Source organism: Bos taurus, chromosome 12 (assembly GCF_002263795.3).
Source record: "Bos taurus isolate L1 Dominette 01449 registration number 42190680 breed Hereford chromosome 12, ARS-UCD2.0, whole genome shotgun sequence".
In the NCBI taxonomy this organism is placed as follows: Eukaryota; Metazoa; Chordata; class Mammalia; order Artiodactyla; family Bovidae; genus Bos; species Bos taurus.
Window position 1 is genome coordinate 55404645 of NC_037339.1, and position 144179 is coordinate 55548823.

Here is a 144179-nt window from a genome sequence, read left to right on the forward strand (position 1 = left end):
AGTATTGGAGTTTCAGCTTCAAAATCAGTCCTTCCAATGAACAACCAGGACTGATCTCCTTTAGGATGGACTGGTTGGACCTTCTTGCAGTCCAAGGGACTCTCAAGAGTCTTCTCCAACACCACAGTTCAAAAGCATCAATTATTTGGTGCTCAGCTTTCTTCACAGTCCAACTCTCACATCCATACATGACCACAGGAAAAACCATAGCCTTGACTAGACAGACCTTTGTTAGCAAAGTAATGTCTCTGCTTTTGAATATGCTATCTAGGTTGGTCATAACTTTCCTTCCAAGGAGTAAGTGTCTTTTAATTTCATGGCTGCAATCACCATCTGCTGTGAGTTTTGGAGCCCCCCAAAATAAAGTTGGACACAGTTTCCACTGTTTCCCCATCTATTTCCCATGAAGTGATGGGACCAGATGCCATGATCTTAGTTTTCTGAATGTTAAGCTTTAAGTCAACTTTTTCACTCTCCTCTTTCACTTTCATCAAGAGGCTTTTTAATTCCTCTTCATTTATTAGATAGCCATAAAATGTCACTTCGGGACCAATCTTGATAAATTTTTAAAATGTGATGATTACCAAATAAAGAAACACATTTTCCATGTTTCATCAATTCTAAGAAACTGTTTTTTAACATTTCTTAAATGAATTGTTTGGGCTTCTCATCGTGATAGCTTCTTTTGTTACAGAACAAGGCAACTGGGCTCAGAAGTGGTGGCACATGGGCTTAGTTGATTTGAGGCATGTGGGATCTTTCTGGATCAGGGATGGAACCCTTGTCCCCTGCCTTGGCAGGCAGATTTTCAACCACTGGATGACCAGGGAAGTCTTTTACTATTTTTTTACATTTTAGTATCTTTGAAGTTTGGATTCTTCTAATTATGGAAGACACCTTAACAAATGGATACAGTCATGAAACAGTTGTAATTACCTGCATGTAACTGGTCTGAACCCCTTCCTTGGAACCTTAATGTTTAAGATCCAGAGAATCCGCATGAAAATCTACAGTATGGGGGGCCGTATCATGGAAGAAAAGTCTTGAGACACTGATAGAGTGCTTTTTTAAAGAATGTGCATGATAGTCTTGATATCAAGGAATCGTGTGTGAAAGTCACAGGTGCCAATGAGCCTGAATCAAAATGTGATTGAGAAGAGCAGCCTCTGAATGCAAAGCTTGGAAATACCTTTCTAAAATGTATTTTGCTAATACCTAGTTTTTCACATATGCACAAGAGTAATATACAGTAAATTCTGTATCTAAATAAGTCTAAAAGAGTTCTTTCAGTAAGTATAAAGCACTCTAAGGGATAAAAAAGAATTGTGTCATAGTTTAATTGGAACAATTTTTTTCCTTAGTGGCATATAACATAATAATATACAATGATTTATTGTGTTAGATGCAATGATATAGTTTTATATATATATATGTATATATATATGTATATGTATGTATGTATGTATGTATACAGGGCTTCCCTGGTAGCTAAGTCAGTAAAGAATCTGCTTGCAATGCAGGAGACCTGGGTTTGGTCCCTGGGTCAGGAAGATCCTCTGGAGAAGGAAATGGCAACCCACTTTAGTATTCTTGCCTGAAGAATCCCATGAACAGTGGAGCCTGGCAGGCTACAGTCCATGGGGTTGCCAGAGTTGGACATGACTTAGCGTCTAAACCACCACCAAGGCCTGTTCTATTTAATATGGACAAATCTAATCTCTGATATGCATAATTTGGATTGGATATGTGTATACATATTTATGTTTAAATTAGAAAATGACAACTCTTTTTTTCCTCACCTTATATTGAGGTGATAAAAGACTTTACTATTCTTATTAAAGAAAACCTGACTTGTTAACTGAAAAGGCATGGTAACTTCAGCATCAGCTTACTCATTGAACTCTTAAGTCCTCTAAAATACAACCTGAAAAGATCTAGCATGAGGGCTTAATTTCAGCACCTTGCATACAAGACCAAAGACACATTTTACAAAGATCAGATAGAATTTGATTATCATCATCCCTGTCAGCCTCAGTGTCACATCCATATTTTCTTTTTAAACATTTTGATGATTTGTTAGAAATATCTTATGATGATTCTGTTTCAGTGGTAATAAGGATAGTTTTGGACCCAATGAATGATCAATTAATCAGAACATGTCGAATGGCAAGTGGGACGACACTGAGGATTTTGTAGTTATAAGCTACTATTTTAATTGTACTCAGAAGGATGGTCAACAGACTTTAATGTTGCATCCATTTATACGAGGTGAAGTAGAGAATTAAATGTAATATACGTGGCTTGTGTGGATGTTCCTCTGGAAAGACTCTGTCACTGGGGCCCCTCCACCATGTTGTATCCTTGGCCCTGTTTCTGCTCTTCCTTAGCCCAAGTCCCCCTTGGGTCACCAAGTCCATTGCAAAGTGTACAGTGCTGATGTGATATTGTATAAACCTGTGTCTCCTTGGGCTAAATTTATGATGTTTTTTCTCATTGGCCCTGATCAAAGTTATTTTTTAAATATGCTTACACTTTTCAACTCCATTCCTTCCTTCCCTTTGAGAAGGGTTGCTAACAAGATCTATTACCAAATAGCACTTGAGGTGATATGAACCTAACCTGGGTTGAAGCAATGTCTGCAAGTGGATTGCTTCATGCTTTCTCTTCTCCTCCTGCCCCTCTCCTCACCCCTGTCATTTTGGAAATCAACATGCCCTGAAACAGAAGGAAGCTGGTTGCTAGGTACAAGTGCATCTAGCCCAGCACTAGGTATAGATCTCATTGGAAGCCTCCTCCTTGGGTCTGTGGGAGATTCTATACTGTCTCTTGTAACAAATCCCTTCCATTTAGAAAAATAAGCAGTTCCATGCCAGGAATCTTGCATTCTTCTCTAAACTGTGAAGAAAGTTCCCTCAGATCCAACCTCAAAATTGAGCCTGTGTTTGCCTCCAGCACTAAATAGTTAGTCTTTGCCAAGAACCAGGTTTTATTTATTTTTTTTCTTCAAGTATTTCTCCACATAATTAAAATGTTAGCACAGAAGACAGTCACTAGGAAAAGTTTGACCACTCATATGATACAGGGAGAGGGAGGGCAGAGCTGCTAAAACTGGGCTACGCAGTTACAGCTTTCCTAGAGACGTGGCTGTAGAGAGCCAGTTACTTCAGGGCCTCACACCTTTTAAAAAAGTTTATCTAATTTTCAGGACTTTCCTGGTAGTTCAGTGGCTGACTCTATGCTCCCAATGCAGAGGGCCTAGGTTCAATTCTTGGTCAGGGAACTAGATTCTGCATCCTGCAACTAAGACTCCGTGCAGCTAAATAAATATAAAAATTTTATTTACTTTTCAAAAATTACCTGAAATTATCTTCTGGTTATGAAAGTTCTATATGCACATTGAAGAAAATTGGGAAGAAAGTAAACTAATGAAAGCAAAGCATTCATAATCTTACCACTTGCTATTTTACATGTTAATACATTTAGTTCAATGATTGTCTTTAGCCTTTTTATTTTTTAAAGATATTTAAAATGAGACTTCTTTTGGCCATGCCACGTGTCACGTGGGATCTTAGTTCCTCTATCAGGGACCAAGCCTGCGAGCCCTGCAGTTTGAATCACTGGCTGCTGTTGTTTAGTTGTTAAGTAGTGTCTGAGTCTTTTGTGACCCCATGGAATGTAGCCTGCCAGACTCCCGTGTCCATGGGATTTCCCAGGCAAGAATACTGGAGTCAGTTGCCATTTCCTTCTCCAGGCACCTTCTCAACCCAGGCATGGAACCTGCGTCGTCTGCATTGGCGGGTGGATGGATTCTTTACCACTGAACCATCAGGGAAGCCCTTGAGCCACTGGACCACCAGGAAAATCCCCAAATGAAAGAACTTTATAATATATGCAACTTCATTCAGCTAACATTCTATCATGAGGTTTTCCAATGTCTTTAGGAAATATTCATACACACGTTTGTATGAATATCACTATCATGGCTCATCATCCTGAAAAAATATGAATTCTTCCTTAATACACTGTTAATTTCAGTTGAAGAGTTTGTTGTGGCCAAGTTTGTAATGACAAAGTCCTAATGAGGGCTCATGAGACTCCAGGTGATGTGGTGTCCAGGGACCTCTCTGAGTTCATCCCCTAGAATGTGGTCTCTCCAGATTCTAGCCTTTCTGATCTCTTCTCTGGTTGTTGAACCTGGCAGTCTCACTGTACCTTCCCAGCTCACCTTCTGCCAGGAGTGCTTTTACTTGAACTCTACTTTCTCATGCTTTTTCTCTGTCAACACTAACACATCAACCCACTCACAGAAGCTCTCCAGTTGTATTTATTGATGTAATTTTTCTCTTCTCCGTAATATCTGTCACCATCTAACATATTATATGTACTTATGTTTGTATGCATGTATTTATGTCTATTGCGCCTACTCCCAACTAGCAAGAATTCCACAAGGACAAACTTTTGGGTTTTATTTACCTCTGTATTCCTGATGCATAGACCAGCAGTGCCAGATTTTTAGTCTGCAATTTAATGTGTTTAATAAATGAAAAAAAAAGAAACCACTGCCGTAAATGTATCTGCAAATGGAATTGCCAGCATTATAGGATATTTCCTTAAGACACACCTCTAGGAGTAGAAGTTTTAGATTGATGAATATTATTTATAATCAGTAATAAATTATTAAGAACACTGTTTAAAACTACTTAAAGTTGAGATATTCCCATGCAGTGCTTTTACTTTTCAACTGAATTAAGGAAAATAATTGTCTTTTTTTTTTTTTTTTGCTTTTGAAAGACCTAGATCATTTCCGTAATAACCCAAATTAGCCTTTTCCTTTACCTGATAGAGTAGGTTCAACAAAACCAGTTAATTCCTTCCATGGCTATTTTTTCCCCTCAAATTCTGCTTTGAGTGATGAATATCCAAAGAGTTCATGTGAAATTACATTGTTCCTATGTTCTGACCCACCATTATATGCATGTCTTTATTAAAAAGAGTTTTAGTATTATGGAAGTACCCATTTTCAAGATCATGTCTAGAGCTTTTGAAATATTGGAATCTAAGAAAAATTGGAACAGTTACTCCTATAAAAATATATTGTTTAGAGTGGTAGGAATATTACTGGTGTTCTTTCAAAAGCAGAAATTAACATCAGAAATTTTGCATTAAATTTTTTTGTGTATGATGAAGACTTTTTTTTTTGGCTGCATCACGGGGCCTGTGAGTCCTTAGTTCTACAACCAGGCGTAGAACCCTTACCACTTGAAGTGAACAGTCTTAACCACTGTAACACAATTTATCTCTACTTTGGTTAATTTTGTTTTGGCACCTAGATTAAATCTGTGAAACAGGGACAACTTTCAAACTTCATGGTAGTAAATTATTAAAATACTTATTAATATATGTCTGACTATCCATGTCCATCAGTCTTTTGCTGCACTTACCTGAAATTTTCTGGAAAAAAATGATTAGAACCTGTGCTTTTTAAAAAAACAAAACTTAATGAAGTTACTTAACCAACAAATGTATGACCAAGTTTGCTGTAGTTTGGAGTTAATGTGATTATTTATGTAAAACCATAATCCCTTAATTCTTTTGTGTTCTCCAGATTAGCTTGTATGGAATACAGCCCAGTTCCATGCTCTTATTTCCTAATACTTGGGAGTATTTGAAATGCAATTCCAGCTTGTCTTGTTGCTGAGTAAAGTGCAAGGGTTTTTTACCTCCATGGGATGACTTTCCACCCTTCTTCCTTCTGTACACACACACACAAACACACACACACACAATGCACACATACATATATTTTAATTACTGGGGAGATATACCATATCAACATTGGGAACTTATCAAGTCACTTCAGCAGGAATACCTTTCACCTCATTTGATATCACTGTATGTTAAAATAATTGTTCCTGAGTAGACATGGGAATCCCTGAGATGAATGTGCCTTTCAGATGAGCATCTGACCACTTCACTGTGCAAATCTTTCCTTGGCTGTAAGAGTAGTGAGGGATTCTTACTCATTTCTACTCCACTTGTGCAAATAGATTAACTCTGTCAACACCCATTCTGAACTCCTTCTCCCTTGACTTTTCCTATAAAATCGAGAGAAAAAAGAACACTCAAGATCCCATCTCCTAGCACTTCCCTGGTGGTCCAGTGGCTAAAACTCCATGCTACCAATGCAGGGGACCCAGGTTTGATCCCCAGTCAGGGAATTAGATCCCACATGCTGCCACTAAAGATCCTAAGTGCTGCAACTAAGACCTGGTGCAGCCAAATAAATAAATTAATTAATTAAAAAAGATCCCATCTCCTATAAGCCAGAGTACTGATATAATGTAGTTCTAGGCAAGTAGGTGGGGAAGGAAGTTATGAGGGAGACCTTCCCTCCTCTTCTTGCCAAATTAAAAGGCAAACCTAGAAGAAAGGTATTTTTATCCTTCCTTCTGCACCCTTCTTTTTTCTTGTCTGCAATGCCAAAGGTTTAGCAGTGGTTTTAGGACCACGAGGGTGAGAGTGATAGGCTAAAGAATGGCAGAATAGAAAGTAAAAGCATCTGGATTCCTAGGGCAGTGAGATTCTTGTTATCTGAGAGACGTTCACCCTTCCTTTGGTCATTGTTTGGTTCTTTGTTATTTGCAACCAAGTCTGACTCTTAACTCATCCACATGACTTACCGTCAGCACCCCCTGCCCTAAACTTGCTTTCTTCTGAAGTAGTGTTGGGTTGTCATATCTTCACACCTTATACTCTGAGGGATGTCACCCAGAGTGAGTGAGGCTTTTCTATTCTTACTTTTCGCTTGAGGCACAGAGTATCCAAAAACAAAACAAAACTGTGGAGTGGCAGGGCTCACGATGAAGACAAATTTTAACTTATTGTACTGCTACCTGATGTGTTTTGAGTGCTTATTTTTAACTCTCTTGTGCACAGAGTAACTTCTGCTGTCCTCTGCCCTGCTCTCAGTCACCAAATGCCTCTCTATGGTCATATGACATGCATTTTTCACGTTTCACCTAGAAGTCTACTGAAGCAACTCTTTCTTTTCACGTTTCACCTAGAAGTCTACCGAAGCAACTCAAAGTACAAGTCTACAATGAAAATATCTCATAGTGTAATAACAGAGGGGAAGATTTGCTATTGAGAACCATAGTCACATTCCAGAGGAGCAGATACAAAATTTGATACGTTTGGATTATGCAAAGGTAGGTCTACCACTAAATTTGGACAAGAGGCTGAAGAGAGTGAGGAATATCAAAGGTTACACAGAAAGAATGGCTAAAGGGGAGAAAGGACCACATGAGGAAGGAAAGCCCAGAGAGCTGGTTCAGGTTGAAGTCCTAAATTGGATAAAATGGTCTTGAAGAAAACAAAAAATTACAGCCATTACAGTAGCCAGAGGACTTCTGAGTAACGTGCATGCAGCATTTAGTTTGAATGGATGCCCTGCTTGAATGTAAAACCTCTTATATATCTTCCCCCATCTTCAGTTAAGTCTGCTACATTCCTAAATGCTTTGGGGAGGGGAACTACTGTTGCTCTTGGTTCAATACAGTGACAGACAGATGTTGGGAAAGTAATTCAACTGAAACAGCTGCTTAGGGCCAACATTGTAAAGCTTCCTGAAAACCACTGAAACCATGTGGAGTCAGGCTGGAGGCAATGCCTGCCTTAAAGAGCCACACAAACCCAGGTGGTATGTGAATATTCCTAAGAATAACTAAATGATATTAACAGTTAGAAGGGTCTGTCCTAATAAGATGTAGAGTTTTGCTCAAATATTCTTTCAGATTTGAAAAAGTTTGGGGAAAAAATTTTGGTTTCTCCCTAAAACTTTCTGCCCTACCCCTTTGCATTTATGTAAGCTTAAGAGTCAGAGAAGGTGATGGCACCCCACTCCAGTACTCTTGCCTGGAAAATCCCATGGACGGAGGAGCCTGGTAGGCTGCAGTCCATGGGGTCGCTCAGAGTTGGACAGGACTGAACTACTTCACTTTCACTTTTCACCTTCATGCATTGGAGTAGGAAATGGCAACCCACTCCAGTATTCTTGCCTGGAGAATCCCAGGGACAGGGAAGCCTGGTGGGCTGCCGTCTATGGGGTTGCACAGAGTTGGACATGACTGAAGCGACTTAGCAGTAGCAGCAAGCTGAAGAATGGAGGAATGTGTCTGTTTTGCTCCCCAGTAGACCCCAGGATCCAGGAGGCTGCCAAACATATAATAATTTCAATAAACACTTTGGATAAGTAAAGTTAATCTAGAAATACATTTTAAAGATATGAAATTGGGAGAATGTAGAATCAATATGGGGACTTCCCTGATGGTCCAGTGATAAGAATCCACCTTGCAATGCTGGGATGCAGGCTTGATTTCTGTTTGAGGAACTAACATCCCACATGCTGTGGAGCAACTAAGCCTGACACAATTAGAGAGCCTGCATGCTGTGATTATTGAGTTCAAAAGCCACAACTGGACTTTCCTGGTGAAGAATCCACCTGCAGTGCAGGAGACGCTGGTTTGATTCCTGGGTTGGGAAGATCCCGTGGAGAAGTGATAGGCTACCCACTTCAGAATTCTTGGGCTTCCCTGGTGGCTCAGATGGTAAAGTATCCACCTGCAATACGGGAGACTTGGGTTCAGTCCCTGGATTGGGAAGATCCCTGGGAGGAGGGTGTGGCAACTCACTCCAGTATTCTTGTCTGGAGAATCCCTATAGATCGAGGAGCCTGGTGGGCTACAGCCCATGGGGTCGCAAAAAGTGGGACACGACTGAGCGACTAAGCACAGTACACAGCACATTAGAGCCACAACTAAGAGTCCATGAACCACAACAAAAAGGCCTGTGTGATACAACCAAGATTCCTCATGCCACAACAAAGACCTGCTGTAGCCAAATAAATAAAAATAAATAAATATTTAAAATTCTCTTGGAGGCTCAAAATGTTCATATCTATAGATGCATTCAGATTCTTTGATAAGGCAGCACAAAGCTTTCTACAGTATCCTACATTGGATGAAAAATTCACTTGTCAGTTCTCACAGCTTTTTTAAGGTTGTTTTGCCAAACCTCATTCATGTTAGAGTTTTTATTTCTCACTCTTTACATTTATTTTGGCACTAAAATACAGTGCTATTTTAAATTAATTTGACTACATGTTTGAAGAACTTTTAATCAAGGCAAAGTAAGTAACTATAAATCATGGAAACTTAGAAATAATCCATTTTAATCACCTTGATTTAAGAGCAACCCACTCTGAAATGCTGTCACAATTCTTTTATCACCTGTTCTCAGGGTTGTTCCTAGAAAAGCACAACAGATATACAAACTTCAAATAAAAGAGCACTTAGGCTTCCCTGATGGCTTAGCGGGTTAAGAATCCACCAGCAATACAGGAGACACAGGAGACATGGATTTGATTCCTCCGTTGAGAAGATCCCCTGGAGGAGGGCATGGCAACCCTCTCCACTATTCTTGCCTGGAGAATCCCCATGGACAGAGAAGCCTGGTGGGCTACAGTCCATAGGGTCACAAAGAGTCAGATACAAGTGAGCGACTAAGTACACAGGCAAGCAGTGTTTGAATGTGGACTAGTACGTCTGCAAGTATTTTCTTGAAAAATTCAGATAACTCTGTATGTTTTATTGCAAACTTCTTTCTTCACAATTTTCCCCACATACTTCATTATCTGATGATAGCCATTTTTCTCAAAAGCAAGTAGAGGCCATCAGGCAAACACTTCCTTAATTGAACTTTATGTTTTTCCTTCTAAATTATGAATCAATTTGATTGTCTTCAGTTGATTTCAAAATCCAAGAGAGGTGGTGGATTGTATCAGTGTAAATATCTTGCTACTATATTCCACTATAATTTTTAAAAAGTCACTGTTGGAGAAACTGGTTAAGCTGTACACTTCACCTGTTTTATGTTTTTTATTTTTTATAACTGCATGTGAGTCTACAATTATGTCAATAAAAGTTTCAATTGAAACAGAATTCAAAAACAGTCTGTTTCCAGGCAAGACAGGAAATGCAGACAGTGGTGATGATTAATGTAAAGTACAATTTGGAGTATTAATTAATTAATATGTTACCATATGCAATGTCTTTCTTCTATCTGAAGATAATACTTTTCATTTTGGTTTAATCTTTTGTTTCAATGAGAGGATCTTTCTCCTTTGAATAATTCCTGCTTTACAAAGTCTTCCATTTCTCCTTTTTGAATACTATAGTGGCATTATTTAATTGTCCCCCAAATTTATAGTTTTATTGCAACTTCCAAAGCTGCTGGTTTCTGATTTTGCAAATCTGTGTGGCTCTTGAATAGATAATTCAGTTCTGAAAAATGTTGCTGAGATTTCATCGTTTCCCACCTGAACCTAGAGATTAATTCAGTAGTAAATATGTGAAAAGACACAGTATTCTGGAAATCAAGATCTCTGTGATGCAGAGGTGAAGGCTGAATATCTTTTCTTGCCATTAGGGGTATCGGCCCTGGAGATGAAGTTCCTGCCTAGAGATGAGCAGACATAAGAGAGAGCCAGAGAAATGAAGCCCAGATCACAAATTAACTGAGGGCTGTTCTTCTGTCTCTGAACTTTTTCAAATACATGAGATAAGCAAACTGAAACCAAAATCAGAACCCAAGAAAGCATGCCCACCTTTATTGTTGCAACATAATGAGTCTTACTGAATTAGGCTGCTGTTGAATTCGGCAGTAGAAAATAGGATGTTGTGAGTAAAAATGTGGAACTGGGTGAAACAAGGAAGGAAGAGGTGGTGAATTGCTCTGTTCTCTGCCTTGTGCTGGACAGTTGGCTTTTCTTATTTGTAGTTATATAGGAGTTTTTTTATAATTATAAAGGAGTTTTTAAAACTATGCCCTGTTGAACTTTGTAATAAGGATCATGTAAGAAAGGTCAGAATGCTAAAGTGTGTTGAAGTCTTCTTTTAATGTTCTGTACTGTCTGTGATAATAATGAGATAGACTTCTTTTGAAATTAGGCCTCATAGAAGGTGAGAGGAGAAAGGATATTTTGTTAAGGATTGTCTTCTGCCTGCAGAGTGTTATCAAGCATAACTTGAAATCTGGTTATCTGGCTTATCCTAGGGTTGGAAATACCAAATTCCAGGCCCCAAGCTGAGGTTAGTATAAGCAGAAGCAGGGAGAGAGGGGACTTGGTGAGAGATAGATTTAGGGTACAGGAAGCATCTGATTTACCAGCCTTTCTCCAGGTCCTCTGTTGAGCCTTCTTGGTCTTGCCCCATCCAGGAAGCAAGGGGCCCATTAGATTTGCTTCTCAGTCTTATAATTTTGGGTGAAAACTATTACATCAAGAGTTAGGAGTATGGGAGAAACCAAAGCTGGGCTACTTGGAAACAGAAGCGTCTAGGCTCAGGTCTGGGTTTAACAACTCTAATCAGATAACATCTATGGCTTTAACTACTAGCCCTGTTACAGAGTGGAAATAAATCGGTAAGAATCTTTCTCAATTTCTTTAGAGAGCAGTATTACCAGTAAAACCCAAACAAGCCTGGTTAAAAATAACTTTTATCTGCTCAACCCCATCTATTCTTAGACCCCCAAGTTCACACTTTAAGAATGTTTTTTTTTTTCCAACAGGAAAATTAAAATTTTAATAAAATTAAATTGTAATCCAACTTTTAAAAAATTGTTGACTGCTAGAGGAGCCAGCTGTCAGACAAAGCCACCATTCCACCGTCCGCCTCTGGTGTTGCCGGGGAGAGAAATGAACAGTGAAACAGCTGTCCTAGGAACTGTTCTATTTAAGAATGAGTAGAGAGAGGGGCTTCCTTGGTGGCTTAGTAAGGAGTCCACCTGCCAATGCAGGAGATGCGGGTTCGATCCCAGATCTGGGAAGATCCCATATGCCACGGAGCAGCTAAGCCCATGTGCCACAACTCTTAAACCTGTGCTCAAGAGCCTGGGAGCCGCAACTACTGAAGCCCACGGGCCTTAGGGCCCATGCTCCACAACAAGATAAGTCACTGCAATGGGAAGCCCGAGCACCACAGCTAGAGAGTAGCCTCCGCTTGCTGCAACTGGAGAAAAGCCTGCACAGCAATAAAGACCCAGCACAGCCAGAAATAAATAGTTATATAAAAAAAAAAAAGAATGAGTAGAGAGCCATGTTGACTTCCATTCTTGTTTCTCTCCAAGTGGGAGGGTTTTATATATATATATATATATATATATATATATATATTGGGAGGTTTTATTTCAATGATATTGTTCTCCCTCTGCTAATAGATGCTGAATGTTATGTGGTAGGCAGCTGCTTAGTTAGCTGTAGACCCTTGAATCCTTCCTTTTGGAAAAGATTGCCCCTGCCACAGAGACCCTGAGCTTGTCCTAGAGGCAGTAACTCAAAAGGTGTTTGAGTTCACTTCATTTGGGGAAGGAGGAAATGTTTCCCTGATATTTTTGAAAGTGTGCATTTCAGATGAAAGGTGTATTTGTGTGTGTGTGTGATATCTGTTATCTTTAGTTATCTTTACTTTGTCTTCTTCTTCTTTTTTAAAAATATTAATTTGACTGCACCAGGTCTGAGTTGTGGCACCTGGAATCTTCCATCCTCCTTGTGGGATGCGGGATATTTAGTTGCAACATGTGAATACAATTGCGGCATGTGGGATCTAGTTCTCTGACTAGGAAACACTGAGAGCACAGAGTCTTGGCCACTGGCCCATCAGGGAAGTCCCAGAAAGGTGGAAAGGTGTATTTGGACGTCAGCTGTTGTAACCAAAGGTGTGGAGTGAAACGGAATCACCTTTTGGATTTCTCCGGCATCTAAGACTTCCTTTTCCCTCTTCTCATCAACAGTCTCTCACTGGGATAATAATGAGTTCCAAGGAAATTGATCCCACTGCTGACTCTAGTGATTCATTTTTACTAGAGAAACAGAAACTTATCAAACCAGTCTTAAAGCGGACTGTACTTCTAGGTCATTTTACTTTAAAGACTCAATAAATAACTTTAGTGGTTTAAGCAATTTAAGTTGAATTTCCTATTTGTCACATCATAGAAAAACATATTCAGTGCTCACATCTCTTTCTGAAAAGAAAATGATGAAACCTTAGTTTCTGTCTCCTTCTAGCTATCATTTTATTATTTTTCTATTTACAACTGCAGTTGCTGAAAATGTGATGTTTGCTTGATCTCTGCAATTTTTCTTTTGTCTACTTGACAACCCACCAATTTCTGCTTTCCATCCTTGTCACTATACAGACACAGCTATTGACAAGGACATAAATGGCTTACAAATAGTCAAATCAGTGGATCTAGTTCAATTATTAGTTACTAATATTAGTATTTTTATTAATTGATGTTATTTTAGATAATTAATATTAATATTATTCTGTCTCTTCATTGGTGTCCATTGATATAAACATACTTTCTTTTCTTCCTTGAGCTTCATAAAACACTTCTCCTGTTACTTTGTTTTTTTTGTTTTTTGGCCACATTACACAACTTCTGAGATGTTAGTTCCCTGACCAGGGACTGAACCCAGGCCTTTGGCAATGAGAATGCAGAGCCCTAACCACTGGACCCCCAAGGAGTTCCTCCCATTACTTTTTAAAATACAACTTTCAAACAGTTTCTGCTCAGTCTTTCTACTTTCTTCTCTTCTTTTTATGTCGTCCAGAGTTTCACTGATACTGTTTCCCATCCCAATGACTTTTAAGCTAGTCAAACCTTACCTTACATCTTTCTATAAATTGTAAACATTTTTCTGATTCTTGTCAATCCCCAGACTACTCCTTCTCCCAATATTAACCTAAACTCTTACCTTTGTGACTTGAACTTTTGTTTATTTATTTTACTTTATTTTTTAATTTTACAATATTGTATTAGTTTTGCCATATATCAAAATGAATCCGCCACAGGTATACATGTGTTCCCCATCCTGAACCCTCCTCCCTCCTCCCTCCCCATACCATCCCTCTGGGTCGTCCCAGTGCACCAGCCCCAAGCATCCAGTATCGTGCATCGAACTGGGACTGGTGACTCGTTTCATATATGATATTATACATGTTTCAATGCCATTCTCCCAAATCATTATTTTATTTTTGAACCTTTATTTTAACCTAATACCCTGAACTTGATATTCTTACACCCTGAACTTGATATACTTACATGCATTTATAGTCCACGAATCATGGTCCTATGTATTGACTCTTAGCTTATTGTTTTCTTTCTCATTTTTTCCTGCTGCATTGGATAGTAACAGAGAATTACAGTAACAGAGAGTCCTATCTTGGTCCTTGTATTAGGGCTTTCCAGAGAAACTGACGGAGAAGGCAATGGCACCCCACTCCAGTACTCTTGCCTGAAGAATCCCATGGATGGAGAAGCCTGGTGGGCTGCAGTCCATGGGGTCGCTAGAGTCGGACACAACTGAGCGACTTCACTTTCACTTTTCACTTTCCTGCATTGGAGAAGGAAATGGCAACCCACTCCAGTGTTCTTGCCTGGAGAATCCCAGGGATGGGGAAGCCTGGTGGGCTGCTGTCTGTGGGGTTGCACAGAGTTGGACACGACTGAAGCGACTTAGCAGCAGCAGCAGCAGCAGCAGCAGCAGCAGCAGCAGAGAAACAGAAGCAGTAGTATATACACAGATATACAGAAACAGATTTATTGTGAGAGATTGTCTCATATGAGTGAATGAGCTCACTATTAAGAAATCCCAGGGTCTGCCATCTTCAGGCTTGAGGTGTAGGAGAGCAAGCGGTACAGTTCTAGTCCAGACCCGAGAATCAGGAGTCCCACAGCAGGAGATGGGTGTCCCAGACCAAGCAGGAAGCAAGTTTGCCCTTCCTTTGCTCTTTTGTTCTATTCAGGCTCTTAACAGATTGGCTGATGCCCATCTGCATTGGTGAGAGAGATCTTCCCAGGTGGCACTAGTGGTTAAGGATCTGCCTGCCAATACAGGAGATGCTAGAGACACAGGTTCGATCCCTGGGTTGGGAAGATCTCCTGTGTCAGGGGACATTCAGCTTTAAGGAATCTAATATGTTGCACTCTTCTTCCTCTGTGTGCCATTTCTCAAGGATTCTCTGTTCCTTATCAGTTCCTATTCTGGGAATGAGTAGAGCTGCACGCAGTTCTCAGGACTGAGATCATGGGAAAGGGTACCTGCTTATTTTCCTTTCAGTAATTCCCTTCAATGACTCTTTTCAGTGTCAGTGACTTTATATGTATTAGACTATCCATTTTGTTGCAGTTGATGGGATTTCATCCTTTGTAATGGCCAAGTAATCATTTTACTAAAGATATATAAGCCTGCATTTCTGCTAATAAAATATCCTCGTTCCACTAGAGACTTGGGTCCCTGTGTCGTTCTTTCTTTCTCTTTCTCTCTCTCCCTCTGACTAATTCTCTGGAGCATAGAAACCTACCGAGCTCACTTTCCTGCCCGGGCTTTCAAGACCTCTTTGAGAGGACACCCTGTGCCTCCATGAGCGGTACAAGACCTGTCCTAGGGCTTTATTGGTTCTCTGTGTAACCCAGGGAATACTAGCCTCTTTCTCTCTTTTTCTCTCTTTCTTTTCGTCGACTCTGGTCCACCAGGTATGGTCTGTACTAAAGACCAACACTCCTGGAGTAGGAAGTGGCAACCTATTCCAGTATTCCATGGACAGAGGAGCCTGGAGGGCTACAGTCCATGGGGCTGCAGAGACTCAGATATGACTGAGCACACTGAGAGGCAATGAATTATCTGGGTATTTCTTAGTCCAATAAGTTTGACACATAAAATTAACCCTCATAACTCTATAGAATACCATCTTTTCTCCATCTTCCTCAACCTCAAGGCAAGGAAAAGATGGAAGAATTGAACGTAGATTCATTTTCCTTTTTATCACCTCTGGTACACCAATTAAAGCTGGCTGCATTGCAGCAGTAATTAAATCCAAGGAGGCCAGTGGAAACTAAGAGAAAGGTGGAGAGGTGGTTTTATAATTGTTAACAGCTTTGTATGTCAACACAATTGCATCTTTAACCAGTGGTATTGGTTTGATTCGAGAAAAACAAAAAACAAAAATAGGGTTAAAAAACCAAGGAAGGAGCTGGGAGAGTCCCTTGTTGATCAAATAGATCCTAACTGAGTGACTGGAATAGGGCTCTGTTTCCTTTAGAATCCATATACTTAAGGTGGTCTTAGGGAAAAATGGAGAAAGCCTGCATAAAGAATAGATGTATATGGGAATGTTAGTGACAGATCGCTAGTGCCTTCTGTGTGCTGCTTGTAGAGATCGCCCTCTGAAAAAATTGTCTACAATGTTGAGGGGATGTGTTATTTTTCAAACCTTGTAGGTAGAGGTTGCCAACAAAGGATGTAGGGCCTGAATCTTGGGTTAGAAACTTCAGGCAGGTGATAATTATTTGATATCATTACTCATCGAGAAGGAGCTGCCAAAGACAAGAAAATGATTTTCAAGGGGCTCTATGTGCCCAGGGAAACTAGAAAGAGTAATTGAAGTCATATTGTCTCATCAAGAAAGGAACCATGGTCCAACATGATGTGATTTATTTTCTAGGCTTTTCTTCCTAAGCTCATCTCTTAAATTATGGTATTCTCCAGATGTCCATCCTCGACCCACTGTTCTCATGCTGTGAACTCTCCCAGAGTGATCTCATTTCCTCTCATGATTTCAGTTCCTGATGACTTCAATTCTCTATCTTTATCCTTGACATTTTCTCACAGATTCATACTTCTATCCATCTGTTTGCTCTATGTCTCCCATAACATCATCTTAAAGTCTCAAGCTCAGCTTTTATAGAATGGTAACTATTCCCATCACCCCAACCCCAAATATACTCCCTTCCTTGTCTGCACAGCTCCTTTATTATTATCATTTCTCTCTTTTCCATTGTATTTGGAAACTGGAAAAACCTCATTTATCCAGGCTAAAACCCATCCTTTTTGACTCTTTATTCTCTTTATCCCACTCTGAATTTATGTTATGAATTTTAACTTCTATGCTCTCTTCTCCTTTCCATCATGACAGCCTTGCTCAAATTCAGGTACTATCCCCTTTGATCCTAAATTATCACAACAATTAAACTATTATTAACTGGTTTTCATCAGTCAGAATTTTCGTTGTAAGCAATAGAAAATGACAGTGTGGCTAACTCAAGCAGAAGAGAATCTTTCATACAGGTTTTGGAATACTTAGAGAATCAACAGGCCCATTGGAGGACATGATTCAGAAAATGCAGGCAAGCCAAAGGAGCCTAGTCAGCTGGGACCTCAGTCAAGTCATGTATCAGAATAGCATGTCTAGGATGTCACCAAGAGTGCAGGCACTACTGAAAACAAGTACCCTGAGTGTGCGTGTCAAATTAGTGTACCCTAAATTGTGTGCCCATCCCTTAGGCACTGGAAAGTGGGGAGAACAAAAATCTGTCCCACTTCAATTGCTGTGGGGCATTTCTCTCAAACTGGAAATATTGAAAAATTGGGTAGCAAGAATAATAACAAAAATAAAAGTCTAGTATGTGGACTCTCATTCTAGTCATTTCTCCATCTAATCCATCTTCTTTGCAGAAACCATGGGGAAGAAAGCAGACAGGAGTACTCATGAGGACATTGATGCAGAAACCCAGGTAAGAAATTCTGCTCTCAAAAAAAAAAAAAAAAAAAAAAAAAAGAAATTCTGCACTCCTAAAGTAAAGCTGTGACAGAAGAGTGTGGAGAAGTGTGATAGATGAGAGCTATATGGGGGCTTCACTCACCAGTGTATGAGTAGATGTGTGGGGTGAGAGAGAGAAACTGAGATCGGTGTTGAGATTTCTTTCTCAAGCAATAGGAAGGAATGAGAGATTTCTTTACTGTTTTTGTTGTTCAGTCACTCAATCCTGTCCAACTCTTTGCAGGTCCATAGACTGCAGCACACCAAGCTTCCCTGTCCTTTGCTATCTCCTGGAGTTTGCTCAAACTTGTGTCCACTGATGCTATCCAACCATCTTGTCCTTTATCGCCACCTTCTCCTCCTTCCCTCAATCTTTCCCAGCATCAGGGATTTTCCCAGGGAGTCAGCTGTTCACATCAGGTGGCCAAAGTATTGGAGCTTCAGCTTCAGCATCAGTCCTTCCAATGAACATTCAGGGTTGATTTCCTTTAGGATCGACTGGTTTGATTTCCTTGCTGTCCAAGGGACTTCTCCAGCACCACAGTTCAAAAGCATCAATTCTTCAATGCTCAGCCTTCCTTATAGTCCAACTCTCACATCCATACATGACTACTGGGAAAACCATAGCTTTGACTGTGTGGACCTACATTGGCAATGTGGTATCTCTTCTTTTTAAGATGTTGTATAGGTTTGCCATAGCTTTTCTTCCAAGGAGCAAGCATCTTTTAATTTCATGGCTGTAGTCACTGTCCCAAGGAAATAAAGTCTGTCACTGTTTCCATTTTTTCCTCTGTCTCTCTCTCTGCTAAGTCACTTCAGTTGTGTCCAACTCTGTGCGATCCCATAGACGGCAGCCCACCAGGCTCTGCCATCCCTGGGATTCTCCAGGCAAGAACACTGGAGTGGGTTGCTACTGGAGCCAGCCAGCAAAGTCGATCAGGTCCCGAGAACGTGCACAACGCGGCTGAGAAAGAATACTACAGCAAAAGAATACTACAGCAAAGATGGGGTCGAGAGGATCAGACACGTCTCCACAAAGGGAAGAGGTCTGACCACGACTTTTTTCAGCATCTTATATTTATACAGGAGAGCAAGAGAAAAATAAGACAGTTAACATTTTTATTGGTTGACCTATACGTCTTACAAAAAGTCACAAGAAATCTTGAGAGCATGGGAATGGCACCCTGTTATTATTTCTTACACCAGATAACATTTCCCTGTGCGTGAGAAGTTTGTCCAGAACTCCAGGTGTCTGCAGTAAATAATCACCTAATCTCTGGGGTGGCGGGACAGAGAGCTATGTTTGCAAGCAAACCCTCAAGGACTGAGGCAGCTCCCAGAGCTGTGTCCTTTAAATAAAGGACCCCGTTCTCACGGGCAGCTCCCCGCAGGTTGCCATTTCCTTCTCCAATGCATGAAAGTGAAAAGTGAAAGTGAAAGTGAAGTCGTGTCTGACTCTTCGCGACCCCATGGACTGCAGCCTACCAGGCTCCTCCATCCATGGGATTTTCCAGGCAAGAGTACTGGAGTGGGGTGCCATTGCTTTCTGCATTTCCCCTGTCTAATTGTCATGAAGTGATGGGACCAGATACCATGATTTTAGTTTTTTGATTGTTGAATTTTAAACCAGCTTTTTCACTGTCCTCTTTCACCATCATCAAGAGGCTCTTTAGTTCCTCTTTGCTTTCTACCATGAAGGTGGTGTTATCTGCATGTCTGAGGTTATTGATATTTCTTCACTTTTGGATGTATTTGATGTTGGGGTTAATGGGAGATTCACTGAAGATGTTGTTTCAGTAGACAGCTATGTGAGTCTGAGGTTCAGAGGACAGAGCAACACTGGAAATATATTCTTATAAGACATTAACATAAAATTGACAGTTGAAGTGGTAGGAGCTGTTACAATCACCAAGAAAGGAGGTCCAACTCCACTGAAGCCTGACAAATAGGTGCATCTCTGTGGCAGCCATCCAGAGGCACTTAGACCACATCACCTCAGTTCTTCAGCAGATTTAGCAGTTGGCTCACTGCTTCCCTTGTGTTGACAGTAATGTTCTGATTTCAGTACACCTCTACTGCGTGTATTTCCGTCATCCTGGTCTCAAATCTTTGATCTACTCATTTCCAAAGATTTTGTCTTTAACCCCACATCAGCTACTCACTTTCTGTTGTCAGACCCTGTACTGGTGTTTTGCAACCAGGACCTTTTAGCGGATCATAAAATCAGTGAAGTTGTCTCAAATGGAATTTCTTTTGAATGAAACATGATTGAAAATATCAGCATGCTCTGTATATGCTTAGTCTATAAACTGGGTTATACATCAGCCCTGTCTGATTGTGTACAGGACTGTTCACATGTTGCAAAAGGAGAAAAGGCAGATTAGAAGCAGCGTGACAAGCTTGGGTGCGGTTATTTTGAGTTTTTAATGAATAACAAAAGCCTGGTCTTTGAGCAAGGACAAGTACAGGAATAACATCTTTGACTAGTCAAGAGGAAATGAAATCCAATACTCAAAGTATTATTTCTGCCATTCTCTTTTTACTACAGGACTGTTTTTTTTTTTTTTTTTCCTTTCTGTCCACAAGACTATTCTCACCTGTATAGAAAGACAGAGTAAACTTTTCTGTCTGAAAAAAAAAAAAAAAAAAAGTACCTTAAGATAACCATACATTCTACTCATTATTCACTTTCCTTCTTTCTTGCAGCTCATTGGGCCACTGCAGTTAAACTATCATTTTGGCCATTCTTATTCAAGTTACAGAGATCTTTGCTTTGCTTTACAAACCTAAGACCATCTGATCTTGCTTAATTCATAATCAATGTTGGACATTGCTGATCACCATTTCTTGTTTGAAACCCTCTTCTTTCTTGACTCTGATTCTTTGCCACTCTCCCCATTCACCTCACACTTCACTGGCCACTCCTCTGGAACATTTTCTTGTGCTAACCACTTCCTCCTGCTCAAAATAGTTGCTTCCTGTGGCTTGAGTGTCACCAGCCTGTCTGGTTTGGTTGCCTCCTCTTTGGAGACTACTCAGGTTTTCTTTATGAGCTCTCTTATTACTATTTCTTAAATCCTCAAATGTTGTGGTTTCTTCAGAGATCTCTTTTTATTCAGACTTTGATTTATTTGTTACAAAGTAAGAGTTTGCTATGGATGGGTGATTCATATCATCAGTGTGGGGACGTGGCAGTGAATCAAATAAACCAGGGTTTGTTTACATTAAGTATGATCTGGTGGGAAACAAGAGAAACTAGACACAAAGCCAAAACTATGGAGGCAGGAGGGACAATAAAGCATAATGAGAGAGCACAGGATTACTCTTTGAGGAGGCCATTTTATGTGGGGGCCAGGGAAAGTCCCAAAAGAAGTAAGGGAAATTACAGGTTATGATTTGTAGATGGGCATTTCAGAAAGATGTAACAACAATATACACAGAACCTCAATTTAGGAGAGTACCTGGTATGTATAAGAAAAAGCAAAAAGGCCAGTGTATCTGGAGTGGAAAGAGAGAGAGAAATAGACAGGGGGTAGATGAGAAAGTAGAGGACCATATCAACGGGAGTCTGTGAATCATAAAAGCTTTAGATTTTATTCTGAGATGTTAAACCGCAGGAGAGCTTTGACCAGCAAGGACCCATGTCTTAACTTGACTTTAGTAAGTGAAAGTGAATGGCCTTAATGAAGGTTGAGTGGGGGAGGAAAAATTTGAATGAGTAACCAATTAAGAGGTCACTGAAATTGTTCCTATGAAAAGAGATGGCAGTTTGGATGAGGTAGGTGGTAAGAGAAATGAAAGTGTTAGTCGCTCACTTTGTGTCTGATTCTTTGTGACCCCATGGACTGTAGCCTACTAGGCTCCTCTGTCCATGAAATTCTCCAGGCAAGAATACTGGAGTGGGTGGCCACTTCCTCCTCCAGGGGATCTTCCCAACCCAGGAATCAAACCTGGGTCTCCCACATTGTAGGCAGATTCTTTACCACTGAGCCAACAGAGAAGTCAAACACAGGTCAAATTCAGGAAATATTTCAGCGATAGAGTTGGCAAGATTTCTTCATGATTTGGGTGTAAAGTTTGAAGTTTTGACTGAGCAACTGGTAGAATGGAGCTGCCATTAACTGTGATAAAAATGACTAGAGGATAAGCAGCTTAGGGGAGGGTGTTGAGGTAGAAAGAATTTGTTTTTGCTCATTTTACATTTGTCCTACTTGTAAGACATCCACGTGTATATGTACAGTAAGCAGTGGGTGTAAGTAAGGGTGTATGATTCTGGAGTTAAGGGAGAAATTCATGCTGAAAATATACATTTGGCTATTTGTAGATGATAGTTGAAGTCATGAAACTTGAGGAGGATCAGGAATCACCTAGGAAGGGAGTGTTAGATAGAAAATGTGAAAGTCAGAGCCCACATCTCTGCCCGTGTTTCTTCCAGCAGGAGTGGCCCTACTGAGTCCGCAGTCTTTGTTCTCATTCTATTCCTATTGCTTCCTGAGCCCCAGCATTGTCAATGCCACTAACTGGGGTGTTGGTGTGGAGCTCCCAAATGCCTCTGACACTGGGTAGGCATCAGAGCTAAAACTAATGGAATGTCAGGAGGTTTCTACTTCAGGAAAAAAATAGAATAGATTTGACTTTAAGAATGAAAGACTGCATTTAACCTATGAAAAGATGCTCAACATTGCTAATTATTAGAGAAATGCAAACCAAAACCACAGTGAGGTATCACCTCACACCGGTCAGAACGGCCATCATTAGAATGAATAATGAATGCTGAACATTTAATATATGAATCAAAAATGCTGAACAGGGTGTAGAGAAAAGGAAACCCTCCGACCCTGTTCGTGGGAATGTAAATTCATGCAGACACCAGGGAAAACAGTATCAAGATTACTTAAAACACTAAAAATAGAGCTATCATAGGATCCAGTAATCCCAATCCTGGGCATATATTTGGAAAAGATGAAAATTCTACTTTAAAAAGATACATACATACACTCCAGTGTTCATTGCGCCACTATTTACAATAGCCAAGACATGGGAGCAACCCAAGTGTTCATCAACAGATGAATGAATAAAGAAGATGTGGTATACATACATGATAGACTCTTAGCCACAAAAAGAATGAAATATTGCCATTGGCGGCAACATGGACAGACCTAGAGAATATCATACTAAGTCAGACAAACACAAATATTATATGATATCACTTATATGTGAAATCTAAAAAGTAATAAAAATGATTCTATGAACAAAACAGAAACAGACTCACGGACAAAGAAAACAAACTTATGGTGATCAAAGGGGAGAGGGAGGGAGGAGGGATAAATTAGGAGTATGGGATCAACAGATATTAACTATATGTAAAATAGATAAGCAACAAGGATTTACTGTATAGTACAGAGAGCTGTATTCAGTATCTTGTAATAACCTATAATGGAAAATAATCTGGAAAAATGTATTCCTTTACTGTGGCTCTGAAACTGACACAGTATTGTAAATCAACCTTATTTCCGTTTAAAAAAAGACCGCCTTTAAAATATGGGGCCGGAACTTTGTCGATGGAGTTCTGCCAAATCCTTTCAAAGGCTGCTCTGCTAAGAAAGGGGTGAGAGGATGAGAACTATTAACAGTGCCGGGTCATGCCAGAGCCTCCCTGGGACGTCGGCACCTTTGTGAAAATGCTCGCAGGATTATCAGGCTGGGTTAGACTCCTGGTAGAGGAGCGTATCCAGCTCCCTGGTGGACCTTTTTAAAAAATTATATCCAAAGAGAACCATTTGAGGAATGTGTGGGAATTGGAGCCTGGAATTACATACTTTCGGTCTCCTCCATTTTGGCTTGTGGTAACATTAAATCTTCCCCTTCGTTGCTGCTTCTGTGTTGCCTTTGGCTAAGCATCCCTCCTTGAGGTCACGGGCCTTCTGGGTTCTGGCAGGAGGTGCGAGGGGTTAGTCTCTACGTCAGCAGTGTCAGAGGGAGCCTGCCTGGTGGCATGGACATCGAGAAGATGCCAGCACAGAGAGTCCTACTTATTGCTTTGGAGTTTGAAATCTCATCTCTGCTCATCATCTTCTCAAAGGCCCGTACTTGTGTATTGAGGGAAAAGGGTGTGTTTTTATGACGTTAAGGAAGTAATAATATACAACAAATAATAGAAACTGAGATTTCTGAATGAAGATTCCAGTCATCTGAACCATTTTCGCAAGTGTTAGTTGCTCAGTCATGTCTGACTCTTTGCAACCCCATGGAATATAGTCCACCAGGCCTCTCTGTCCATGGAATTCTCTGAATTCATCTGAGCTATACTGATATAATAACAGATTGTTAAATTAATTATCTACATTTGGAGAATGGTTCATTGTTAAACTGTCCAATGAGTGGGAGGTGTAATATTATTGCATTTCTAAAGGGTTTTAGTTTACAGGCCAGATATAAATGGAGGAAGAAAATTAATTGAAAGGATATTGAGAATCTCACAGAATCACTGTGAAAGCAGAACAGAGAGTCTAAGATTTGATGTAGCAGGAACCATGATTTAGAGACCTCTCTGGTGGCTCAGTGGTTAAGAATCTGCCTGCCAATGTAGAGGATATGGGTTTGATACCTGGTCTGGGAGAATCCCATATTATTGTGCCGTGGAGCAAATAAGCCCCTGTGCCACAACTACTGAGCCTGTGCCCTAGAGCCCGGGAGCCACAACTCCTGGGCCCACGTGCCACAACTACTGAAGCCTGTGCCCCACAACAAGAGAAGCCACTGCAGTGAATGAGAAGCCCGCGCACTGCAAAGAAGAGCAGCCCGCATCGCCGTAACTAGAGAAAACCCGTGTAAAGTGACAAAGACCCAGTGCAGCCAAAAGTGAGTAAATAAATAACTTAAAAGAGCCAGAAACTAAAGCACATCATATAGGTGGTCTGGAGAAAATATGATGACTATTTCTGAGATCTGTACCTTGACGTGTGTCCCACCTACCCTCGACCCTCTAGTCCTGCCATCTCTGAGAAGCAGAGAGCAATGTTGTCACCACCATGTGCATCAAAGCACATTTTCAGCTGTCCCTTCTTTTCCTAATTTCTGATTTATAATACAGGGGAGGTATATCTGATTAGCTCTGCCTAGGTATGGTGCCTGCACCCCAGCTGTAAGGAAATCTGGCCTGGTGAGAATCTGGCATCTTTTGTGTCTATGGTAGGACATGCCTCCCATCAAGATTTGTAAGATGTGAAATTTCCTAAATGTACAAAAGAAGGTGAAATGCTGGGCAGCCAAAAAAGTGACGAATGTCTGTAAGTGTGTACACTTTGGCTGTTGAAAATAAACACATACTTCCTTCCACACATGACTTTTCTACAAGAGGAAATTGCTTCCATGTAACATGATAAAATTATTCCCTACAAAACGGAGGAAGCACCCACTGTCTTCTGAGTCCTAGCAGTTATTATATACAGCTCGGGCCACACTCCCTGGGCCCCTTTGTTCTGCCAGGACCCTGAGCAGAGATTCTTTCAACTACCGGTTGCATTATGACATGAATCACTCTACATAAAACAGTGGAGGAAAAGGTACAAAAAGAGTAAGAAAGATGAAGTGTCTCAGTTATAAGAATATATATGACAGAGAGAAGAAGTCTTTTTTATAATTTACAGAGGAGGACTCACAGACACCATCCTCCACTCCACTCTTTTTTCTTTCCCATCCAGCTCTGTCCTCCATGGGCGTGAAAACAATCACTGTCATCTTAACAAGACTTTCTCAATTCATCACAACCTTTTGTCTGTTTCCTTTCTCCATGGCCATCATCTTGGATCAAGATGTTGGAGTACTTCAATAGCTCCTGAACATTTTTCATTTTCTCTCCCTTTTCCCCCACTAAATTCTTTCCATAAAAGATGGTTATCTTTAAAAATGCATGTCTTATGTTACTCCCTGCTTCCAGTGACTTGCAATTATTCTTTGGAGAAAGTCCACAGTTCTCAGCATGGTTTAGAAGGTTTTATCTTTGTGACCTCTGGCCTTTCCAGTCTCATCTCTGTGCTCCAAAGACACTCTTCTCTGTTTCTCAAAAATCTCACTGTCCTTCCAGCCTCATGGCCTTGCAGTGATATTCCCTTTGCTTGTTCTTGCCTTCTTATCTTTCACCTCCTTGGGTGTCAGCAAAGTTTCAAATCTTCACATCTGCATCACACATTTGCTCCCAAACCCAGACAAGCAAGGCCCTTACCTCAACTACTCTTCATACTAGTGATGGTCACAAATATTATTTCTACTATTTGCTAAATACCTGTCTTGACCCATAAAAACCAAGGCCTATGAGGAAACGTGCTGTATCCTCAGTGCATTGGATACTTACAAGCTGGCATGTGACAGGTGCTCAACAGGTAACCTCTGAATAGATGGATACATGAAAACGGCCCTGTTGGCCATTCTTAGGCTGATTTCAGCTTTGTATTTTCTCCTGATAAAACTCCTCCATCATTTAACCCTCTGATTTCTCTGGTAATTTGTTTTGGCTGGGAAGGTGTTAATAGAAGAATTCAGTTTGTATAAGATATGAAGCTCATATTTGCCACAAGAGCGGGGATGGCTTTGCAACTGTCCGAATCTCATTTGTTTCCCAGCACTAAACTTTGGCAAGAAGAGTTCTCTGCTAATTCAAGTGACCAAGAATTTATGCAATTTCCTCTGAAGAAAATTATCCTTTTGAGAGCATGAAGGAATATTTCATTCTCTCCACCTAAATCTAATCATTTTACCAGGCTCCATTTCTTCCTGCACCTGATTTTTTTTTTTTTCCCTCTCTCTTTCTCTTTTTTTTTTTTATCATAGACCCAATTCTATCTGCTTTGTATAAACCTCTCTGGTTTAAAAATTTGCCTTTCAAATGCACGACGTCCTAGGATGTGTGTATTGAACGACCAGAAATAACTCAGTGACATATTCTTCTTGCTTATTTCATACATATTTCCAACTTATGACTCATTGGTTTAAAGAGGACAAATGTGAACTAAGAGCAAAACAGAGGACTTGATGTACTTGGGCCTGAGAGGAAGATGAATCACTGTGCTGCTGGCAACGTGTCCCACTCAGGGCCGCCTGTCTCATGGGTTTGAATGACCCCCACTGTTCCCCGGCCGGGCCCCACTCACAGGCTCACATGCAACCTCACACAACCACACATCCAGACACCGCTCGCTTCTTACTTTAGCAGCCCCGTGGAACTATTTTAGGTTGGAAGGCATGCTCATAATAAAGAGACTGACTGTCTTGGAGGCTATAACGTGATATTGGAACACGTCAGAGGGACCCAAAATGGTAGCAATGGCATTTTCGTGCTCAGTTTTCAAAGCATTTTATTTTCCTCTCTCCTTCCACCATCTGTTTTTCTGACTATAGCAAATGTCACTCCCTATGGAGTTTAATAGGATATGAAATAGGATTGTTTTACAGTGAATTTTGATGTAGTTTCATGATTTTCCTAAGAGTAGTTTTCCTTCCTCTATCCCTTTCTCCTTCCTTCCTATCTTCCTTTCCTCCTTTCCTTCTTCTTTCTTGTTTGTCTCCTCCTGTTTTAAATGCCCCCTCCCTCCCTTTTCTTTCCTTCTTTCCATGTTAATCAGAAAAATTGAGCTAACTTTGATAAGACATTAATCATACGAACTGAAAAGAAAATCACTCCTACAGACTTGCTTCTAGATCCTGGACTGAAATCTGTGAAAAGACAAAGTTCTTAAATGTGTGAACTTTATTCTTATAAAAAACAAATTTTCAACATGGCATTAGACCATTAAGCAGTAAATTATAGACCACTGAAGTGACAAGCCATGGATCTTAATTTCCGTTGGTGTAAGTTTGAACGTAAAAGGAGCCAATGTTCAATGCCAAGCAAGGGGGAAGTGTGGGAGGTGATAACGAGGATACACTTATATGTCCTTCTGACATGACAGCAATCTTGAAACGCTACGTGTATGAGTTTATCTAAATGTGACCATTATTACATGCTGGAGTTATCACTGCTTTCTCCATTTTACAAATGAGAAAACTGAGGCATAAAAGGGTTAAGACCACACAGCTGCTAAGTGGCAGAGGTAAAGGGTCCATACAGAAAAGGGTCAAGTTGGTTTTGTTATATTGTTTTCTACATTGGACTCTGATGTATAAATCTGTAGCATGATGGACAGTGTTTAGGGAGACATTAGAACAGTCTTCTACTGTCTTCATTTGAGCAGAAGAAATCCAAGAGTCTGTAGGAAGTTCCTCTCACCATAGTAAAGGGAGGAGAATTCCAGAAGGCAGGAGTGTGGTCTTCATGAGAAAGTGACCGAGTAACACAATGAAGACCCGTGTAAAGAAGCAGGGAGAAAGCCCGGCATGTTTAGAGAATGAGGCTGTATTGATGGTGAGCTCTGCTGTTGACTAGAGACATCACGATGTTTGTCCCAGAAAAATCTCACTGCCTCAACTTTCCCTTTCTGCTCTATGACTGACTCAGTGAATTTACTCTGTCTTTGGGGGATTAAGGAAGGACAGGACTCCACCTGTTGAGAATGGCTCAACTGTGTGAAGTGTTTGGGAAATGAGGTTTTTGGGAAAATGATATTTTAAATGTAGCAACCTGCGTTTCTCAGGGAAGGACGCAATAGGAAGATTCATATTTTGGATATATATTTTAGGGTCAACTCATGCTTTTCTTTTTTGAAACTTCTCTTTCACCAGTGTTTTATAGTTTTCTATATATAGGTCTTTAGTTTCTTTAGGTAGATATATAAAACTATATAACTATAGAACTATAAAACACTGGTGAAAGAAATCAAAGAGGACACTAATAGATGGAGAAATATACCATGTTCATGGATTGGAAGAATCAATATAGTGAAAATGAGTATACTACCCAAAGCAATTTATAGATTCAATGCAATCCCTATCAAGCTACCAACAGTATTCTTCACAGAGCTAGAACAAATAATTTCACAATTTGTATGGAAATACAAAAAACCTTGAATAGCCAAAGCGATCTTGAGAAAGAAAAATGGAACTGGAGGAATCAACCTACCTGACTTCAGGCTCTACTACAAAGCCACTGTTATCAAGACAGTATGGTACTGAAACTTCTCTTGTTACAGTAGAGGTTCTCCGACAAGACTTCAGTACTTATATATAGTTAAATGATGGAGGCAATTTCTTGAGTGTAGGATCCTGCTCCTTCCTACTGCTTCTCTCCTATTTATTCAGGGAATCTGATATTGCTCCCAGAGTCTATATGAAATCACCTTCTTCAAAAAAGGAAGTAGTCTTAAATTTTGCAGACACTCCAGGAGTAGCAATTTGGGGAATCCTCATTTACTGTGACTTTACGACTTTCAGCAGGAAGAAACAGAGACATTGACAAGCATTTTTCTAAGTCTGTCTTCAGGATAAATTTGGTGGGATCTATATATCTTTGGGTAGGACTTTACCCTTGTGTGGTTTTTTGGTGCATATGTGTATTGACTGTTGTGGGGCCTATCCAGGCAAAATCTTCTTGGCACTTGGAGTATCTGGGAGAGGAAAAGGAAGCTATCTTTTCTTCTCTTGGCTTTAGGATCAAATATAAAAGAAAGAATCAGAAAATAATATGATTTCTTTATTACATGCTTTGAAGATATTTTAGTTATATTTTGCTCAACTGGAAAATAATGTCCCCATCAAACTGGATACTTGTTATCTAATGGGACAAGATTGAGAGAAGGGCTATAGAAACATACATGTTGCATTCCTAGACAGAATGGAGCAGGTGAGAAAACAGTAATTCAATAAACAAGCAAATGAAGAACTAAAAAAAAAAAAACCCAGTGGATCTAACATATCCTATATGGATGTGGGGTATTAATATTTCTTTGATTCAAACTAGATTAACAAAAATAAGGGCATTCATTGTCTTTCAAGTTGGAATAGTGTACTGGAGGTAGTTCACATGATCGAAAGAAAAGTTTCAGAGATTAGGTCTTACTGGTTAGGACACAAGCTCAGTACTGGCAAATGTCTCTTCTCTCAACTTTCCTCCCCACCAACTCTATTCTTCTCCTTCCCCTATCTTTCCCCCTTCCCTTCTTCATACACATGCACACACACATTTGTGAGTTCATATGATCTTCCCAAGTGGCAGGAACCATTGGGTTACTATAAAGCCAAGACTCATATTCTCCCAGATTTGCAAACTGGTAGAAAGAGAACTTCTCTTCTCATTTGTACATCAATCACAGGTAAGGTCTTTGATTAGCTCAAGTGAGTAACACGTCCACTTCTGGACCAAGCAATAATACACATGGAAAACTTAAGTACTCTTTATTTGAAAACACTTCTTTTACCAAATTTAACAAAATTTATATAATTTTCCATTTTATCAAAACTGAACTGTATTTGATGAAGGCCTAGAGAAAGGCTGGGTCTTCCCAGGTGGCTCAGTGGTAACAAATCTGCCTGCCAAAGCAGAAGACACTGGTTCAGTCCCTGGGTCAGGAAGACCCCCTGGAGAAGGAAATGGCAATCTGCTCCAGTATTCTTGCCTGGGAAATCCCATGGACAGAGAAGTCTGGCAGGCTACAGTCCATGGGGTTGCAAAGAGTTGGATACAATTTAGGGACTAACCAATGGCAGCAACAGAAAAGCTGACTCCATTTCCCCCAAAGATAAATACTTTTTTTGGTCTCCCAGAGTTCAGAGGATTCAAGCTTTCATCATGATTATGAACTCAATAAAAAGAGCAAAGCTACATATTTAATAATTCTATGTTTGAAACAATGTGAAAATGTGACCGGTTTTATTTTCCATCTCTTTTCTAGCCAGTGTAATTAAGAGTAGTTAGTTACTGTGCCTACTCTGAAGATTGTTCTCTTGGATTAGGGATCTCTGTCAATACCTAACACATGGAACAAGTAGAAATCATGGCCTTCTTTTAAAAAAAAAAAAAAAAAGCACTTTAAATGAAAGTACATACACTTTATAATACCCATCCACTGGGATTTTTTGAAGTACGTTACTTTAGCTCTTCCAGTGGTGTAGAGATTAAAGACAGGCAAGAAGTACCTTGGCTACAGGGCGCTGGACTCCAGGTAGTGGAACCGATGAGAAAGTCCAGCTCATGGATCACTGCAGGCAGGAGGGCAGTGACTGAGCAAAAGCAAATAAATGCGTGATGCACAAGCCTGGAGGACAGAAGTGCAGTGTTCAGACCAAGTTCTGTCATGTTATTTGTGCTAGTATTTGAGTGTTATATAAACATTTTGGACAATTGTTTCTGAAGTTTCCATTGTTATTTTTGGGTTTATTCATTTACAAAGGCTATAGACAAATCTCTGGCATATGTGTACATAGTTATCAATCAACTGTGCAGTAGCATGCAACTTAAAAAAGTTATTTATCTATCTATTTATTGTTGGCTGCCCTGGGTCTTCATTGCTACATGCCAGCTTTCTCTAGTTGTGGCAAGCAGGGGCTACCCTTCATTGTGGTGCATGGGCTTTGCAGTGCAGTGACTTCTCTGTTGTGAAGCATGGGCTCTAGGGACACTGGGCTCAGTCACTGTGGCACATGGGTCTAGCTGCCCCACAGCCTATGGAATCTTCCTGGGCCAGGGGTTGAACCCATGTTTCCTGAATTGGCAAGTGGATTCTTAGCCACTAGACCGCCAGGGAAGTCCCCCTTATTACTTTTGTAAAGAATTCGCTTCTATTTGACCCAATCAGATGGAATATATTTTATTACATATAGTTCTCTTCTCTGGCCCTTGCCAGAGATCAGGGTTTCTCTCACAAAAGGGAACAGTTGTCTATGCCTTGTTTTTCACAGTGCAGTCCATACCACAAGCAATGACATCACCAGTCTATACCACAAGCAATGACACCACAGCAGAATATCAGGCTCCACTTTAGACCTACTGAATTGGAATTGACATTTTAACAAGATTCCCCAGGTCCAAAGTGTCCATAGGCTTTGGAGAAGCAAACAATGATGGTGAAAGACATTCTGGAAGGAAGGATCAGAAGCAGCAAGGCTTGTAGTAATTATAGGCCCTTGGTCATTGATCTGGATATGATATGGGTGAGATTTTTATTTTCATGTTTTAAAATTTTTTAAAGTATTTACTTATTTATTTGGCTGCACTGGGTCTTAGTTGCAGCATGCGGTATCTTTAGTATGTGAACTCTTGTTGTGGCATGTCAGATTTAGTTCCCTGACCAGGGATCAAACCTAGGCCCCCCGTCCATTGGGAGTGCAGAGTCTCAGCCACTGGACCACTAGGGAAGTCCCTGGGTGCGGGACTTTAAACTGGAGAAGAAGGTGATTAAGTGATGTTCAGGGAAGAGCAATGGGACTGCACTCTGCAGATGGCACACAGAGGAGGGTGGAAGCGCTGAAGACAGTTCAGAAAATGTCACCGAACCCTGAAGCAAAGGGACTGGGTCTGATATGAGCTTTTGGCAATGAGCATGGCAAGCATGGGGCTCTGTGATTCATTCTTCTTTTTAGTTTATTTATTTATTTCTTTTTGGCTGTGCAGGGTGTTCGTTGCTGTGTGCGTTTTTCTCTAGTTCCGGTGAGTAGGGGTTTCTCTCTAGCTGCAGGGCTGGGACTTCTTGTTGCTGTGGCTTCTCTTGTTGCAGAGCATGGTCTCTAGGGTGCATGCACTTAAGTAGCTCCCGGGCTCTAGAGCGTTGGCTTAATTGTTGTGTCTCACGGGTTTAGTTGTTCTGGAGCCTGTGGAGTCTTCCCGGATTAGGGATGGAACCTCTCTGGGTCTCCTGCTTTGGCAGGTGGACTTTTCACTACTGAGCCACCAAGGAAGCCCTGTGATTCATTCTAAATTAGGTTATTTAAGTGACTGGTTGGGATGAGTTCATTACCCTGAGGTGGTTTAGTCGCTAAGTCATGTCTGAGTCTTGTGACCCCATGGACTGTAGCCCACCAGGCTCTTCCGTCCATGGGATTCTCCAGGCAAGAATATTGGAGTGGTATGCCATTTTCTTCTCCAGAGGATCTTCCTGACCCAGGGGATCCAACCCAGTCTCCTGCATTGCAGGCTGATTCTTTACAGTCTGAGCTACCAGGGAAGCCCTTGAAGGATGAAGTAAGTAGATCTTCTTTGAGTTAGGAGGTAGACAGGTAGAATGCTGAGCACACAAGTGCGGCGGTGGACTACGAAGAAAGGATGTGTCAGCCAAGTCTAGTTGTTTGAAAGATTTGCACCTCAGTCGATTAAACACATGATATCCCTTGCCACCTGGCACTGCCATGGTAGCTAAAAACATATTTAGAAAAATGAAGGTGGGGAGGGAATCTAAAAAATTGACTTTGCCCCTATATGATTATCTGGACTAAAATAGGTTTTGACTTTCCCTCTTTGTTACAAAGGACAGCTTAAATATCTACTTTCTGAAAATGTCAGAAGCGTTTAATGAGCACCAACCATATTACAGTGCAGCTTTTCCATATTTAAAAAAATATTACCCTGAAATAATTCAGGGGCATTGTCTTTAAATAGAAAAATAATCTTGAGAAAACTCATGTTTGACAAGTACTATTTTCTTCATGTTTTTCCTCCGTGAAAGTCATCAAAAATATACTTCAAATTCATTTATGATTACAGTGAATCCAAGAGATTAAGTACATTGGATAGTGAGAACACATCCATTGTTTACATTTCCTTAATATAAAAAAAATTAAAGTACTTACTACTCTTACACCATTTAGCTCGCTCAAGGAATTAAAAGGGTAAACCATTGACACTAGGCTGTCCCTAACAGAGGATTATGAGTCATAGACTAATGGTGTTTTACTTAGAATGATGTTTTTGACATTCATTATTAAATTGTGTTTTTGCCATGAACATGGCAAACACTAATTACAAGAGTAAAACCAAATCAACCCCTTTTCACAGCATATCCCATCTTATTGTTTCTTCCCAGATTGTTCCCATTCACTCAAAAAAAAAAAAAAAGCTTGAGTTCCTGCCTTGCAGGGATAAATGCAAACTGCAGTCAGATGTAGGAGCTGCCTCACCAGGTCTGGGAACCAGGCCTTCATTAGAATGCTTGGAAAAGAAGAGCAAATGAAAATTATTAAGCTTCAATCTTGATTCCTGTTTCTAATTTTAAAGAGGAAATCATGCATTAATCAAGCCCTGTGTTCAAGCTCAGAGGCACGTTTTTGAAATATCCTGAAATAACAAGGGGAAAATTTTTGTTCTGTTTTGATAAAACCACTGTTGACTCTTTGCTGTGTATAATGCAATATATTTCAACATGCAGTGTGCTAGGTTACAATATACTAAGTTTTTTTCTGGACCCAAGGTATAGCACTGTAAATAAGGTTTGCCATGTATTCTTTGAAGATATAACACAAATGTGAAGCACCCATTTTTACAGGTGAATACAAGGTGAATTTGGAGAAGGCAATGGCAGCCCACTTCAGTACTCTTGCCTGGAAAATCCCATGGACGGAGGAGCCTGGTGGGCTGCAGTCCATGGGGTCGCTAAGAGTCGGACACGACTGAGCGACTTCACTTTCACTTTTCACTTTCATGCATTGGAGAAGGAAATGGCAACCCACTCCACTGTTCTTGCCTGGAGGATCCCAGGGACGGGGGAGCCTGGTGGGTGGCTGTCTGTGGGGTCGCACAGAGTCGGACATGACTAAAGTGACTTAGCAGCAAGGTGAATTAAATGACTTAAGAGAAGAACATGACTATACAAAGAGCTACATGGCAAATAATTTCTGATGAGCAGAAAAACTGCTTTTATAGCAGCATTCTTTTTTGGTATACAGATTCTGAATCAATGATGAAACTCTAATTAGTGATGATTAAACTCGTACTTAAGGGATAGTGATGTTTTTATGTGAGAGTGGAAAATTGTTCCTGTTTTCTACAAAACAATGAAATATGGATACTGTAGTCTTAAAAAAATGCTTGGCAATTAACTCTCCTATGTCTTTTCTTAAGCCACATTATGAAAATAAACATACATGGGTATACTCCTTATAAATGTATTTCTTTATGACTCTAAAGTAGTAATTTAACTTTTCACCCTTACTGGCTCCACTGATGTTAGGAACTTTCCTTTCAAAGGAGATTCAAAGGTAGAGAGAATGATGAATCCTGGAAGCTCCTTTGTGAAACAGTGTCTTGTCACCACACAGGAACTGCCTTTCTGCATCTCTGTTATTCTTTCAGTATCCAGAGACCATAATTTAGAGACTTGCTTAGCCTGTGTTGTCTACTTGAAACTTCATTCTAAATGTTTCATGATGAAAATGGTCTAATCTTTAAACACATTAAAGAAAAATCAGGCCTTCTGGAGCCTTAAAACTATGTGAAGACAGAGAATGAACCCATTGTATGAATCCATTGTATGTGTTGGTGTGTGTGTATGCACCTGTCTGTGTGTGTTTCTTTAATCGCTACAGTTTTAAACACAGTTGGCATACAGAAAATATTTGTCAAATGACTGAAGTCACATTAGGATTAGGGGAACATGTCTAGAGATTCAGAGAGATGATTTGTTAAGAAGATGATAACATCTAAAATATTATAAATGTTTAACTCTTCAGGCTTCCGTGGCGGCTCAGATGGTAAAGAATCTGCCAGCAATGTGGGAGACCCAGATTCGATCATGGGTTGGGAAGATGCCCAGAAGAGGGGAATGGCAACCCACTCCAGTATTCCTGCTTGGAGAATTCCATGGACAGAGGAGCCTAGCAGGCTACAGTCCACGGATTCTCAAAGAGTCAAACACAACTGAGAGACTAACACACACACACACACATACACACCTCTTTCAGAAATTTTAATAGGTGGAATTTTAAACAATTTCATCAATTGGACAAACTCATTTTCTCTCCTTAATTTTAAAAGGAAATAAGAGTTTTCTTTCATCTTTTCTTAAGACCAGATCACTCTGCAAACAGGTTTGCTTGTTGATTTGTTTTCCTAGCATTTCATTCCAGGCACTTTCTCTTTTCTGACATTTTCTAAGTTTCTAGTACTGTGGGGTAAAAGATACCAGGATTTTCCACCAACCAATTCTGTTTTTTTTTTAAGCCTTCTTCTGAACCACCATCATCATTAAAACACATACACACGCACAACACAACACAACACAACACAACACAACACAAATCTTCCCTCGATAGCCCTTTCGGAACCAATGATCAAAGTCTTGTTCTAGCAAAGACCATTTTCCAGAAGCTTCACTAGGCTTTGACACCTATACTGTCACAATCTGCATTTTACTTTATTTTGTTTTTTTGAGTGCTTTTGTTCCTGAGCTTCCTTACAATGTCTGATAAAGCACGGAACAAGCAGCTACAGGATTTAGGATGCCGACTCACAGCAAAGATAGCCAGCTTTTAGCCTCCTGGTAAAGAGTTAGCTGTTTAATGAATAAAAAATTATAAACAGACCCTGCGGTTAAAGGATAACAGGTACCGTTTTGGCCTCCACCTTATTAAGCAGACCAGCTTCCTAAACATTGGACCAATTTACGTCAGTGGAACCCACTGGGGCTTAATTCACGTGTTCCTGTAGTGTTTTTATCCTGTTGACCTACCAGGATTGCACAGATAAACAGAGCCAACTCTCACCTTGATGTGTTTCTATTTTGTTATTGTTTAAAAAGTGAGAAACCTGCATTTGGCAAATTCAGTGTATTTTTGTCACAGTGCGTTAAGTGTTCAGAGTGTGTGGTTATCAGGTTTAGTGTGCGAAGGCTGAGGAAGAACAGCATGGTCAGACAGAAGAGAGGTGTGAAAAGCTGTTAAAAATAAGGCTGTAAAAACACATGTTTTTCTTACCAGCAAAATGCTGTTTACATTTCTTAAAAGGAACGGAAAGGTCCTGATAAGTGGTGATGAGGTTTGCATCGTCATTGATCCAACTGATCTTTTCAGAGAAATAGGCCCAACTCTTAGGTGTTAGAAAAGTATTTTTGGCTTGTGTGGCTTGTGGGTTATTTCCATTCAAGAAAGCACTTATTATGTTCCCATCATGTACCCGTAGTTTAGAGGGTTACGAATCTGCCTGCAATGTTAGGAGACCTGAGTTCAATCCCAGGGTTGGGAAGATCCCCTGGAGAAGGGAATGGCAACCCGCTCCAGTATTCTTTCCTGGAGAATTCCACGGACAGAGAAGCCTGGCAGGCTACAGTCCATAAGGTCACATAGAATTGGACAGTGACTAACATGCTATCATGTACCAGGCATTTTGCATAAATCCCAGAATATGAAAATGAATAAAGCATTTTTTTGTTTGTTTTTTTTGTCCTTGGGGTAATGCAGAGACTGGGAATAATAATGGAGTTATAAGAAAATACTGTGGAACATTCTGGATGTTGGAGTTTTGATGAAAGGAATTATGAATGGTATCTAATGGACATAGACAAAGAATATCAATAGTGCCAGGGCTTCTCGGGGATTGGGAATGAAATTGAATGATTAGCGGAGGAGAGATTTTGAATGACTTGAAGCAGGAAGTTGCTGGGTATTCAGATATGATTCATAGTTATCACTCCAGGGAACAGGAAGTAATTTGACGCATTTATAGGAATGAGTCTCAAAGCCTGTCCCCAGACCAGCACCTTCGGCATCCCTCGGAACTTGTTAGAAATGCAAACTATGCCCCACCCCACAGCTGCAGGATCAGGATCTCTGGAGGCGGGTCTGACTGTAATGTATGCTGTGGTTGGAGAGTCACTAGCTTCAGAGGATAGGGTTTCAAATTTGACTTCATATCAGAATCATTGGGGAGATTAAAAATATGATGCCTGGGCTCCATCCCAGAGAGTATGATTTATTTGGTCTTAGGAAATTGAAACTTAGAAGGACTGAATAATTGCCTTTAAGGTCACATGCTGCTGCTGCTGCTAAGTCGCTTCAGTTGTGTCCGACTCTATGAGACCCCATAGACAGCAGCCCACCAGGCTCCCCCGTCCCTGGGATTCTCCAGGCAAGAACACTGGAGTGGGTTGCCATTTCCTTCTCCAATGCATGAAAGTGAAAAGTGAAAGTGAAGTCGCTCAGTTGTGTCTGACTCTTAGCGACCCCATGGACTGCAGTTTACCAGGATCCTCCGTCCGTGGGATTTTCCAGGCAAAAGTACTGGAGTGGGGTGCCATTGCCTTCTCCATAGGCAGGAATTAATGCCTAGGTCAATCTTATATACCAAGGCCCATGTTTATCCGTCTTGTTGCATAGGCCTGTCAAACTGTGTTAGAGCAGAGGCTGACCAGCCTTTATCATGCGCACATGGGCTCACTGTGAAAGGCTTCTTATTGTTTATTTCTGCCCCCTCAAAGGAAAGTTGTTGTTTAGTCAGTAAGTCATGACCAATTCCCTCTGGCTCTCTGTCCATGGGATTTTCCTGGCAAGAATACTGTAGTGGTAGACGTTCCCTTCTCCAGGAGATCTTCCCCACCCAGGGATCAAACCTGCATCTCCTACATTGGCAGCGGGATTCTTTACCACTCAGCCACCAGGGAAGCCCCGAAGGGAAGCACCCTTAAACAATAATGGGACATCTTTGCTGGTCCAGTGGTAAAGAATCTGCCTGCCAGCACACGGGACATGGGTTTGATCCCTGGTCCTGGAAGATTCCACATACTGCCAGGCAACTAAGCCCATGAGCTGCGACTACTTAGCCTGTGTGTCCCAGAAGTCTTCAACAAGAGAAGCTAGAACAATGAGAAGGCAGAGCACCACAACTAGAGAAAGAAACTAGAGAGTAGCCCCCACTCGGTGACACTAGAGAAAGCCTATGTGCATCAATGAAAACCTAGCGCAGGAAAAAAAAAAAATAATGATACTTGTGGTTGTGTCTTTATACCTCAAGAATAAGATGAATATATCTTAGCAATGTTTATTTTACTTTAAAAAACACATGTGTTTATAAACCCAAGAACTTGTTTACTACAAGATACCCCTATTTTCAGCAAATCTGATATGCAGAAATTTCATACAGAACTGAAAAATAGAATTACCCTCCAATAGGTCAATACTTTCAATTTAGTAAATAATTCAAACACAGCTTTCAAGGTTCTCAAGTATAGTGCTTGCCCAGATGCTAGTTGTGGCTTTGGGATTTTTAGAGATATGCAAATGAATATTTGCATGCGCAATAGTTTTGCATGGATAAATGGCTTTTTAAAAATTGATTATACCATCAGATCTCCCTACTAGGTGCTTTACATGGATTAATCTGCATCTTATTTAATCTGTACAACCTGTTATGGGATATTTGCTTTACCGGTAAGGAAACTGAGGCTTTAGAGGGTCAAACTAAGCTCCACTAGCTGTGTGGGCTTGGATGTAAAAATTCAGGATTTAATTGAAACAGTGTAAACAGAGAGACTTTAAGTTGTTTTGAAATCCATGTCCCTGAGTATCTGAGCATTCGTAGCCCTCTTTTCAGAAAACAGCTACAAGATTACATCTTTGCTTTTAAAAATCATTTTATTTATTTATGTTTGGCTGTGCTGGGTCTTTGTTGCTGCATGGGCTTTTGTCTGGTTGTGGCAAGTGGGGCTACTCTTTGCAGCGTGTGGGCTTCTCATTGCGGAGCGTGGGCACTAGGGCACATGAGCTTCAGTCCTTGCAGCACTCAGGCTTCAGGCTCTAGAGCACAGGCTCAGTAGTTGTGGTGCAAAGGTTTAGTTGCTCCCTGCCAGGTGGGATCATCCTGGACCAGGGATTGAACCCACGTCTCCTGTGCTGGCAGGCAGATTCTTTACCACTGAGCCACTAGGGAAGCCCCAACCATTTTTTTCTTATTGATTGCCCCTGGCAGCTAGATATAGGTTGGCCCCTGGGAAACTCAGTGAAACTTGGGTCAAGGACTCTGTCTTCACTGATGTCTGCCTAACTGACCAAGTGGGATACTTTCTTTCAAAGAACTTTGAAATATTTTAATCAGACAGCAGGTTGCTTAGAAACACAAAGAGACCCAGAGAGGCAGAGATCTACTGACTGCAGCAGAGATGGTTTTCTTTGTTTACTTACCTCTGGGTATTTTCTTACAAAAACTCCCCTCCCGTCACTCAGGGCAAATCTGCCATATCTCCATTCATTGTCATTTCAAAGAGCCCGACTAACATAGTCTCAGGAGAATCCAGAGAGAGTTGTGTATGTAAGGGTGTGGAAAATTGAAAATTTAGCCCTGAACCTCTGTATGAGTCAGAGACGATTTTATCTGTCTGGAGATGTGAACACAAGACTCCACCCGCAGTCTTATTTGTATTGGTACCTGAAATAACCAAAAGGAAGGGTGTGAGTCCTTGACCCAGTTTTACTGTTGTTGTTCAGTCGGTAAGTTATAACTCTTGGTGACCCCATGGACTGCAGCACACCAGGCTTCTTTGTCCTCCACTGTCTCCTGGAGTTTGCTCAAGTTCATGTCCATTGAGTCAGTGATGCTATCTAACCATCTCATCCTCTGCCACCCTTTTCTCCTTTTGCATTTACTCTTTCACAGCATCAGGGTCTTTTCCAGTGAGTCAGCTCATCACATCAGGTGGTCAAAGTATTGGAGCTTCAGCATCACTCCTTCCAATGAATATTTAGGATTGATTTCCTTTAGAACTGACTGGTTTGATCTCCTTGCAGTTCAAGGGACTCTCAAGAGTCTTCTCCAGCACCACTATTTGAAAACATCAATTCTTTGGTTCTCAGCCTTCTTTATGGTCCAGTTCTTACATCCATACATGATTACTGGAGAAACCATAGCTTTGACTATACGGATGTTTGTCAGCAAAATGATGTCTTTGCTTTTTAATATGCTGTCTAGATATGTCATAGATCTCTTAGCACATTTATTTTCCACTTGTGTTGAAGCTTTGAGTGGCCCTAGCATTCAGGATCTATTTCTCTACAGCACATTTGAAAAATTGTGAAATCAACAGGATTGCAGTAGAGCAGAGATTCATACCTAAGAAGCCTTTACTAGAAAAAGATAATTTTCAAATATGCTTCTGTCATGTTAGGTTTTTTAGGCTAAACTATGATACTTAATAAAGACAGAATTGTGATTCTTTAAAGCTAGCATATATTTTATTTTCTAGTTGAGACTTCCATTTCAAACCTAGGTAACAGCTCACCTATTGTGCCTGGTGTGTAAATAGCTGAATCTCTCCAGTGCTCAAATACCTGGAATCATAATTGCCTTCTTTATAACTTGGCCATAGGCAAAAAACTTTGAATAATACATTCTAATTTAGCATGCCAAGTCAGGATCTGAGAATACAAGACAGAGTCTTTGTTTGAGTATCACAGCATTGCACAAAAGTGTAATATAACTTCAAACTAACTCCTTTTAAAGGTCAGATGTTTTATTCTTGTGTGTTATTAACGTAACTATCCAAGTCATTAGATTTTTATTGTAATAGTGCTTAGAATAATTGGCAGGACATCTGCAGCTCTTTCCCATGCCTATAATATCCTTTGACATTGCTGTGTTAACTGCTGAATACTTCATATGATAATTATATGAACAAATGTAAGTACTGTTTTCATAATGTATCTCCATAGAGAATATTATCCAAAACAATATAGTCTGAGCCCACAATTATATAACATTTCTTTGTGAAGATGATGTCACAGAGCCCCAAGAAGGTCAGAGACTTGAGAAATAGCCTTTTAGAAAAAAAAAAAAAAAAACAACTTTGTATTTTGTACTGGGGTGTAGCCAACTCAGAGAAGGCAATGGCAACCCACTCCAGTACACTTGCCTGGAAAATCCCATGGATGGAGGAGCCTGGTAGTCTGCAGTCCATGGGGTCGCAAAGAGTCAGATACGACTGAGCGACTTCACTTTCACTTTTCACTTTCATGCACTGGAGAAGGAAATGGCAACCCACTCCAGTGTTCTTGCCTGGAGAATCCCAGGGATCAGAGAGTCTGGTGGGCTGCCATCTATGGGGTCGCACAGAGTCGGACACAAATGAAGCAACTTAGCAGCAGCAGCATAGTCAACTAACAATGTGATAGTTTCAAGTGAACAGAGAAGGAACCAGCCATACATATACATGTATCCATTCTTTCCCAAACTCCCTCCCATCCAGGCTGCCATATAGCATTGAGCAGAGTTCCATAGCCTTTTAAAGAGTTCTTAGATTGTAAGTGTTTATTGGAAATAACTCAAGTAGTTCTATTATTCCATAAATCTCAAGATAAACTCAGCAAGGATGTTTTGATCAAAATTCAATCAATTGCTTTTCTGAACAATTTGAGGTTACTGTTAGATTAGAACATCCATAGGAGAAGATAGCAGTGTTTCTTTATTTTTATTTGTGCTCTTTAAAAATTATTTACTTCTTTTTGGCTGTGCTGGGTCTTTATTGCTGTGTACAGGCTTTCTCTAGTTGCAGTTTGAGGGCTTCTCATTGTGGTGGCTTCTCTTTTTGCAGAGCACGGGCTCTAGGCACGTGGGCTTCAGCAGTTTCAGCTCTTGGGCTCTAGGGCACAGGCTCAGTAGTTGTGGTGTGTGGGCTTAGTTGCCCTGCAGCATATGGGATCTTCTGGGGCCAGGGATCGAATCTGTGTGCCCTGCATTGGCAGCAGATTCTTAACCACGGGACCACCAGGGAAGTCCTGTGGTTTTTATTTTAAAGATAAATCTACTGTATGGAAATGGGCTTGTTTTAGCACAAGAGGCCTCTGTCCACACCTGTACCCTAAGTTAAGCAGACAGTCTTCCTGCTATGCAAGCAGAGATCGCTGCTCCTGTTTTAATCATTTGCTTTAGCAAGAGGTCTTATTCCATATTTACTTTTCTTCTTCTTGTGAGTCTCTTAAACATCTGTTCTTATGAAACAGGAGTTTTCCAGATGGTTATGTCTTTGTCACAACCAGAAGAGTCTAATTTTATAAATAAAGGAAGTAGCATAATGACAGAACTGGTTTTTATTCTTTTCTACACCCTGATATTTATTAGAAAATTCCTCTGCAATGAATGTCATCTCTGTATTAAAGCTAACCAACATCAGTCCTCCCTTTTCTATAACTGACTTTATTACAGCCAGGCCAATTATTCTTCACCTTTCTCAGCACACATTCCACTGTTATTCCAGTTGGGGATATACTTCTTTACCTTGTATACATGTAAAGTCCATTCAAGTCTGCTTTAGTCATCCCATAAAGATATTTTACTGAGGACAGTGCATTCATAATAGATAAAACAAAGACCTTGGTGCCAGATGGTCTCGTGGTTCATTCCTGGATTCACTAATGACTAAATGAGAACTATTGGGTGAGCTACTTACTCTTTCTGGATTCCAGTTTTCTCATCTGTAACAAAAGTGATGTTTTAGAGTTTTCTAAACATCATATGAAATGAAATTTGCTTGACATTCAATACATTTTTGATATCTCTGTTATACATCTATGTGATTATTTTTCCCTTAAGCAAAAGGGGATATATTTGTATCAAGTTTGTTCATGTCCATGATTGAAATATATGAATTATTATATGAGGTCTGTTTGTGGCATACTCCAGTCTGCTATCACTCTTGCCTATTCTCCTACTGCAGGCAATCACTTCCAACTCTTCTTTATTTCCTGATCTCTTATAATTACCATTTTGTAACTTATTAACCTTGTAGTTTCAGGTATGATGAAAATGAAAGAGAGTGAAAAAGTTGGCTTAAAGATCAACATTCAGAAAACTAAGATCATGGCATCTGGTCCCATCACTTCATGGCAAATAGATGGGGAAACAGTAGAAACAGTGGCTGACTATTTTTGGGGTGCTCCAAAATCACTGCAGATGGTGACTGCAGCCATGAAATGAAAAGGCGCTTACTCCTTGGAAGAAAAGTTATGACCAACCTAGACAGCATATTAAAAAGCAGAGACATTATTTTGTCAACAAATGTCTGTCTAGTCAAGGCTATGGTTTTTCCAATAATCATGTATGGATGTGAGAGTTGGACTATAAAGAAAGCTGAGCACTGAAGAATTGATGCTTTTGAACTGTGGTGTTGGAGAAGACTCTTGAGAATCACTTGGACGGCAAGGAGATCCAACGAGTCCATCCTAAAGGAAATCAGTCCTGAATATTCATTGGAAGGACTGATGCTGAAGCTGAAACTCTCAATAATTTGGCTACCTGATGCAAAGAACTGACTCATTTGAAAAGACCCTGATGCTGGGAAAGATTGAGGGTGAGAGGAAAAGGGGACAACAGAGAATGAGATGGTTGGATGGCATCACTGACTTGATGGACATGAGTTTGAGTAAACTCCAGGAGTTGGTGATAGACAGGGAGGCCTGGTGTGCTGCAGTCCACGGGATTGCAAAAAGTTGGAGATGACTGAGCGACTGAACTGAACTGAACTGGACTGATTTTCTGGTATTAACTATTGGTATGGAAGGTGAGAATGAAGCTTGCCTTCACTGTGCCTCATATCCTCAATACTCTCTCCTATAATGCCTTTCTGTTGTCATAATTTTTGTTAGATTGGTTTTGAGGATTTACATTATTACAACTATGTAAACACTAATGACAGGTGATGAAACTTAAGATTTCCTGTGATTGTTTTTCCTTTCAAGAAAGAATTGATGAGTATCTTAACATTTTGAATTTATCTTCACATGTACTTATTACAATTCAAGCCTAATATCCATAAAATGTCTGAGTGATATGTTCATATTTTTATATTTAAAATTTTTGTTAAAAAAAATTTTTTTTAATTGGAATATAATTGCTTTACAATGTTATGTTAGTTACTGCTGTACAACAGCATGAATCAGCTATATGTATATATATATCACCCCCTTCTTGAGCTTCCCTCTCACCTCACCATCCTAATCCTCTAGGTCGTCACAGAGCACTGAGCTGAGCTTCTGTGCTATACAGCAGCTTCCAATATCTATCTTACACATGGTGTGTGTATGTGTCAGCGCTACTCTCTCAATTGATATGCTTATGTTTTTAAAAATACCGCTTTCTTGGAGCTTTCTGACATGCTTAAATCTGCGCATTGCCCTCTGAACCTGGTTCACAACCATGCATTTTCCTCTGATCACCACTTCCACCATCGTCCTAAATACTTCCTCTCCTGCTTTCCTGTGTTGATCTTCTGTTTTCTGTATCATGTCTTGTTAATTTATTTTAGTGGAGCATGCTTTCCAATAATTTTCTAAGCATGGGTTCATGAAGGTAATGGTCAATACTTAAGTATCATATATATTTGATATTCCACCCTCACTCACACTAGTTGATAATTTCACAGGTGCAGGATTTTCCTTTGGAAAATTTTTCTTTTTAGGAAGTGGACTTAGTGCTGGTACCTGCTAAATAAAGTTGAGATGACAGAAATGATTTTGCCTTAATGTTGGAGGAGGAATCCAAACTCCTAGAGACATGAATGTTGGAGTAGTTTATGTTCACTGGTCCCAAGAAGGCCAGAGGCATTACCTTCATTCAGCTATTAGATGTAAATTAGTGAGATGAGTGCAGGACTCTCTGAAATCACCATAGACTGTATTCTCTGGGGATGTGCGTGTCTGACATTGTCATTGGAATGGGCTCCCCGATTTTAGTGCAGATGCTGAGATTCCATGGGAGTAGGGGCAAACAGCATTAATTATATGCCAGAGGCAAGGTGAATGTGCTCTTGTAGCTGGTCAGGCCTACAGTCATCTTTGATGTTGGCTAAGTGATCCTAGAGCCCTGAAATCAAAATAGATGGTTAGGGCACCGAAATCCCACTTAATCTTTAGTAAAACAATGTAAGCGCTAGGTTTGCTGAGTAGAAACATAACTTTCAGCCTTGAGTCATGTCACAGAGCCAGAGCTTCCTGAATAAAGTACACGAGCTTCCTTGAAAAAATATCCTGTGTCAACATCATGCACATGTATTTTAATCTTCCTTCCAACTGTCCACAGAAAGATTTGTGACTATTGTGCACCCAGGAAAGTAAAATACCCATGTCTTTGGAGGGTTACTGGCAGAATGTCACTATTATCATAGGTTAGGTGGATGTTGGAGGATGAGTGGAAATTTACTCAAAGACCATTTCATGTTGGGGCCATTGAGTACTGATTATTTCCTTAGTTTCTATGTGGATAATTTGATGTGGTGTATTCAGAAACTAGCAGATCCCCCAATCTTTCCCTGACACAGTCTGTTAAGACTACCGTGGTGCACTTCCCTGGTGGTTTGATTGGTTAAGGATCTGCCTGCCAATGCAGAAGGACATGGGTTCGATCCCTGGTCTGGGAAGATTCCACATACTGTGGAGCAACTAAGCCTGTGCACCACAGTTACTGACCCTACACTCTAGAGAAGTCACCGCAATGAGAAGACCGAATGCTGCAACTAGAGAGCCCCTGCTTGCCACACTAGAGAAAGCCCACGTGCAGCCAAGAAATAAATAAATAATTAATATTTAAAAAAAAGACTACTATAGTTAAGATAGCAAGCAGAAAGCCTCTGGAATATGCCTCTAACAGAATGGGAAGTCAAAAGTCAGGCCATATCATTGAGAGACTTTTAGAAATGAGAGTCACCATCAAGAACTTAACAGCTGGGACTCTCCAGGTAGTTCAGTGGTTAAAAAATAAATCCACCCTGCAATACTCAGGTTTGATTCGTGGTGGGGGAACTATGATCCCACTTGCTGAGAGGCGACTAATCCTACAACTCCTGAGCTTGCAAGCCACAACTAGAGGGTCCATGCCCACAGTGGAAGATCCCTTGTGCTGCAACTAAAACCTGATGCAGCCAAATAAATATATATTTTTTAAATATAGTGATTATTTCTAGGCTATCCCCATTAAACTTACCTATTCTGTTTATGCAAAAGATGGATGGGTAGATTTTAGGGGATGATGATGAATTGTAATATTTCTAAGAATCTCATGGACTTCCCTATAGCTCAGATGGTAAAGAATCTTCTGGCAATGCAGGGGACCCAGGTTTGATCCCTGGGTCAGGAAGATCCCCTGGAGAAGGAAATGGCCACCCACTCCAGTATTCTTGCCTGGAGAATCCCATGGACAGAGGAGCCTGGTGGGCTACAGTCCATGGGGTCACAAAGAGTCAGACACGACTAAGTGACTAACACACATACACAGACCATTAGCTGCTATTTTCAATGGTTCTTAGTGGAGCAAACTAACACATGCTTGGAAGTTGGTTTGCTTTGTAGCTATGGATCTCACCAGAAGAAATTTGCTTCTACTTGGTAAATGTAAACCTTCACCTTTATCTTTGTCAATCCTTTAACTCTAGAACATAATGTAATCCTCAGGGGTTTTTTTTTTTTTATCATCTCATCATCCTTTAGGATATTTTTTTTGGTGGTCTGTTTTTTATCATCTCGTCATTTTTTGGTATATAATGCTTATGTATTCATCAATCATGCTTCTAGGGCCATGTAATATTGTGTGTGTGTGTGTGTGTGTGTGTTAGTCACTCAATTGTGTTCAATTCTTTGTGACCCCATGGACTGTAGCTTGCTAGGCTCCGCTGTCCATGGAATTCTCCAGGCAAGAATACTGGAGTGGGTTGCCATTTCCTTCCGACACAGAGATCGACCACTGGTCTCTGGCATTGCAGGCAGATTCTTTACCATCTGAGCCACCAGGGAAGCCCATGTAAATAGTATAATAGCAACATAAATGTTTTGGTAATATCTATCTTTGAAAGAGGATGGAGGATATATCACATAAAATTTGAGGATTTGCTACTTTAAATTTGGGGTGTTCAGTGATCTGAAGCTTGTTTATGTATCTCCTTCAAAGTGAGAGTCTACGAGGAGTCTTTTGCATCTTATACTAATAAGAAAAAGATGTAATAGTTTGTGGACTTATTTGGATTTTGGATTAATATGTAACACATGTGGATATGTGGCTCTGACATGTTTATCAAGCGATTGCTCACAAAACTGTTTACAAATAATGGGGCCAGAGCAAGAGAAGGCATTCCAGCGGACCTAGGCTGTAGTACAAGCTGTTCTCCCTGTTGGCTCTCATGAAGCAATTGATTTAGTGGGGCTTGCGATATCTTTGGCAGAGTGATAATGCTGTATAAAGCAAGAACAAGTCCAAATGAGAGAACTATGATAGAGGTCACTAAGGTTCTATTGCAAAGCCTATCTTCTTCAGTTAAATGTTCTTAAGTTGGTCTACGGCAGAGACTGCAAGCAGGTGACTGTAACCTGAACTCCTAAAATGAACTGTTTCTATCTTGTTCTACAGGTGTAAAGTCAAATATGCTGAATGGCTCTCCATCAACAAATTAAAGAGGCAAATATAAAATCCAGATTTTTCAGATTCTGAAAGCACAAGAAAGTTACCTGGGTAAGTGACTCACACTCAATGCACTTATGCTATGGCTCTGTTCTCATCCTCCAGAATGGCCTTGAGGGGGAGTTCCTGTGAATAGTTGACTTAAGAGGAAGGGAAAGTTGGGTCTGCTTTAAAGATGATTGATTGCTGGCACCAGATGACACAGGACTAGTTTACCATACAAAATGCATCTAAAAAAGTCTCTTGATGAGTATGTGTGTGCTCATGTCTGACTCTTTGTGACCCCCATGGACCATAGCCTGCCAGGCTCCTCTGTCCATGGAATTTTCCAGGCAAGAATACTGGAGTGGGTTGCCATTTTCTATTCTAGGGGATCTTCCTGACCCAGGAATCAAAACTGCATCTCCAGCATTAGCAGGTGGATTCTTTACCCCTGAGCCACCTAGGAAGCCCCTCTTGGTGAGAAGAACCACCAGTTTATACCAGTTCATGCATTGTGGCTGATGACCAGATTGACCAGTCCAGGAGTTAGCAAGAATAAGATTGGAGGACTAGTGACAGACTGGCTTGGGGAAAAGAAATGTGAATGAGTCTCTTGGAATGGGTCCAAATTAGAAGAACCTTTATACTATGAATGAATGCTCCCCAGAAGGACCCTTCTGTGGAGGAGTCTTTCAATAATTAGATAAGATTACCCTGTGGATTGAATCATATCTTTCCTCACCCAATGCAGTGCTTGTTTAATGGGCTCATGAACGAAGTGGCCATAATAACAGATACTGAAGTCCTTTGTGGATTTGCCACAGATTCATAGAACTCCTCTAACTGCAGCTGATCTGACTACTATAGCAACTGGGAGCCCAGGCTGTCAAAACAACAAAACCTGAGTCCCTGCGAAGTTATCATATCCTGGAGGGACTAACCTGTCTTTAACAAGTTGATGAACTATTCTGAAGAGTGTTCTAAAATATACCTAGAAAAAAAATTGGGGAAAATATCAAGCTAAGTCAGATTTCAAAGCTTAGTTTTGATTTAATAAAGATTCTATAATTACATTAATTTCTTCCTACCAGGCACAGTTTTCTCTAAGTGATTAAAAAAAAAAATCAAGGTGTGGAAAATACTGTTCATAGTGTTATGAGACAAATTACAGGAAAAAATAATCTAAATTTAGTGATAATACATTATAAATTGTGTTACACAGGGGGGAAATCTTGTTTGTTTTATTACACTCACATTGTATTTAATTTCAATTTGATGTTATCAATGAACTCAAATTCCATTTATTAATGCTATTCTTTTTCTTTAACCTTCTCAGTCAATAATTTGATTTTTAAAAAGTGATTCATAGCTTCAAAGTGAATGTCTCTTATTACTGATGATAAGATGTGGGCTTCCTTGCAAAACAATGTTTCTCCCATTTAAAATTGGAGGAAAACTGCTTGCTTCTCAATTGTTGGGAACATATGATGAATAATTTTTCTGTAGCTGCATTTTCAATGAATAAACAATAAGAGCTTATAGAAATTAAATTTCAGAAATAATTATTCATAGTGTAGGAATTACTTGCTATTAATAGTTGTTAAAAATGTTGAAATAAATTTATTTAAATGTATTAAAATCATTTAATGAGAAAGACATACAAAATAAATTCAGGAAAAATCTTAATTTTAATATGGATTGATGATTTATAATTCTCATATACCTGAACAGTCTTCCTATTGTCCATTTTTTTGCCCTTATTTCATAGATGAAAAAGGAAAAGTTACCTGTCTTCTTAATGATATAATATGTAAGCACTACTCTGGTGACATACAGAAAAAGTTCCTAGGCATCCTTTAAAAAATAGTGAAGCCAGTTGATACTGACAATTTGTCTACTAGGTGAATGTCTCCATATGGGCTAACATTAAAATAATCATAGTTTATTCTGTGAAAAAATTCTTGAGCTCATTGAGTAAATGAGATTTAAATACATGTAGCTAGGTAACATTTGAATAGTTGTTTAAAGAGTGTAGAGAAGATATTAAAGGCAGTCTATGTATATTAATCAGTTTTTAAAAAAACCAAATAATTGCAGTAGGAATTCAGAGAAGGGACAGATTATTTCAGACAGCCTTGGTCTGGAGCATTGTCACTTTTCAATGAGAAATTTGTCTGGTTCTGAATGTGGTTTTCTGGGCCAGGATGGATAAACAAGGAGATAATTATGGACTAAGCTTTAATACGTCTTGACTGAAAATATGCATAGCTTGGCAACTTCATTGTTTAAATATCAGTGTTAACTAGAAATGTAAATCAGGCAGTCAGATATGAAGAGTACTAGGACTTCACGCGTGTATGCTAAGTTGCTTCAGTCGTGTCCAACTCTGGGACCCTATGGACTGTACCCCGTCAGTCTCCTCTGTCCATGGGATTCTCCAGGCAACAATACTGGAGTGGATTGCTGTTTCCTCCTCCAGGGGATTTTCCCAACCCAAGGATGGAACCTGAGTCTCTTACGTCTCCTGCATTGGCAAGTGAGTTCTTTACCATAGCACCACCACTTGCTGTTAATTCACAGAAGGAAGTGAGATCTGAGCTGTTTAAAATATGAGGAAAGACTTGAATCTGTAGAGAGGAAGATCACTATAGAGCATTTGGGGCATATGAAACAAAAAAGACCTGGGGATGCTTATGGTGCAGGGAATAAACATGTTGGTTGAGCGGAGGCAGCATAAAGGAAATAGTTGACAATAATGCCAGGACCTTGGGATGTCTGTTGATGCCAAATATGAAAGACTTTGAATACTGAAGTTAACTTAAGTTCTGGGAGTGATGGCTTGGGGATTAGATTTGGAAGAAGTTGATGACATAGAAGAAAAACAAAAGGACAAAATAATAAAGAATGTCGTTTTCCGGAAAGATGTATGCCACACTTCATGACACATCACTCTGGAACTTCCATCCCAAATAAACTTACATGGCCTGTCACACAATGTAACCATCCACACCCAGTTCCTTGTAGAGATAAACATAAACTATGAATTGGTAAATTGATATGTATTTTTTATACTATAATGATTCTGAAATTTCAACGTGAGAGTTTGCTTGCATTTAAAAAAAGTGAGCTTTCAGAAAGAGTAATCAGTTCAGACATAGACATACCTCTCTCTTATACCTTACTGTTCATACTGTTCTGTTCATACTGTTCATGGGGTTCTCAAGGCAAGAATACTGAAGTGGTTTGCCATTCCCTTCTTCAGTGGACCACATTCTGTCAGACCTCTCCACCATGACCCATCCATCTTGGGTGGCCCCACATGGCATGGCTTAGTTTCATTGAGTTAGACAAGGCTGTGGTCCATGCAATCAGACTGGCTAGTTTTCTGTGATTATGGTTTCAGTGTGCCTGCCCTCTGATGCCCTCTGGCAACACCTATCATCTTACGTGGGTTTCTCTTACCTTGGACATGGGGTATCTCTTGACGGCTGCTCCAGCAAAGTGCAGCCTCTGCTCCTTACCTTGGATGAGGGATATCTCCTCACAGCCACCCCTCCTGACCTTGAACGTGGAGTAACAGGCAAATTTGGCCTTGGAGTATGGAATGAAGCAGGGCAAAGGCTAATAGAGTTTTGCCAAGAGACCGCACTGGTCCTAGCAAACACCCTCTTCCAACAACACAAGAGAAGACTCTACATATGAACATCACCAGATGGTCAATACCAAAATCAGATTGATTATATTCTTTGCAGCCAAACATGGAGAAGCACTATACAGTCAGCAAAAACAAGACCGAGACCTGACTGTGGCTCAGATCATGAATGCCTTATTGCCAAATTCAGACTTAAATTGAAGAAAGTGGGGAAAACCACTAGACCATTCAGGTATGACCTAAATTAAATCCCTTATGATTATACAGTGGAAGTGAGAAATAGATTTAAGGGACTAGATCAGATAGACAGAATGCCTGATGAACTATGGACGGAGGTTCATGACATTGCACAGGAGACAGGGATCAAGACCATCCCCATGGAAAAGAAATGCAAAAAAGCAAAATGGCTGTCTGAGGAGGCCTTACAAATAGCTGTGAAAAGAAGAAAAGTGAAAAGCAAAGGAGCAAAGGAAAGATATAAGCATCTGAATGCAGAGTTCCAAAGAATAGCAAGAAGAGATAAGAAAGTCTTCCTCAGCGATCAATGCAAAGAAATAGAGGAAAACAACAGAATGGGAAAGACTAGAGATCTCTTCAAGAAAATTAGAGATACCAAGGGAACATTTCATGAAAAGATGGGCTTGATAAAGGACAGAAACGATATGGATCTAACAGAAGCAGAAGATATTAAGAAGAGGTGGGAAGAATACACTGAAGAACTGTACAAAAAAGAGCTTCATGACCAAGGTAATCACGATGGTGTGATCACTCACCTAGAGCCAGACATCCTGGAATGTGAAGTCAAGTGGGTCTTCGGAAGCATCACTACGAACAAAGCTAGTGGAGGTGATGGTATTCCAGTTGAGCTATTTCAAATCCTGAAAGATGATACTGTGAAAGTGCTGCACTCAATATGCCAGCAAATTTGGAAAACTCAGCAGTGGCCACAGGACACAGGACTGGAAAAGGTTAGTTTTCATTCCAATCCCAAAGAAAGGCAATGCCAAAGAATGCTCAAACTACCGCACAATTGCACTCATCTCACATGCTAGTAAAGTAATGCTCAAAATTCTCCAAGCCAGGCTTCAGCAATATATGAACCATGAACTTCCAGATGTTCAAGCTGGTTTTAGAAAAGACAGAGGAACCAGAGATCAAATTGCCAACGTCTGCTGGATCATTGAAAAAGCAAGAGAGTTCCAGAAAAACATCTATTTCTGCTTTTTGACTATGACAAAGCCTTTGACTGTGCGGATCACAATAAACTGTGGAAAATTCTGAAAGAGATGGGAATACCAGACCACCTGACCTGCCTCTTGAGAAACCTAGATGCAGGTCAGGAAGCAACAATTAGAACTGGACATGGAACAACAGACTGGTTCCAAATAGGAAAAGGAGTACGTCAAGGCTGTATATTGTCACCCTGCTTATTTAACTTCTATGCAGAGTACATCATGAGAAATGCTGGGCTTGAAGAAGCACAGGCTGGAATCAAGATTGCCAGGAGAAATATCAATAACCTCAGATATGCAGATGACACCACCCTTATGGCAGAAAGCAAAGGGGAACTAAAAAGTCTCTTGATGAAAGTGAAAGGGTAGAGTGAAAAAGTTGGCTTAAAGCTCAACATTCAGAAAACAAAGATCATGGCCTCTGGTCCCATCACTTCATGGGAAATAGATGGGGAAACAGTGGAAACTGTGTCAGACTTTATTTTTCTGGGCTCCAAAATCACTGCAGATGGTGATTGCAGCCATGAAATTAAAAAACACTTACTCCTTGGAAGGAAAATTATGACCAACCTAGATAGCATATTGAAAAGCATAGATATTGCTTTGCCAACAAAGATCTGTCTAGTCAAGGCTATGGTTTTTCCAGTGGTATTGTATGGATGTGAGAGTTGGACTGTGAAGAAAGCTGAGTACCAAAGAATTGATTCTTTTGAGCTGTGGTGTTGGAGAAGACTCTTGAGAGTCCCTTGGACTGAAAGGAGATCCAACCAGTCCATCCTAAAGGAGATCAGTCCTGGGTGTTCATTGGAAGGACTGATGCTGAAGGTGAAACTCCAATACTTTGGCCAACTCATGAGAAGAGTTGTCTCATTGGAAAAGACCCTGATTCTGGGAGGGATTGGGGGCAGGAGGAGAAGGGGACAGCAGAGGATGAGATGGCTGGGTGGCATCATCGACTTGATGGACATGAGTCCATCACCGGGAGTTGGTGATGGACAGGGAGGCCTGGTGTTCTGAGATTCATGGGATTGCAAAGAGTTAGACACGACTGAGTGACTGAACTGAACTGAACTGAACTGATACCTTACTGTGAATGCTTCCTCTACGAACTTTTCCCAAAGAGTAAGATCAGATGATATGGTTAAGAAGGTAATGAATCAAAGAGAGGTAGATATAGCACATTCATGTCAGTTTAACTTTCTACTAATTCTGTGTGGGTAAAGACATGAGACGGGAGCCCTGGTGTGCTGTGATTCATGAGGTCGCAAAGAGTTGGACACGACTGAGCGACTGAACTGAACTGGGCTGAAAGACATGAGAAGAGATGCTACTGTGGAGAAATAAAATATTAAAGTCTGTTCCTCTGATCCCAACAATTCTACCTCAGGTTTGTCCAGGACAAGCAATTACTTTTCTGCTTTCCCCAAATTGACTTGTTGGACAGCTATTCTTTTTTTTTTTTAATGTGGACCTTTTTAAAAAAAAAACTATTGAATTTGTTACAATTGCTTCTGTTTTGTGTTTTGATGTTTTGGCTTTGAGGCATGTGGGATGTTAGCTCCCTGACCAGGGATTAAACCTGTACCCACTGCACTGGACGGTGGAGTCTTAACCACTGCACCAATAGGAAAGTCCCTGGACAGGTGTTCTTATTTTTGCAAATGTATAATGGAATGATTTGTTGAGTGAGTTCAGCATTAAACCTATCAGATAGAGATATTCTCCCAGAATGGAGGTCTTGGAGAATTCCCAGAAAGATGAAGAAAAGTTTTTATTACTGTATTTTCTCTTTAATTTTGACATCTTTACATAGGAGGGTCACCAGTATTCTCTTTCCAATTCCCTGGTCTAAAAGTCACTTTCAGAGTGTCGTCTCTTACTGTACCTTCTGAATATCCTCTTGAATTCTATTTAAAGACTGATCTTGCTTTTCATTAAGAAAGTGAGACATCTTATTTCAAATATGCTTTCCTTGGATAGAATAGATAGCAGGCAGAAATTTATGTGTGAGTTCTGAAAGCTTTTTACCAAAGATATTTGGAACATTCATTTTTTTGATATCTCATTGTTATCTGCAAACATAAAATGGCCACCAAGATGTTGAAGTACAAGGATTTTGGTTATTATCAATTTAAAATTGAAGTTCTTTGTTAAAGAATTTATGGAACTATAATGGAATTTATGGAACGTTAATTTATGGAACTATTTAAGAAAAAAATTGCACATGGTCTTATTGTGTTAGTTCCTGGTTGTTATGAATCTGATTTTGCCCATGTTTGGGCAAGTTGATAAGTTTCTAAGAATTCTTTGACATTCCAGGCGTAATGTTTGTTAGGGGCCTGCCAAATCACAAAGCACATAAGGCAGCTCATGGCAAACTGTTTGCCTCAATATTTAGCATCATATTCTCAAATGGACCAGAAGGGCCTGCTGGAGAACACAAGATATTTGGCAGATATTTCAACCAGCACTGTTAGCTCTATGTGAAAAACAAGGATAAAAGCTCCACCAGGTATAGGATGATCAGCAATAACGTCGTTACGTTGATACAGGCACGATTTAAGTAGGGCCTGAATTAAATGCTTTATCAGATTCCACAGCCCCAGTAATGCAGCCTTAAATAATAAGTATTTATTTAGCTTACAAGCCTACAGGTCAATGATTTAGTCTTGGCTCTGCTGGGCAGTTCCTCTTTTGACTGGGCTCCTTCACATGTCTGGCTATCACTTGGAGTGATGGAGCCACTGGACTGTACCACCTGTCTGTTTTACTACAACAGGCTAGCCCAAGCAGGTTCCCATGGCAAAGACAGAGGAGTGAGAGGAGAACAAGGACATGCACATGGCGCCTTGAGGTCCAGGCTCGGAACTGACACGCTATTCAGTTCTATCATATCCTATTAGCCGTAATAGGTCATGGAGCTAGCCCAGATTCAAGGAATACGGATATTGACTTCTCTTAATAGAAGGAGTTGTGAAGTGGTGAGGAATTGGACCATCAGTGCAATAAATCTGCTACAAAATGCAGAACTCCAAGGACTGCATACTTCATCCCTAAGCTACCATGTAGCTACATGTCAGTCTAGGTGCTTCTGAGCTAGGACATCCAGGCCTAAGGAAATGAGATTCAATTGTACATTATTCTCAGTACAGAGTAGATAAACAGGTACCTCTTTTAGATTTACAGTATTACAATAACCAGAGATTATGCTGTAATGAGTATGAGAATGCTGTGGACTGAATGCTTGTGCCTCCCTCGCCACTGCCCCCCACATGCTAAGAACTGGTATAGAGAAAGTGCAGTGAGTGTTGTTATAACAAACACCTAAAAATGTAGAAGCAATTTTGAAATTAAGAACAGGCATTTCTTGCTTTATTGTACTTGGCTTTATTTTGCTTCACAGATATTGTGTTTTTTACAAATTGAAGATTCGTGGGAACCCTGCATTGTCACATGATGGTTAGCTTTTTTTTTTTAAGCAATGAAGTATTTGTTAATTAAGTTATGCATGCATGCTGATTTGCTTCAGTCATGTCTGATTCTTTGCGACCCTATTGACTGTAGCCCACCAGGCCCCTCTGTCCACGGGATTCTCCAGGCACGAATACTCGAGTAAGTTGACATGCCCTCCTCCAGGGGATCTTCCCAACCCTGGAACTGAATCTGTCTTTTATGTCTCCTGCACTGGCAGGCAGGTTATTTACCACTTGTGTCACCTGGGAAACCCTAGCTATGTTACATACATTGCTAAGAAGACATAATGTTGCTGCACACTTAATATACTATAGTATCTCATGGGTAGAAGCTAGAAGAGTTTTGAGCTGTATACTGGAAAAAGCCCCAATTGCCTTGAACAGACTGTTAGGAGCACTTTTCAGGGGAGTTCAGAGAAAAAGCCCCAGGCTTCCCTGGTGGCCCAGCTGGTAAAGAATCCTCCTGCAGTGTGGAAGACGTGGATTTGATCCCTGGGTTGGGAAGATCCCCTGGAGAAGGGAATGGCTATCCACTCCAGTATTCTTGCCTGGAGAATTCCATGGAGAGAGGAACCTGGCAGGCTATGTATATGGGATCGCAAAGAGTTGGACACAACTGAGTGACTCTCACTTTCAGGGAAAAAAAGAGGAGAGCTGTAGAAAAAGCCTCAATCTTCTTAGAGAACACCTAAGTCATCCCAGACAAAATGCTGATGGAATAAGGATGGTAAAAGCCATTCTGACAAGGTTTCAGATAGAAATGAGAAATGTGTGATTTAAAACTAAAAGAAAGGCCATTCTTGCTATACAGTGGCAAAGAAGTTGGCTGAATTGTGCTCACATTCTAAAGATTTATAGAAGGTAGAACTTGTGAGAGATGAATTTGGATATTTAACCAAAGCTGTTTTTAGGCAAAGGGTTGGCTCAACGGTTTAGAGCCTATTGACTGCCTAATAGTAAGATTCAAGAAAGAGAAAGGTTTAAAGATGGAATCATTGAGAATTCCCTAGCAGTCTAGTGGTTAGGACTCCTCACCACTGAGGGCACTGTTTTGATCCCTGGTTGGGGCAAGCCAGGCAGTTCGGCCAAAATATCTATGAAATTGTTTATCAAAAGGGAGGCAGAATTTAATGGTTGGGAAAATCCTCAGCTTATCCATATTGTAAAGAAAGAGAAACCTGTCATATTTAAGGGTGTGGCTGTACAACTGTAATGAGGAGATTAGTCAGCCATCTCCATAGAAACCAAGAGCTCTTGTTCAAGATAATGAAAGAATGCAAATCATGGGTGGGGGTTCCCATGGGACCTCAGTGTGTGTTGCTCACCTCCCATCGCTGGCTCCACTCTTGTGTTTTGGGGCCACATGCCCGACTGCCTGGGGTATGGCTCTGGTTGACTAGGTAGCATCTCTGGAGCATGCAGATGACAGCCACTGGCCATGTCTGTACTGTTGTCTGGGTAGGGTCACAGAGTGCCCAGCTGTGGGGTAATAACTGCTTCCACCAGAATTTCAAAAAACACATGTCAGATCTACTGGGCACTGGATTTCACCCCCAAACAGTGGGCAAAGATCTTAGTTTGCGGGGAGAGACCAAGCAGAGAGTCAAGATGGGGCTTTCCAGCTAAGCTGTGGGGACAGGTCTATGAAGAGTGTTGGGGACCAGTATGGTGAAACTGCAGGGGAAGGAGGGATACCTGGCCTGGTGGGCCTGAAGAGCAGAGCATTGGGCCAAAGAGGATTATTCTTGAGCCTTATGGTCTAACAGAACCCGCTGCACTGGATTTTGGACTTGCTTGGTATGGTCACTTCTTTCTTATTTCCTAATTCTCCCTTTTGGAAGGAAATGTCTGTCCTATCCCTGTCATACCATTGTGTTTTGGAACCACGTAACCTGTTTGATTTCCCAGGCTTACTGTGAGGGCAGTTTGTCTTGAGATGAATCATATCTTGAGTCTTGCCCATCTGATTTAGATGATGTTTAGATAGGACTTTGGATTTACATTTTAAAGGTAATGCTGGAATGATTTAGGACTTTTGGGGCTATTAAGATGGAATGAATGCATTGTGCATGCAATAAGGACGAGAATTTGGTGGGGCACGGCTGGGGTGGAGGGGCAGGGGGAGGGGGTGGGAGGAACAGTGGCAGAATGCTATGAACTGAATATTTGCATCCTCCCCAAATCTATGTGTTGAAACCTAACTCTCAAAGTGACATGTTTAGAGGTGGGATCTCTGGGGGGTGATTGGGTCATGAAGGTGGGGCCCTCATGAATGAGATTAGTGGCCTTATGAAACAGACTCCAGAGAGCTTCCTTGTCCCTTTCACCACATATTCAGTTCAGTTCAATCACTCAGTCGTGTCCCACTCTTTGCGACCCTATGGCCTGCAGCATGCCAGGCCTCCCTGTCCATCACCAAATCCTAAAGCCTACTCAAACTCATGTCCATTCCATTGGTGATGCCATCCAACCATTTCATCCTCTGTTGTCCCCTTCTCCTCCCACCTTCAATCTTTCCCAGCATCAGAGTCTTTTCCAATAAGTCAGTTCTTCACATCAGGTGGCCAAAGTATTGGAGTTTCAGCCTCAGCATCAGTCCTTCCAATGAACACTCAGGACTGATTTCCTTTAGGACTCACTGGTTGGATCTCCTTGCAGTCCAAGGACTCTCAAGAGTCTTCTCCAACACCACAGTTCAAAAGCATCAATTCTTCGACACCCAGCTTTCTTTGTAGTCCAACTCTTACATCCAAACATGACTACTGGAAAAACCACAGCTTTGACTAAAGATGGAACCAACTTCTATGAACCAAGAAATTGGCTTTCACAAGACACTGAATCTTCTGGTGCTTTGATTTTTGACTTCCCAGCCCCCAGAAACATGAAAAAGAAATATTTGTCAAATTGTGATGCTGGAGAAGACTCTTGAGAGTCCCTTGGACTGCAAGGAGGTCAAAGCAGTCAATCCTAAAGGAAATCAATCCTGAATATTCGTTGGAAGGACTGATGCTGAAGTTGAAGCTCCAATACTTTGGCCACCTGATGCAAAGAGTTGGTTCATTGGAAAAGTCCCTGATTCTGGGAAAGATTGAGGTCGAAATGAGAAGAGGGTGGCAGAGGATGAGATGGTAAGATAGCATCACTGACTCAATGGACATGAACTTGAGCTAACTCTGGGAGATAGTGAAGGACAGAGAAGCCTGGAGGGCTACAGTCTATGGAATTGTAAAGAGTCAGGCATGCCTTAGTGACTGAACAACAACAAGCCATCTAGTCTAGGGTATTTTATTATGGCAGCTTGATCTAAGAAATAGTAATAGATATTTATTAAAAATATTTAGAATTGAGCATCATGAGCATATATTGATCTTTTCAAATAGTTTTGTTAAAAAGGGAAAAAATTGAAAATTGGACTTTCAGGGAACAGAATTTTCTGGAATATATAATTATATTTATTTCTAGTAGTGCTTTCTAATAACCACCCTGGTCAAAAATGCCTTATGTCCTCCACTGTATTGGTAACAATGACCAGTAACAATCATTTTCAAAAGGTTTTTTATTGGGATTGTAATGCCAATCTTTGGATAGACTAATTTTTGAAAGTATTTATTGGATATCTTTAATACACTAAGAAGTACTAGGCATTGAGTCTTTTTCACCACTTTTTTATTATATAAATATCATATAAAATACATTATATATGGCATGCAGGAATTTAACATTAGAAAATCTATCATATAATTTATCACATTCACATATTATAATTGATAATTCTGGAAATTCTATAGTGGTTCATAATTTTTTCCCAAATCTTAATATTCATTTATTACTGTAAAATGAAAGGAAGAATGAAAGTGAAAATTAAAGTCGTTCAGTCATGTCCAACTCTTTGCAACCCCACGGACTATACAGTCCATGGAATTCTCCAGGCCAGAATACTGGAGTGGGTAACCATTCCCTTCTCCAGGGACCTTCCGAACCCAGGGATCGAACCCAGGTCTCCCACATTGCAGGCAGATCCTTTACCAGCTGAGTCACCAGGGAAGCCCCCAAAAGAAAAATGTTGCCTCCTAATAGGATAATATTTAACAGAATGAATGATGATGATAAGAAAAAGAATAAGAAAGAGCAGGAAAAAAGAGGACAAAAAGAAAAAAACGTGAATAAAAATCTAGCTAACATATATGATGTCCTAATTTGTATTAGGCTTTGCTCTGAATATATTACTTGTATTAGCTCATTGACTCTTACAATAGCCCAAATGAAGTGTCTGCTACTTTTATCTTTAATTTATAGATGATAACATTGACACAGATATTAAGTAGTCTTCTGAAAGTCAGATGCAGAGTCAATATCCACTTTAGTTGATGGAAAGAAAGAATGAAAGAGCCATGAAGATAAATAATTATATTGCATTGTGATAGAGGTAACATTTAATCTTTAAAACATTGCTGTAAACTAGATATTATTATTGCTATCTTCATTACATATATGTGGAGTTTGAGTCTTAAGAGAGTTTAGTGGGTCTGCCTAGGCCATCACTCGGCTAGAAAGTGGTAGAACTGGGAATATACTCAAGTTGACTTTAAATTTGCTGTTGTTTAGTCACTCAGTTGGGTCTGACTCTTTGAGACCCCATGAGCTGCAGGGCTCCAGGCTTCCCTGTCCTTCAAACTCAATGTCCATTGAGTTGGTGATGCCATCCAACCATATCATCCTCTGTTGCTCCCTTCTCCTCTTGCCCTCAATCTTTCCCAACATCACGAAGAGCCAATGAGTTGGCTTTTCGAATCAGGTGGCCAAAGTATTGGAACTTCAGCTTCAGCATCAGTAAAGTACCTCAAAATATTTTTGTAAGGTAAGATCCTAAGTAGGAGGTCGCCTTTAAATCAGACTTTAAAATATTTTAGCACTTTATCCATTTTTGCATCTTTCTTCCTACAGTTTTCCTATAACAATTTCTTTGAGTTTTGTGTTATTAACATAGATTACATCCTTTGCAGATTGTTTCTTTTTGTAAGGTCTTCATCACGATTAGAGCATTCAAACACAGTAATAAATAGTCATTTTTATTTTAAAGTGAATCTCATACACATTTCCATAAAAATCTTTTGAAATTTGTCGTTGTTGGTTACCTTTACCAAAACAATGAGAACATAAGGCATTTGACCAGTGTGGTGATTAGAAAATGCTACTTGAAACAAATATACATTCCAGAAGGTACTCTTCCCCAAAAGTCCATGTGCATCTTTCAGTTTAAAGTAATTAAATCTATGTAGCAAAGAAAGCAGCCTAGAAATGAAGCCACTCACCAGCTATTTATTCATCTAATTTGCTAGCTGCTACATCTTTCATTGAGTCATCTATTTTCCTACTATATTTATGTGGATAAATGGTCAAGAATATATCTATGTGGATGTCTTATCTTAGCCATCTATTTTTCAATTATTCCTTGGGTTAGTGTGAAAGTTGCTCAGTTGTGTCTGACTCTTTGCGATCCATGGGATCCATTCTCCAGGCAAGAGCACTGGAGTGAGTTGCCATGCCATTCTCCAGGGGATCTTCCCAACCCAGGGATTGAACCCAGGTCTCCTGCGTTGCGGGTGGATTCTTTACCAGCTAAGCCAGCAGGGAAGCCCATTCCTTAGCTTAGGTACTGTTTTATGCTAACTTCATATCACTTCACTGAGTTCTTTGGTGAATTCTAACACTGCAGCACTCTGACTGCAAAAGGCGGTTTTCTTCAGCCAATATTTCCTTTCTAATACAATATGTAAACAATTTTAGTTTTTGGCTTTTTGGACAGTGCTGTTACAAATTGCAGCTTGTATTTCTGATTCTTTTCCTCAAATAAATCTTTGAAAATAAATCAGTGTGCTATTTCCCAAACTTACATCATACAACCCTGACATTTGAATCGTTTCAACAATGTGTCTTGGAAATATTTCCAGTATCTTTTTAGTCAAAGTTTCATAACTTAATCCTGACATGGGCAATTGCTGACTTATTTGCATCTTTTCCTGATTATAACTCTACAAAAAAAATTTTAAGGGTCTCTGGCCTGATTTTTTATATGAAATGAGAGAAAGAAGCAACATACTCTCACAAGTAAAAATGTAAGTGTGGTATAGAATACTTTGATCGTTGTCTGCCTAAGGATCTTTCTTCTCCTTTTCAGGGTCTTCTGGGAAGTTGCTGGATATCATTAGCAGATACAGCTTCTTCTTCCTCTTTTCATTACTGAATTTTCTTTTTTTCCTTATGAAGCATTAAATCCTCTAGTCTCAAGAATTTCTAAATCTCCCTCATTACACGTCTATAATTAGTATAATTTGGGAACACTGGTTTTTGCTCTCTTTTGACTCCATTCCATGTTTTGGTTCTCTTGTTGTGGTGGCCAAAGTATTGTAGCTTCAGCTTCAGCATCTGTCCTTCCAATGAATATTCAGGGTTGATTTCCTTTAGGATCGACTGCTTTGATCTCTTTGTTGTCCAAGGGGCTCTTGAGAGTCTTTCTTCTGTTACCCATTTTTTTTTTTTTGACTGTGTGCCGCATCATGTGGCATCTTAGTTCCTCAACAGGGATCAAACCCGCTCCCCCTGCAGTGGGAATGCAGAGTCTTAACCACTAGACCATTTGGGAATTCCCTCCTTTTACCCTTCCTCATCCAGATCTTTAGTGCCAACATTTTTTTTCCTGATTTGCCTACTCACATCCAGCCTGCTGTCGTGACTGTAGGAGTTTCCTCATTCGTTTTGTTCCCTGGTAATTCTCTATAGAATCATCATAGTATACATTAGAAGTACAACATGATGACTCTCATATTAGGCATTCTTGGTAAAGAAACTGAAGGACAATGACCTGAATATGTCACTGAAAATGAGGACAGACTAAGGTTCAGAAGTCAAAGTTCAGACTCAACTTAGTCCAGTGCTGTCCAGCTCTACTGCTATTTCCCATTTTAGGAAGTATGAACTTGACCATTTTTGCCCCAATTTTAATTTATTTTACCTTTATATAAATTCATAACAGTAACCTCAAACCTCATATTTACTAAGATGTTACATTTTTTTTTCAGGGCTTCCCATTTTAAGTAGCATTTCTTACATGATAGTTACTGAAGAAAGCAAAAAAAAAAAAAAGAAAAAGTGAAATGTGCATTGGATCAGACCTGCTTGACTTCAGCAAATTTCTGCAAAACAGAAAGATGATATTCATAACCTCAAAGTATCTTTTTAAAGAAGTAACACAGCACAACTTATTGTTAGTGCTCAGACGTACAATCACTCTCGGCATCAATTGCTCCCAGTTTGATGAATTTTGTTCTTTCACTGATCAGACTGTTCTTTCTTCTTTTCTGGAAAAAAAATTCTGGAAAGATATCTTCCAATGCTGAAGAAGTCTTTAAGGCTTATCATTGGACCTTGATGGAATTAGAAGACTACTGATTTGTTCAGAAAACCTCAGACAAGTTTAAAAATAGTATGTACTTAGTAAAACTGTACTGAGAAAAGAGCATATGGTTATATTACTTAGTGGTTTCTATGAATAGCCTTCATGTGCAACTGTTTCATTTATCAGGGAGTTTTCATTTCTACACCTGCAGATACATCCCAAACCAGGCTTATTTTGAGCTTATGTTTCCCCTTTTGTAGAAGATAGTATCACGTGAAACCGTGGGGTGGGGGGAGGGACAGAATTGATTTATAATTTCAATCAACTAGTTCTTTAACATTTTCCTGGCATTTGACTTCCATTAAGTTGTTAAGTTGTTTGGACAGAATCCCATTGTTGATTACTTATATTTTGGGGATTGACTTTCTTATTTTAACCAAAAAAAAAAAAGTGATTCTCACTTTTCTCTTGAGCCATTGCAAGAAAGACAGCATTGCAAGTGTAAGGGAGGATGTTTTTCAAATTAAATTTTTACTCTTTATTTGAATATAATTAAACTGTCAAGTGGTTTATTTGAGGCTGTGAAATTTGTGGACACTGGCAAAAACTTTCCTGCATTACTGAAAGAAATCCAGGTGACTAGCTTCTCCCTGTCTCACAGACCTATCACAACTTTCTTCTTTCTCCTTTTCCAATTCTGATTTTCTGTCTCCCAGTCTCCAGCTGCTTTTGACCCTGTCACTCAGGATTGAGGCATCTGGCTTTACCTCTGTGTGACACATATTCCTTAGGTCTGGACAGGAAAAGCAGATGTCATGAGACTGTGGGCCTTACAGGTTTGAAGTCAGGGTCTATTAGTGTGATTGGAAAAGATAGGCTGGGCTGGGGATTTGGGGTCACATGAATCAGGTCAAATACTCAATGTAGTATTTACTCTAGAAATTCTTCTGAGATGTGTTCTTTTTCTCCCTGATTTTTCCTTTTTCTCATTTCCTGACCATTACTCCCATACTCCTCCAGATACACACACACCATTTTCCATTCTGCTGCTTTTTTCTGACTTGCCTGGTTATGTGTGTATGTGCATCAATATTGCCCTTATGAGAAGTGTTTGGACAAGTACCTTTCTGCTTTCATTTCTTTGATTCTAAAGTGGTGCTAGTAATACCTAGCCCTGGAATTATGAGGAAAATTAAATAACACAGGGTTTACAAAATGTCTTGTATCCTGCCTAGTACACAGTAAATATACCCTAAATGATAATTATTGCTATTATATGACTCAGTTAGAATAGGTTATGAGTTCCAGGGACTTCTCTGGTGGTTCAGTGGTTAAGATTCTATGCTTCCAATGCAGGGGCCCTGGGTCAGAGAACTACTGGAGCGGGTTGCCATGCCCTCCTCCAGGGATCTTCCGGGTTCTTCCCAACCCAGGGATCAAAACCAGGTCTTTCTCATTGCAGGTGGATTCTTTACTGTCAGAGCCACCAGGAAAGCCCAAGACACTGAACTGGGTAGCCTGTCCCTTCTCCAGGGGATCACCCCAACGTAAGGATTGAACCAGGGTCTCCTGCATTGCAGGTGAATTCTTTACCAGTTGAGCCACCAGGGAAGCCCATGTATATTCATACATATTATTAAAATATTAGTAAAAACTATATTATTATATATATTATAGTATATATAAGTTATATAAATATATTTAAAAGTATATACATTACTTATATATATACTACTAATATATATATATATATATACACTGCTGCTGCTGCTGCTGCGTCGCTTTAGTTGTGTCTGACTCTGTGCGACCCCATAGATGGCAGCCCACCAGGCTCCTCCGTCCCTGGGATTCTCCAGGCAAGAACACTGGAGTGGCTTGCCATTTCCTTCTCCAATGCATGAAAGTGAAAAGTGAAAGTGAAGTCGCTCAGTCGTGTCCGAATCTAGCAACCCCATGGACTGCAGCCTACCAGGCTCCTCTGTCCATGGGATTTTCTAGGCAAAAGTACTGGAGTGGGATGCCATTGCCTTCTCCATATATATACACACACACTATATATTCACTCTACTTTAAGTATATTATGTATTCTTAAAGACCAAACCCAAGATCAAAGATTAAACTGTGGGTCCAAACAGAGGCAGTAGGCAAGAAGTACTGGAGATGGTTTGTAGGGATCAGATTGTCTAGCAGGAAGCAGAGAGAATCCTAGTCCAGGAATGATGGTAGTATATGACATGGGAAAAGTCCTGAAAGATGAAGGTTAGCAAATTAGCTAAAAGACTAGATTTTTCCTAAGCCAGAAAAAAGAATGAAGTTTGGTTATTTTTAGAGATGTGGATGGACCTAGAGTCTGTCATATGGAGTGAAGTAAGTCAGATAGAGAAAAATAAATATCATATGTTAATGCATATATGTGGAATCTATAAAAATGGCACAGGTGAACCAATTTGCAGGGCAGAAACAGAGATGCAGATGTAGAGAATGGATGAGTGGACATGGCGGAGAGGATGAACTGAAAGAGTGGAGTTGACATGCACACTACCAGGTGTTAAATAGCCGGTGGGAACCTGCACAGGGAGCTCAGCTCAGTGCTCTGTGGTGACCTAGACGGGAGGGACGGGGAGGGAGGGCGGTTTAAGAGGGAGGAAATAGATGTATACATATAGCTGATTTACTTTGTTATACAGCAGAAAGTGACATAGCATTGTAAAGCAACTATGCATGCATTCATGCTCAGTTACTTCAGTCATGTCCGACTGTTTGCAACCCTATGGACTGTAACCCACCAGGCTCCTCTGTCCATGGGATTCTCCTGGCAAGAATACTGGTGTGGGTTGCCATACCCTCCTCCAGGGAATCTTCTGGACCCAAGGATCGAAGTCACATCTGCCTGTGTCCCCTGCATTGCAGGTGGATTCTTTAACCACTGAGCCACCTGGGAAACCCAAAGCAACTATACCCCAATTTAAAAAAAGGACTGGATTTTAAATGTTCTCACCACACACAAAAATTTTTATGTGACATGAGAAAGGTGTTGGCTCATGCCATGGTGGCAATCATATGGCAAAATATAAATGCATCAATGCATTGTGCATCTTAATCATACCAATGCTATATGTCAATTATATCTCAGTTGAAAGAATTGTCATAGCCACAGCGTGACGGGCCATGGGTGCTCAGGCATCAGCTGCTTGTCCTCTTCCTTAGTGGCAGCACTCACTTAATGAGGATGAATGTGGGGTGACCACTATGTGTGGAGACCAACCAGGTTTTTCTGGCTCACACAGCTCATCAGAGATTTAGAATTGGATCCCAGCACTTTCAAACACCAGCTGCTCTGCAGGGCGAGGTTTTCGCCACATCCCACATTTCTCTAACACATTTTCTGAGAAATCTTCAGGAAAGAGCAGATACTTGAGCTAACTTTTGAAAGGCACTCTGGGCCAAGGGCCCTGAAAGGGAGAGCACAACCAGTTAAGAAAAGCCAGAGTAGCAGGCATTTGAATGTAGGCACAGAGCGTACATGATCATGGAGCAGGAGCTTTGCTGCTTAGTCGCTAAGTTGTGTCCGACTCTCTGACCCCATAGAGTGCAACACATGAAGCTTCCCTGTCCTCTACTATCTCCCTGAATTTGTTCAAACTCATGTTCATTGAGTCAGTGATGCCACTCAATCATCTCATCCTCGGTCGGCCCCTTCTCCTCCTGCCTTCAATCTTCCCCAACATCAGGGTCTTTTCCAGTGAGTCGGCCCTTTACATCAGATGGCCAGAGTATTGGACCTTCAGCTTTAGCATCAGTCCTGCCAATGAATACTCAGGGATGATTTCCTTTAGGATTAACTGGCTTGATCTACTTGCTCTCCAAGGGACTCTCAAGAGCCTTCTCCAGCACCACAATTCAAAAGCATCAATTCTTTGGTGCTCAGCCTTCTTTAGGGTCCAACTCTTACATCTGTACATGACTACAGGAAAAACCACAGCTTGGATTACATAGAAGGATGTCTCTGCTATTTAAAAGGCAGTATAGGTTTGTCATAGCTTTTATTCCAAGGAGTAAGCCTCTTTTAATTTCGTGGCTGCCCCCACTGTCCACAGTGATTCTGGAGCCCAGGAAAATAAAATCTGTCACTGTTTCCACTCTTCCCTCATCTATTTGCAATGAAATGATAGGACTGGATGCCATTATCTTAGTTATTTGAATGTTGAGTTTTAAGCCAGCTTTTTCACTCTCCTCTTTCACCTCCATCAAGAGGCTCTTTAGTTCTTCTTTGCTTTCTGCCATTAGAGTGGTATCAACTGCATATCTGAGGCTGTTGATATTTCTCCTGGCAATCTTGATTGCAGCTTGAAATAAGTGCAATTTGAGATCCCTGAGCTAATAAGTGAAAATGTTACCCTGAGTCCTGGAGTTATTAAGGACATCATTAGAATATGTGAAGCAGGTATGTGTGATTTGTGTTTAGAACTTGTAGTGAATGAATTGGAAAAGAATGCAGCTGGAAACTAATGTATCAATTAAAATATTTTTAATAAATGATAAGAGATGTCAAGACGTCCAATGTAGGAAATGTTTGTGACATTGGAGAGCAGGGGATAACTTTGACAGATAGTAAGCACGTTCAGTGTAGACAAGAGAGAAAGCGGGGAGGAGCTGTTAAAGGAGATACTTAATACAGGAAGAGGAGTTGCTAATGAGATTCTCCAGTTGGCTTGAGATTCCACTTCATCTGGAGAGTTTTGACAGGACTTAGCCTACTGCAGAGATTTCTAGGAGAAATCCATTCATGGCATCCCTACTTTGTGAAGAACAGGGATCTAATCAGATCTTATTTAATGTGAGTTGTAAGGGTGGATTTACCTTTGACTTGCACCTTCTCTGAATTGCTATTAGACATAAACTGTTGTTGAATTCTAAAGCATATTTGATGCAAATTCATAATTATACAACATGATTTTTTTCTTCTGATACTGAAGATGAGGACTTTAAAATTATGTGAATCAAATAAACATACCATTTCTATTCCATGCCACCATACTGTGGCATGTCTATAAGTACCTGTTCAGTTTATATATTCTGTGCATACTCTAAAAAAATAGCACCATCTGCCATGATACACCCAGGAAAACTAATTGTTTTTGTAGGTGTTGAAATGGACATATATTTATCTTTGTCTTTGTATATGTTTATGATTAAATGTTATTGAGTGTTAAGAAATAAAATCCTTTATGACTTTTCTTCTAAAATCTAATACAGCATGATATAGAAGTTAATACCCTAATTGCAAACTAACAAGAGATGCTTTACAATTACTTCAGTGTTTGCATGGTTATGACTCATGAACAAGTTACTTTCATGGTTGGGTTGCGTTTATACAAGACAGGGTGTGAATTTTAAAAATGGATCAACAAGATGGGACAGATTTAGGTGTGGATGTTTTTACGTAACATGTTTAAATATGGGCATCGAGAAGCAGAAAAACAAATACCTCTTTTGGCATGCTCAATAGGTCAAGAAGACTTTGTGCACTATTGTATTAATAAACATTTATGGAGATTGAATGAAAATTGGCATCAGGTAGGGTTCTGGCAAAAAGCCCTTTAGTAGAGTCAGTTGAAAGCTAGTGACACCTTAAATCCTTAAGAAAACATGGAATGATGCCACTTGCAAATCCTTCACTTACAACAGATGGAATGCAAGCTTGTTCCAAATGGCAGACTACTCAACAGTGGCAAATGGAATTAAACTAATCATGATAGTGTGAATCTGTGAAAAAAAAGGAAGTAGACGTATAACCCAAGAAATTCAAATGGAATATTTTTACTGTGTTTCACACCTAGGAATACACAGGTAATTTTCTAACTCACATGGGTGATTTCCAGTCATATTGTTTGTCCTGGTCTATGTCCATTGGCCCTTTTGCAAATAGAAGCCAGTTATTGTTATGCCTTTAACACAAATCTGAGTCCTGTATCCCCGATTTTAAGAACAGACACCACTATGCCCAGCACAGCCCTTACATACAGTAGTCTCTTTGAAAAGCTGGCAAGTCTGAAATCACTCTTCCCAGAACGAGGGTAAAAAGCCTGAATCTCCTCTATGGTTCTGAAACGATTCCACATTTCTCTTCACCAACTCTGCCCACGGGTAATGCCAGCCTGCTTATAGGCAATCTCTGAGCAAGTTCAGAATTGTGCAGTAAATAGTACACTCTACGTTACCATTTGTATTACAGCTAAATTGGTCTTATTAAGAGATTAACTATAGGACAAAAGATACCTCCTAGAGGCTTAAGAATTCTCTTTAAAAATGTATCCTCAAGAAGGAGCCTAAGAAAAAGAATTATCATCCAACTAACAAGATATTAGGAGGGGGTGTGGAAGTAGAGATTATATAACAAGGAGGCTCAGACATACTACACAGGCATGCATCCTAGTAAGTGTTCTATATATATATATATAATTATTTCCATGAGCTAAGTCAAATAGATACCTGCATCATATTCCATGTTTACTTTCTTCCTTGAGATTTTCTGCTACGAATAATTAGGAGACTACATCACACTGTTTGTCACAATCTTAAATCTTGATTCAGAGGCTTCCTTGGTGCCTAGTGGCTAGGAATCCCCCTGCCAATGCAAGGGACATGGGTTTTATCCCTGGTCCGGAAAGATCCTACACGCCGAAAAGCAACTAAGCCAGTGCACCACAACTACTGAGCCCACACTTTAGAGTCCTGGAGTCACAACTACCGAAGCCCATGCCCCTAGAGCCTGAGCTCCACAACAAGAAAAGGGACCGCAATAAGACTGCACACCACGACTAAGAGCAGCCCCTGCTCACCACAGCTAGAGAAAGCCTGCATGCAGCAAGAAAGACCCAGTGCAGCCATAAATAAAATGAAACTTAAAAAAAAATCTTGGTTCAGGATTTCTGGGATTCCAACTCTAGGTAGACAATTGGCAGCAACTTTGGGGAACTTTTATAGAGAACAGCTTCTTCTTCTCCAGAAACACTTAGCAAAGAATTGTGATGTATTACTCCTGCCATGAGCTTAGTGGCGTTCTCAGATCTCTCGGAGACAATGATGCTTCCCTGCTTCCTTGGGTTACCTTCTCTCTGTTGTCACCTTCTCTCTGTTGTTACCTTCTTTCTTTTGTCATATTGAAAGTTGTCATTCTGTTGTCATTACTTTCTCTCTGTTGCTTAGTCGCTCAGTCGTGTCCAACTCTTTGCAATCCCACAGACTGTAGCCCACCAGGCTCCTCCCTCCATGGAATTCTTAAGGCAAGAATACTGGAATGAGTTGCCATTTCCTTCTCCAGGGGATTTTCCCTACCCAGGGATCCTATCGTGTCTTCTGCATCTTCTGCATTGACAGGCAGGTTCTTTATGACTGAGCCACAGGTAGCTAATACCCATGCTCTCAGGAACAGAATCACAAACTTCTTTTAAGGACTAATTTACTGCAGTAGTTTCTCAGAATCCTTAGATATTGTCTAGAGGGTATTTATTTTCCTGATGTCTGAAGAATATTATCCAAATGGTCCCTTAAAATATCTTCACAGGTACTGCACTGCAAAGCTATGAAGACTGGAAGTGTCCAAACTCTGGTACCCGGTCATAGTAAGAATCCTAATTGATTTTTCATATGTCCCTGCCATAAATCCATGAAATATTATGGACTTTGTCTTTTTTCTCTCTTATAGTCACATATCCTGTCCTGTTCATTCCATCTATTTAACAGTCTCTTGAAACCAAGCACCTTTACCATAGCTGAACCACCAACTATAAAAATATCTTTTATATCTCCACATGTTCCACTAATCCCTTCCAATCATTCTTCAAACAATAGCCAAGGTAACTTTATAATAGTACAGATCTTATTATATTCTCTTCCTAGTTTAAACCACATCAGTGACTCCTGATTATTCTTCAGATAAGGCCAGAATCCATAATGTGGTCTCTAAGGCCCTATTTGGTCTGAGACCTGCCTTGAGCTGCAATCCCTGGCCTTCTCCTGAGATTTTCCTCCTGTCTGCCTCAGGACCTTTGCACAGGCTCTTCCCTCTTTAGGGAATACTTTTCTGCACCCTCCATCCACTTCTTTATTCAGCCAACTCCTACTCATTCTTCACTTTAAAAAATATTTAGTTAGTTATTTTCTTAGGCTGCATTAGGTCTTCGTTGCTGCTCGGGTTTTTTCTACTTGCAGCAAGCAGGGGCTACTCTCTAGTTGCTGTGTACAGGCTTCTCATTGCTGTGGCTTCTTGTTGCAGAGCATGGGCTCTAGGCACACAGGCTCAGTAGTTGTGGTACAAGGGCTTAGTTGCCCTACAACATGTGGGATCTTCCCAGAGCAGAGATTGAACCTGTGTCTCCTGCATTACAAGGTGGACTCTCAACCACCAGACCATCAGGGAAGCCCAATTCTTCACTTTTAACTTAAATATCCTTTCTTCAGTGAACCCTTCACTTGACCTCAGTTCATACCTGCTGAATAGGCAAGATCACTAATTGTATACTCTCAGCACAATTCACTTAATCAATTGTCTTTGACATTAATTGTTTTATGCTTAACTTTTCTTGTAGACTTTAAGCTCCAAGTGTATCCAAGATTGTATCTTGTTTACAATGTTTACACCAGTTTTCTCTAGCTTGGAGCATTGCAGTCAGTCAGGACTCAATATATATTTATCTGTCATCTGCTAGGTGTCTCTTGAAGTGCATGCATCACATTTGGTTCAATAAGGTAAACTTGAACGATAACTTTAAAAGTTTCTGATTTATACCATTAAAGCTTTGCAGCATATAAAAATTCTGATTTTTCTCTTATTTTTTTAGTGTAAACAAAACTGTTCATGTTAATAGCTTGTTCCTAGGAAATTATGTTTTTTCTTTTAATCTCATGTGATGCGTGTATAATATATAGGTGAATGGTTGGTGGATTTTTAAAATAAATGCTTAAGAAGGCGTTCCACTGCCCTAATTTTTTGTCTTCAGCATTTCTATGAATTTAGCTATTTCACTTCGTTGTTCTCTTGGTTTAATATTAAACTCCAAATTCTAGGAATCTGGTACAAATTTCCTAAGGAACTGGACTGAAAGATACTTTAAATGACACATCACCGGGTTCTACTCACAACTGTTCTCTTTTCCTTTGAACCATTTATCCTCTTAAATTGGGTGAGTTACTTCTCAACCTGCTACATTATCTAGAAAGGCAATGTGACCATGCACATCAAGTCAAAGCTACTTTTCAGACCCAAAGTACCTAGTCATTCTCCCTGTCACAGGGCCCACTAATCCCATGCCATTAAAATCAGAACTGAACCCACTCCAGTATTCTTGCCTGGAGAATTCCATGGACAGAGGAGCCTGGCAGGCTACAGTCCACAGGGTCGCAAAGAGTCAGCCACCACTGAGCGACTAACATTTTCACACTTACAATGAGTGTAATATTGATGGTATCCCAATTAAACATGAGTGATAAAAAAGAGATACAGGTTGAAAACCATGTTTGTAAATAGGAAAGTTTCACCTATTTACTAAATGGCAATGTTTTTATAACCTCTCAGGGTTTGGAATATATGTAATTTAAAAAAACATATCATATAGTCCAAAAGGGCATCTATTTACAATGAAAGAAAAAGCCACAGGAATCACATCTGCTCTTACACCTGATTTAAGTAATACTTGTTGCCTGTATGTGATTATACAGCAAGATGCTCATGTTTGGACCTGCATACCAGACTGGATTTTTATAAAGTTACTGCTAATTAAATTGCTCCCATGTTTCTTTGTAGACTGTATGATACAGCAGAAACTCTGGAATATGTCTTGCTTTTATTTCTTTCTTATCATCTTTCCAAGGTTTCAAATTAACAAAGGTTAATAACGAGAATGATTTCTTTATGTACTAGCATATATATGAGGCTTCCTAGGTGGCAGTAGTGGTAAAGAACTCGCCTGCCAATGCAGGAGACATAAAAGATGAGGGTTCAATCCCTGGGTTAGGAAGATACCCTGGAGTAGGAATTGGAGTAGGACATTAGCATATATGTCCTAATTCAGACGGTATAAATACATATTATGATTTTTAAATTTTAGACTTAATTTCATCTTTAGCCTCTAAACTTACTGATGCTGAAATCTGGGCTTGGGCACAGACTTTGTGCCTCTTTCTGAAAAAATGTGAATTTCAGGCTAAGTCTGATAATGACTTATTTCTCTGGCTTATACCTAAAACATTTTCTTTTAATTATTTACTCTATTTTAAATTTAATCCTTTGAGTCATATGTAAATATATTCATTGCAAATGATGTAAGCTATACAGATAGAGTAAAAGTCCCTCCCTATAACACCATGCCAATCTAATCCCATTCCTTTTCCTAATAACGGTCATGACAAACCACTAAATTGTTTGTTTACTTTAAAATTCAGTTCATATGTATATATTAATATATATGTTAAATTTATCATAAAAATATATCATGACCTAAATCAAATTGCTCCTTAAAACTTTCCAGTGGCCTTTTTTCCCTGGCTTTTAATTATTTGGCTGTACTGTGTAGCTGGTGGGGTCTTAGTTCCCCAAACAGGAATCAAACCCACGCCTATGCAGGAGATGTGAGAGACACAGGTTTGATCCCTGGGTCAGAAGACCCCCTGGAGGAGGGTATGGCAACTTACTCAAGTATTCTTGCCTGGAGAATCCCATGGACAGAGGCAGGCTACAGTCCACTGGGTCACAAAGAGTCGGACATGACTGAAGCGACTTAGCACATACATGCAAGTATGAATAGAGGAGGAGGAAGAGGAAAGAATACACTAGAATTCCCTCTTTTATTAACCATAGGGTTAAATGTGTACTGTTAGTGGAATTCATTAATTCTACACAGTTTAGTCTACCCTCAGTGAGCAATTAGCCATATATAAGCAGCAAACCTGAGATGGAGACAAAAAGATAGTCAGCCTGTTAGTTCACAACTAATGTTTGCCTGTTTCTAGTACACAGGATTTAAGTTTATCTGAGATTGTAGACAAGTCTTTCCTACCAACCCAATAATCCTCTGTTGTTTACAAACAATTGCAATCTGGAATCTCAGTTTGCTCAAGAAGACAAACAGGAAGGGGAAGAAGCGAAATTCTTGACTCAACAGCATAAACAACTGACCGAGGAAGGGTCACAGGCCATTCTACCCAGGTTCTCCCTCGCCCTCTTACTCTTCCACTCTCTTCTTTTCCTGGAATTAAACCAGAATGAAATTAATCTGGTTACTAGGAATTCCTCTTGTTTAAAGATTATTTAAAACAAGGATGGGGAATTATACAAAATGTTTTCCTTGTGTAAAATCCTAAACTGAAGATAGCCAGATCTCAGTCCCCACTTCCGCTGTCGGGAACAACCCTTGATGGAAGGGCTGGTGGTGCAGAAGGCTTTAACCTGGGAAGATATAAGGACAAGATTAGCTGGGAATGTCTGACCTTACGATTCAGAATAAGAAACATACTGCATAATGAACTACAGCACGTCCAGATTCAAGAAATCATAAGCCACAAGCAGTAGATTCTCCTCTTAATTCTTATTTTTCTCTTAACTAAAGAGTCTGTCATACAGAGTGAAATAAGTCAGACAGAGAAAACAAATATTGTATATTATTAACACATATTGTGGAATTAATATACATAATGTGTATATTAATCATATTTGTACCATAGAAAAAAGGTACTGATGAACCTATTTGCAGTGCGATAGGGAACAGAGATGCAGATGCAGAGAATGGACATGTGGACTCGGGTGGGGCGGAGGGGGCTGGGATGAATTGGGAGATTGTGTTAACATATATACACTGCTGCTGCTGCTGCTAAGTTGCTTCAGTCGTGTCCGACTCTGTGCGACCCCATAGACCTCAGCCTACCAGGCTCCCCTGCCCCTGGATTCTCCAGGCAAGAACACTGGAGTGGGTTTCCATTTCCTTCTCCAATGCAGGAAAGTGAAAAGTGAAAGTGAAGTTGCTCAGTTGTGTCTGACTCTTAGCGACCCCATGGACTGCAGCCTACCAGGCTCCTCCGTCCATGGGATTTTCCAGGCAAGAGTACCGGAGTGGGGTGCCATTGCCTTCTCTGATACCAGCTGTAAAACAATAGCTAAAGGGAACTTGCTGTATAGCACAGGGAGCTTAGTCTGGTGCTCTGTGGTGACCTAGATGGGTGGGTTTGGAGTTGGGGGTGGGAGAACACAGGAAGGAGGTCCAAGAGGGAGATATTAATATATGTATATGTGCCAACAAAGGTTCGTCTAGTCAAGGCTATGGTTTTTCCTGTGGTCATGTATGGATGTGAGAGTTGGACTGTGAAGAAGGCTGAGCGCCGAAGAATTGATGCTTTTGAACTGTGATGCTGAAGAAGACTCTTGAGAGTCCCTTGGACTGCAAGGAGATCCAACCAGTCCATTCTAAAGGAGATCAGCCCTGGGATTTCTTTGGAGGGAATGATGCTAAAGCTGAAACTCCAGTACTTTGGCCACCTCATGCGAAGAGTTGACTCATTGGAAGACTCTGATGCTGGGAGGGATTGGGGGCAGGAGGAGAAGGGGACGACAGAGGATGAGATGGCTGGATGGCATCACTGACTCGATGGACGTGAGTCTGAGTGAACTCTGGGAGTTGGTGATGGACAGGGAGGCCTGGCGTGCTGCGATTCATGGGGTCGCAAAGAGTCGGACACGACTGAGCGACTGATCTGATCTGATAGCTGATTCACTTCATTGTACAACAGAAACTAACACAACACTGTAAAGCAGCTATACCCCACCTCCCCTGCCAAAAAAAAAAAAAAAGGTTCAGTTAAATCCTTAGCTTGACCTATCAACAGGGTATTTTCTGGTTTTATCTAGTTTTGGATTTCTCCCCTTGCTTTGTGTAATCTCTGCGGACTCCTTTCTCTGAGTGCCTGGGCCTTTCAGTGGCACCTTTTCTTCCTTTTGTAAGCACCTTGTCATGGTTCTTAGGTAGACTCTGGAGTGGGGCCAGATGCACAGGAACTGATCCCTGCCCTGCTGCTTCCTGTGTGGTTTTTCTCATAAGTCATTGAACCTTGAAGTGCTTTGCGTTTCTCCTTCTAAATGAGACTTATCTTCCAATTTCACAGGGTTGATGTAAAGTTTAGCTGTAATATTTATTTATAGTGGAAGATTTGGTTTAGTTTCATCTGTCTTTGTTCAAATTTCACTTTCTTTTACGAGTTTTTTCAACAGTCCTCTTTTTTTTTTTGGAGGATTTAGATGCCTTTTATTAAATCAGAGGTTAAACATATTTGCAAAAATATAATATCACTCCTCTGACAATTTTACTGTTTTAGAGAATAGAATTATTTTTCATAAAAATGTGAAGTGTCAACATGCAGTGGATTTATGATGACTGTTTTAAAATAAAGAAATGTATATTTTCTAAATCTATTGGTTTTAATTGCTGATATGTAGTAGATAATAGTAGCTATAACTCACATATACTAAAGCTCCTTATGCATGTGGGACCTTAGTTCCTCTGTTGGGGATTGAACCCATACCCCTGCAGTAGAAGTGAAGTCTTAACCACTGGACTACCAGGGAAGTCCCCATGAATACTTTTTAAGTAAAATTCCTGAGATGAATAAGTTTGAGAACCACTGCTCTAAGACTAGGCAAGAAAATGGGAGAGTCAGAGTCCTTGCCCACATTCTAGTTGGGGTGTGCAGGTGGACAAATGTGTAAACATGACTTCAGATTGTGTAAGGCTCTAAAACAAACGGGGTGATGTATTACATCATTGGTAAAAGTACTTTCGATCCTAAGCTCAGGGACGTCTTCTCTAGAAAGTAACAATGTGGCCTGAGACCTAAAGCTTGAGTAAAGTGACCAATGAATGAGCCAGAGGAAGAGCATTTCAGGTAGAAGGAGAAAGAATTTCATTAATCAAACACAAAAAGAGCGTGCATGTTTGAGAACCAGAGCTGAGTGGGGCCAGTGGAACCAGAGAACATGGTCCTCAGAGAAAGCAGTGCTGAAGGTTGGAGAGCTGGGCAAAGGAGCAAGGACTTTGGTGGCCACCATTTGGATTAAAACAGAAGTCCAGTGAGAAACTGCTAAAGGATGTAGTAAGGGACTATGTAATCAAATGAAGATGTAAGAAGACCACTCTGGTCGTTGCATGGAGGGTACGTTACTGGATAGTTAGAATTGAGACAGGGAAAACAGTTAGATGGCCAAGACCCTGGCACAAAAGGCTAAGCCAAGGTGGTGGGCATGGGGATTGATAAAAACTGATAGATGCCAGATATACAGTGGAGGTAACAATAGGATTTGCTAATGGAATGGTTAGAAGTGAAGTGAAAGTCTCTCACTCATGTCCAACTCTTTGTGACCCCATGGACTAGTAGCTCAACTGGAATTCCATCACCTCCACTAGCTTTGTTCATAGTGATGCTTTCTAAGGCCCGCTTGACTTCACATTCTGGGATGTCTGGCTCTAGGTGAATGATCACACCATCGTGATTATCTTGGTCTTGAAGATCTTTTTTGTGCAGTTCTTCTGTGTATTCTTGCCACCTCTTCTTAATATCTTCTGCTTCTGTTAGTTCCATAACATTTCTGTCCTTTATCAAGCCCATCTTTGTGTGAAATGTTCCCTTGGTATCTCTAATTTTCTTGAAGAGATCTCTAGTCTTTCTTTTTGTACACACTGCTATATTTAAAATGGATAACCAACAAAACCTACTGTATAGAACAAGGAACTCTGCTGAATGTTATGGGTCAGCCTGGAAGGGAGGGGAGTTTGGGGGAGAATGAATACATGTCTATGAATGGCTGAGTTCCTTCACTGTTCCCCTGAAACTGTATCACAACATTGTTATACCCTAATAAAAAATAAAAAGTTTGAAAAAAAATAAAATTCTAAAATATAATCTTAAAAAAAATTGGACTGACTCTTCATCTGCCCCTGTGCAAAGAAGCACAGATGGAGGAAAAGCATATAGGCCAGGTGCCTGGTCTCACTTTAGGACCTCAGTTTTGCAAATCAAGTGCACCTTCATCAGGTCAAATGATCCTATTATAATTTCCTATGTAATTCACCTTCCTGCTCACCTAGGTAACTATTTTGTATGTTCTTCTTTCTCCTTTTGTCTCCAAGACCTCTCTATTCTCCACTTCTCAGCTGATAATGACTTTGCTTTCTTTTTTGTTGTTGTTCAGTCACTCAGTTGTGTCCGACTATTTGTGACCCCAAGGACTACAGCATGCCAGGCTTACCTGTCCTTCACCATCTCCCAGAATTTGCTCAAACTCATATCCATTGAGTCAGTGGTGGCATCCAATCATCTCATCCTCTGTCATCCCCTTCTACTCCTGCCTTCAATCTTTCCCAGCTTCAGAGTCTTTTCCAGTGAGTTGGCTCTTCACATCAGGTGGCTGAAGGATGGAATTTCAATTTCAGCATCATCCCTCCAATGAATATTCAGGGTTGATTTCCTTTAGGAGTAACTCATTTGATCTCCCTGCTGTCCAAGGGACTCTAAAGAGTTCTCTAGCACCACAGTTTGAAAGCATCAATTCTTTGGTGCTCAGCCTTCTTAATGGTCCAACTCTCACATCCATACATGACTACTGGCAAAACCATAGCCTTGACTATACAGAACTTTGTTGGCAAAATAATGTCTCTGGTTTTTTAATATGCTGTCTAGGTTTGTCATAGCTTTTCTTCCAAGGAGAAAGCATCTTTTTGAATTTAGAAAAGGCAGAGGAACCAGAGATCAAATTGCCAACATCTGTTGGATCATAGAAAAAGCAAGAGAATTCCAGAAAAATATCTATTTCTGCTTCATTGACTATGCTAAAGCCTTTGACTATGTGGATCACAACAAACTATGGAAAATTCTTAAAGAGATAGGAATACCAGACCTCCTGATCTGCCTCCTGAGAAACCTGCCTTCAGATCAAGAAGCAACTGTTAGAACCAGACATGGGACAATGGACTGGTTCCAAATTGGGAAAGGAGTACGTCAAGGCTGTATATTGTCACCTTGAGTATTTAACTTCTATGCAGAGTACGTCATGAGAAATGCCAGGCTGAATGAAGCACAAGCTGGAATCAAGATTGTGGGGAGAAATATCAATAACCTCAGATATGTAGATGATACCACCCTCATGGCAGAATGTGAAGACGATCTAGAGAGCCTCTTGATTAAGGTGAAAGAGGAGAGTGAAAAAGCTGGCTTAAACTCAACATTTATAAAACTGAGATCATGGCATTCTGCCCCATCACTTCATGGCGAGTAGATGGGGAAACAGTGGAAATAGTAACAGACTTCATTTTTTGGGGTCTTCAAAATCACTGCAGATGGTGACAGCAGCCATGAAATTAGAAGACGCTTTCTTTCTATTTCAATGAAAAACAAGCTTCCACACCTCTGGTTACATCTGCTAACCTACTTAAAATGGGCTCTTCTGCCCTTCCTCCAACTGCAATGGATAAACTGCCTGGTCTTCCACCTACGACCACTATTCTCCACTTGAACACTGGATCTGCTCTTCCCCGCCTAACTGTGAACCTCACTCCAACAGGTAGCTTCTGTCTTAAAAGTCATCAGCCAGGATCTGCAGCATCTCATTAATCTTTCACTCATTGCATTCCACTGTAATTATCCTTGTCAAGGTCATCCATGACTTCCATGTTTTTTTTTTTTTTAATTTGTGTATTTTAAAATTAAAAAATTAAAAATATATAGTTTTTAAGGATTACTTTTGATTCACAGTTATCACCATATATTACCTATATTACCCGTGTTGTACAATACATCCTTGAGCTTGTCTTAAACCTAGCAGTTTGTACCTCTCACTCCCTGGTCCCTATTTTACCCCTCCTCCCTGTCCCCACTGATAACCGCCAGTTGTTCTCTATATCTATAAAACAAACATATCTCTCTATCCTCTCTATATCTGCTTCATTTTTGTCTGTATACTCTAGTTTGATTTCAACAGTGTTCTTGAAGAGGCTGTTCTTGCCAACTGCCTCTACTAATGGTTTATGGCTCAAGAAGTATTTTCTATAATGGGTATTATTGTTGTTATTATCACTATTTTCTGTTCAACAACTCTTCCCTCTTAACATTTACATAGTTTTGTTTATTTATTTATTGACATTTTGACCATGCCATGCGCCATGCAGGATCTCAGTTCCCCAACCAGGAATCGAACCCACACCCCCTTGTAGTGGAAGCAGGGAGTCTCAACCACTAGACTGCCAGGGAAATCCCTCTTTACTTTTAAATAGCATCTGGCTTCTTTCTGAGGGAATTCTCTCACCATCTTTAGGTGGTTTGTCAGTCCTGAAGTTGCTTACTTCTCCTCCTCAAGCCAAAGTGGGCACTCCTGGAATTCTGAGAACTGAAGTAGTGGACAGAGTGACAAATACACTAAAATGGGTTGGATCCCTCCATTCCAGCTGCAGTGCACTTGGATGAACTTCTAACTTAGACTCTCTAGAGGATACCTGATGGCTACCTGAGTTTTTCTGTTAGCCCTGAATGTTCCCCTATATCTATCCAATACAGTGTCTCTGTATATACCCAAGCTGGCCAGAGTAAATTTCTTTTATGTGAGACTGATGCCTCCTCTCTGATACAGATCCCTTCTTTCTGTGTTAGTGCTGCAACTCTGCTTTCTGTCCCCACGTTCTGTGCCCACCTTGGTGTTTTGCTCTGTTGTATTCTGTGTCCTCTGGCCAGCTGCCTCTGTGTTCTTTCCTACTGAAGCCACTGCAAGCATATTTCATTCTAATGCTTTTGGTAGAAAGACTCATTTCTTGATTACTATCTGAGTGGAAAATGGTTTCTCAGTTGAGCAGAATTACCAGAACTGTACTAGATTTGCTTATCGTGACCTCCTATTTCCTCAGCCCTGCCACAGGAAGCTGCTAGGGTCCTTGCTTACTGATGAGTGGGTGTGTTATAGTCATGTATCACGTGACCACACCATCTGGCTGATACTTACTGGGCCAGGGATGTGCACGTACCCCAAGGCAGCAAGTCCATGTTTCAGCAAGGCAAGAAACTTGCTTAGTCTGGCTCAAAAAAAAGTGAAGAGAGCCAATCAGATCTATCTCTTAAGAATTTAGAATTGGGAAACAGACTTTGCATAGGGCAGTTAACCTTAGGGACATACATCAAAATGATGGATGAAAAGTTGCTATTGTGTAGAAGGGGCTGAAATACTCACTTGGAGACAATTACAAGCTGAAGCAGGAAGGACCTCTGGAAGAGAGGCTGATGAATGAAGCAGACGAGCAGGAAAAAGCAGAAAGGCATGAAGATGTGATCTCTGAGGGGGAGATAGGGAGGGAGGCATTGGTTTCCTGGTCTAGTTCCTACGAGGTTAGTTGTATAGAACTACTCCATTTTCTGGGATCTTTATATATCTTTCACATTTTCCCTATGAATTATGAAGCCAAAATTTCCAGATTAAAGCAGATATTGTAACACTTCCTATGTAACATCAATAATTCTCCTCTTTGGGTGTAGGAGATCAGAATTATTTCCATTAAACCAGTTTACAGTCACTATGCATGAGCTACAATACTCTGGGGATTTTCTTGTTATCTTTGTGGCTTTTTATTAAATTATTGGCTTTGTGTATGCCGTCCCTTCTTCCTAGGTTCCTTTTTCATCTTACGGTCAAGCTAGTGGTGATCTGTACCCACTATAAAATAGGTGTTGGTAGCTATAGTCAGTATTGCCAGCAATTCTGTGTGATGCATTCAAGAGCATTGTGGTTCAACTCATTCAAGAGCTCTTCAATTTTTTCCTTTTAGAGGAAAAGATAAATTTGATTTTTTAAAACAGTATTTCATTCTTTAAATTATTTTTCCTCTTTGTTCTGAATTTATGTAATACCTGTGTTATAAGAATTTTTTTCTTTTTTTTGGTATATTCTAAGTTGGAGAATTGCTCTACAATGTTGTGTTAGTTTCTGCTGTGCAACAATGTGAATCAGCTGTAAGTATACATATATCCCCTCCCTCTTGAGCCTCCCTCTCACCCCACTTCCCATCCCACCCTTCCAGGTCATCACAGAGCACTGGGCTGAGCTCCCTGTGATATACAGAGGCTTCCCACTAGCTATCTGTTTTACACATGGTCATGTATATATCCCAGTGTTACTCTGTCAATTCATTCTACCCTCTCCTTCCCCCTGTTATATCCGTAAATCCATTCTCTATGTCTGGATCTCTATTTCTGCCCTGTAGATAGGTTCATCCGTACCGTTTTTCTAGATTCCATATATATGTGTTAATATATGATATTTGTTTTTCCCTTTCTAACTTACTTTACTCTGTATTACTAACTCTAAAAAGTACCAGGACTTTTAAAAAATAATTAATTAATATTTATTTATTTTTTAATTGAAGGATAATTGCTTTACAGAATTTTGTTGTTTCTGTCAAACCTCAACATGAGTCAGCCATAGAGTAGCAGGACTTTTTAATGAAATGGGGACTGCTGCTTCATTCAAATGTAATGTAACTACCTCCTCCCCTTTGGAAATGTTAATTTTCTTTGAAATTCTTTTAGATGTTTCTTGGAATCATGCAAAGGCTTTTACAAACTCTAGCTATTGAAGTAGTATTGCTTGGTGGCCAGCACCAGGGGCCTGACCTTATATTGTGACCTTGGTGGCTCAGACAATAAAGAATCAGCCAGCAATATAGGAGACCCAGCCAGGTTCGACCCTTGGGTCAGGAAGATCCCCTGGAGAATGAAATGGCAATCCATTCTAGTAGTCTTGCCTGGGAAATCCCATGGACAGAGGAGCCTGGTGGGCTACAGTTCATGGGATTGCAAAGAGTCAGACATGACTGAGCTATTAACACTTTCCCACATAGTCTTTACAACTTACTAGTTGTTGCTTTGGTTAAGTACCCTAATTTCTCTGCTCTCCATATTTAAAATGGTGACACTGATAGTACCTATGTGTAATTGCTAAGGTATAGGGTAACCTACTGTAAAAGCATAACCTTCAGCTACAGTAGATCCCCAAATGTAAGAGTTTATTTCCCACTGACACAGCAGTCGAAAGGCAGGGGAACATACAGCGCAGGAAAGTGGTCCTGTAATTCTCACACATAGCTACACCTTGTGGGTTCAAGGTGGCTGCTATCATTTTCATGGTCTCCAGTTGGCAGAAAATTGAAAAGGAAGAAGGGGGACTGTGACAGCTGTTTTATAGGAATATCTGGGAATTGAGCATACATTAAACCCTTGCTTGTTGCTGAAAGGTCACCTCTAGCCTTTAGGGATGTTGCGAAATATGTTCTTTGGGTGAGAAACCATGTGCCCAGCTTTAAGACTGGGAAAGATGAGAATGGCCCATCAGGTCATTTAGTTTTCTGCCAAACCTACTCTGTTTTCTGAGTGTTAACTCAAACCTCACACAGTTCATATACTAAATTATTTGCATAGAGTTAACACTCAGAATAGAGTAACAAATTATTCATGTCATTTCCTTTGCAAAAGCATTTGTATTATTTCTTTGAGATGAAAACAGAAGTTTTCTCTAAAGAAAACATAAACACATTATAGCCCAGTAATCCAGGATTACATTTGTCAAAAAATCCTGATAGACAGGTAGCTTCTATACCTCATTATTTGGGATATTCAGAATTTATTTTTTCTTTGATTCAGAGTTACTGGGAGTTTTCAATTTAAAAAAATTATTTTGTGTGTGAAGTAATATAGTTTTTAAATTAGACTTTTGTCATAAAGTTCTGATTTTAATGAATATAGTAGTCTTGAGCCTTCTTTTTAGGCAGGCGTTTTCTCCACAAAAGTGGGAAAGTTGTTAAAGTACCATCTCACTTTGGCTTGATGTAACAGATATTTTTGCTTGTAGCATGTATATGCCTACTTACTTCACCTTCAACTTTTTTGAGGCCTTTTTATCAATAGTAACATATCCTGATGATTTCAAGCCTATAAGAAAATGGATAATGTTCTCTTATTAAAGAAGATTTGTATATCTCATTACTGTAGCAGTTTCTTAAAATTCTTCTGTGCCATAATTATCTATATAAATGTGAAACTTGTATTTATTCCCTTGTTTTTTAAATTTATCTTTAAATGAAACAAAGATGAATATTGTTAATGATAAAAGGTACAATTTACAGAGAAGATAGACATCATAAAGCATTAGACATGTAACAACAAAGATACATAAAGCAAAAATCTGAAGATTGTAAGGAAAAAGAAAAAAAGATATATGTATTTATTCTTTTGTTTTTGGACTTCCCTGGTGGCTCAGCTGGTAAAGAAGCCACCTGCAATGTGGGAGACCTGGGTTCAATCCCTGGGTTGGGAAGATCCCCTGGAGAAGGGAAGGGCTACCCACTCCAATATTCTGCCTGGAGAATTCCATGGGCTGTATAGTCCATGGGGTTGCAAAGAGTCGGACACTACTGAGCGACTTTCACTTTGACTTTTTACTTTTCTTTGTTTTTTATTCTAATGTCTTTCACAAGTACTTGGCACAATGTTTTCAAAGGTAGCTACAATTTCTCCCATCCCACCAGCTCCCTATGCTGTGCCTTTATCACTCTTATCAAAAGATGAAGTCTCTTTCCCGTCATCTTGATCTGTGGCTGGTCCTATGACTTGCTGTGACCAATGGTGTACAACAGATGTGACACTGTGTGACTTCTAGTTCTGAGTCTTAAGAGTCCTTGAAGTTTCCTTTTTCGACCTTGGAAAGATGCTCATTATAGACTACCAATTATAGAGCAGACTAAGATTGCCAAGTGCAGATAAAGGTTACGTGGAGTATAGCTTCCAGCAACAGAGCCCCGGATATTAAAGTGTGCCATCTTGGATCCTCCAGTCCCAGTCAATCTATCCCAGCCAACATTGTATGGAGCGAGAGCCAAGCTGTCTCCTGTGATTCCTGTTCAAGTTCCTGGCCCACAGAATGGTGAGCAATGAAATGGCTGCTGATTTCAGCCACTACATTTTAGAGTGGATTGTTAACACAGCAAGAGATTTCTGGAACTGTCTCTTCCTTTTCTTGACATTACATTGTTTTTCAGGACAGGAACCGTGTCCAGTGCATTCTTATGATGTCTCTCCACAAAGCAATGTATTGATTGCTCAATAGCTGTGACTGAGTGAATTAATTCCACTTCATATGTCCAGAGAAAATTTCTCAAGATTAGGTTGATAAAGTTCAGGGACTGTTAGTGTGTTTTGGAAAAGCAGCTTTGTTATAATTTGATATTTTAATGCATGTCCTTGTATAAGTCAGTGGATTGCATGGAAACCTTGGTGCTATAAATCAAGGCTTCCTGAGTACCACCACCCTGAAATTTTGTGAAACCACAACCCTGTGACCAGCCCCAGCTAGAACCACTAATAAAATGGAGGGAAAAAAAATTGTAGGTATAAAGCAATGGAGGGAAGACGAGAATGTAAATTTAACCATGGTGAATTTTAAGGGAATTTAATTTATTCATTCTGAGTTGTGTATTTTGGCCTTCTATTTTAGAGTAAAATAAATAACATCAAATAAAGCAAAATTGAAAGTGTAGGATGACAATGTATCTCCCACATAACTCCATACTTTCTGAAACTAAGAAAAACACCACAAATTGAGGAAGTAACTATTAAATGACAGTTATAGCAAAATGTAACACCAAGAGACTACACAAAATCTATGGTCTTTTATCATAAGGACAAAAACTAACCTGTGAATAAAACATAACATTTTAAAGCAGATGTGTGCATTGTTAAAGGTTTCACTGTTTTGATTCCTCCCTTTCTCCCTTCTTTCCTTCCTTTCTTCTGTCCTTCTAGTAGATGAGCTGATCACATATAAAAGAAAAGAATAAGTATCAAAATAGAATTTTGGTCATGTTTCTTTAAGTAACTAAATTCCACAGTTTGATTGGTTGGAAATGACCTCCTATCTTGCTGTCACTTTTGACAGTTACACATGGGAAGTTGTATTTTATTTATCTATTTTTGTTTCTTCCATTAGCAGCTAAATAACAGCAGCCTGTACTGAATTACTGCAGGAACCGTCTCTCCTTCTTTGAAAAGAAAGTCATTCATTAGAGTGCCTTACCTTTTCCAGCAGACATGTTCTCAGCTTCAAGATGGCTGGCAGCCAGAGAAGCAATTTCCTTTCCTTTAAAAGGGGTTGGAAAGCATCTGATTATATCGGGAAGAGGTATTTCAGTTTTCAAGGTGAAAGAACACTTGCTTCTTGTATAGATAATGGGAGAAATAAGATACATTAGGGAAAGGCAGAGAGCATACCAATTAAAACTCTCCAGGAAGGGCGGGACACAGTCATCCACATGTTATCTCAATGTAAATTAGCACAGCGGGGTAACGATACCAGTTTTCTCTTTTACAACTGAAATAATTCAACTTTTAAGAATAGATTTTTTTCTTGGACATATTTTCTACACCAGAGCAACTGATAGCACAATATTTATCACTTTAAGGGTCTCAAATATTGTTTCCCTGCCTTATACTATAAACAGAATAAAAGTTGCAATAATGGAGAGAATTCTATTTAATTTGCTATACCCTGACCTTTGGAATTTTAAGAGAAAGAAAACATGGAGGTTCCTTGGACAAGCAGACAAAAGAATAATAGTTATTGAAATTATTAGGATAAAACAACATAAATAAAAATGCCCAGCCCATGCAGACTATTCACGTTTGTTGTCTACTTTTTCCCATATATCTTCTGTACCAGGATTGTAAGATATAAAAACATCAGGAAAAGATGTTGAAGAATTGAATAAGAAAATCTGCAGAACTGAATGAGAAAACAGACTGTGCCATCTGGTATAGTAGCCACTAGACAAGTGTAGTTATTGAGCACTTGAAAGGTGACTGGTCTAAATTGGGATATGCTTTATGTAATATCTGTACATAACAGTTTTGAGGACTCAGTACAAAAGAAGAATATAAAATATTTAATGGTATATTTACACATCCTAAAATGGTGTTATTCGGATATATTGGATTAAAGAACATATATTCTTAGAATTTGAAGAATCTTCCAAAAAAAAAGAATCTTCTGTTTAGTAAAATAAAATAAAACGATTGATTGAATCGACAAAAAGCATAATGTGACAGCTGTGTATTTATTTTATTTTTTCCATACTCCTAAGCATGAAATGGTATTATTTGGATATATTGGGTTAAATAAAATGTATTATTAAACTAATTTACCAGTTTCTGTTTTTTTAATGTGACTACTAGAAAATGTATAATTACTTAGACAAATCAGGAGTATGGGAAAAAATGAAAATATACAGCTGCACATTACACTTTTTGCTGATTAAATCCATCATTTTATTTTATTTTACTGAATTAAAGATTCTTCAAATTCTAGAAAGCTTTACAATTTTCAGAAGTTTCACACACATGACTTCATATAATCCCATGCTGCTGCTGCTGCTAAGTCGCTTCAGTCGTGTCCGACTCTGTGTGACCCCATAGACGGCAGCCCACCAGGCTCCTCCATCCATGGGATTTTCCAGGCAATAGTACTGGAGTGAGGTGCCATTGCCTTCTCCATATAATCCCATAATAATCCTTTATTTTCTCCTCTGCCCCTATCTTACTTACCCCCTCCCCCACTGGAAACCACATTTGTCCTCTATATTTCACATTATATTTTTATATATTTTAAATGTATATTTTATTTTATATATTATATAATATATATACATTTTTTATATATTTTATATGTTTTTATAGGACCTTGTCTTCAACACTTTGTTTTTTTCTGGTGATTTTTCTTCTGTGTCTGCTTTGGGGGAGATGAGGTGCCTTCCCTCTCCCTGTGGAAGTTTTCATAAGCTATTTCTATGAATCTTCCTTATCTCTTTATTGCCTCTTTATGTGCCAGCCATCCAGTATTTGCTAAGGAACTCATCAACTTCCTGTGTGCAGATAATTCACACATTTGCTCCATTTATTTCTAATGTCCATCACAATTTATTTGTTTTATTTTTTTTTTTTCAATTTATTTGTTTTAGGAAGCTATCTAACATTTTGTAAATCAAAGCCTTTGAGCCTTGGTTTTAAAATTTATAAAACGAATGTGGACTAGATGGTTTCAAAGGTCTCCTCTACATTTACTCTTCCATGACTCTAGGGTTCTTTTTTTTAAATAGATTAAAAAATTAATTTATTTTTGGCTATGCTGAGTCTTCCTTTATCGTGTATCACCTGCATTTGGACCCCATATTTATGGACTAGAGAAAAAAGAGAGGACCTAAATGTGTATGTGAAAGGGAATATGGACTAGAAATTGGGGATTAAAGTCCCAAGTTCAAGACTGATTTAAAATCAGTCTGAAGGTGAGCAGTAAATGTTGGCCTGATTTAGATGACCTTATACAAAGTAGAGCTATTACAAAATATGTGAGTTAGGCATTTGATGGTGGTTTTTTTTCCCCCCCATCAAATAAATGTTGTACCTCTAAGGTACAAATTATGCAACTCTGATAATAAATTAGTTTAAATTCTATGAAGTTTGAATTTTGTAGTCTAAGTCCAGTCTATGAAATTTCTATAACCATCTGTGATCATGGAATATATTCAAAGTATGCCATCCATGCTGTCTGAACTACAGCATAGTCAGGCTCCGTGAAGAATCTGAACGTCATTTACCCCGATCAAATTATAGTATATAGCAGCCCTTTCAGCATCAATAACATCACTTGTAGTCCAACAGCATACCATCATCTTGTCATTCCTTAGAACCTCCTTCCTCTTTCATTGTTAACTACTTTGACTATGGCTGCTTCTTCTTTGGTTTTATATATAACACCCAGAGGCAATTGGATTATATATTCCAAATGCAACATAAAACAATTTTTCTACTTGGTGTTCTCCAGACTGCCATGGGAGACAGCTTCTTTTATGTCTAACCTAGAGATGGCTTATTATTGGTCCATTCAGTTGTGCTTGGGCTTTACTATCACGTAACTCAAAGCACAGTAACCTCCATATAAAGAACTGTGTAGAGTGGCTTTTTCTAGTCCATTGTTTGGTTGTATAGAGGATACTTACAGCTTTATGAGTTTCCTAGGGCAAACACCTATTGTCCTCTAGGAACTCTGAAACATTGGTGTTATAAAACAAATAGACATAAATTCTGTCTGAAAGGAGCTCACAGTCTGATGTAGAAATGCAAACTTTTTTTTTTGCTAAAAATATAGTTATGCAAAGATATAAGCAGAAGTGTGATGAAGAAGTGGTTAACTGTAGTTGGAGAGTTTAATAAGGCTTCATAGGAAGGTTGGTTTAGAAGAAGCATCTTAATTGTAGACATTCACTGTTGAGTGCGGAGGTAGGGAAGGAAGTGTTAGTTGCTCAGTCATGTCTGACTCTTTGTGACCCCATGGACTGTAGTTTGCCAGGCTCCTCTGTCCGTGAGATTCTCCAGGCAAGGAATAGTGCAGTAGGGTGCCATTCCCTTCTCCAGTGTATCTTAACAACCCAGGGATTGAACTCAGGTCTCCTGCATTGTGGGCAGATTCTTTACCATCTAAGCCACCAAGGAAACAGGGAAGGAAAGGGGAATGCAATTTCAGACAGATGACACAATCTGAATGGAAGCACAGATGTGTGATCCAGAAGCTGGATGAAATGTCTTATGGTTAAGCGTAGACAGCAAGGGCAGTGCAACAGGAGAGAAGATGGGATAAGTAGCAAGTTACCAAATCATGGAAGGTCATGTGCTCTAATAGGTTTGGACGTTGTTCTTCAAGTACAGGAAGCTATTGAAAGGTTTCAAGTCATTGACTAAAATAACAAGTTTGGTATCTGAGGTTAAATAACCCAGACAGCAGTGTAGAAGATGAATTTAAATGGGGTGACCTGAGGAATGATCCTGGGAAAGGGTATTAACACTGTCTGTAAAAGTGCTGGTAAGATGAGACTCTGAAAAAAAGACAGCAATGAAAAAAGAAGGCCCCTGAAAAGTAAAAGAACAAGGAATAACAATAGATAATTATAAGTGACTGAAGAGGGGCTAAGAATGAAGCAGGAGACCAAGATTATTCCCAGGTTTGGTCCTTTATTTCCATGTGAATCCTGGTGGTTTTCAAGAGAAAAAAAAAGGAAACCCAGGAGGACATAGAGATTTGGAGAATTCTGTGTCCAATTCCTGGGCTTTGCAGGTGGTTCAGATATTAATGCTGGGAGACCTGGGTTTGATTCCTGGGTCGAGAAGATCCCTTGGAGGAGGGCATAGCAACTCACTCCAGTATTCTTCCCTGGAGAATCCCCATGGACAGAGGAGCCTGGCGGGCTGAAGTCCATAGTGTTGCAGAGCTCCAATAAAGGAGGTATGGTAGGTGTCTGGGCACCTACTTCAGCTAATGTTGTGGATGAGAATGTTAGGGAATGTCTAGAGAGAAGAGGAGACATCTGAAGACTAAGTTGTAGGGATTCCAAGCTGTAAGAAGTGAAAGTATTGAGTGAGTAGCATTGATGTGTACACTCTTACCATGTGTAAAACAGATAGCTAGTGGGAAGCTGCTGTATAACACTGGGAGCTCAGCTCAGTGCTCTGTGATGACTTAGAAAGGTGGGATGGGGGTTTGGGAGGGTGGTTTAAATGGGAAGGGGTACAGATATACCTCACAAAGTGAGCTGATTCACTTTGTTTTATAGCAGAAACAAACCCAACATTATAAAGCAATTGTACTCCAATAAGTTTGAAAAAAGGAAGTTGGGTGAGCAGAAGAGATTAGGGGATATTTAGAGAAGTGAGGTAGAGAGTAGGAGACAGGTTAGCAATGGCAAGGAGTGAACTTAGGTCAGTGGAACAAGGCTGAAGCAACCCGTTAGAGAAGAGTGACACTTACGGAACATTTACTGGGCTGTGGGGAGGATTGCAAATTGTTTTAAGTCATTTGAGGGAGTAAATATGAGACAATGGAGACGGCAATTTCAAATCATTCTTTCAAAGACCAGGTTGTCAAGGGGAGAACAAGTATAACATGCAGAAGTAATTAATGGAGCTGACAAGGGAGGGCCTGACTTTTTGGATTTTTTTTGTATTAATTAATCTATAAAATAGGAGAGCAATTCTGAGCATGTTTGAAGTCTATAAGTTAAGAGGCAAAATAAGGAGTGAAAACTTATACAGAAAGAGGATACAGTTGTGGGACCAAGTTCCTATCAGGGGTAAAATTAGCTTTGAGGAGAAAACTAGGACAACATCCTATATTAAAGACAGGTGATATGGTCAATGCAGACTCTCTTTTTAAAAATCTAAGCCTCTTTAAGGAAGCTGTTTCTGAGAACATTTTGTAAGATATGTATAAAAGTGCTCAACACACATCAGGTGATTATTGCTGATTCATCCATTTGCTCCAAACCTCATACTTCTCTCTTTTTTTTAAATACTCGCATCTATTTCTCCCTGTCGGCCAGTCTAACTGGCACTAAAAATACTCCCTCCAAAAAAAAATTAGTATAGATTCTGTTTCAGTTACTATCACTGCCCATTATTTCATCAACCTCCACACTCAATAGCCATACACCTGGTTAATTTTAAGCTAGAGCTTCTTTCTTTAAGCTCAGAACATGTTCCTACCTTGTTCCAATATGGCATTTCATTTCTTTAAAAAAACTCAGTTCTTAATGACCAGTCACGACCAACTCTTTGCAACCCCATGGACTGTATAGCCTGCCAGGCTCCTCTGTCCATGGAATTCTCCAGGAAAGAATACTGGAGGGAGTTACCATTTTCTCCTTCAGGGGATCTTCTCAACCCAAGGATCAAACCTACATCTCCTGTGTCTCCTGTATTGCAAACAGATTCTTTACCACTGAGCTGTCAGGGAAGCCCACTTTATAAATAAATATACTAATTGCTACTGCAACTGCTAAGTCACTTCAGTCGTGTCCGACTCTGTGTGACCCCATAGACCGCAGCCAACCAGGCTCCCCCATCCCTGGGATTCTCCAGGCAAGAACACTGGAGTGGGTTGCCATTTCCTTCTCCAATGCATGAAAGTGAAAAGTGAAAGTGAAGTTGCTCAGTTGTGTCCGACTCTTCCCGACCCCATGAACTGCAGCCTACCAGGTTCCTCCACCCATGGGATTTTCCAGGCAAGAGTACTGGAGTGGGGTGCCATTGCCTTCTCCGAAATATACTAATTAGTAAGAAAATAAATAAATGTAAACTTTTATTAAAATGTACATTGCAGTTATTCTAAAATGTTTTGTTTTATTTGGGGATTTTTGTCTTTTTTTTAAACGAAAAAATTATCTAATATCCTCTCCTTTTTTTTTAACCTCTCCCAATCATATTCAATGAGTGTGAAGAAAGCTGACCGTGGAAGAATTGATGCTTTTGAACTGTGGTGTTGGAGAAGACTCTTGAGAGTCCCTTGGACTGCAAGGAAATCCAACCAGTCCATCCTAAAGGAGATCAGTCCTGGGTGTTCACTGGAATGACCTATGCTAAAGCTGAAACTCCAATACTTTGGCCACCTCATGAGAGGACTTGACTCATTGGAAAAGACCCTGATGCTGGGAGGGATTGGGGGCAGGAGGAAAAGGGGATGACAGAGGATGAGATGGCTGGATGGCATCACCGACTGGATGGACATAAGTTTGAGTGAACTCTGGGGGTTGGTGATGGACAGGGAGGCCTGGTGTGCTGTGATTCATGGGGTCGCAAAGAGTCGGACACGACTGAGGGACTGAACTGAACTGAACTGAACTGAATCATATTCAAATCTTTTATCCATTTCTTTGGTATTTTACCTGTATATTTAAAAAAATACTCTTAAGCTACTTTGATGATTTATTTTTCCAATTTTAGACATTATGTATTCACTTACTGGAGAAGGCAGTGGCAACCCACTCCAGTACTCTTGCCTGGAAAATCCCATGGACAGAGGAGCCTGGTAGTCCATAGGGTCGTGGAGAGTCAGACGTGACTGAGCGACTTCACTTTCATTTCTCACTTTCATGCATTGGAGAAGGAAATGGCAGCCCACTCCAGTGTTCTTGCCTGGAGAATCCCAGGGTCGGCGGAGCCTGGTGGGCTGCCATCTATGGGGTCGCACAGAGTCGGACACAACTGAAGCGACTTAGCAGCAGCAGCAGTATTCACTTACCACAAAGAAAGATGAATATTTAATTCTTTTATATTCCCAATCTCCCTCACTTTCTTCCAACATTGTCCAATGTTTATTTTTCCTTATTTGATCAATAATCCGTCCTTATGTTATTGTGAGTGTAAGTATTTTTCATGTAACCCATATAAGTTATTCAGTTCAGTTCAGTTCAGTCGTTCAGTCCTGTTGGACGTGTCGGACATTTGCGACCCCATGAATCGCAGCATGCTAGGCCTCCCTGTCCATCACCAACTCCTGGAGTATACTCAAACTCATGTGCATCGAGTTGGTGATGCCATCTAGACATCTCATCTTCTGTCATCCCCTTTTCCTCCTGCCCCCAATCCTTCCCAGCATCAGGGTCTTTTCCAGTGAGTCAGTTCTTCACATCAGGTGACCAAAGGATTGGAGTTTCGACTTCAGCTTCAGTCCTTCCAATGAATATTCAGGACTAATTTCCTTTTGGATAGACTGGTTGGATGTCCTTGCAGTCCAAGGGACTCCCAAGAGTCTTCTCCAATACCACAGTTCAAAAGCATCAATTCTTTGGCACTCAGCTTTCTTTATAGTCCAACTCTCACATCCATACATGACTACTGGAAAAACCATAGCTTTGACTAGATGGACCTTTGTCGGCAAAGTAATGTCTCTGCTTTTTAATATGCTGGTTTGGTTGGTCATAGCTTTTCTTCCAAGGAGCAAGCATCTTTTAATTTCATGGCTGCAGTCACCATCTGCAGTGATTTTGGAGCCCCCCAAAATAAAGTCTGTCATGGTTTCCATTTTTTTCCCAATCTATTTGCCATGAAGTGATGGGACCAGATGCTGTGATCTTCATTTTCTGAATGTTGAGTTTTATGCCAACTTTTTCACTCTCCGCTTTCACTTTCATCAAGAGGCTCCTTAGTTCTTCTTTCATTTCTGCCATAAGGGTGGTGTCATCTGCGTATCTGAGGTTATTGATATTTCTCCTTGAAATCTGGATTCCAGCTTGTGCTTCATTGAGCATGGCATTTCACATGTTGTACTCTGCACGTAAGTTAAATAAGCAGGGTGACAATATGCAGCCTTGATGTACTCCCTTCCCAGTTTGCAACCAGTCTATTGTTTCATGTCCAGTTCTAACTGTTGCTTCTTCACCTACATACAGATTTCTCAGGAGGCAGGTAAGGTGGTCTGGTATTCCTATCTCTTTAAAAATTTTCCACAGTTTATTGTGATTCACACAGTCAAAGGCTTTAGCATAGTCAATAAAGCAGAAGTAGATGTTTTTCTGGAACTCTCTTTTTTAATGATCCAATGGATGTTGGCAATTTGATCTCTGGTTTCTCTGCCTTTTCTAAATCCAGCTTGAACATCAGAAGTTCATGGTTCACATATTGTTGGAGACTGGCTTGGAGAATTTTGAGCATTATTTTACTAGTCTGTGAGATGAGTGCAATTGTGCAGTAGTTTGAGCATTCTTTGTCTTTGCCTTTCTTTGGGATTGGAATGAAAACTGACCTTTTCCAGTCTTGTGGCCACTGCTGAGTTTTTCAAATTTGCTGACATGTTGAGCACAGCACTTTCACGGCATCATCTTCCAAGATTTGAAATAGCTCAACTGGAATTCCATCACCTCCACTAGCTCAACTAGTGGAGTGACACCTCCACTGCCAAAGTGTAAATGTCTTAATTATTTAAACATTTAGGTGTTTCTATTCCTTTTATCTTCCTGAAGCTATCATCCCAGGAGAGCTTTTTCCCGTTGGTCCCCTTTGGGCTTACTATCCTCCTGGTCCTTTGCGAAGCTATTGTTCTATTGGGATTTCCTTTCACCATCATCCTAGAAATTCCATCCTATTTCACCTGCATTGGATTCCCTATGTGTAGGTTTATGTCTTTCTTTTTCTTGATTTACACCCTAATTTTCATGACATATTTTCTAATAATTTCCTGAGAAAGAGCTCATGGGAAATCAAATTTGAGATACCTTGTAAGTATGAATTATCTTTATTCCACTCTTACACTGTTTGGCTTCTGTAAAAACATAAGATAGCAATAATATTCATTCATAATTTTGAAGATATTATTTTATTTATTTGTGTGTTTGTCTCGTGTTGCTGCTGACAGGTTGGATGCCATTCTATGTCCCCTCTGGAAGTTTTGCCCCAGTGTTCTGCTTCCTAAAGTGATGGGCATTGATGTGGGTATTTATTCTCCCACTTGTGTTAGGCATTCCATGGACTTTTCACTATGAATTTCAGTTTTGAAACATTTGTTATTTCCTTAGTAATCTCCTTACTGTAATTTCTTCTGTTCTTTCTGATTTTCATATTATTCATATAATGAAGCTTTGAGGTGGGGGCTCTACTTTTTAAAAATTTTCTACATTTTGACTTTTTATTCTAATATCTTAGAGATTTCTTTAAGTTAATTTCAACACTTTCTAGCTGCGTTTTTCTTCTTTTCTACCACTATGTTCTAATTTTCAAACAGGGATCCCATGTGACTCAGTGCTAAAGAATCTTCCTGCAATACAGGAGACACAGGAAACATGGGTTTAATCCATGAGTGGGGAGGATCCCCTGGAGAGGAAATGGCAACCCACTCTTATATTCTTGCTGGAAAAATCCCATGGACAGAAGAGCCTGGTGGGCTACGACCCATGGGGTTGCAAAGAGTTGGACATAACTGAGCAAGTTCTAATTTCCAAAAGTTTTCCTCTGTGTGTATGGATATTTATTTATTTTTTTAACATCATGGTTTTTTTTTTTTTTTTTTTCACGGAAGTAAGATTTCCTGTCTCTGGGGTACTACATGTTAAATGCAGACACACAATTTTTTTCTGCTTCCATAACTCTGTTTTCTCCAAATTTGTTATTTCTGTTTGGTCTGTCTTTCATGTTAGAGGTTTTCTTCAAATATCTGGGGACACTTAGCTGCCCATAAATATTTAGGAATGAGTCACTAAATATCTGATTAGAAACTTATGGGCTTGTCAACTGGTGTACCTTCTTGGTGGGTGATCTGCTATTTGGTGGGCCTTGCTATTTGGTCATTAAACTCCTGACTGTTAGTGATTTTCAGGTCTTTTCTCTTAATCTGGTTAGATTCCCTGGAGAAGAATTACCCACCCACTTATCAGGAGGGTCTGATACAGGCTGTTAGTCAGGTAAGGGGTGATATCAGGGAGCTCTTGTGGTTCTAGCTGGGCTGTGTTCTCCACCCCAGCATCACTCTGACTCCTACTCTGTAGAAGGTAAACCTCATCCTTGTACAAGAGAAGAGAATGTGGCTAGCCATCTGGGATGCAGTTAGGGATCGGTTTCTCTATTGCATTCAACAAAATCCTTCTGTATTTAACTCCGATTTATATTCAGGTTTGTGGATAGCTGGGACTGTCAATTCTGGAGGATTTCTGAGTTTTGCAGTACACATCATTTTGCTTCTAGACTTTCTCTATGACTCTCTTGGCATTTACCTTTCTCCCGTCTAAGGCAATTACTAAAATATATGTCTATTAGCTTTCAAGCTTTCAAAAATGTGTGGCTGTTGTCTTTTCTTGCGTGACATTTGTATTTGTCACTTACTGCCTTAAAAACCCACTGATACTCTGGTAGGGTGTCATAAGGTAACACAGGTAAGCATGTGTTCATTTTGCTGTATAATTTAGACAACTTGGAATATACGTTTTTTTGAGACAACCTCTTTAAGATACAGCATTGTTTTAAACTGTCTAACATATTGATACCAAAGGTTTGGAAAGGGTTGGATGGGATGAATTGGGAGATTGGGATTGATATACACACACATGTATAGAATAGGTAATTAATGAGAGCCTACTATATAGAACAGGGAACTCTACTCAGTGCTCTGTGGTGACCTAAATTTGGAAGGAAATACAAAAAAAAGGGGATATATGTATACATATACCTGATTCACTTTGCTGTATAAACTGCTGTTGTGTGGAAACTAACACAACATTGTAAAGCACTGTACTCCAATATAAATTTTAAAAAAAGAAAGAGGGGGAAAAAAGAGAAAGAAAATGAAAAAAATTTATCTTGGGGACATTTTATAAGTTGAACAATTTTTCATTATGAGTTGTGTAGAATGATGAATAAAATGTATAAGAGAAAGAAAAAAATAAAAACACTGATCTAAGCATGGAAGTCATAACTTCTGAATGTTTTGTGAAGTGCAAAAAAAGCAACATAACTTTATAAAGGTGATAAAATTGAATCATGAATGCCTTTAGTAACAAATAATCTACATCTATTTTAATGTGCTTCACACATCTCTTAATAACCATGAAGGGATTATAGTATTCTCAGTAGATCAATTCCATACTTTTTTCTTATTAATCATTCTAACTTTTATAATGCTGGGAATGCCAAAATATCTCCTCATTGCAGCTGCATATTCACGGTCCAAAACATTCTTTCCAGTATGACTTGATTATCCTCATCAACTTTGTAATGACCTTCATATGTGAGGTGAGGGAGTGAAAAAATCAATCTTGCCACAAGTAAGAGTAGGTTCAGAGTTCTAATGTGAATTCAGATTAGAAACAGCATGCTAGTTGTGAGGTGAATTAGTTGAATTTGCTGATTCTATAGCAGAAACACTAAGCATACATTAAACAAATAATAAGAGTAAATGAGAGTTAAAAACCATTGGAAAAATGGAGTGCTCCTCATTTTCAAGAACTTGGTTAAATATGTAATAATTTCAAAAAATAAGTAACTGTTGAGTCAAAGAAGTAGGCTTAATAGTAAATATCAAAACCAAGGCAAAGATGAAAATATCTGTATCAAGTGATGTCAGCATGGCTTCAGCCAGTATGCTAGTAGAAGAGAATAAACAACATGTAAATTAGCATCGAAGAACTGCCTCCATCCTTGTAAGATGAATTCTGAGGTTTGAGTACTTCCTACATGAGTTAAAATTGTCTACACAGTGAGTGAGTTTTATAGGAAATAACTATATGGCAAAAGAAATCGAAGAAGTATCGGTTTGCCGGACGGCTAACCAGACTTATTCAAATTAATGGGATATGTGCCCAAATAAGGCCTCAGTTAAACATTAAAAAACAAACAAAATATGAGGTAAGAGAAAAGAAAGTACTGCTTTTCCAAATAGTTTTCCTCCTAATGAGCAGTTCAGACTACATTAATTTCTTTTAAAAATTTACATAAATTATTTTTCCCCAAGAAATGTATGTATTTTTATGCCACTTATCTCTCCATATAGAATATATATAAAGTTCCTATTGCATAGAATAAAAAATGAAAGCAAAGCAAAAAGATTGATGTGAAGAGAAGGTAGTTGTTGACATTTTCTGAAATTAAGTAATCAATAGAAAGATAATATTCATGTTTCTTTTCCTTTGATTCTATTTCTAAATATGCACTTTCAAATTAACATAGAAAGATATTTATTGAGTGCTTAATGCCATGTAATTCCATTAGATACATGATAAAGAAATTGAAAGATATATTGACAGTTACATCCAATGCTGCATTTTAAAGCCAGTAGAGAAAACTAAGTAAACAAATTAAAAATAGAATATAAGAAACATTACAGAAAATAATCCAGAAGGGGACAGTGTAGTGCAGAATCAATTTCTGAAAAAAAAGCAAACTATGTTAATTAAAAAATCAGTGGGACTATTTCACTGCATTGACTCATGAACTCAGATTCAAGAGATATCTAATCCATTGTAGTGATTTTTCAAAACTGACCCAGTTATTCAATTCCATTTAACCTAAGAAGGTGAAAATTGTATTGTGTTGACCACAGTTGGGACAGAGATTTCACTACCTAAGACAGTTATCTATGTTACCACTCATTCATTGCTTAGCTTACTCACTGTATAGTATTTATTTTCTGGTGGGTGTCAAGACATTGAAGAGGAAAAACATATACTCCTTACTTTTCAGAAGTCCAGACAGTCAGAGATACAAGAACATGTAACAATGGTGCTGCTATGCGATCACTTTTCACAGAGATGGGATGTTAAGTGTTGCAGTGGAGAGTAAAGTAAGGTTTCAGAAGTCATGCTTGATTTCAATCTAAGTATGACTGAGTTCTTAACAATAAATCAGTGGAGGAATTATTTCAGGTAGAAGAAAATGTGCAACAGCATAGATTATGGAAGGGCATGGGTTGTTTTGGAAACTACAGCATAAACACTGCAGATTTTCAGGAAGTGGTAGGAGATGAGATCAAAGAAAGGTGTTAGAAGGATCTTCCCTACGCTAAGTCAAGCAGTTTGCATTTTTAGCACAGGGATTAGAGGTCACTTAAAGATTTTATGAGGGAGACAGACGTGATTGGACTTGCTTTGGGAAAGATCTCTGGCAGCACTTCGAAGGGTGAACTGGAAAGGACCGAGCATTTAGACAGAAAAATGAGTAGCAGTTGTAATAAAAGCGGAAATAATTGAGAAATACTTAATAGCTGGAGCTATCAGGTCCTCATACTGTTCATGGGTTCTCAGAACTAGACATGGAACTGGGGTTCTTAGAACTGGACATGGAACAACAGACTGGCTCCAAATTGGGAAAGGAGTATGTCAAGGCTGTATATTGTCACCCTGCTTATTTAACTTATATGCCGAGTACATCATGAGAAACACTGGGCTGGAGGAAGCACAAGCTGGAATCAAGATTGCCGGGAGAAATATCAATAACCTCAGATATGCAGATGACACCACCATTATGGCAGATAGTGAAGAGCCTCTTGATGAAAGTGAAAGAGGAAAGTGAAAAAGTTGGCTTAAAACTCAACATTCAGAAAACTAAGATCATGGCATCTGGTCCCATCACTTCATGGGAAATAGATGGGGAAACAGTGGAAACAGTGTCAGACTATTTTTTGGGGCTCCAAAATCACTGCAGATGGTGATTGCAGCCATGAAATTAAAAGACGCTTACTCCTTGGAAGGAAAATTATGACCAACATAGACAGCATATTAAAAAGCAGAGACATTACTTTGCCAACAAAGGTCCGTCTAGTCAGAGCTATGGTTTTTCCAGTACTCATGTATTGATGTGAGAGTTGAACTATACAGAAAGCTGAGCACCAAAGAATTGATGCTTTTGAACTGTGGTGTTGGAGAAGACTCTTGAGAGTCCCTTGGACTGCAAGGAGCTCAAATCAGTCAATCCTAAAGGAAATCAACCATGAATATTCATTGGAGGGATGATGCTGAAATTGAAATTCCAATACTTTAGCCACCTGATGCAAAGAACCAACTCATTGGAAAAGACCCTGATGCTGGGAAAGATTGAAGGCGGGAGGAGAAGGGGACGACAGAGGATGAGATGGTTGGATGGCATCACCGACTCAATGGACATGAGTTTGAGCAAGCTCCGAGCTTTGGTAATGGACAGGGAAACCTAGCATGCTGCAGTCCATGGGGACTCAAGGAGTTGGACACGACTGAGTGACTGAACTGAACTGAACTGATCAGGTCTTCATCATTAATTAGATTCAGAGGGAAGAGAGAAAGGAACCAAGAGTGATTACCTGGTTTCTAGTTTGTCCAGATGGTGAACAATGCTTCTGTTACTCAGTAAGGAGAGGAAGAGAAGCAGAGGGAAGATAATACTCTTGTATGGGGGTAAACTGGATATATTAAAAATAGTAAAACAATTTACTTAAATACAAATACAAAGAGAAATTTTGGGAAAAAATAGTTATTTCTTCCAAAATAAGTAAGTCTTCCTTCTTTTTAAAAAAAAAATCCTGAAACTGTGTTACTAATACCAGTTGATCCGCACATACCCTTTCCCATTCCTGGAATAGGTTATTATTTAAACTTACTTTCTCTGGAACGTTGTCTTTGGCAAATAGCCCAGAGAAGTATGTGGACTTAGGAAGGTCTTTGCAGGTGGGAATTCTGCGTTCCCTGTTTCATCACTATTAATGTCCTTCCCCTTTCTTGACCAGAACAAGGAAGAATTCAACGAAGGGACACCTGTTGGCTTGAGTTTTGCCTTGTAACAACTAGATGCGTTTAGTTATTGCAGGACCAAGAGATGAACCTGAAAAACACCTTGTATTTTCCAACAAAATATTTTTGTTCTCTCTCTCTCTTTTTTTTTTTTTTGGATGAGAAACTAGACAAATGGTGACCAGACGGTTCAGTCTTAAAAGGCATTATTGCCAACTCTGATTTAAGCAGGGGTGGAAAAACTCCTCAGAGGAAAATGGGAATTTAGCTTCAAGATAGTAGTTTCCATGTGTGAGTGGGTTTTCAGTTCTCCAAAGGGGATAAAAAAGGAATAACAAAAAAAAATCATTTACAGAATTTAGGATGATAAGTTTATTTTTAGAAAATCTACTAAAACAGCTATTTCTTGCTTGTGTATATTTGTGCTAGTAGAAATCATTCAACATTTTTTTTTTTTGCAGACCTTAGTGTTCTTGTTCATCCTTTATAAGGAGTTAACTGAGCTGACAGATTTAATTACTCAAAGTGGTCAGTCTCATTTTTTATTTCACTTTGACATAAGACTTGGCGCAAGTCTATTACAAGCTATGCTCATTTATTGCTGTACTTCTAAGTTATAAATCTGGTTTACATCTATGGAAAATGTAGTGCAGAATTGAAGACATGTCCAATTATCTGGGCAATTTGTTTTATGAACTTATACTAAATTAAATAGAAAGCATTGCCAGTATTTGTTCTTCCTCTGTGGGCTGCAAATCAGATAAGAAAAAACCTTCTTGAACAGGGGCATTCAAAGTTCTGGCTTTTCAGACTGTTTCCTGAATGTGTTCTGATTAAAACACAACCTGAAAGTCTGATTGATGGTCTCTATTTCTTTTCTTAATGACACAAATACATTTGGAATGTTGACTCCTCTGAAAGTTAGAATTGCTGAGCTGAATGTCATTGCCTTCAGCAGTTCTTCATATTCATTAGAGGAAATGATTTGACAAAGCACTTAAATCAGGGATATGCAAAGCTGGTTTTCTCAGGAAATAGCTATTGAAAGGGATTTTGTGAGTCTCTTACCTACAAAAATGAAATAAAATTCAGCCTAGGATAGGCAATCAAGGTATTGTACTGTACGTATATGTTTTTGGACTTTCATAAATAGCTCATTTGATCAAGCATAATACAGAGCTGTGAAGGGTTACAAAGAGTTATATACAACTTAGCAACTGAACAACAACAATATGTAAAGGTGAATTTTAAAGCATTTGTTCTTTGGTAATAAAGAAGTTGGTACCACCTCAGGGATGTAAGACTATGATGTTATTAGGGGTGATGGTGGAAAACTGTGACCTGCTTTTTCGGTTCTACTCGTTTTTGTTTTTGTTTTTGTTTTCCTGGTACAGAAGGCTGCTGAATTAAAACAAAACGATGTGAAGACCTTAAGCTCATGAAAACTTGAGAAACTTCGTGGAGTAGAACTAATGGGTAATTTAAGGAATCATTCAGTAGTTGATGTGGAGTCAATTCTTAAATTGGTTCCTTCTAGAAAGGGAGGTCAGTTGATTCCTTTCTCATTTCATTTTTATAACAGCTTATTCTCCTTGTATAAGTAAAATAATTTTTCTTATCTTTCTAGGAATATACTGATTTTAGAGTCTTTTTCTGATTGTTTTAGTACCTCTGTTTCCTCCAGTGTAGATTATTCTGTTGGTTGAGTTTAGTGTCTACTTCACTGTATGGCTTTATTTCATTCTTTGGTGATGTGATTCTTGATTGTGTGTTTTTATTTATCTGCAAGCATTTGTGCAAAGTGCTTGATGGATGCGTCGTGAGCTTCTGCTAAGACTTGTATTCTATTGTGTTTTCAAGTAAATTTAAAGAGACTTGGATTTCTTTAGCGGCTGGTTTTCTTGTTCTGGGTATTTTCTGTTGCCCTTAGCACTGACAGCCACCTAGGGCTGTGTCACCTGTTTAACACACAGCACCTACCTATCTTCCATCTTTCAGGTTGACCAGTTGCTCCCTGGAGAGAGGGCAGTGGCACAAAGATGAATCTCTCTGCTGTCCTGGCAAGTCCTCTCACGAAGTTTCCCTGTTCCCAGGTCTGGGGCACCTACACTTTAGTCTGTCTTCTACCCTGTATTTCCTGTGTTATGTTTTCCCATTTCTTTTATCCCTATTATGGTGTCATCACTTAGGAATTCTATGTAGTTTCTGATCTATGGAGATTTCTCATTTTATCTTTGTACATGCTATGTTTATTCATTTAAGTATATTTTCTATCATCTAGAAGGATTTGACATTGCTCAAGCTGACATTTTGAATGAAATTAATACTTTTTTAGGCTTCATTTAGGCAATTGTGCTTACCCAGAATTTTTCACTGCTATCCCAGTCTAGGCTTGCCATTAAAAGTCACCACCACCAACTGTCTTTTCACTGGAGGTGTTTATTTTCAGGCACATCCAGATAACTAGTAAGTGGAAAACCATCATCAAATTATTTCTGTTACTTTTAAACCAAGACAGTTTATAAATCTCAACAACATATATTAAGTTATAAAATAATAAAAAACCCATCCTTTCCCTTTCTGTTGCCTTATCATTATTCCAGGCCTTAAATATAACTACTTTTTTAAATCAAAAGAGGCAAAATGAATATCAAAAGGGAGAAATATTTTGAAGTTGAAAACTAATGAACACTTTGCCTTACCCTTATGATACATTTGCTATTAAAATATACTCTTTTAGGTTCAAATCCACAATTGTGTATGGCGAATTGAACACAAACAGGGGGATTTAGAAAACAGTCTTTTGCAATAAAGACAAGATTTAATTGCCTAGTAAAAATAGCTTGTCTTTAGGGATGAGAATTTTGGTCAACACTCATTTTAAAGTCATATATAAGAATTTAAAACTATTTTTCAGTGGAGCTATTAAGGAAGCTTTAAAAGGAATCTACTTATCCTTATATACATTTCCTGACCTGTTTTTCTTTCTGCTGTTACAATTAAGTGGATGCTGTATTGAAAGTTATCCTCATTGCTTTTTATTCTCCCCAGAATTATTCATGCCATAGTCTATTTTTCTCCATTTATTATACTCATTTGCTTTTAATTTGACAGTTTTCTTCATGTTTCAATGCATTGTTTTGACAGAGAGTTACTCATCAAGATTTTACTTGAAAAAGAAAATGATAATTCATGTTCACATTTTAAACTTCTTTTTAGTCTTTCTTTTTATTCCATAGTTCTGTGTGCATTACAATGACAGAGACTATAACCGACAAGATAATGTTAGTTATAGTTTAAACTTTATGTGTTGATCTAGCTAAAGAAGGCTCACTAGATACTAAAAATTAAACTGAAAGCAATTTAAAAAAATAGAAAATGTCAAAAAAAAAAAAACCACCTCACAACAGATGGGGAATATGATTTATTTAAAAAAGCCAGTACTCTCATGCTTAACCAGTAATGAGCTAACAAATACCATATATTCCTCACAGTGTGTAAGGCTTGGATGGGTATGCCATGCACGGGCTTGTGAGTAATATTAGCTTGCCTTAATCTACACTCCATCTCCTCCCTTATTTGCACATTCCTCTTGATGAATGTGAATTTGATCCCTGGGTCAGTGGGGAAGAACCCCTGGGGGTAGGAAATGGCTACCCACTCCAGTATTCTTGCCTGGAAAACTCCAGTGGACAAAGGTGTCTGGCAGGCTACAGTCCATGGGGTTTCAGAGTTGGACATGACTGAAGTGAAGCATTGTTTCTAATTTCTTTTCTTGATGAATGAGCTTTATCATTTTCACTCCTTTTCTTCCCTACATTTTGTCTGCCCTTACTATTATGTTTTTGCTTTCAATTATCTGTCAAGCTATTATCCATCTATCTAGCTACCTAGCTAATTATCTTCTTTTCTGCCTCTATCTCAAGTATTTCAACAAAGTCCTCTGACACAGTTTTGATGGTGGAGATGAGATTTTCTTTTGTACATTCTTTTCCATTTCCTCTTACCTCCTATTCCTTATGAAGTTTGATAAAGAAGATTGAGAGGTTAAAACTCTCTGAACCTATAATTTCGTTTTTAGAAAGAGTTGTTTGCTAGTGTTTACAGGTCTGTTAAGCAAAGGTGCCTTATAGCCTGCAGAGGGTGTGGTGGGCAGCTTGCGAGGATGTCTTTATTCAGTGTTTTCTGTCAGAAATGACCAGCAGTAACCCTGGAGCAGCTGCTGCCAAGTTGCTTCAGTTGTGTGTGACTCTTTGCGACCCTATGGACTGTAGCCTGCCAGGCTCCTCTGTCCATAGGATTCTCCAGGCAAGAATAGTGGAATGGGTTGCCATTTCCTCCTCCAGGGGATCTTCCCTACCCAGGGATCAAACCCACATCTCTTATATGTCTCCTGCATTCGCTGGGAAGTTCTTTACCACCAGTGCCACCTGGGAAGCCCTAGCCCTGGAGCTGGACTATGTCTAAAGAACAGTAAAAGACAGACCTAGCTAGGAAATTTCTGCTCCATTCTGAGTCCTCTTTTTTCTTCTTAGGTAGACCAGCTTGGGTTGGAATCTTGGGTAGGGTGGACGTCCGCATAGGAATCTATGGAGTGGAACCAAATAGCCTCTTCTCCCTCATTCAGGAAAGTTAAGGAAAATGATTGGGCTCCCCTGGTGGCTCACTGATAAAGAATCTGCCTACAATGTGGGAGAATTGGGTTGGATCCCTGGGTTGAGAAGATCCCCTGGAAAAGTAAATGGCAACTCACTCCAGTATTCTTGCCTAGAAAATCCCATGGACAGAGGAGGCTGGCGGGCTACAGTCCATGGGATCTCAAAAGAGTGGACACGACCTCAAGAACAAAAACTAACAAAAGATAATGATTAAAAGCATTGTAATTTTTGAGTACGAGTCTTACAAACACAATAGAAAATACAGTTGACCCTTGAACAACACAGGGACTAGGGGAACTGAACCTCTGAGCAGTTGAAAACAAGAGTGTAACTTTACTTTGGCCCTCTATTTCCTAGGTTCTGCATTCTCCAATTCAACCAACCTTAGGTCATGTAATACCAAAGTATTTTCTATTGAAAAAGTTCAGTGTATAAGTAGACCTATGCAGTTCAAACCTGTGTTGTTCAAGGATCAGCTGTATTACTTTTGACTCAAAATTTAATTTGTTTGCAGTCTTTGTATTTGTTGTGACACTTTATTTAATTTTTGAATATTTGCGGATCTTAATAGTTATACTAAAACCCATGTTCATATGATAGAGAAATGTTCCTTTGTATGGGTTAAAAAAGTCTTATTCCAGTATAAATAGTTTTATTTAAAATTCTTATGAGATAATTAGTACAAATTCTACAGCATTTGGATGAAATTTTAGCATGATTGTATTTTAAAAGTCGTTCTTAAATGATGCCATTATCCTATTAAGTGCATAGCTGCTATGTTACCACTTCTTTGAAGCACTGTTCTAGACAATAGATGGAGAAAATCATTCTCATTCATAAGGTCAATTTAAATTTAATAGTGTGACCGTTCCATTTACTTTAAAGAAAACCACTACTTATTGAAAATATTTAGACAAAAAAGTACTTCACAGAAAGAAGTTAAACACTGTTTAGTGTTTTATTACAGTACTGGGAACATTAAATAAATAATAATGAAGTAAAATGAAGCAGAAGGTCCGTTAGCAGCCTGGATTTCATTTACATGAAACCCTTGAAATTTATGCTCAAGTTACTAAGTACCAATGTATAGGCCATCTGAATATGTGGATGTCACATTTAAATCTTTTTAAATACCTGCTTTAAAAAAAAAAACAATTGGGCAAAGACCTGCTAAATATTTTCCTCCTGAAAACGTAGGCCCTGTCTTTTCAGCTGGAAATTGTGCCCTACTCCACCTCATTGTCCTAGAGATGTCATTTTACTACACAGTAGTTGATTCATTTCATGCTGGAAAAGTTATAGTACTTCCTTCTCTTGGCCTCAGACTGGTTGGTCTAGATATGGGTACATGGTCATAGTTTGACAGTGTGTTCCTTCTCTAGAATTTTCTTGATACTATGTGCACTATTTGTGGCTAAAGTTTTAATGTGAAAGATATCAAAAGTGGCAAATGGACACTTGTCATGCCTTTTTGGCTGGAAGAAGGAAGGTGGATTCTTTGGTGGAGGGTGATGTGGGAGATGGCAACCCATTCCAGTACGCTTGCCTGGAAAATCCCATGGATGGAGGAGCCTGGTAGGCTGCAGTCCATGGGGTCGCTAAGAGTCGGGCACGACTGAGCGACTTCACTTTCACTCTTCACTTTCATGCATTGGAGAAGGAAATGGCAACCCACTCCAGTGTTCTTGCCTGGAGAATCCCAGGGACGGGGGAGCCTGGTGGGCTGCCGTCTCTGGGGTCGCACAGAGTTGGACACGACTGAAGTGACTTAGCAGGATGTGGGAGAGAGATGGTAGAAAGACAGAGAGAGAGAAAATGAGAGCAGAAGAATGATAGGGAAGGTGAAAGAGCATTAAGGGGGCAGGGGGTTGGGGACGGAGAGCTATTAAGTAGACCCAGAAAGTTAAGAAAGTAGAAGAGTAATAAATGGTCCTGATGTCATTTGCATTATTTTGAATTATTTGAATTCTTGGTTCCCTGCTTTGCCTGTAGCCTGGTTGTTCTGTAAGATTCCCTAGTATTTTTCCAGTAAAAATGGCCCTTTAAAATTTGTTCTTACTGAGTATCAGTCATTGCCACCAAACTTTCTTTTTTTTTTTTTAATTTTATTTTTAAACTTTACAATATTGTATTAGTTTTGCCAAATATCGAAATGAATCCGCCACAGGTATACCTGTGTTCCCCATCCTGAACCCTCCTCCCTCCTCCCTCCCCATACTCTCCCTCTGGGTCATCCCAGTGCACCAGCCCTAAGCATCCAGTATCGTGCATCGAACCTGGACTGGCGACTAGTTTCATACATGATATTATACATGCTTCAATGCCATTCTCCCAAATCTCCCCACCCTCTCCCTCTCCCACAGAGTCCATAAGACTGATCTATACATCAGTGTCTCTTTTGCTGTCTCGTACACAGGGTTATTGTTACCATCTTTCTAAATTCCATATATATGCGTTAGTATACTGTATTGGTGTCTCATTTAGAGAGAGGTCAGTTTGAAGACAGGCAAACTTGTGAATATGGTCTATGTCCAAATGCAGAGATCCTCATAAAGATATTTAAAATCAGTTGTGGTTAGCTTTTAAAGAAAGCAGATAGTCCAAGTATAAAACTTTGAATCTATTAAGTGGTACTTAAGAGCCTTGAGGGCTTCCTGGGTGGCGCTAGCAGTAAAGAACCCTGCCTGCCAATGCAAGAGACGTAAGAGATGTGGGTTCAGTCCCTGGGTAGGGAAGATCCCCTGGAGGAGGAAATGACAACCCACTCCAATATTCTTGCCTGGAGAATCCCATGGACAAAGGAGCCTGGTGGACGATGGTCCATAGGGTCACAAAGAGTCTGACACAATTGAAGGAACTTAACACACACAAAAGCATTTTAGGTTTTGAGACTTAGGTTTTCTTTAGTGAGTTAAAAGGTAGTTGATGAAATAAGTTTACCTGTGAGGTTTGATTACTCTTTACCTCAGGCAGACCTAAGTAATCCCAGTGATTTTGAATGTCTTAACAGAATCACCACGTTGTCAAATGAAGTTTTCCCATTTCACTACATAAATCCACTGCACTATTATGTGTAATGTAGGTCTTCCCCGGAGGCTCAGTGGTAAAGAATCCACCTCCAATACAGGAGACACAAGAGATCGCAGGTTCAATCCCTGAGTTGGTGTCTCTTGGAGAAGAGAATGGCAACCCACTCCAGCATTCTTGCCTGGAGAATCCCATGGACAGAGGAATCTGGCAAACTACTGTTCTTGGGGTCGCAAAAGAGAGCTTATTATCTGTAAAATAAGCTCTTATAACCTAACTCCAAACTTCTGTCATTTTAAAACATTTGTAAAGGGCCTTCACTGTAAAAAGCAGTGTTCTTAGTTCTGTACTGATTAGAAGACATAGTCTCAGACATACTACAACTTTTTTTTTTAATAAAGGAGACAAATAACATACGTCACCATAATACTGAGTGACATACAGAAGATACAGATACATACTTTAAGGATATAAGGGTACAGAGAATGTCAGGGCTGTATGTCTGCCTTCTTGGAGATTATCACTATTCTCTTGGCTACAGCCACCATCTAGAAAACTGGAAATACAACCTGATGGGTAACCCAGCAACTTCTGTTGATAATTCTACAGTTCAAGACTTTTTCTTTTTTAGGATAATGGCTGTGCAAAATATTACTTAGGGAGTGTGAATCAGGGCAGAGCTCTGCCTCTTGCAGGCAGGCTGAGGATCGATCGTGTACATTGGGCAGAATGCCCATTTTGAGCAGCTGCTAAATACTCATGATTTCCCTCTGGTCCCTCAGGATCATTTCCCAGTTTCCTTGACTTATTTCTTTATCAAATGCTACAGCTATAAGTCTCTCATTGCCCCCAGAGCTCTGTTTTGCTGCTTTGCTGCTGTGCTTGCTTACATTTTCCTTCTTTTGACCTGTGTTCATGGCTTCTGAGTATTCTCCCCATTTTCTGACATTGGTTCACACCCAGCTCTGGCAGCCTTGCTCTTCTGTTTTCAGAGCTTGTCTCACAGGGACTGCCATTCACATGTCCCTAAATTTCCTTAGAAAAATTCAAATTCATTTTGAAGAATTTAAATTTTCATTTAAATTTACTTAAAGCCCTTGCAGAACTCTGTTGTTTCTTTATAGAGTATTAGAAATGACTGGAACGTTTTGAGTAGATTGGAGGAGGTCCTGATGAGAACACTGACAACGTCAAGGATAGAATAGAAGGCTAGAGAGAGTTTAAGAAATGCCTCGAGAAAGTAAGCCACATTTGCTTATCTGTTTCTCCCAGTATAGACACTATTAAAATAATTTATTTTAATTATCATAACATCTGAAAAGTAACTGATGGCAAATAAACATTATTTCAATATATAAAGGGAAAATAATAGAGTTTAAATCAAGTACTTGGAAGGATGCAGGAGAAGTTGTAATCAACTGTAACTGACCGCTCTTTGGAAGAAGAATGAAGGAGGAAGTACAGACTCTCAGATTTCATGTTGTGTTTTTTGAGTGGTTGAAAAAGAGAGGAGCTAGCAGCTTTCTGGGGCTTTCCTGGTGGCTCAGTGGTAAAGAATTCAGCTGCAGTACAGGAGACACGAGTTTCATTCTTGGGTCGGGAAGATTCCCTGGAGAAGGAAATGGCAACCTCCTCCAGTATTCTTGCCTGGGAAATCCCATGGACAGAGGAGCCTGGCGGGCCTAAGTCACTGGGGTCACAAAGAGTCAGATGTGACCGAGCGACTAAACAACAGCAGCCTCTGAAGGTACAGACTTTGACTTGGATTTTTGTTACATTTACTTTTTGGTACCCTTTGGGCATCTCAAAGAAGCTCTCCAGTAAAGAGTTAGAGATTTGGACCTGGAACTCAGAGGAGATAAAGAGGCTGGGGATCTGGACTGGATGATATGATTCTTTGAGAGGGGAACCTCAGTATTTAAAAAGTGAACTGCAAGAATATATATTGTACAAGAAATAGAGAAAGATCTATCCAAGAACTAGAAAGGTAAACACAGGAATAATGCCATGGAAATCTGGAGAAGGAAAAAATACTGAATGCTCTGAGGGTGCATGAGTACATTTCATGAGCTACTCCCATGGGAGCTGCAGAACCTATTCACATGGCAGATGAGGAACGAGATGATTTATATACAGGTTGGCAGAAAACCCTACCAACCTGGGGCTGCCCTTCAATTCCACTCTGCCTTGGCAGGCTTGGCTGCAGTTTCCTAAGGATGGCGCAGGGAAGGCTGTGTTAATAGCTTTCTTCTTTCTGTGCAAATGCGGTGCATGTGTCTGTCTTCTGCTGCGATGTTGATGAAGCTTTCACATCACACATCTCTTTCTTTACCTGGAGAGTGTTCACTTGTACTTGTGAAGACTGTAAAGAACTCTTGAGTCCTCAAAATAATCTCTGGAGAGATATTTCCACTTTAACATGAAGTTGTTTCTGAAATAGTTTGTAGTACAGTGCTTTGTACATAGCTTATGCGTGCAAAGTCAGTTCAGCCATGTCTGACTCTTTGGACCCTGTGGTCCACAGCCCACCAAGCTCCTCTGTCCATAGGATTCTCCAGGCAAGACTACTGGAGTGGGTTGCCATGTCCTCCTCCAGGGGATCTTCCCAACCCAGGGATCGAACCTGCATCTCTTATGTCTCCTGCTTTGGCAGGCAAGTTCTTTACCACTAGCTCCACCTGGGTGAATGATGTAGCTGTTGACTCATACGTTTATTAATCAGTTAATATGACCTACATGTGGCTGAGAACAATGAATGATGACTTTTTATAATAGGCATGTAGGCATGATTGCTAGTCAGTTTAACACAGGTTCCCAAAACCCTGTTTAATCATTTCAATGTGAATTCGCTCTGTGAGATAAGACTAATAATTAAAGGAAGTAAAAAAAAATTATAAATTCAATGAATAAAATGTTCAATTCAGACATCCCTTGCTCTTGGTAATTTTCATGAGAGTTTTCTTATTGTTTCTTTGCTTCAGTGTTTGCCTCTGGAAAATTGAGACTACTTGGACTTGGGCCACTGTCCTATTTTGCGTTTCCAGTTTTTTCAGATTGGAACATATATTAAATTTCAGAGTTCCTCAGCCAAAAATATCTTAAAAATCCCCAATTGCTCTTTTCTAGTGGAAAAAACGTGAAGCGATCTCCAGTGGAGAGGGACTCGGTCTTCTGTGGGCTTGCCTGAAGAACAGGGGACTTACCTACATGTGAGCTCCAAATCATTGCACCAAAAAGACAGTGTGCTTTGATGTATCCTATCCATCATTTTGTTTTTTGTTAAGATTTTTTTATTCTCTGTTTCACAGAATATAAATCTGGCTTATTACCTTTAAATTTTCATGCAGGGCCATATATTACCTTAAAATTTTCTTGGCATAATTCTTAGATTAAAATGAAGAGCTTGAAGAATTTATGAGCCAATCAATTGAACTTACGAATATAAAATGCAACCTATCAAGCTACCAGAGTGAAAATGCCTAAGTCAAGTTGTTCTGGAAATGAATATTAATTACTAGACACTGAGAACTACATTTTCCTGCCAGAACAAAACAGATGATTTCTATGATAGATGCAAGGTAATTCAGTTTAATAATCAAGCAAAATATTCTCTTGCTGTTCTTTTCTATTCTGTTGAGGGGATTCAGATCTGGCACTTATGAACTGAATATTTGTGTCCCCTCTAAATTCACTGGGGGTTGAAACCCTAATGCCAAAGCCTTTGGGAGGTAATTAGGGTTAGATTAGGTCATGAGGGTGGGGCCCTCATCATAGAATATTGGTGATCTTACAAAAAGAGGAGAGGAGAATACACTCAGGAGGTGGCAAGCCAGGTAGAGCATGCCCACAAGAAATGGAATTGGCTTGCATCCTGATCTTGCACTTCTCAGCCTGAGAACTGTGAGAAAAGGAACTTCTGTTAATAACTCACCTAGTCTATGATATTTTGTTATGGAAGCCCAAGCAGACCAAGATAACTATGATATTCGCTTAGCTGTTTCCCTGATTCTTCATTTTCAGGGTTTTTTTTTTTTTCATATTTCAAATACAGACAAATCAATAAACAAAATGTTGAGTGATGGTGAGGTATTTCATAGCATATAGACAGGGTGATGTTTAGAGAAGTAGAAAAGTGATCAGAGAAGAACTAACTTTTTTTTAAAGGATTTAAAAAAAATATTTCATATTTATGTATTTATTTATTTGGCTGTGGCAGGTCTTAGTTGTGGCATGTGGGAACTAGTTCCCTGACCAGGACCCCCCTGTATTGGGAGCATGGAGTCTTAGCCACTGGGCCATCAGGGAAGTCCCAGAGAAGACCTCACTGGGTCGGAAATAAGGTTGTTTAGTGTTATAAGGGGTAAGATGGGGCGCTGTTTCAGGAGTAGGTAATCACCACTGCATTGACCCTGTGTATACCCTGGCACCACTCTTTGTGTATTCTAAATGTTAAATAAAGATAGTTGACAAAATGACAAAGATGAAATTCATTTTGGATTTGGTTGGCAATGGAGAGGGATTTTGAAAATATAGACTTTTTTCTGGGCATATGTATGAGCCATTTAATAGAAAATAATGTAAAAGTGTTTAAAATTTGAACAACTGTTGGAAATGCGTTTCTCTTGGTAAAACCCACATTGTTAGCTTTACATTCTCACTCTTACTCTGTCTTTCTGCCTTTGTGTTACAACCCAGTTTTATCGTCTCTGAGTTCTGTAGGACCTACATTCAAGATTGTGAATACATCTCTAAAATGGACATTAGAAACTACACAGGCATTTGGGAAGTCACTATAGATTTGCTGGGGTGCAGTGTTTTATTTCTGTTGTGTAAGTTGAGGTCTATCCTCTAGAGCCAGATTTCTGCAGTGATTTTCCTGGCTGAGACTCTGTAAATGTGGTTGGCACCATGCTAGGGTGGCTCAGGTAGCCAGGAACTGAGATTATGTTTACCATTTTCATAAAACCTCATGGAATAAATATAGGTTCTGGTCACCCTTTCTTCTGCCCCCCACTATAGACCTTAGCAGGAAGGAAGTATCATTTTCATCTCTTGGTACAATGAAAGCTCTGAGAATCTAGTTACAATTTCTCTTAGCAAATGGAATCCCAGAAGTGTCAGCACATAGCTAAAATGCACATGTATTCTCCTCTTGGAGTTTTTTCTTTTTTTCAGACCATGGTTGAAAAAAAAATCTGCTCTTTAAATTATTCCATTGCTTTACAGAGGAAGTATTAATTACATGACTGCAAGCATAGATCAGCCTGGGATGTAATTACAGGGCTTACTTTGTCTCTGTTGTCCAACAGAATTAGACAGGAAGTGTTCATGATGCCAGTGGTTTAAGGTGTTTTGTAGCCCATTATGTTTCTGGTTCTCTCAAGAACTTAAGCATGGATCAAATGACATTTCTGTTGCCCAACTGTCTGGAAAAACAACAAAGGAGGTATTACTAGAGATACATTTTTACAAGTCTTATGTTTGTACATTGCTAAAAAATGTTATGTGTAGCCTTCAAAAGGTATTGTTCTATAGCATCACTCTTGTTTTCTGATTTTTCTCTCTTTTGTCACAGTGTGAGCCCATTACTGGCTCTTTATTTGGTTGTCATACTAAACAATGATGTCACTGAGAAGATTAAAAATATGTTTGTATGATACAGTTTATTTCTTTTAAACAATGTTTTATATAAAATTTTTCCTAGGTGTCTGATTTCAAATTATTTTAGAATATCTGAATAAAAATTAAAGTTTTTGAAACTACCCTTCCATCTCATTTACTTTTTTTGTGGGTTATTATTTTCTGTATTGAGATTTTTCATCATTCTTATCAAGATTGACTCTATTTTTTTTTATGTATTAGGTCTGCAAATTTCCTGCAGTAATCATGTTTATTCTCAGCTTTTAAGCTCTCTATTCAGTTAAAGAAGCTTTTTCATTCTGCTACTGTTTTCTGTTATATGGGGTTCTACATCTTTGAAAATTCTTCTCATAGCTAGATTCTCCTCCATATCTTCTCCCATCCTGAATATTATATTTCTTGATATAGTAAGAAATATATTGATTTCTTATTACAAATATATTATTTCTTATTACAAAAACCTTTTTTTTGTTGTGTGTGTCTGTGTGTCAGTAGCTCGGTCGTATCTGACTCTTTGCAGCCCATGGGCTGCAGCTCACCAGGCTCTTCTGTCCATGGAATTGTCTAGGCCAGAATGTTGGAGTGGGTTCCATTCCCTTCTCCAACTTTCCTTGTTACTATGGGGCAATTTATACTACATCCCTCCCTTTCTTCAGATTTTCACATTATGGACTATTTGATTTCCTCCTAATATACCCCAGATTACACTTTGAGTACACAATTTTCTCAAAGCACTTGTGCATATAATTGCTTTTAGTCTCAATTGCATAACTCTGACCTTGTTACTGATTTTGCAATCACTCTATTTGTTTCCTGTTCAAAATTTCATTTTTCATTTTCTTATTTGAAAAACAAGGTGACAATTTCTATCGTGTTAGAGAAGTGAACATTCAGGGTTATACATGTCTCCTTCATCTTCTTTTTGGGATCATGTTAATAAAAGTTTACACTCCAAAGACACAGATTTGGATTTTGACAAATATCTTCATTCTTTGCTAGGAAAGTAACACTAAATTAGATTGGTTGATGTGTTTCAGAAGGAAATGACAAGTCATAGTTAATGTAAGCATTGAAACTCAGGTAAACTTAGGCAATAAGAAATGAAACAAAAATATTAAATGAGAAGACAGCGTGCTCTAAAAGAGAGCTCCTGAGGTGGCACAGTGGTAAAGAATCTGCCTGCCAATGCAGGAGGTGCAAGACATGCGGGTTCAATCCCCGGGTTGGGTCAGTTCACTAGAGTGGGAAATGGTAACCCACTTCAGAATTCTTGCCTGGAAAAGTCCATGGACAGAGGAGCCTGGTGGACTACAGTCCATGGTGTTGCAAACAGTCAGACACGACTGAGCACTGCTTTTATTTTCCATGCGCTGTGAAGGAGTGCAGTAGCAGGAGTAGAGTTGTAAAGTTAAAAGGCATGGGTCTGTGTTGACTCAGTCGTTTAATTGTTGTGTGGTAGTGAGGGATGTGTCTCCCAACTTCTCTAAGTCTCAATTGGAAGATGGAAAATATAAAATGTTATCCATTTCCAAAGGCTGTCATATTAAAAATCAGAAGGTGGGACGAATTGAGAGAGTAGCACTGATATATATATATATACTTTACTATGTGTAAAATAGCTAGCTAGTGAGAAGCTTCTGTATAGCACAGGGAGCTCAGCTTGGTGCTCTGTGATGACCTAGAGGGGTGGAGTGGAGTAGGGGTGAGAGGGAGGCTCAAGATGGTGTGGACATATGTATACTTATAGCTGATTCACTGTTGTTGTACAGTAGAAACAAAACATTGTAAAGCAATTATGCTCCAATTGAAAAATAAATTAACAAAATAAAATAGCAGTATTGATGTGAAAGTGCCTAATTTTCTTTCATTGCTGCTGCTAAGTTGCTTCAGTCATGTCCAACTCTGTGCAACCCCATAGACGTCAGCCCACCAGACTCCCCCGTCCCTGGGATTCTCCAGGCAAGAACACTGGAGTGGGTTGCCATTTCCTTCTCCAATGCATGAAAGTGAAAAGTGAAAGTGAAGTCGCCCAGTCGTGTCCGACTCTTTGCGACCCCTAATGGACTGCAGCCCATTAGGCTCCTCCGTCCATGGGATATTCCAGGCAAGAGTACTGGAGTGGGGTGCCATCGCCTTCTCCGTTTCTTTCATTATCTTCTGTCTTATAGTTTATACTACTTAGTTCCCTTTATCCATGGCTTTGCTTTCCTTTGTTTCAGTTACCCACAGTCAGTGGTGAGAAGCTGAAAGTATCAAAGGAAGAATTCAGAAAGAAAGAATTCATAAGCTTTAAACTGAATACTTTTGTGAGTAGCACAATGTAATTTTGTGCCATTCAGCTCTGGTCTGCCCCAGACTTGCATCATCGTTTTTTTCAGTAGATTTTGCCAAGTAGTCGCTTACTAGCCATCTCAGTTATTTGTCATCATGATATCATAGTACTTGTGTTCATGTAACCCTTATTTTACTTATTAGTGGCCCCAAGAGCAAGAGTAGTGATGCTGGTCATTCAATTATGCCAGAGAGAAGCCATGAGGTAACTTCTTTAAGTAAAAGGTGAAAGTTCTCAACTTAATAGGGAACGAAAAAAAGAATATGCTGACTCTGTGGGAGAAGGAGAGGGTGGGGAGATTTGGGAGAATGACATTGAAACATGTATAATATCATGTATGAAACGAGTCGCCAGTCCAGGTTCGATGCATGATACTGGATGCTTGGGGCTGGTGCACTGGGACGACCCAGAGGGAGGGTATGGAGAGGGAGGAGGGAGGAAGGTTCAGGATGGGGAACACAGGTATACCTGTGGCGGATTCATTTCGATATTTGGCAAAACTAATACAATATTGTAAAGTTTTAAAATAAAAAAAAAAAAAGAACATGCTGCAGTTGCTAAAATCTACAGCAAGAACCAATCTTTTATCTGTGAAACTGTGATGAAGGGAAAAGAAATTCATACCAGTTTTGCTGTTGCACCTCAAACTGCAGACGTTTTGGCCACAGTGCGTGATAAGTGCTCAGTTAAGATGGACAAGGTATTAAGTGTGTACAATAAGATATTTTGAAAGAGAAAGACCACAGTTAATAACTGTTATTTACAATGTATGGTATTTTATTTTTAGTTTTTGTTTTTAATCTATTACTGTGCCTAATTTATAAATAAACCTTTATCGTAGGTACCTATGTAGAGGAAAAAACTTAGTATATATAGGGTAGGCTTCGTTACTATTAAACTGATATCTGTGGTTTCAGGCATCCGCTGGGGGTCTTATCCCTCTTGGATAAGAGGGAACCACTGTAGTTAGTTTCTGTTCATTTTCACTAAATTAATTCTTTGTTGTCAGACCTGTACTTAACAGAGTACCAAACAGTGATGTACCTTTGGGGAAGGTCACACAACATAACGGTTAATAGCATAGAGTGTTGTCAAGCAGGCTATGTTTATATCTCATCTGTATCCTGTTGGTGTGATTTGGGGCAAGATGCTTATCTTCTTTAAATCTCAGCTTTCTCTTCTATAAATCTGAAATAATAATAGTATGAGACAGCATATAAAGCACTTACAGTAACTGGCACATAGTTTATAAATTAGTGATCATGAAAACCATCACCACCCAGACTGACCCAGACTGACCGCTAGAACGTCAACAGTTCCATTATAAGCATCACGATAGCAGTCAGCAACACTATCGTTACAGCTATTTTCTTTCCTTTAAAATCTATACAGCGTAATGTTTGAGAATCACTTATGCATGAAGCATAAGTCCACTTTCCAAAATAAAGTCAGTATCTTTTCTGAATTAGTTCAAAGTATAAAAGTTGGGTTTTGTTTTGCATTTATTTTTCTCCTTTAACAGATCCCATGTAGATACTCATAATGAAGATATCATATTAATACAAATGATTGTTGCTATATCAATAATTAAGAGGGCAGTTTGCTGTACTGGGAAGAACAATGAATTCATAACAGAAATCTCAATTTGTTGTCCATTTATTCTAGCCTGTGGCATTGAGACCGAACACTTGTCTGACTCAGTTTTGATCTTTACATTTTCTATAATCTCTGCCTCCTTGCATTTATCTCCTCAGATCAGAGAAAACAGATCCAGTTTTATGGAGAGAAAAGGTAACTGTGAAATGGTCTTCATATTCCCCATGAAGAATATACAGGTATGTGGTAAAGAAGAGATAAGAATTTCTTCAGATTTCATTTGTATGTAAGGTAGTTGTTTTAGCAAAGTAGCATAGGAGAAGATTAATATGAATCAATGAAGTGTTTCACTGATGGATTTTTTAAGTGATTGAAATATTAGTGTTTTCCATTTCAGAGAATTGAACTCTTAAATATGCTATTGGCAGAAGGAGACAAGTTTTAATTATTGGGTAAGGATTATTTTAATATGTATGTGAATTGCTGACATGATCATCCATCTTTCTCCAATTCTTGAAAATGGTTTGATTTACTTAATATTCAATTGTAATTTGTTTATATCATTAATTTATTTGGCATATTCATTTTGCATAAGGCACACAGATGGCTGGTGGTGGAGCATGTACTCAGTCGCTCAATCGTGTCCGACTCTTTGTGACCGCATGGACTGTGGCACACCAGGCTCTTCTGTCCATGGGATTTCCCTGGCGAGAATCCTGGAGTGGGTTGCCATTTTCTTCTCCAGAGGATCTTCCTGACACAGGGATTATACCTGCATCTCTTGTGTCTCCTGCATTAGCAGGCCGGTTCTTTGCCACCAGTGCTTCTGTGGAAGCCAGGTGGTGGAAGAGATGGCTATTTATTTGCCAGAAATGGGTACTGTCTCTTCTAAAGGAGAGATGTCACTTGGAGAAGCAGGTCCTGTTTCCCAGTGGGAATACCACCTATAACCCACCCCGCCTCTTGCAGTTCAGCATAGTCACATGATTGCATCATAGCCAATGGAATGAGAGTGGAATGAACTCCTCCTCCTTTAAGGCTGCTCCTTAAAGTTCTCTCCTGATTCATTCCTTCTGCCCTTTTCTATTTCTGGCTGTCTAGATTGGAGGAGACCCCTGGGGTGACCTCAGAAGCCTTAGAAGCTGATTTCCTGATAGACTGGGTGAAGCATCTCTGTTAGCCTGTACTTGGAACTGCTACATTGAATATTAATAGTGTAAAATGAAATTCTAATTGTGTGAAGCCATTCAATTGTGGGAGTTATTGCAGCAACTTACAAGTACATATTCTCATCTGCTTCCTTGTCACAAATCCAGTCCAAGGTTATGATATTATAGTGTTTAAAGCTCTTTTGCAATATTTTAGCCTCAATATATCATAATAGCCTTTAATTTAACATATAGATTGTCTCACGTGAATTATAAAGAACCTGTATCTATAGACCAAAAAATTCTTAATGCAATTATAACTAGCCAACTCACTGGAAAAGACCCTGATGCTGGGAAAGATTGAGGGCAGGAGAAGGAGGCGACAGAGAATGAGATGGTTGGGTGGCATCATTGATTCAATGGACATGAATTTGAGCAAACCCCAGGAGATGGTGAGAGGCAGGGAAGCCTGGCGTGCTGCCGTCCATGGAGTCTCAAAGAGTCAGACATGATTGAGCAACTGAACAACAACAGCACTTCAGTTAGCAAGAACCTGTATTTATAGAACAAAAAATTCTTAATATAATTTTAACCTTTAGCCCCTTTTCTCACATCCAGTTTAATTTTATATAACCCTGAACTAATACCTCAAAGATCTCACACATCTTTGTACTACCAAAAATTAAAGAACTGACACTTCTCACAGGGGGAAAAGGAAATTCTCTAAATCTTGAACTCTCACAAAAGAGGTCCTAGAATGATGAGTTAGCCCTATAGACTCTATTCCAAATCTTTTGGTAGTTTGCATATCCCCAGAAGCAAATCCTGAAGCAAGTATTCAAGTTTAAGAGCTAAATCGAGAGATAATTTCAGGAAACGTGAATAGAGGGCAAGAAAGTAGAATAGGGAAGGAAAGACAACCAGTAACAAAAGCACTAGCAGTTGTTTCTGGGCGTGACCAGATTTTGCCCTCACTGAGAAAAATCTGGGTGCATTTCAGGGTTAGTACCAAGTTGGGAGAGCAAGCTAGAATGTTTATGCGCCAAAGTCCCTTCCCTTGTTGGTTGAAGGATGTTCGTAGGGGCTGTTAATTCTTAGGCTATTGTGGCTTTGGCCAGATAAAATTTACAGGTAATGAAACGCAGGTGTAGATAGCTGGAAATATAGACAACAGATATTAGAATGGTAAGTAAAAGGGGATTTGAGTGGGCATCAAGACCAATTGTTTCTCACTTCAAAATCTTACAGAAAAGGAAGCATAGAAATGGAACGTATACACCCATGGCTGATTCATGTTGATGCATGGTAAAAACCACCATAATATTGTAAAGTAATTAGCCTCCAATTAAAATAAATAAATTTAAAAAAAGAAATGGAAAGTATAAAACTTTGGCATTTGCAGTCACCATTTTATTTTATAATGATATGTACACAATTCTCTTTTTAGCCTAATTTTTTCTTCCCATAACAGCAGGACTAGAATTTTCATTTCTTCTCTGTGACTGTTTCTTCTAGTATCTTATGCCTAAGATAGACCACATGATTTGATCTCCTAGACATCTGGTTTTCTGTACAAAAATGTTGCAGTTTTGCTCAGTGATTTTTATATCAGTTTCTTTACCATAATCTTGATTTGGAATTTAATTTGGTTTTATTAAAAGAAGGCTGGAGTATAAATTTATATCCTGAAAGGGAGAAAAAAAAGGAATGTATTAGGAACCATTCTGGTGCCTCCTGTTCTTCTGGTCAGGGCTGATATCACTAATGGATTACATCATTCCCTTTGAGAGACATTTCATCCTGAATTTCAATCACACGTTTGTCAATATCACTAACGCTCCTGTCCTATTGCCCTTCCGTGGAGTTTCTTTACAATGAAAACCACAGTTCTTGATCAGTTCACTAGCCTGTTTTCTCTTTGTCTATCCCCAGGCTGCAGAATGTTTCTGCAGAAACTCACACACCAAGCAGATGAGTACCATTACTGTTTATGACTTCATAGGGACCCCATAACGGTGTCTGGTCATGCTTAGATGTCTCCCTACTCAACTCTACTGCTCATTCTCTGAAGAGAAAAATGATTTTTTATTCACTACAGCCTTCTTATTGAAAGTATCAGAAAACCACTAGCTTAAACAATTGGGGGTATTTATTAAATTCTTCCTGGGATATCTTACAGAATCAAAGGATGGGAATAGGACTGGTTCTTAGTAACAACTGGAACCCAGAAATTAACTTCCGTTTCTCTCCATCTTGTGTTTATTATCTTCTTTGTGAATCTATTAAAAATTTTTTTTCTGGGCAGGTCACATCTGTTCTATGTTACCTATGGTGGGAAATGTGGGAAACACACTGAGAGAACAGTAAGACATGGCATTTAGGTTTCCATGGTAAAACCTGGATTACTAGAAAGACAGTGACTTTTACACTGAAGTTTCTGAAATTCTGGGAGAACACAATGAATGGTTGGTTACACTATAGTCTGGTGGCCAGTTCGGGGCTAACCAACTGTGGCCAAGAAGGAATAGTTATAACCAAATAGTTGGGCAGTTCTAGTGCAAACCACATGGATGAAACAGGGTGGACAGGACAGTTACTGGAGCCGTGAGGGGGACTGGAAATACCACCATAGATAATTGATTCATTAAACTTTTCTATTTTCCTTAAAATGTAACTATTATTCTATTCTTCTCAAAAAATGACCTTACTTTCTATCGTGAAAATAATATGACCATGTACATAAAACTTTATTTGGTGTTTCTTCTATCTCTCTCCATCCTACATTTTTATAATAAAATAGTTACACTTCATACTTATGGTGAATTCCTAGTTCCATATTATTTATGGTCAATCCTATTGTTTTTGAACCAACTCCTACAATTCTTGCCTTTATACTGTTTGATGCAACCCACACAACTATTGCCAGAGAAAACTCCTGAATCAGTAGTTCTCTACATGCATGCTAAGTCACTTCAGTTGTATTCAACTCTGCGATTCCATGAACTGTAGCCCCTGCCCACCCAGGCTCCTCTGTCCATGGGCTTCTCCAGGCAAGAATACTGGAGTGGGTTGCCATTTCCTTCTCCTTAAAAAGTGAAGTGTTAGTCACTCAGTGTGTCCGACTCTTTGCAATCCCATGGATTATAACCCACCAGGCTCCTTTGTCCATGGAATTCTCCAGGCCAAGAATACTGGAATGGGTACCCATTTCCTTCTCTGCAGGATCTTCCAGGGATTGAACCCTGGTGTCCTGCATTGCAGGAAGATTCTTTACCATCTGAGCCACCAGGGAAGCCATAAAATGTGCACAGAAGTAATGTGTTTTCCTTATAGCACCCTTTCTCCAGCTTGTGGACTCTGCTTTAATGTCCACCTTTCTTCTACTCCTTTAGTTGCTTTAGTTCTTCTTTAAACTTCCTTCTCTGAAGCCTTGGCACAGACCATACCCTTCTTCAGGGGCTGAGTCTTTGTCTTCCTTGCATCTTCTGCAGTCCTTATGTTCTCCTTATATCTTCCATAACCATGCCTCTGCTGCTGCTAAGTCGCTTCAGTTGTGTCCGACTCTGTGCGACCCCATAGACGGCAGCCCACCAGGCTCACCCGTCCCTGGGATTCTCCAGGCAAGAACCATGCCTCACACTCCGTTAAATTGCTACGTGGCACTGAGTGACTCAGATGTTAAGTGTCTCGTTGCTTCAACACATGTAAGTAATACAGAGACAGAAACAAAACTAGAGAATTGTGGAACACATATCAATTTTTTAGTTCTTCCTTTTAAACTTGTAAGGATCCTAGCAATTATAAACACCCCCCTCTGTGAATTTTTACCAGCACATTCCTTCCTCTGTGGGGTAGGAAAAAGTAGAAGAGAACCGTGTATGTGATATAAATTAGATTAATAGCTTGTATGGAGAAATATATTAGGAGAGAATGTTCATATATTCATAAGTAATTTTTTTTTTTAGTTTTTTTTAATTAATTTTATTTTATTTTTAAACTTTACATAATTGTATTAGTTTTGCCAAATATCAAAATGAATCCACCACAGGTATACATGTGTTCCCCATCCTGAACCCTCCTCCCTCCTCCCTCCCCATACCATCCCTCTGGGTCGTACCAGTGCACCAGCCCCAAGCATCCAGTATCGTGCATTGAATCTGGACTGGCATCTCATTATAAGTAATTTTATTAGCTTGGTTCCTGGTTTCACTTGCCTGTAGTGTCTTCACTGCAAGATATTTTCCATACCTTGAAAGAAATTTAACAAATTCTCTTATTTTCCCAAGTGTGAGAAGAATTAGGAGGTCAAAATTAGGAAATTGTTTCAGTGGTTTGGATTACAAAAATCATCCATGTCCTAATGAAGAACATGGTTCTCATCTGACTGAACTAATTTCTGCATGAATGCAACATTCAGAATAGTCTTTTGGAGGTAATATTATGTTTTCAATAATTTTATATTATGACATCTTACCTATAGAAACTTATTTTAAAATAAAATTACTTGAAAGGGTAGAAGCTTCAAAATACCAACATAAAACAGTAAGTGGAAAAATTTCTCCTTTACCACTTGAAATTTTAATAGATTATTGAACCATATTTTATTAGCTGTTATCCTCTGGAGAATAACAGATATGTATATTTCATTAGCCAAATTTGGATCAGAAAAACGGAGCCACTCAGAGTGATAAAGACTAGGGGATTTATCAAAGGGCTTTGACTTTATACATGTGTAGGAGCTGAATGAATCGTTGATACAAGCCTGTTTTTCTACACCGGATGCTGGGCCTGAAGTCAGTAGGGCAGGCCACTGGGAAGGGAAGATGCTGAAGTAGTGAGGGGCAGGGCAAGGTGGAACCCACCCACGAAGCTCAGCATAGTTGCTGCTGATGACTTGAGTGTGAGGCTGGTGTTCTTTACTCTTGAGCCAAACTTGTGGAGCTTGTTCAAGGGTCAGAGAAACTGAAAGGGGCGATCTGGTATGAGTTGGAAGAGCATGTAGGAGCTGCACATGGAAGCCTGGGGTTCAGGGAACTCAAAGGCAGAAGAGTTACTAAGGGCTTGCTGAGATACTAAGGGCTTAGTAAGGGCTTAGGCACTTGCTGAGTTACTAAGGGCTTGCTGACTTACTAAGGGTTTACTAAGCTTGCTGGAGTTACTGAGGGCTGGCTGAGATCCCCTTAGACAAGGAGAGCCAGCAGGTCAGAACGATGCCTTGCCTGGAATTTCCCATCATATAAGCATATAACTACTCCCTCTTTCCACATTTTATTTATTTATTTTTAGTTTTAGGGTTTTTTTTTTAAGATTTCTTTTTAATTGGAGGATAATTGCTTTACAATGTTGTGCTAGTTTCTGCTGTACAACCACACGAATCAGCTATAAGTATAAATATATCCACTCCTTGTTGAACCTCCCTCCCATCCCTGGGTCCCAGCTTTCTAGGTCATCACCAAACATCTCTGCTATACAGCAGCTTCCCACTATCTTTCCACCTTTTTGATGTCACCCCAAATATCTCTTGTGGTCCACAGGAACCTGAAACAATTCAGGGAAAAGGAATTCTGAGAATCACAGTTCCAAAGATGAGCTGACACACCTTGCATGTAAGCGAATCACCTTGTGTAAGTTGAAAACAAAAATGAAATAAAAATGTAAACAATCCCATTTTCTCCCTGGAACAAAGACTTACTATCTTTTGGTCAATGCAATGTTTTCATCAGGCTTCTCATCATAGCTTCAGTGCCTGCATTCAGATAACATCTCAGGAACTCTCATGCGGGTCACCTTTCCTCCAGACACACTGGATATCATCTTAATTGCCAAGGATGTTAAGAGAAGATAATAAGATAATAGGGGAAGCAACAGCCATTAGATGTGGTAATTGTTAGTCTGGGATCTGGAAGCTTTAAGAAGGATATTGGGTAATAAGGCCTCGGAGACTTGCAAGTTTCGCTTCATCCAGTGACCTGATGGGTGTGTTTACCATGACGGTAAAGATCTTATGTTCAAATTCAAACTCAGAGGATTGGAAGACTATTTAAGTTGTCAGGGCAGCCTGTTAGTAGGCCAAGGCTTCCTATAAACCATCAGTGAAAAGTGCAAGGATACCAGTAACACAGGGCAATACACGAAGAGAACTTTGTGTGGCATGTACAAGATGCGTAATGCTTACAAACTGCCTGAGGCTTTGAAAGCAATTTACTGAGAGAGATTTTACAGTGGCCTCCTTTGGAGCCACTGATAATTAACCAAACAAATAATTCAAAGTATGTCCAATGGGTTTCAGCAAATTTCCTTAAGAATTTGCAATACTGGAGATTCCTATTATGATTCTGTTGGATCGGTGTTTTCGGTGGCAGCATGTAAACACACAGGACTTGATTCATGATCGTGTGGGTAATAACTTAAGATCAATATTTTCAACGATGTAATAGAAAAGTGCAAGGAATCTCTGCCTTGTAATAAACAGCAGTTGAGCTTTCTTTGTGGGCAGACACAGTCATTATAAATTCTGCCAAGTCTATAGATTTATGCCTACACAAATGACTGGTGAAAGAGAGAACTTTTTCTTATAATAGCAATGTAGTTTCATCACTTATTAAATACTATAGATTTATTTGTGTATGACACTCAGATACCAAAAGTATTATTCTCACCATTTATCCTCATTTATTCACCTTCATATATATTCTCACCACTTATTTAGCACCTGATATTTCTGTCTTGCAGGGAGTCTCGTTATTTTTCTCCATCTTGTTATGGAGGCGTAAAGCTTGTCTTACTCATGCTAAGTGACGTCATGGAAGTAGATTGGGCTGTAGAGCCAGAAGAATATCTGCTTAAAGGATTTGCTTCATATTAGTTTCTGCTTCTGTATAACCAGGGAGGAGGGTGTTGTGATCCCCCTCTCTCAGGATGACCCCGAGTCACTGAACATAGTAGAAAGTGAAGTGAGTTGTAAACAGTAAAACACTATAGAAATAACAGTCAATTTATGATTTGTATCTCAGGTCTGTAGCACCTTAAGCATATAGTACAGTGTTAGTCACTCAGTCCTGTCTGACTTTTTGCAATTCCATGGACTGTAGCCTGCCAGGCTCCTCTGTCCATGGAATTTTCGAGGCAAGAATACTGGAGTGAGTTGCCATTACCTTCTCCAGGGGATCTTCCTGACTCAGGGATTGAACCCAGGTCTTCTACATTGTAGGCGGGTTCTTAACCATCTGAGCCACCAGAGAAGCTCAAGGGCTAGTGCCAAAGGATGATCAGTCATTTACAAGACCTAAATTGTGATGTCTCTTATTTGTGAAATGATCTCATTTACTTCCTTAGACATACTCTTCCTGCTGCTCCTTGAAAGTACACATAATCTGATCTTTCTCATAGTCTGATATTATTTTCCATTTCAGTGAACTGGAAAGTATGGGAAATTGCATCATATTTTTTTTCTACCCTCTTATTCTAACTGTTCATGTATAGCATATGCTTCTATTGTGGGTCACATGTTATCTATTTCCAGAGCTGACTTGAAAAATTGAGTTTGGATATGCAGTTGCCTTTTCATTAGAAATAACTATCTTTCTCACTCCTTTTTTTCTTCTCACCTGTTCCATTAGCCATCCCATCCCCCATCCTCTGATCTATCAGCAGATTTCTGGCAACACTATTTAAAAAAAAAATCCTGCCTTGATCAATGCGTTTACTGGTTTGCCAACATTCTTGTCCAGCTAGTATCAAGCCTTAAGTTATTCAAAGTCCATTTTCTTTGTTCCCCCTCCTGGGCTGTGGAGGTTGCTAGAGAAACTCATGTCTCCTGTATCCAGGTATTCATGCATGCTCAGTCAGTTCAGTTGTGTTCGACTCTTTGTAACCTCATGGACTGGAGTCCGCCAGCTCCTCTGTTCATGGAATTTTCCCAACAAGAATACTGGAGTGGATTGCCATGCCCTCCTCCAGGGGATCTTCCTGACCCAGGGATCGAACCTGAGTTTCCAGTGTCTCCTGGATTGCAGGTGGATTCTTTACTGCCATGCATGCTTGTAGTTGTACTGGCTGGACTTAGCCCAAGTTCACCCAACCACAGACAAAATAAATAGAGCAACCAAATAGCTCTGTTTCCAAAATGCATTCTCCTGAAGCAAGCCTCCACTGGCCACAGGCTCTGCTCTCTTGCGTACTGCTCAGGCTCTGACCTATGGCCTCTTCATTCCACTTGTATTTGCCCCGCTTCCAATATTGGCACATAGGTTCATTCTTGTTTCATCTGTTGGCTTGAGTCTCATCTCCATGAGACTGTCCTGTTCATACTATTATCAAATCTGAATACCCTGGTTGGGTCCCAGGACTATGTTTTATGAACTTTCCCCGTGAATAGCCTCAGAAAAGTAGGTGTTTTTAGGATTTGCTCTTTCCTCAGAAGATCAGAGTTTGGTAGTGGTTTCCACCCCTGATTGAACTCACGATTCTCCTTGGCCATACCTTTCCTCTCCACTCTAGCCAACGTTGTTTTTCTTAAAAGATACTGAAAGTCTTACCACTTTCCTCAAACTGTTTCACTCCAGTCCTTTTACGATTTTTTTCTTTCCTTTTTTTAAATTTATTTTTTTTTTAATTGGAGGATGATTGCTTTAAAATATTGTGTTGTTTTCTGCCATTCATCAACATGAATCAACCGTCCGCATACATATGGCCCCTCCCTCTTGAGCCTCCCTCCCACTCCATTCCACCCCTCTAGCTGATCACAGAGCACTGGATTTGAGCTCCCTGTGTCATACAGCAAATCTTCACTATCTGTTTTACATATGGTAATGTATATGTTTCCATGCTACTCTCTCAATCCATCCCTTCTCCTTCCCTGCCATGTCCAGGAGTCTGTTCTCTGTGTCTTCATCTCCATTCGTGGTTTAGTCGCTCAGTCATGTCTGACTTGTGGCCCCATGGATTGTAGTCCACCAGGCTCCTCTGTCCATGGAATTTCCCAGGTAAGAATACTGGAGTGGGTTGCCATTTCCTTCTCCAGGGAATCTTCCCGACCCAGGGATCAAATCTGCATCTCCTGTGTTACAGGTGGTCTCCTGCACTGCTGGAGGATTCTTTACCAACTGAGACACCAGGGAAGCCCTCTGCATCTCTATTGCTGCCCTACAAATAGGTTCATCAATCCATCTTTCTGGATTCCATATATATGTGTTAATAAATGATATTTGTCTTTCTCTTTCTAACTTACTTCACTCTGTATACTAGTTTCATCCACCTTATTAGAACTGAGTCAAATGCATTCCTTTTTATGGCTGAATAATTTTCCATCATATATATGTACCATAATCTCTTTATGTATTCGTCTGTTCATGAATATCTAGGTTGCTTCCATGTCCTAGTTATTGTAAATAATGCTGCAGTGAACAATGGGGTACATGTATCTTTTTCAATTATGGTTTCCTCAGGGTTATATGCCCAGTAGCTTTTGCACAGTGAATAAAACTATAAAGAAGATGAAAAGACAACCTTAGAATGGGAGAAAATAATAGCAAACAAAACAACTGACAAAGGATTAATCTCCAACATATACAAGCAGCTCATTCATCTCAATACCAGAAAAACAAAAAAGCTAATCAAAAAATGGGCAGAAGACCTAAACAGACATTTCTCCAAAGATAAACAGATGGCTAATAGATACTTGAAAAGATGCTCAATATTGCTCATTATTAGAGAAATGCAAATTACAATGAGATATCATCTCACACCAGTCAGAGTGGCCATCATTAAAAAATCTACAAGCAACAAATGCTGGAGAGGGTGTGGAGACAAGGGAACCCTCTTGCACTGTTGGTGGGAATACAAATTGATACAGCCACTATGGAGAACAGTATGGAGATTCCTTAAAAAACTAAGAATAAAACTACCAGGCCTTTTACTTTTAATCAGTGACTTTGTCTTTTACTTGCTAGAAAAAAAAAGAAGTTGTGAAAGTGCACAGCCCCATCACCCAGCCTTTTTGGCACCCGGGACAGTTTCACGGAAGACAGTTTTTCCATGGACTGGGGGGGGACATGGTTTCAGGATGATTCAAGCCCATTACATTATTGTGCACTTTATTTCTATCATGATTACATCAGATCTGCCTCAGATCATCAGACATTAGATGCTGGAGGTTGAAGACCCTTGACTCAGCCCCTCCTTAGCATCATAATCTATGTCCTCACCAATCTGACCGGTTTTTTTGGACAAGTCTCAAAGGAAGGGATTTCCTTTGTCCTCTTCAAGGGTCTCGCTTCTTTACTGTCTGACAGCGTCATTCTACAGGCTTATTTTCGGGCTACAAATGTTGAGTCTTTCCTATGTTTTGTAACACACACACCTACCACCTTGTACCCCATGGATCTCGTTCTCTTTTTGGTTTTTGTTTTCTTCCTCAATTCTCATAGAAGTCGCTTCTCTCAACAGTTTCATCTCATGCCTAATCACCTTCTCCAGGATGGACTACTTTTGCAGCTGTTTTCTTCAAAGTAGACATTAATAGGAGGGTTGGCTTTAAGAAATTTTGTGAATGAGTAATACATCGATAATTTTTCTCATCCATTTGCTCATAAATCTTCATTAATTCTGGCATTTTACAGCTCACAGGCTCAGTTCCCTCTTGGTACTCCATGATGGTCTAATTTCCTTATAGAGTAACTATATCCAGATTTTTTCTTATTCAGGTGCCACCTCCTCAAGTCCCCCTACCTTATCAAATTCTGCTGTCTATTTCCTTTTAGTCACTTTAAAAGACTACTTGCCCAATCTTACATAGGCTGATACCAGTGTTTTATAATGGCTTAATGTACTATACCTCACAGAGTATGGTAATCATTTTAATAAAGACCCTAAAAGTACATTATCACAATATTATCATTATTATTATTATTATAACAATTATTATTTGATGTCAATATGGAGACCCTATGGTAGATGATAGCAGAGAAAGAATTTTGGTTGTAGGTACATTTTTCTTTTTTGGAACCAAAATATTTTTTAAAAATGTGAATCACATATGGTCCAAATTATCTTGCCCATAGTTTAGCTCTTTTCTGAAAAAAAGGTTTTGGAGAAAGGGATTGAAGAAGAGAAGTAACAGAAACAATTATCTTAATAAAGGCCTTTTTTAAAAGTTTTTGTCTGATTTTTTTTTCTCATTATTTTTAATTTTCCTGAATTTTTTTTTTCTTTTTTTAACATTTATTTCCTAAATAATATGCCTTGATGACTACTTGTGTGTCTCCTAAAGTGAGCCTGACTTCTCAGGAAAGGATTCTTCATTTTAGCTTTCATATAACTCTTCCACTTCTCCTTACTATTCATATACATAGTAAGAATCCAATATATTTTTATGGGAACAAAATTACTATAAACAAATATAAATATCCAGGAAACCATTTATAGAAAAATAATATACACTGAGCCTCTGTCAGTAACCCACTTATTTTGGCTTTGGTCACTCCAGCAACATTTGAGGACAAAAAAAAACAAAAGTGTGAATTCAATTTCATATTGACATCGGATTGGGTTTTATTGTTGTGTTATGTGATCTCTCTAAACTAGATGTTAAAACTCTCATTTGTGAGTCTGATGAGCATTACAGTACATATGTGAAGTATGCTGAAGCAGATATAATCATTTACATTCTCAATTTGGAATCTGAGGCACTGTATGGTTACAAAAAGATACGTTAGTTCTAAGTGACAGGCTGTAAGCTCCTTCAGGTCAAAAATGAAAGTGTAGTCCCTCGGTTGTGTCTGATTCTTTGCAACCCCACGGACTGTAGCCCTCCAGGGTCCTCTGTCCATGGGATTCTCCAGACAAGAATACTGGAATGGGTATCCATTCCCTTCTCCAGGGAATCTTCCTGACCCAGGGATTGAAGCCAGGTCTCCTGTATTGCATGTAGATTCCTTACCATCTAAGACACCAGGGAAGCCCTTCAGGTAAGAGGCTATGTCTTATTTTAGCCTGCTTTCTTGAACATGTGTATCTGTATGTAGTTAGTACTCAGTAAGAATGTGTGGGCCTGAAATGTCGAAAGTTGGCCCTGCCTCTTCTGACCTTCTGCCTAGAGTTTTTTCCATGGCACTATTTTGCTATATAAAGAGGGAGTTGCAAATTGGAAGTGGGCTCCTTATTAAACTTGACCTACAGCCTGTAGCCTTGGGCACTCCAAGATTGAACAATGGGCTTTCTAAATAGGTACAGGGTTATTGTGGGAAGGGTACTTTGTATCATTCATATCAACCTGCCTTTTGCTGATGGGACAAGCTACTCCAGTTCATGATTTTTGGCTCCTCTTATTCTTAACAGAATCCAGTATGTGGATTATAACCAACACTACTGATCCCCAGCCAAATCTGCACCAACTAATGACTTTTTGCTGCCACCACATATTAGTTTTAGCAACTAGTCATGGCCACGTTTCATATTGCCTTCAGGAAAATCCTCTAGATGTTGAAATGAAAATAGGTGGGATGGGGGAATTGGTGTATAAGGGGCACATTTCAGAGACTGAAGCTCAAGGGGGCATATTTATTATTGGTTTGGTACAAATCAGGTCCAGGAATCAGGAACTGCTTGTAAGTAACATGGATGGAGATGCCAACCACCTGGGCATGATGGTGTGACTATTCCACAAGACATCTACCTAAATGCAGATGTTCATTATATTTCATTTACATGAATCCCAGAGGTTTTCATTTAAATATGTGTAACTACCTTGATTGCCTGAAGTACACATCTGTTTTCTGAATGGAGTGATTGGTCATTTATATTACTGATGTTTCAAACTTCGAAATGTTCTCTATATATACTGTATATGTTAGAAAAAACAAGAACAGCAACCAGACATTCTGTTCTTAGTACTTACACATTTATTTTTAGTTTATAGGATGGATAGGATGGAAGATGTTGGCTTTTTAAAAAATAAAGTTTAACCTGCTTAGGCTGGGGAAACTAAGAGACAAATCTTTAACACCATTGTTAGTCTAGTGTGCATAACTAAAGTATGGAGTATATACATTTAGTTCATAACTAGAATCAATGTGTGAGCATGTCTATGAAACAGACAAAATTGATTATTATTTCCTCCAAACTTATGTGTCATAACATAGCAAACAAAAATAAACATGATTGTTTCAGTCTATTAATTATAGAGAAAAAGTGTTTTACCCATAAAACATGAGTTTTAACCGTCTTGATAAATTGTTTTCTTTTTTTTTGGTAGTGGTTACCATTGCCACTGAAATTTAAGTGATTTGAGATTCGGATTTCTCATAATTTTGTGCCAGTATTTTTTATTTATCTGACTAGCTTTCATGGCTCAAAACTATTCTATTGTTAAAGCAGCCCCAAACCCCTTGACTAGATCATGAAATATGAGAAGAAAGTGTAAATTTTGATACATCAAAAAACCACACTATCTTTTTCATGTTAAGTTTCACAATTGGAAACTAGGAATCTTATAGAACCGATGCAAAAGCTTGTCTAAGGCAAGAAAGCACAAATACAATGTAAAAGTAAATCATTTAGTAACCTCACTTTCTCAGGAGAAAAATCACCTGTTGTTTCACCATTAATGTCGATAGTTCACAGATGTTCATGAAACCTACAGCATTGGATCAAGCAAATCTAGTTTGCTGTAGCAAAATAGATTTTATAATAAAAGATATTTCTTTCTACTTATCAATGTATTTAAGGTTACTTTAATCTCTACCTTCATCTAATTTATCATTGTTCATAGTTGCTCAGTTGTGTCTGACTCTTTGCAACCTTTTGGACTGTAGCCCACCAGGCTCTTCTGACTGTGGGATTTTTCAGGCAAGAACACTGGAGTGGGTTGCCGTTTCCTCAATCCCACATATCCTGTGTCTCCTGCATTGCAGGTGGATTCTTTATCTGCTAAGCCATTGCTGGAAGCCCCTAATTCATCTTTAACATATACCAAATTGCATTTGGGATTTAATTCCCAACATACAATGTATAAAGGTATATAGATTTATCATTCCTTCAAGTGTCTCTCTGTGTTTTCTTTCTAATCCCTCAAAAGGATGTTATTATAAAAATAAATGAAATCTCAGCTTCCATATAATCTTTTGGTTTTACTATTACCTGATGGGAAATATGCTGACCATCAAATTGAAAAGGCAGATATACAATAAGTCAAGGAGGGGGCTAGTGAGCAGGAATTTAATGATCAGGAGAAGAACCAAAAGTTTAAGGAAGTAGATGACTTTTTGGTTTATTCAAGGGGAGATCTCACCTGTAGCTCAAATGGCTTCAGATTCTTCCTGGAAATTGTAAGGTCAAGGACAGGAGAGGCCATAAGATTGGGCAAGAGAAGAGCAACAATGGCTTGGTGAACTTTTAAAGAAATCAAAATGCTGTAGAGCTTTGATTCAATTGAAGCAAAAAGGAAATTACTTCACTGACACATTATAGGATAGAAAATGGGAAGGAAAGGCAAAACAGGAGACCACTGTCCACTGTGGATTGATTAATTTCTGTACCCACTGTGAATCAGTTAATTTCTGTGTCCACTGTGGATCAGTTAATTTCTCCATTGCTGCTTTGGAACTCTGGCCGTAAACACACCAACCATGTGAATTTATCTGCAATAGGTTGATATGCTTTGCCTGGATGGCAGGCCACTTAATGGTCCCCACTAATGACATTCTGCCTGTGTTAATGGTTACTTCAGTCAAACAATGAAAAATCCCTGTACTCAGTTTCCAGATATCAGTATGTTATTTCATGTGAGTTGTTAACAACAGTGCCTGGAATTCTATTGTCATACATGGTCAGTTCAGCTCAGTCGCTCAGTCATGTCTGACTCTGCGACCTCATGGACTGCAGCATGCTAGGCTTCCCTATCCATCACCAACTCCTAAAGCTTGCTCAAACTCATGTCCGTCGAGTTGGTGATGCCATCCAACCATCTCACCCTTTGTCATCTCTTTCTCTTCCTGCCTCCACTCTTTCCCAGCACCAGGGTCTTTTCAAATGAGTCAGTTCTTTGCATCAGGTGGCCAAAGTAGTGGAGTTTCAGCTTCAGCATCAGTCCTTCCAATGAATATTCAGGACTGATTTCCTTTAGGATTGACTGGTTGGACCTCTTTGCAGTCCAAGAGACTCTCAAGAGTTTTCTCCAACACCACAGTTCAAAAGCCTCAATTCTTCTGCACTCAGCTTTCTTTATAGTCCAACTCTCACATCCGTACATGACTACTGGAAAAACCATAGCTTTGACTAGATGGACCTTTGTTTAATTTACATTTCAATAGGCAATGTGGCCACCCAGCAATGCATGGTACCAGCACAATGCTACATGAAGGAAAACACTGTGTTTTATGAGATAAATATATTAGTTATTTCCAGGAGCCTGCACAATGTTCTGCACTAAGTAAAACAATATGATTCAAAAGATGTAAAGAAAACAAACTGGAGGGCCATAAAAGCAAAGTAAAGAGAATTTCTTAGAAAATATATTTATATTTGAAAATTTACATAAAATAATATATTTTCCTCCAAGTTTCCAAGCTATTTCACCCAAGTTACAAGTCAGAGGAGAATGAAAGATTCAGGAAAAAAAATTATTTAAATAGCCAATTTTTTTCCAAGGTATTAGATTTGTCCTAGTATCATAGATCTACAACTATAACACTTACTTGAAATAACATTCATTTTAATATAGAGATGCCTCCCCTCCAATGCCTCAGCAGATAAAGAATCTTCCTGCAATGTAAGAGACCCAGGAAATGCCAGTTCAATCTCTGGGTCAAGAAGATTGCCTGGAGGAGGAAATGGCAACCCACTCCAGTATTCTTGCTAGTAAAATCCCATGGACAGAGGATCCTGGTGGACTACAGTCCATCTGGTTCCAAAAAGTCAGACACAACCGAGCATATTAGCATTATATCAGTCATTGTAATATAAAGTATTTGGAAAATATTAGAAAGTATAAGGAATATGCTGCTGCTGCTAAGTCGCTTCAGTTGTGTCCGACTCTGTGTGACCCCATAGACGGCAGCCCACCAGGCTCCCCCGTCCCTGGGATTCTCCAGGCAAGAACACTGGTGTGGGTTGCCATTTCTTTCTCCAATGCATGAAAGTGAAACTGAAGTCGCTTAATCATGCCTGACTCCTAGTGACCCCATGGACTGCAGCCTACTAGGTTCCTCCGTCCATGGGGTTTTCCAGGCAAGAGTACTGGAATGGAGCGCCATTGCCTTCTCCAATAAGGAATATATACATAGATAAATTAGAAGTAAGCTCTTAATAATTTTGGTTTATATCTTTCTAGTCATTTCACTTTCCTTTTCATAAATATTTATGCTTAAAAATGAGATATTTAGGGGTACTATTCTCCATTTTTATGTGAGAAATAGTTTTCTGAATACTGATAGTTGTGGGATGTCTCTTCTTGAACGTGACAAATTGACTGGCATTCTTTGGGAGGGAGGTAGTCCTTGAAAGGTCCTTTTATTCCATCTTTTGCTCAATGTGAAGACTCAGTGGATAGCCTTCTTTGGGCACTGCTTTCCCAAACCAAAACTTCACACCATTCTGCTCCATTGCTGAGCTAAATTGCAGATGCTCTTTGTTCTTTGTTTCTGCCAAAATCTCAATGTTAGGAGTTGTTTCTGAAATAAGGAAATACTTTTCCATTAATTTTAGCAATTTGCTCTATCCATATTTTTTCCTATCATAGTTTCTCAAATAATCATGGCATTGGAAGCATAAAATTTGACATTATTTTTGAAAGTATAATAGGAAAAACATACTCTTTAACACTCTAGTAACTTCTCTTTTAAATTGTACATATCCTCAGTTAAATTGATCACAAATTTAAGTAGTGATATCAGGAAAGTCAAATTTACTATTAATCTTAATGAATAATCTTCTTAAACTGATTTAGACATGAAGATAAATAATGGCTAAGACCTGAAAAAATACTGCCCATATAATATCTTACAACATTGTATTTCCATAGGCTATATCTAAACTGGGAATACTTTAGGTAATTTTTAATAATCATTCATGCTCAATGAGATGTAAAGAGGTCATTTCATTTTTAACTTGTATAATGCTTTCTTGGGGATGTGGGAGTATATATTAGCAGGTTGGGGAAATTGTTTAGCAAATTTACAAGCCTGCACCATGCTATGCTTCAATATTTCCTGCTTTATATATTGAGTCCCAGTGTTACCTTTTCCTAAAATTAATACCAGTTAAGAAATTTTTAAAAAGCACATATGAAAATGTTTTAGTTGGATACATGCTATGAAATTTCATCCTTAATCTATTGTTTCACAACCCCATACATACTATATGTTCTCCATCAGTTATAAATATCTTTTATGCCTTCATCTTCAATACAAACTTTTAAAAGATTATTTCAGAAGAGTGCTTAGGAGTTTCTAAATGCTTTTTAGTGAATTTTTCTTTTTTAATTTAGCATGTTTGTGAACCCAGTTTCTATGTAACTGCCTTGGCTTTGATCTTGGTTGCTGATTTTTCACCTAGTCTTTGTGGCTCTGAACTTTTTGCTATTCCTTAGACAAAACTTTGTTTCTAGCGAATCTCCCTCTCCTGCATTGATAAAGTGTTATGCCCATTGCCAGTGTAATGTGTGAGCCATAAGATCATTCTTGAACTGCTTCTGGTGTTTGTATCCATTGTACACAAGTTCTTCTGATCACCCATCAGAACTATTACCGGTGCTAATGATTCCATGGTAAGCAAGACACACGAAGTCTCCAACTTGACAATTTAGTGGGAGAGATAGAAAAATATCAAAGAAGAGCATTAAATAATATCGGGCTGTGGTAAGCACTCTGAAGTAAAACAAAGGACCATAGTATAGTGGAAGGAGAGTGAAGGAGATGCCCCTGTAGACAGGATGGCCAAAGGCATTTTCTCTGAGGTTACTGTTGAATATAAAACGTATGAAATGAGACAGTGTACAATGTAATTTTCCCCACAGAGGAAACAGCAAGTATAAAAACTATAAGGTTTGTGTGCTTTCCATGTCTCCTGAGAAGACCAGTATAGCTAAACACAGGGGGAGAAAGAAAAGGGATAAAATACGAGGTCAAAAAGGAAATCTGGGATCAAAACATGCAGCATGTAAGCCCTGGTAGGTCCAACCTGTTTGCACTGGTATAACTAAACTCATTTAAATATAAAATACTTCTAAGAATATTATTGAGAAAATAGCTGCTACTCCAGTGTCCTTTATCATCTCTTTGCCTTGGCAGATGCCTTGACACTTCCCTCAGGATTGATTCCGGAATGGTTGGTGCTATTGCATCACTTTTTTAAAAAATTTAATTTTTGTTGGAGTATAGGCGCTTTACAATGAATGCTGTGTTAGGCTTCCCTGGTGGTGCAGACAGTGAAGAATCTGCCTGCAATTCAGGAGACCTGAGTTTGATCCCTGGGTCAGGAAGATCACCTGGAGAAGGAAGTGGTGACCCATTCCAGTATTCTTGCCTGGAGAATCCCGTGGATGGAGGCTACAGTCCATGGGGTTTCAAAGAGTCGCACATGACCGAGTTAGTTTCTACTGTACAGCAGCATGAATCAGCCATACATATACATATTCCCCTCTCATTTGCATTTCCTTCCCATTCAGGTCACCTTAGTGCATTAAATAGAGTTCCCTGTGCTATGCAGTAGGTTCTCATCAATTATCTATTTTATGCATAGTATCAACAGTGTATATGCATCAATCCTAATCTCCCAATTCATCTCATCCCCCTTTACCCCCATGGTATCTATACTTGGTTCTCTATGTCTGTGTCTCTATTTCTGCTTTGCAAATAAGATAATCTATACCATTACTTATTTAACATCTTCAATGTCATCCCTGACAGTGAGGATTGAAGTTTTTAGTCTATGTGTTATGAAGAGCTGCTGGAGAATCTTAAGTAATGGGCAAGAGATATGTGTGACACATTGTAATTTAAAATATCAGAAGAACAGACTAAGGAAATGGAAGAACCTGAAGTAAGAAAACATCTATTAATAGGAAGCTACTGTAGAAGTCCAGGCAAGAGATAACAGTGTCTTGGACTAAAACAGAGATTGGAGAAACTGAGGCTTGGGCAGAATTAGGACATACTTTGATAGTTATATTGGCTAGGTATGCTAGACTGGGCTGTTATAACAAATAGAACTGCCAATGTATAATGCCCTCAAACAAAGAAGGAACAGTAATACTATTTGTAGAAACAGAAATTCATTAAGCAGTCTGGAGTTGAAAGACTAACTCTAGGTTGAAAGACTAACTCTAGTTGAAAGACTAATAGGTTAACAAGAATACAAGGCCAATGAATGACTGGATTTATGAACATTTGATTTAAAATCTTCAACAGCATTAAGAATTGAATTTTCTGATCTAAATCTGAAGAAGACGATGAAGGCTGATAAGGTCAGAATCAATTTTACAAATGGTACAGAAATTGATGTGATTGTTGAAATAAGGGTTTTATTTAACTTTCTTGAAAAAGACTCATATTATAGGATTTCCTGCTGCCTTAAGTGCAGTAATACCATGAAGGGGTAATGTGCAATTTGTTCTTAATTTAATTTAAAATAAAAGGCTGTAAGACAAAAGAAGTACTCTATTTGTTAGAAAAGAATTCTCCAGGAGACTTGTGGGAGAGTACCATTTTAAATCACCCATTTGTATGTTTCTGTTTACCAAAGCCTGTACTTAACCCAGATAAAGAATGCTTAACTGCAAGAAAAGGTTTTTAAAGCAACATATTTTATAATAAATGAAAGTAATCATTATAAGCCATATTGTCTTTTATTGCTACCTTGAAGTTCTCTCTTGCCTCCCTCTAACATCTTTGAGGATTTTTTCTGGTCTTTGCATTTTTATTATCTTTAAATGTAATTCCTTCACTTGTGTGGATTTTGAGACTGTGTTTTATTGTTCACATTATTACACAGTTCAATTCTTCTAGTTTATTCATATTTTGTCAAGACTCAAGATGCTTGATTCATTTCTTTGTGTTCAGAAAATTCACTTCTTTGTGTTCAGAAAAGAATGAAATATATGATCACAGCTCTTTTTTCATTACTCTGATTTACTCAAGGTAAATGTGTTATTCTCTTCTCTGTCATTTCTTTCATTACTTTATTTAAAAATTTTTTTATTTTTGGCTTCACTGTGTAACATGTAGGATCTTAATTTCCCAACCAGGGATTGAAGCTGCATCCCCATGTATTGGAAGCGTGGAGTCTTAACCACTGGACTTGCAGGGAAGTCTCTATTACTTTAGAAATACAGTAGAATACTAGTCAACAGTCCGCCATGACTAAGTGCAGACCACTTCCATCTGGAAAAACATAATTGAGCATGTTCTTTACAAAGATGGAGGCTCTTTCCTGGAGTAAATGTAAGTAGAGACACACGAACATTTCCTCACAACTGCGGACGGGCTTCGAACCCTCTGCTTCCTTAGAAGTCCAGTTGCCCCTACACCACTCCAAGAGTGTACTAGCTATTCTGACTACATTTGACTTCTAAACCCACCTTTCTAGAATTCCCATGGTAATAACAATAACAATAAAATGATTAACATATACTGAGAGCTTAATGTATGCCAGTTTTAATGCTTTTTGCACACTATCTCATTTAACTCTTGTAACAATCCAGTGGGTTAAGTTTCATTTTCAACCTTTCAAACATAAGGAAAACAAGGCTTTGGAGGCTAAGAGAGACCACAGAGTCATACCTCCAAGTTACATGACCAGTAAATGGCAGATCCAGGATTCAAACCCAAATCCAGGAATGGCTCATTGCAAAGACTTTATTCTTAATGACTGTACTTCAACACCTTTTTTCAACCTTGTGCTTAACAATTTAAAAATCTCCTCATGTTTTAGTTAAAGAAAATTTAGAGCCTTCTTCCTGGATTTCAAAATACAAGTAACTGTAGCTAACATGGATTAAGCCCCTATTATGGAGCCAGGATGGAGAAGGCGATGGCACCCCACTCCAGTACTCTTGCCTGGAAAATCCATGGATGGAGGAGCCTCGTAGGCTGCAGTCCATGGGGTCGCTAAGAGTCAGACACGACTGAGCAACTTCACCTTCACTTTTCTCTTTCATGCATTGGAGAAGGAAATGGCAATCCACTCCAGTATTCTTGCCTGGAGAATCCCAGGGATGGCGGAGCCTGGTGGGCTGCCGTCTATGGGGTCGCACAGAGTCGGACACGACTGAAGTGACTTAGCAGCAGTAGCAGCAGCATGGAGCCAGGAAATGTTTTTAGCTGTTTATATGCATCATCTAACTTATATCACAAGATGACTTTGAAGTTAACATCTTTTAATTTTTAAAAAATTTTATAATTGAGGAAACTGAATTTTGAAGATATTAAAACACTGTGCAAAAGCACTCAGTTGGTAGATTATGGATTTGTGATTCAAACTCAGGCCTACCTGATGACAGCAAGGACATACTTTCCCATTTCTGTGTGATAGCGATTTCTGAGCAATGAAAACTGAACTAGGCTGAAGGGCAAGCTTGTGTTAAAGGATGTAAAAGATTACTGAGTAGGCCTGGAAAAAACTTTAGAGTAAGGTAGGGGTTTATTTCTACATGTTTTTACTTTCCAAAGGTGGATAAAATCTGGAGTTATGGAGCCCTCTGCTCACATTCTAAATAATTGTAAAACATTAGGGAGCAAGGGTTTCTTTCCCTCCATTGAGGCAGAGGAAGTAGGTGGCCGATACAAGCTTCCAGATTCATAGTTTTGGGTTCCTCATCTGTGGTATAAGAGCTCTCTCTGCACACATAAGGTATTTCTACTTCTTTCCCAAAAGCAAGTTTGGGGTATTGTTCAAGCCAGTGGAGTGGAGTGGCCATGAGGGATGTCTTTGACATTCAGAAGACCAAAGAAGGACAAACAGCTTCTGGAGGATAAGTGGTGGGAATCTGGGTACAAAATAAAGTTTGGAAGGGGCTCAAATTCAAGGCTTCTCATTTTGTCTAGAACCAACTCAGCCTTGAAGGGGGACAATTAAATGTGTATGGCATGATCATTTTTCATTAATTGACATAAATCACTTAGTTTCATCCCTTATTTCATTTACAATGGAATGCATAATATAAGTAATGGTTTAAGTTTTAAAAAAATGAACAGAATATAAATTGTGTGTGTGTGTGTGCATGCATGTGTATGCCTGTGTCCTATTTATTGTGTAGTGCCAAGAGTTTGGATCTGATACACCAGGGTGTGAACTCTGGTTCTATTTCCAAAGTTTATATGTGACCCTGAACAAGGTATTCAATCTCCTTGGTCTTCAGTCTTCATATTCTTTACACTAAACTATTATAAAGGTTATATGAATTCACATATGTAAAACATAGTAGTGGGTCTAGCAAATCCTAGGCAGTAAGTAAATATTATTTACTATTAATATCACATCATTGTACCTTGTTAATTATAAGAAGATACAGTAATTCTTCATGTTGCCAAGTCTTTGTTTTTAGCATGGGAGGACCCAGTAGTTGTGGGCTTCCCAGGAGGCACTCGTGGTAGAGACCCTGCCTGCCAATGCAGGAGACATAAGAGACCTGGGTCGGGAAGATCCCCTGGAGTAGGAAATGGCAACCAACTCTGTATCCCTGCCTGGAGAACTCCATGGACAGAGGAGCCTGGTGGACTACAGTCCATAGGGTCATGAAGAGTCGGACAAACTGAGTGACTTCAGCATGCAGGCAACACTGAGTAGTTGTAGAAACCTAAAAACGTTTCTTTTTAGCTACCTTACACATTATTCGTGGTAAAACATGAGATTCTTGTATGTTTCTCAGTTTTCTCAAGTCATCATACATCCTTCTTAAGGTCCTAGTCAGCCATCACAGGACACATTTACTTTATTTAGGAGTTTAGAAGCTAATGGCCTCATTGCAAATCCCTTGACATTTTAAACCAAGCCAAATAAAGCAAGCAGGAGAGTATTTTACATGAATTCTCCAAACAGAGAGGGTTATCAAGTTCATTTACATGTTTACCAAGGCTGCCAGCCATCCTGACTGTTTAGAGGAGGGCTGTTTTTATATGAACTGCACTGTTTCTGATGGTCTGTTGGCAGTAAAACAGCATGAAATCTCACTCATCATTATTACTTACTCAGTGGACCTGTTTTTCATCAGTGAAGTTTGGCATTTAATCAGAGTTTGGGGTGCATCATTTCTTAACATGTATACACTGCTAGAGGCAACAAAAATCATTAAAATTTGGCTCTTGGTATAATGACGAGGTGCATGAATGGGGGTGGAAGTTGTAAAGGACTATAAAACTGTTAAAGTTGGTGTGTGGGAAGGAGAAATTGTTTGTAAAACTCATAAACCTCTTTAGCCAAAATATCTATTACATGCTAACTGGCACTAATGAGCTGTTTTCAAAGTCCAGGTCAGTAGAATATGTATTTACTTCTCTTTCTGTGTAAGCGAACATTACAAAAAGGAACTGCAGGTTATCCTTACTGTTTCTGAGGGAAAAACCAAGCAACCTTATTTCTGAAAATTTAAGGCCTAGGTCAAAGTAAAAACATATTATTTTTAGAAACCATTACATCAGCAGCAAGAATTTCACATAAGGTTTTGCACTGAGATTTTTCTAAACCATCTTATTTTCATCAATAGGTAAAGAAATGAATTCCCAAAGTTTTAAAATATCAATATTAAATTTAAAAAGTTTAAGTGTCTGTAAGTATAAGTTCAGTTCATGTCAGTCATTCAGTCGTGTCCGACTCTGTGATCCCATTGACTGCAGCACGCCAGGCCTCCCTGTCCATCACCAACTCCGTAGTTTACCCAAACTCATGTCCACTGAGTTGGTGATGCCATCCAGCCATCTCATCCTCTGTCATCCCCTTCTCCTCCCGCCTTCAATCTTACCCATCACCAGGGTCTTTTCCAATGAGTCAC